The 144,179-nt window shown below is 38.0% G+C and overlaps 3 protein-coding genes across 8 annotated transcripts in view; 2 read left to right on the top strand and 1 right to left on the bottom strand.

The window, feature by feature from the left end:
* Positions 1 to 44,782: 44,782 nt before the first annotated feature.
* Positions 44,783 to 116,812, bottom strand: AP3S1 (adaptor related protein complex 3 subunit sigma 1). 4 transcript variants are annotated; one of them, XM_054488495.2, is made up of 7 exons: positions 116,444 to 116,812; positions 91,463 to 91,554; positions 88,109 to 88,220; positions 63,226 to 63,297; positions 55,812 to 55,919; positions 51,950 to 51,990; positions 45,387 to 45,501 (listed from the first exon to the last, which is right to left on the bottom strand). In XM_054488495.2, the coding sequence occupies exons 1-6, from the start codon at positions 116,810 to 116,812 to the stop codon at positions 51,955 to 51,957; spliced, it is 789 nt and encodes a 262-aa protein (XP_054344470.2). In that variant the 3' UTR covers positions 45,387 to 45,501; positions 51,950 to 51,954. The 4 variants fall into 4 exon arrangements, with proteins under 4 accessions (XP_054344468.2, XP_063521223.1, XP_054344470.2 ...); XM_054488494.2 differs by lacking the exon at positions 45,387 to 45,501 and adding an exon at positions 46,734 to 46,782; XM_054488493.2 differs by lacking the exon at positions 51,950 to 51,990 and having other exon boundaries at positions 44,783 to 45,501.
* A 44-nt stretch (positions 116,813 to 116,856) lies between these two features.
* On the top strand, positions 116,857 to 131,059 carry ATG12 (autophagy related 12). Of its 3 annotated transcripts, none has more exons than XM_054488496.2 (4): positions 116,857 to 117,160; positions 121,567 to 121,703; positions 126,621 to 126,683; positions 127,411 to 131,059. In XM_054488496.2, exons 1-4 carry the CDS (start codon positions 116,857 to 116,859, stop codon positions 127,468 to 127,470), a joined length of 564 nt encoding a protein of 187 aa, XP_054344471.1. In that variant the 3' UTR covers positions 127,471 to 131,059. The 3 variants fall into 3 exon arrangements, with proteins under 3 accessions (XP_054344471.1, XP_054344472.1, XP_054344473.1); XM_054488497.2 differs by lacking the exon at positions 127,411 to 131,059 and adding an exon at positions 122,211 to 122,330 and having other exon boundaries at positions 126,621 to 126,675; XM_054488498.2 differs by lacking the exons at positions 121,567 to 121,703; positions 127,411 to 131,059 and having other exon boundaries at positions 126,621 to 126,682.
* An 11,167-nt stretch (positions 131,060 to 142,226) lies between these two features.
* CDO1 (cysteine dioxygenase type 1) overlaps positions 142,227 to 144,179 on the top strand; it is a 12,188-nt gene continuing 10,235 nt past the window's right edge. The window contains exon 1 of the mRNA XM_054488492.1: positions 142,227 to 142,955. Coding sequence (XP_054344467.1) covers positions 142,786 to 142,955 — 170 coding nt within the window. The 5' untranslated portion in view covers positions 142,227 to 142,785. The remainder of the gene's footprint in view (positions 142,956 to 144,179) is intronic.

Here is a 144,179-nt window from a genome sequence, read left to right as displayed (position 1 = left end):
TCTGAATCTTATTCTCTCACATTTTCTTGGAAATCTTATGCTTTTTTTTTTTTTTTTTTGAGACGGAGTCTCTCTCTGTCACCCAGGCTGGAGTGCAGTGGCGCGATCTTGGCTCACTACAACCTCTACCTCCTAGGTCCAAGGGATTCTTATTCTGCCTCAGCCACCCAAGTAGCTGAGATTACAGGCATGAGCCACCACACCCGGCTAATTTTTGTATTTTTAGTGCAGATGGGGTTTCACCATGTTGGCCAGGGTTGTCTCGAACTCCTGACCTCATGATACACCCCCATCGGACTCCCAAAGTGCTGAGATTACAGGCATGAGCCACCTCATCCAGCTATATTTTGCTATGTATTAATCTTACTCTTTCGCACTCTTATTCCAACTTTCTTTCCTCTCCCTCTCTGTCACACTCTCTCTTCTCGTTTAAACATGCTGACGTCTGTAGTTTTTAAAAAGATGCTTCCTTGATCTCCTGTGCCTGTCCATCCATTATTCTATCTCCTGTATAGCAAAACTTCTTTAAAGAGTATGTGCTTTTGTTGTCTCTATTTTCTCATCTGTTACTCTTCAAATTATTCCCAATGAAATTCCAACCCTGTCATCTCTTGAAACTTCTCACTCTAAGGTCACTATAACGTCCACATGGCTAAAGCCAAAGTTCCCACCTTATTTGGCCTCTGCAGCATTCATCACAGCGAGTCACTCCCTTCCATTTGACTTCTGGGACCAACTCCCCTTGGTTGATTCTCTCTCCTCTGGCCCATCTTTTCAGACACCTTTGTTTGCCTTTTCTTCTACACAAACATTAAACATCGGAGTTCTTCAAGGCCTGGTCTTGGGTCATATATTCTTCTGACTCTGTGCTCTTTCCCTGAGTGATGCCATCCTGTCCCATAGGTTGAGAAACCACACATATGCTGATTAATCCTGCATTTATGTCTGCAACCTCAACCCCTGTATCCACTGGCTCCTTGGCATTGGTGCTGACTGTGTCACAGGCTCCTTGGTCTGAACTGGACTCAATTCTTTCTCTCAACCTCTCACCCCACAATATCTGCTGCTCTTCCAATTCCTCCAATGTTTTCTGTCTTGGGAAATGGTATCTCCCTTCCCACCCCCAGTTGCTCAAGCCAGAAAGTTGGGAGTTAGCCATGTTTCCTCCCTCTTCTTCATTCCTCACATGGAATCAATTGGCAAGTTGATCAGTTTTATCTCCAAGATATCTCTTTAATATTCTCTCTCCTCAGTGCCTCAACACACTCCCCTGCCAGGCTAACATCACCCCTGACCTCATGCCCTGCAAAAGCCTCTTAACTTTTCTCCTGATATAGGATTGCTAATTTCGAGGCCCATCTTATCCACAGGACTGTTTACTCCATGAAGGCAAAGATAAGAGCTGTCCTATTCCTCACTTTATTTACTGTTCCTGTTACACTGCTTGGCATAGTATATGCCTAATAAATCTTTTATAAAATTTAGGAAAGAATATAAGATTCTCGAATTCCAATTAACTACAATTTCACTTTAAGCAAACACATCTTTTATGTAGCCCCAAATCCAAAAGCAAGAAAAAAATCTTCCCAATAATGAGAGCAGAAGATGTCACAAATTTATGTACTTTGCATTACCGCAGTCCTATGAAGAACCTTGGAGCACAGGAGGGGTATGGATGGGGAAATCATGTTACTTGCTCCTATCACACAGCTGTTTGGTGCAAGAGTAGTATCTAGAACTCCAGGCTTCCGGCTCCCATTCCAGTCCCTTTTTCCCTCATTGTCACAGATAGGACCTATTAATGCAACAATATACACAAAATTAATCATACTGTCCTAAGAACTTTATTTAGCTTCCCCTGGAAATCCTGTAATTCTGCCTAGGTTATAACTATCATTCACCAGGAGCAGCAGGCTATAAACAGGTAGAAGTGGAAGTAGAAACTAGCACACTGAGTAGTAATGAGATTACCCTGAGTTGTCCAGGATAAAATCAGCAGAGGTATTTGGTTATATTCTGCCTACCCTGTTTTAGGAGACTGAAAATGTAACATTTTCTCACAGAAATAGTTAATATAAAAAATTGGAGGGGTGTAGGGTTCTTGCCTACAAAATTTATTTAGGTAGAGCAGTTCATTTTTCCTAGGAATACCTGATAAACTACTAATTATTGTTTAATGGAAAAAGTTACAAATTCAATGAACAAGTTTTGACAGTCCACTTTCTCCTCTTTGTTCCATCTCTATTTATTACCATGGAAGTTATATCTACTAGCATAGATTCAGCTTCAAGAATGTTATTACTAAGGCCAAGAATCATTTTCAAAAACTAGAGGACTGGAGAAGATAAGATTATTGCATATAATGAAAATGTTTAAATCCAAATTAAATCTATCTTTGAAGATAAAATCAAAAGGTCTATGATTTCCTGTGTTTTTTGGCTATGATTATGTAATCCATTTTCCAATTATCATCCAATGGTTTTATAACTCATAAGACTGATTGTTGATTTATATCATGGGTTATTAAAGCATGTATATTTATATATATACCCATATATACATATATATATTTTATATATATATATATGGCTCATTTTACCCCACTGTTTTTATTTTCAGCACAACAGCATTGCTTCATACATTTTTTTTTCTCCTTAGGACTGAGGTTAGCTTTTCTAAGTGTTCACACAGGCTTGAATTAGCAAGAATTAAAATTGTTACAACTATATTGAGGTCATAAACTCCCTACAAACTAGGCAGCTCCACTTTACTTGATCTATTTAGTCTACAGTTCTGCTCGAAAAGTGCAATTGCATCAATTGCTACGTAAGAGATGTTTGGACACTTTTATAGTGCCATGAACGTTATAAACTAGAAAAATATGTTTTTAAAAATGTTCTTTGTTACAGAAGCGTTTCTACCTAATCTTTTAACTTTCTTCCTTTCTTTCCATAAGAAATGCTAAATCTATCATGCCCACTTCATTAATCATGGAAAAAGAGGCTGGTGATCAGCTTGACAAATTGTAACCAATGTGCTCGTTCTACCGATATATGTAGCAGAAGAGCATATATATTGCTATCTCATGTGGAGCTCTTACCTGCCACTCACTCTAGCAAGCACTTTAATGTATATGCATTTCATTTACTCCTTATAACAGTTCTACAGGCCTTTGTTTTTATCTCCATTGAACACAAATGGAAACTGGGGCTCAATGAGCTTCAGCAATTTGCTCAAAAACACAGAGCTGATAACAGGCAGGGTCAGGATTTAAACCCAGGTCTCTGAGCCCTGCCTGAAGTCCATGCTACTTCCATCACTCAGCATGTGTGATGTTTAGAATCTTTCTGTTTATTCACTAATCTTAACAATATTTCTGTTTATTCACTAATGTTTGAAAATGGCATTTAAGTGAAGCAAAAAGAAACATTTAAAATGTGTAGAATATTTTTTTTTAAATAAAGGAAATTTTTTGATATCTTCAAGTTTCATTATTCTTACTGACCTTCTCTGTCTGACTTCCTTTTTCCTTGAAGTTACCTGATTCCAGGCTCTGCCTCAGCCATTCTCCATTTCCAGTTACACTATCAGTTCCACTTTCCCATAACGGCAGCATTCTAGGTTGGTTTTGTATCACACAGTTAATCTGATGGAGCAGTTTAAAGCATTCTATATTACCAAAGGGGTTATGAAACACAAATGTTGTATCCCATGGCCCTAATAAGAGGGACATAAATCCCTAAACCACGAAAGCCTGGAGAATAAATAGTAGCAGCTGAGGATATGTAAAAGGAAAAGTTAGATTTTGCATGTTTTCCATGGAAGTTTTAAAAAATCACCTCAGTTAGACAACTCATGCACTTTGTGGAAACATTACAATGTTATTACTGACATCATCTGTGCTGGCTTGTGCCCCCTCGCTTAATTCCACCTAGGACTAGCCAAGCTGGCATCACTCATTCCAACAGGGCCACTCCCCTTCATTTACTAGTATGTTTACCAATAGTCACTTGGGGAACTGTTTCTCCTTCAATCCCTCCAGGGTTCAGCATTAAAGTTATGAAGACAGAAGCAGCTAGTTCAGCTGAGTCATTATAAAAGTCCAGGAGAAGCAAGATGAAAAGAAAGAAAATTAAATGACAAAACAAAGGAGGGAAACCTCCCAGCAGAGAAATGCTGGTGAAAAGCAGTTTGCAACAATGGTCAATGATATAGCTTGGGGAAAATTTTTCCACGGGTATTTGCTAACTACTGAATTTAATTAAAGTAGCCTTGTTGACCAAAACCACAATCCACTGTTAAATGTTTGTGTGAAAAGCACTGGAAATGAGATCTGTATTTTCTAGTAACCATGACAAGCTTTTAAAAAAAGAAATAATAAATACATTCATGGGAAAAGGGTAGCTGCTGCCATATTTGCCACTGTGAGTTCCCTCTACTTGCTCCAACAAAGCAATTTACTTCAATTATAATTGGAATTTCATTTGGTTTTCTTTAGACACAATTATCTATTCAGAAATATTTATTATATATATGCCAGATTCTGGGCTAGGGAAGTCGAGACATGTACACAAATAATTATAATACATGATGAAATGCAATTGTGATCAGAAGACTGTGAGCTATATTCAATACCAAGAATATAGCTCTTGGTATTAAATTACAATACCAAGAAGTACAAGGCACTCTCTAGAAAGGAACCTTCACTGGCTGTCAGACAGATGCCAGGGGAGGCCTAACTGCATAATAGCTAAACACACAGACTTGGGAACCGGGCAAACCTGGATTCAACCTGTGTTTGCCATTAATCAGTTGTGTTGTCTGGGACAGGTTTATTGCCTTCTCAAAGATATAATTGCCTCATGCATAAAAGGGAGACAAAATTCTGCTTACTTCACAGGGTGCTTATGAAGATCAAAATAAGCTAGATGGTGCCTTGTCCACAGCAGTGCTAAAGAAATAGTCCTACTGGTATTATTGAGCTTGATGTATCTGTTAGGATTGTCTGGTTTAGTCAGTAGAGACTGACTTTGGCTAATATAAGCAAACAAACAAATAAAAAGGAATTGATTGGTACTGTCAACCAAATAACAGAGAGGGGCTTTCTAATAGAAAAGATATTTATTTGGGAATAGAGCATTGTAATGGGAATATGCATGCCATAAGAAACCACATGCATATTTAGGAAGTTAAAGGAAGACAAAGATATTTAAAGGAAAAAATGAGAAGGATTACACAATTGTTTTACAATAATTATCCTTGTCTACGAAGATCAATAACAAGGGTGATGCCAGTCTGAGGTTGGACAGGCAGTTGCTGGGCAGATGTCCTTGTAGATATATATAAAATTAATGAGGATTCTCTTTGGGAGACCACTGTCACCATTTTTCAATCCTGTATCACTTGTCTCAGATTTACAATCCAGGGAAAAAGTACAAGATTGGCCTATACCTTTAACACATGATTGGCTATACCCACCCCTTGGACATGGAAAGGAAGGGCAAAAAGTCAGAGAAATCTTCTTGAAAGCTGTGGTGTTTTCTGATCAAGTGAAACAGAACAGGGCACATTCATGGTTGAGGAGTCTAATGCTGAAGAGGCAAAAGTAAACAGGCAGCATCACTGCAAAAGTGAACAGGAAAAAGTGAGGAGGGTGAGTGCCATCTGGAAGATTCGTCAGGGAGGAGGATCTGTGCTGAGTAGGATGAGTGGGGGCAAATTTTCCAGGGGTACCTGGAAAGCTAACAAGAGTTGTTCAGTGATGGAGTAATAACAAGTTAGAAGCCACTGAAGAGATCTGAGGAAGACTAAATGGAGATGAAAATGTATTTCTCATATAGAGTTTGGCAGGGCTGCAATGTGACCTGGAAAGGGGAAAAATAAAAAGCAGATTTGACTTCAGAATTCTGTGTGAGATGATGAAGAGCTAGACTGAGGTGACGACAGGAAAGGAGAAAACTATCTAGGTAAGAGAAATGTTGCCTTTTTTCAGAGGAAAATAATTTGATAAAAGGCAACTGCATAGATAGAATCAAAATATCAAACAATAACAAGTGTTGAAGAAGATGTGGAGAAATCGGAACTCTCATACAATGTAAAATGGTGCAGCTGCCTTGGAAACAGGTAGTTCCTCAAATGATTAAACTTAGAGTTACTATATGACCCAGCAATTCCACCCCTAGAGGTATATGTGCAAGAAAAATAAGAACATATATCCACACACAAATTTGTACACTAGTGTTTATAGCAGCATTATTTATGATAGCCAAAAATTGGAAACAACCCAAATGTCCATCAACTGACACATGAATAAACAGAATATGGTGCATCCATACAATGGAATATTATTTGGCCATAAAAAGAAATGAGTACTGATATGTGCTATAACATGGATGAACCTCAAAAACATTAGGCCAAGTGAAAGAAGCCAGTCACAAAAGACCACACATTGCATAATTATATTCATATGAAAATTCAGAATAGGCAAATTATAGATACAGCATATAGGTTAGTGGTTTCTTAGGGCTGGGATATAGGGGACAGGAGAGCATGGAGCTAAAAATAACGGAGGTTTTTTTTTGAGGTGATGAAAATGTTGTAAAATTAACTATGGTGATGATTGCACCTATCTGTGATTATACTAAAAACTGTTAAATTGTATACCTTAAATGGGTGAGTTGTAGGATATATAAATTATATCTCAATAAAGTTTTTTTTTTAAGTCAACAGGGCTGGGCGCAGTGGCTCACATCTGTAATCCCAGCACTTTGGGAGGCCGAGGCAGGAGAATCTCTTCAGCCCAGGAGTTTGAGACCAGCATGGGCAACATAATGAGACGCTGTCTCTGCAAAACATTTAAAAATCAGCCGGGCATGGTGGCATGTGCCTGTAATCTCAGCTTCTTGGGAGGCTGAGGTGGGAGGATCTCTTGAGCTGTGATCACTGTGATTACAGTGAGCTGTAATCACACCACTGCATTCCAACATGGATGGGAGCAAGACTCTGTCTCAAAAAAAAAAGTTAACAAGGTGTGGCAGTTTGGTGCAATGGGAAATGAAGTAAAGGAATGAGTCCAAGATATTTCCAAGGCAATCTATTTGGGCCAGTGGGAGAAGGCAGCTTTAAACGTGTTGTCTCTTTAGTGACAGTGAAGGAGACACATGTTTAGTGAAGTGACCAGAAAACAGTGATGTGAGACTGCTCTTCCCACAGAAGGCCAGATGGGGTCCCTTCTTCTTGGGGACCTGGGCTTGTTTTAGAATGACAGAATACATCAGGGACCAGATTTCAGAGGCTGCTACAACTCCACAGAAATTTAGAAGTAGAAGGAAAGTTTCCACTTTCCTCAGAGGGCTAAATGGCAGTTTATTTATAATATGATGTTTTTGTTGCTGCAGGACTTTCTTGGCTTCTCTCTGTTGAATGCAGGTCCCGGCTGGCTCACCTCAATATCTGCATTCCCATCGAGTTAACTCCCTGTGTTGCACATAAGTTCTGCTCAATAATTCTTGCAGTAATTTCAAATGTAGATTTTCACTTTTACTATTTTACCAAATGTTTGAAATACAAAGATAGTTATACCATCAGCTCATGCCTACCCAGCCCCATCAGCATCGCCCTACAACTCTGCACAGACATTTAGCTTGCTTTTTTGTGACTTTGCACGATCTGTATAATTGTTCTTGTTAATTCTAAGACATTTATATTTGTGGAACAATATCACACATATTGGATGACTTCATCCTGTGTGTCTGTGGCATTTCTGGCCATCTTCTACCTGGTTATCCTTGTTTGTGACAAAATTCCAAGGGAGTCAATAACTAATGGTGCCTAAAGAGAAAGGCGAGAAGCCCCACTTGGTGATCTGAAGATGCTTGTTAAATCAGGTCACTGACCAATCTCCACATATTGTGTAAACTTTGGAAACACACATCTATGTCATATTGGGTCTGACATAAGGAGTGCTATAATGACTTTTCCTACTATAGTTGTGCTCCTCGACCAAAAAAATCACCTCTCTCTCTATTGAGGAATCAAGTAAATCCGCACAGTAATGAATGTTTCAAGGTCTGAACCTGGCACTTGATAAACATTGTCTTACTTAATTCTCAGAGATGAGGAAACAGTCCCAGAAAAGCAAAAGAACTTGTCCAAGGTCACTTAGCCAGGATTTGAAACCAGATCTTTCTGTTTACAAAGACGTGACTAAATCTGAAAAGGCTACATACTGTCATTCCAATTTGATGACATCCTGGAAAGGGCAAAACCATGAGGACAGTAAAAAGATCAGTGGTTTCTAGGGGATGTGGGGAGGGACAGATGAATAGGTGGAGCACAGAAAATTTTTAGGGCAGTGAAACAACTTTGTATGATACTATGTTGGTGGACACACAGCATCATACATTTGTCGAAACCCATGGAACAGACCATACGAAGTGTGAACCCTGATATAAACTATGAACTTTGGATGATCGTGATGTGTCAATGTTAGGTTCATAATGATAGAAGCTACAAATGTATGCAGGTAGGGGGCATATGAGAAATCGCCATATCTTCCACTCAGTTTTGCTATGAACCTAAAATTGTTCCAAAAAATAAAATCTATTTAAAAAAATATAAAGACTAGCCTGGTAGCTGATCTGTTACAGTGGCTTCAACTGCTTAATACTCCCATTAGCGTTATATCCTACATTTATGAACCACTTATTTACAAGTGTTAAATGCATTTGAGTGATGAGCCATCACTTAATAATTCCCTCGAATGGTGACAGTCTCCAATCCATGCTAGGAGATGGCTGTGCAACAGTTCTCACAGCTGGGGAGTGGCCACAACAGAACCAAATATAGTAGCTCCCTCCACTCAAGGAGGAAGAATCCTAAAAGTAGGCCTGGTTTTCTGTCTCACTTTTCCAATACTTGAATATTGACCATCTCCAAACTCAATATTGCCAAAGAATTCACTCACTTCCTTCATTTGGAAAATCATGCTCATTTAAGAGGAAATATAATCCATATACTTCTGGTTCCTTTATACTTAGATCATCAGCAATATGTTCTTTTGCAATAGGTGTCCAAATATCTTTTGCAATAGATGTCCAAATGTCTCTGGAGACTTTTTTTTTCCATGAGGGCAGGAAGCTGCATTTGGACAAGGGTAATCACCAAAGTTCACAACTTGAAAATTCAAACCCATAAGGTTTAAATTGCAAACTTGCCCAATCCTTAAACTGAAAAGACTCCAAAAAGCAATAACAAGGAGCTGGCAAGTATTCATACATGACAGCTGGAAAAGGGGGTGGGGTGGAATGAGAGAAGAGGACAATGAGTGATGGATACCATGGGAAGCCAGGCTCTGCAGGGTCCTTTGTCGAATCCAGGAGGCACGGTGTCCTTGGAGTCCTGATGTTCTTGTTGTGGAGTCAGCAGGGGCAGTAGCAGCCAGAAGAACACACCAGGCTCCATGAGGGAATTCATGTTGGAAACAGAGCTAGGACTTAGATCCATATTTTATAAAACACTGAAAATCTGCAGCTGGGCACTGAGGCTCTTATTTGTTCAGATGTCATATATAAAGGTCTCTACTTTTGGTAGCCTGTGACAGAATTTCAATCCAGAATATAGATAAAAGAGTATGAAAAGCTGATTTTTCATAGTCAGTGGATTAAACAGTAACTCTTTTGCTGATACCTATATAATGCAATAATTTACTGTGTTTATTTTTATCCTGATTTAGAAAAGGCTGAGTATTTTTTCAGTTACAATAAACATCATCAAATGGAAATAAAATTTTATTAGCTTGAAAAAAACAAGAGTAAATAAATTGTTCTTAAAATCATTGACATGTAAATATATCCTATCGTCAATTGCAGATAATAAAGAATAAAGACTAAGTATGTATGAAATCCAACCAAGTGGGCATTCTCCTGGAGAAAAGTTAAAATTAGATGAGTCCTAGTTAAAAGAATCATGTTAAAGCATTAGTTGTGGAAGTAATAATAAAAACATGCATGATGGGGTTCTGCTGTGACATCATGAGCCTCACAGAGACACAGGCAACATAGGCAAACATGAAATTATTGTGGCATAGACAAATTCCGCATGGAGCGGTATGCCTCTGAGTCTTACATTACTCACATATATTGTTCTGTAAAGTGCTACTCCTGGCCTCTTTACCAAGGAAAGATGTAATGTCAGGAAGAGGGAGTTGGGGTGCACGAAGAAGAGAAAGCTCAAGGAGGCTCTAGGAACCAAGGAAGGAAGGAAGAGAAAAGATATTTAATGCAGCTTGAATGGTGTTTATCCATTTTGTTGCTTCATCACTTTGAACCCGTGGTCCTCAAGTACATTGGAACAGGAGAAGAGAGATTGTGGAGGAAGCCCACAACTCTTAAGTTCCTCAGCCCAGAGGTTCCATACATGACTTCTGCTCATAGTCTATGGGCCAGAACTAGTCACATGTCTCATCTTAACTGCAAAGGAGACTGGGAAATGTAGACAAGTTCATGGACAATTGGTGATCCCTGGCTGGTTCTGCCATAAGCACCTACCTATCTGTGCCTGCACTTTGACTTTCTTTAGGCCTCCTTGGTGTCATTTCCTGCTAATTCATTGAATTAGGTCTGGTATGTCTCAACAGTTCCCAACTCCACAAAATGAGTCAACAATCGAGGGAGGTCATGGAAGGACTGCAGTACTAGAAGTCCACCACACAATACACACCACCTCAGGCTTGAGCTGTAATGACATGGAGCAAACAGCTTCCTGTCAGTGTCTCTGCATCATTTACGCTATCTCTGGATCAGGTAACATGGAAATTGAGAAATATGGTTCCAACAGATGTTCAATTCTCAATCACCTTTTCCATTTTCCTTTAAAGAAAGATATGTTCTTTTTACTGGAAGAGAAGCCTGGCAAAGAGATTTCAGGTACAACTTAATGGAAGGAAAAATAAACCCCCTGAGGATGGTATGCAGGAATGTGTGGATGCAAGGGTACATAAGCATGTGCCACATATTCTGTATGCGTCATTGATGCAAGAAGTTGGGCTGCAATGCTGCACAGGGTATACCCCTATGACGCTACCTCACATTGTCCAATGTTGTGAGCAAACAAACAGAATTAGAGATCAGCAAGAAAATTATCCCATCACTGCCTGTCACCTCAGCCTGTACCACGAAAACTCCCTACTGCTACTGTAATGCCAGGTGGGGCCACCCTGAAAGAGCAGAGAGTGGGCCGGAAACAAGGACAATGAGGCTCTGTGCTTTCTATCTGGCCTAACAAACATGGAAGCCAAGAGCAGTGGCAAGTAACCCAGAGTGGAAGTCTGAAGGCTCAGGAATTCTGCTACCACCAAATGTTGACCTTAAAGCTATCTATATGTACTGGCCTTTGGATATATCCAGGTTTTGTACATGAATGAGGTCACATGTATGGTAATGCCCCAAAGATACCACTTTGCCCACTTACTAGCAGAAATTCCAGTGTTTTCTGTCCAGGGGTTCTCTGGCCCTAGATATCTTCCCAGTGATGTTGTCAACATGAATTAGAAATTTACTGTCATCAGGCCAGACGTGGTGGCTCACGCCTGTAATCCCAGCACTTTGGGAGGCCAAGGTGGGTGGAACACGAGGTCAGGAGATGGAGACCATCCTGGCTAACATGATGAAACCCCGTCTCTACCAAAAAATACAAAAAATTAGCCAGGCGTGGTGGCGGGTGCCTGTAGTCCCAGCTACTTTGGAGGCTGAGGCAAGAGAATGGCATGAACCTGGGAGGCAGAGCTTGCAGTGAGCTGAGATCGCGCCACTGCACTCCAGCCTGGGCGACAGAGCCAGACTCCCTCTCAAAAAAAAAAAAAGAAAAAAGAAATTTACTGCCATCACTAACACTACTCTTTCTAAAGTGATTCTGGAATAGGCTCCTTGAGGCTAGTGAGGGCCAGGGTTAGGTGCAGAAGTTGTACATTCTGCTAAATGTTGTAGGGTTGGTTCCCCAGAAACAGATGCCGAGATGGAGTTTGGGTTGCAAGATGTTTATTAGGGATCAATACCTATGACAGGAGGGGGTTAAAGCAGGATTAGGTAGAGGGAGAAGTCGACAGCAATGTAGGTCAACCCAGCAGGGAGCTCTAGAGTGGGTATCGTCCTTCAGAGTTGTCCCAAAACAAATATCCAGGGATTTATAATCCTGAAACAAATGGCCAGGCCTTGTTCAGTCACCAGATGCACAGTGCCCAGGATGGGCCTGACTTTGGGCAAAGTGAGTCTCTGCAGCTGAGGCAAAACCAGAAGAAGCTAACAGCTGTAGACTGTTTCTGATTGCACTACCCACCGCTTGTCAGCAAATCCTTCCTTGAAGAGGGATCTCAACGCTTCATACCTGTGTCTACCACATTGATGGGTTAGTCCAAACCAAGGAGGGAGGTATGCCGCTTTATTCCTCGTCCTATTCAAGTCTTTTAATCTCATCTCTTGAAAAGGAAGTCAGAATTGCAGACATGAGCACCTTTACAAGTTAGGCAACAAGCCTGAGCTTGCCACTAACATTTATCCATCCATCCAGCAAGTAAGCATTTATGGAGCATCTATCCTGTGCCAGGCACTGTGTTAAGTGCTGGAGATTGAGACATTAATAATTGACCTCAAGTGCTACAGCCAGCTGAGCAGATACCTCATGGATGGGCTTCCCAGTCACATGGAATCCTTTCACTGTGGCAATAGCTTTGATACACAGTGGGACCCTTTCATCAAACCCAATTGATCCAGTGTTGACACTCAACCCAAGCTGATGCAATCCAATTTCCTACTCTGGAATGTGTAAATTGTAGTGGAAACACTTGTGAATGTGGGGTGTCGAAGCAGAGAGGCATTAATGGCAGGGCCCTGGAGAGGAGGTTCATGCACACCACGTATCATCGTTTTAATATCAAAACACTGAAAATAACTCACATACCCATTAATGGAAGATTAAGTAACTGGTCATGCAGCCATATAGTAGAATATATATAGCCACTAAAATTATAATGATAAGCTCTATTTATTCCCATGGTATATATCCATAACATGTTATTTTAAAAAGCAGCATTTAAATATGTTAAAATGGAAAGATTCAATGCATATAAAATATCTGCTTATCGCTGGATTATAGAAATTAAGCCTGTGTTTCACTTTCTTCTTAAAATCTTTTCTCATCCTCTGAATCTTCTGCAACAAACATATGAAGCCAGCACCATCCTCATACCAAAGCCTGACAGAGACACAACAAAAAAAAGAGAATTTTAGACCAATATCCCTGATGAACATTGATACAAAAATCCTCAATAAAATACTGGCAAACTGAATCCAGCAGCACATCAAAAAGCTTATCCACCACGATCAAGGTGGCTTCATCGCTGGGATGCAAGGCTGGTTCAACATACACAAATCAAGAAACGTAATCCATCACATAAACAGAACCAGTGACAAAAACCACATGATTATCTCAATATATGCAAAAGGCCTTTGACAAAATTCAACAGCGTTTCATGCTAAAAACTCTAAATATACTAGGTATTGATGGAATGTATCTCAAAATAATAAGAGCTATTTATGACAAACCTACAGCCAATATCATACTGAATGGGCAAAAACTGGAAGCATTCCCTTTCAAAACTGGTACAAGACAGGGATGCCCTCCCTCACCACTCCTATTCAACATAGCGTTGGAAGTTCTGGCCAGGGCAATCAGGCAGGAGAAAGAAATAAAGGGTATTCAGTTAGGAAAAGAGGAAGTCAAATGGTCCCTGTTTGCAGACGACATGATTGTATATCTAGAAAACCCCATCATCTCAGCCCAAAATCTCCTTAAGCTGATAAGCAACTTCAGCAAAGTCTCAGGATACAAAATCAATGTGCAAAAATCACAAGCATTCCTATACACCAATAACAGACAAACAGAGATCCAAATCATGAGTGAACACCTATTCACAATTGCTACAAAGAGAATAAAATACCTAGGAATCCAACTTATGAGGGATGTGAAGGACCTCTTCAAGGAGAACTATAAACCACTACTCAATGAAATAAAAGAGGACACAAACAAATGGAAAAACATTCCATGCTCATGGATAGGAAGAATCAATATCGTGAAAATGGTCATACTGTCCAATGTAATTTATAGATTCAATGCCATCCCCATCAAGCTACCAATGACTTTCTTCACAGAATTGGAAAAAACTACTTTAAAGTTCATATGGAACCAAAAAAGAGCCTGCATTGCCAAGACAATCCTAAGCCAAAAGAACAAAGCTGGAGACATCATGCTACCTGACTTCAAACTATACTACAAGGCTGCAGTAACCAAAACAGCATGGTACTGATACCATACAGATATATAGACCAAAGGAACAGAACAGAGGCCTCAGAAATAACACTACACATCTACAAACATCTGATCTTTGACAAACCTGAGAAAAACCAGAAATGGGGAAAGGATTCCCTATTTAATAAATGATGCTGGGAAAGGTGGCTAGCCATATGTAGAAAGCTAAAATTGCATCCGTTCCTTACACCTTATCAAAAATTAAGTCAAGATGGATTAAAGAATTAAATGTCAGACCTAAAACCATAAAAGCCCTAGAAGAAAACCTAGGCAATACCATTCAGGACATAGGCATGGGCGAGGACTTCATGACTAAAACACCAAAAGTAATGGCAACAAAAGCCAAAATTGGCAAATGGTATCTAATTAAACTAAAGAGCTTCTGCACAGCAAAAGAAACTACCATCAGAGTGAACAGGCAACCTACAGAATGGAAGAAAAATTTTGCAGTCTACCCATCTGACAACGGGCTAATATCCAGAATCTACAAAGAACTTAAACAAATTTACAAGAAAAAATCAAACAACCCTATCAAAAAGTGGGCAAAGGATATGAACAGACACTTTTCAAAAGAAGACCTTTATGCAGCCAACAGACACGTGAAAAAGTGCTCATCATCACTGGTCATCAGAGAAATGCAAATCAAAACCACAATGAGATACCATCTCAGGCCAGTTAGAATAGCAATCATTAAAAAGTCAGGAAACAACAGATGCTGGAGAGGATGTGGAGAAATAGGAACAATTTTACACTGTTGGTGGGACTGTAAACTAGTTCAACCATTATGGAAGATAGTGTGGTGATTCCTCAAGGATCTAGAACTAGAAATACCATTTGACCCAGCCATCCCATTACTGGGTATGTACCCAAAGGATTATAAATCATGCTACTATAAAGACACATGCACAGGTATGTTTATTGCGGCACTATTCACAATAGCAAAGACTTGGAACCAACCCAAATGTCCGTCAGTGATAGACTGGATTATGAAAATGTGGCATATATCCACCATGGAATACTATGCAGCCATAAAAAAGGATGAGTTCATGTCCTTTGTAGGGACATGGATGAAGCTGGAAACCTTAATTCTGAGCAAACTGTCGCAAGGACAGAAAACCAAACACTGCATGTTCTCACTCATAGGTGGAAACTGAACAAAGAGAACACGTGGACACAGGGCAGGGAACATCACACACTGGGGCCTGTCGTGGGGTGGGGGGATGGGGGAGGGATAGCATTAGGAGAAATACCTAACGTAAATGACAAATTAATGGGTGCAGCAAACCAACATGGCACATGTATACATATGTAACAAACCTGCACCTTGTGCACATGTACCCTAGACTTAAAGCATAATAAAAACAAAAAAAAAGCAATTGAAACTTAAGTACAATATGATTCATATAGGTTGCTATTATTATTATCATTATTATTTTAAGTATGAGTTCAGATGACTCAACTTGAAGTAAAGATTCCTAGCAGCTCATGAGCTCTGCTACGAGAGGAATGTCCATGAAACGCTTGGGCCGACAGATCACATCTTCTCCTTCTGCCCTTCCTCCCACTGCCCCAGTGTGCAAGTTGCTCAGAACACTCAGCTGTGAGCTGACTCTTCCTAAAATAACTAGAACAGTCCCCTATGTTTTCCACATGGGATATCAGTGCTCCTCTCACATTTTTTTAAGCCTCGATCTTTATATTTTAATTCATTTTCCATTTCATTTCTGTAAGACTTTCCTGGTTGTGAAATGTTAGTGTGGTCAGTTCATGTTTCATTAACTTCCCCTCAAGCTTATGGAGATTTCTGGTTTGCTAAGGACATGTGGATATGGCCAGGCCCACAAATGTTGGCTGTGCACTGACTCTTTCTAACAAAATTCAAGGGGAATTCCCAGTGTGGTGAGAAAGGCACATCCTACTGACAGGAAGAGGGAGGGAAAGGGTGAAGCTGAAACATAAGCAACTTCCTAGGAGCGGCAGTGTCTAAGGAATGCATTAAGAAAGAGGGACTGCTGGCCGGGCGCAGTGGCTCATGCCTGTAATCCCAGCACTTTGGGAGGCCGAAGCGGGTGGATCACGAGGTCAGGGTTCAAGACCAGCCTGACCAACATGGTGAAACCCCGTCTCTACTAAAAATACAAAAATTAGCTGGGCGTGGTGGTGGGCGCCTGTAATCCCAGCTACTCAGGAGGCTGAGGCAGGAGAATTGCTCAAACCCAGGAGGCGGAAGTTGCAGTGAGCCAAGATCGCGCCACTGTACTCCAGCTTGGGCGACAGAGTGAGACTCCGTCTAAAAAAAAAAAAAAAAAAAAGAAAAAAGAAAGAGGGACTGCCAAGAACATGGTGCACTTGTTAGTCCCATAGGAGCAGAGCACAGCCTCAGCATTGTTACCTCTGGATAAGAACATGCATGAATTCAGAGACTAGGAAGTTCCAATCTCTTCAAGGATTAAGTTAGAGAATCCTAAGGGATAAAAGTCTGGCCATACAGTTCCAGGAAGAAGCTCCAACATCTGTTCCATCTGTGTCTGGGCCCAGACTAGGACACCGTGAAGCCAACTGGCAAAATGTATTATTTCCCCTGGCCAGAAGCATAGCATCTTTAGAAATGTAAATTCTCCTTGACTTTCCTCCCTATTCTGTACGTTGTTTTCATTGTTGGGTTTTGTTTTTCTTCTTGTCAGATTTTCTTCCTAACTACTTCAAACCTTGACCTTGGACACACCTCAAAAAGAAAAATGCTGCCACCACAGATTCTGTGAGCCTGGAAGACAGTAGCTTTGGGAGGCAGGGAAGAGAATCAAGAATGATCAGATAAATTCTGATCATTCTACTATTATTTAGAAATGGCTCTAGATGTGTTATATACACTTGAATTTCATCTCATGAAACTCCTATAGGATCTGCCTGTATCTTTCCACTACCATAGAAGTGCCTAAGTGGTTGGGCCGGGTGCAGTGGCTCACGCCTGTAATCCCAGCACTTTGGGAGGTCGAGGCGGGTGGATCATCAGGTCAAGAGATTGAGACCATCCTGGCTAATACGGTGAAACCCTGTCTCTACTAAAAATACAAAAAATTTGCCAGGTATGGTGGCGGGCGCCTATAGTCCCAGCTACTCGGGAGGCTGAGGCAGGAGAATTGCTTGAACCAGAAAGGTAGAGGTTGCAGTGAGCAGAGATCACGCCACTCCACTCCAGCCTGGGCGACAGATTGAGATTCCCTCTCAAAAAGAAAAAAAAAGTGCCTTAGTGTTAACAATGGTGTGATGAGTAACACTTTACCTTTATCATTTCTACCCCAATTATTGATCCTTTATGAATAATCACACCTTGACTTACACACAGCTGCTTTGCTTCTGTAAATTAAGAATTAAATTGTGTTTCCTTTTCATCTTTATCCCTAGTCCTAGATTTGATCTATTGGTTTTATAAATGTATAATCATAGATAATTCATTTTATCAAATTTGATTGGATCTATTGGTTTTATAAATTTATAATCATAGAACTTTGACAGTCTATGATTATCTACAGGCAAATAACTTCTAATAAGGTGAAACCTTCAAGAGAGTGCCCTGATACTTACATTGGCTTTCACATTGCCCCTGCTGGTAAAATCTTAAAACACTCCTTTCAGGAAGACCAACAGCAGAATAACATTGAATCCCAGAATGTATGATTTCCTGAAAATTACAAGCCAGTCATCTGAGTTAATTAAAATGTTAAGACACATGCCCACCATGCAATAGAAATCCAAAATGAAGGCCAGTTGAAGAGTAAAGGATTTATTTAATATTTGTGTGCTTTCTAGTTCATTTCTATTTGGGTTGGTTGGTTTTTTTTTTTCTTGGAAATTTGCATATGTGACCTCTTACTCAGATGTTTGCAAGCTTTTGGCCTGGTGCACAAGGAAAGCATTGACAGGGAGGGAGATGTGGAGGAGGATGAAGCCACCAGGAAACGGCAGTGAGACTCATACAATGGTTTTGTTGCTTGTCCCTGGACTCTGATGATTTGTGAAAACCATTACACCTTGTTTTGAGAGCATTGTCAGTTTATAGGACGAATAAAGTTTTCTTCAAGGTCATATATTACTTCATAGTGGAGCTGGAGTTCTGCAATCCCTGTGGTGCCTAACACAGAGCTTTGTACACAGGAGACATGACAGAAATGTGTATTTGCTAAATGTAGGTGAATTCCTGAAAGTTGTGTGTGAATTCCATTTTTATAAATTGAATAATACTTTTAAAACATATGGGGGGCATGTTTAAAAGAATACTGCATTGGATCATTTTGTAAAATGAATGTCTACCTCAATTTATCTATTCTGCCAGCAGAATTAGGTTTATCAGTTTTCCTTGAAACTGAGCTGAAGGATGTGTGCAGTGGCTCACACCTGTAATCCTAGCATTCTGGGACTCTGCGGTGGATGAATCTCTTGAGGCCAGGAGTTTGAGACCAGCCTGGCCAACATGGTGAAACCACGTCTCTACTAAAAATACAAAAATTAGCCAGGTGTGGTGGTGCACGACTGTAATCCCAGCTATTGAGGTGGCTGAGGCAAAAGAATCCCTTGAACCCGGGAGGCAGAAGTTGCAGTAAGCCGCGATTGCTCCACTGTACTCCGGCCTGGGCGACAGAGGGAGAATGTCTCAAAAAACAGAAACAAAAAGTGAGTATGAAAATCCTTTGTTCCTCATCTGCAACATGAAGGGCTTAGACTCTTGGATTGATCTTGATTATTTCTACCAGCACTAAAATTCCGCAGTTTAAAAATCTAACTCCAATTAACATAAAATTTTGAAAGGTGAGAGATCTGGCCACCTTTGCTGCTTTGAGGTACAGGAGAAGAAAAATAAATTTTTCTTCGACCCTCATAGGTTCTGAGTTAGAACAGCTCCCTGTAACAAAAGGCAGATTAACAAGAGAAAAACAAGCAGATGTTTATTTATATATATATTTCATATATACATGGGAGACACCCAGGGAACAAGTAGTTTTCAAAAAGGTGGCTTTGAATTCCAGCTAAATAGCATCATCAACAAAGAATAGTACATTTTTAAGTAGTGACAAGACAAAGTGAAAGGATTTTAAGCCTCCAGGAGTGGCAATGCCTGGAGGGCAAATGAATGGCAGATAAAGGCCAGTTAGTAAAGCTCGACCATATTCAGGTTCATAAGGTTCTAAAACTGTCTTCAGTGCTTAACCTTTATTCTCTCGGGTAGAGAAGCAGGCAGAATACCTTTTCTCTTTGTGAGTCTATATCCTGCTTTTAGGCAAATAGAGGATGAGCAAAGAGCTTTCCTGAATCTGCTTCTTCATTGCCTTCAGCTCAATCCTTCATATTTTAGGGTAAGATATTCTGGTTTTCCACAAAGGGATAGGGAGAAAAGGCAGTGACTCTTCTCAAGATTTGTGTTCTTTCCATTTATTCATAACAAACTCCTTATTGCAATTATATTATCCTGAAACAACAATTATTTGTATCAAGTCAGAACCACCTCTGACATTAGGCAGAGCTCTACTGTGAAGTCAGTAGCGTATTGTTTGCTTTTAGATATGTTTAATTCTTAACTAGAAACTAACTGAGCTCTCCTGGATAGAAATAGGATCAATTGAGCATTTCTCCCTCCTGTGGGGGCTGACTGTAAAAGATATGATGTATCTAATGGCAAAATCACACAATTAAGGCACTGAGTGTATGTGTTCCCGCAGGAAAAAAAATCAAGCACATGCTTTCTTGTTTTTGTTTTTTGTTGTTTTTTTTTTTTTAAATCAGCCCTCTCAGATTGATTGTTTTTTGGTTTTGATTATGTAATTAACTGCAATCAAATGTACTGATGGATTATGTTCATTCAGCAAACCTTCTCTTAGACCAAATATCGTGCATACCTTTATAAAATGAAACGGTATGTTGACTCCTATTACAACTAGCATGTTGTCAGGACAAAAAATTCTTGATAATTAACATCTCTCTCTCCAACTTCTTCATTTAAAAAGCACAGTGACTTTCATGCTTTAATAGAAATAGCATGATTTTAAAAAATAAGTCAAACAGTTCAGAAAATGCCTACAAAATCCACTATTTAGGTGCAGTGGCCCTTAACTGTGGTGGACAGTGTTACAGACATTTCTCCATGTTTATACAGAGAGAAAAATGGATGGAAGGAGAGATGGAGGTATGGATGGATAGAAAAAAGAAGGAAGGAAAGAAACTCATGCCATATATGTGCTCTGGGTTGAAAAATTTTGTTTTTAAATATTTTCTAATTTTTAAATAGTTTTACATTTACAGAACAGTCGCAGAGACAATACCTAGGGCATAAGGGAACCCTCAGAGTTTCTCCTATTGTTAATGTCTCACATTAGTATATTAAATACATTAGTCAGTTAAAACTACTGAATAAATATTGATATGCTATAATTAACTAAAGTCCACACTTTATTTGAATTTCTTTTCACCTGCTTTTCTTTTTCTGGTCCAGGATTCTATCCAGGATACCACATCATATTAGTCATTGTGTCTCCTTGGACTTCCCTGGACTGTGACAGTTTCTCAGACTTTCCTTGTGTTTGATGACCTTGACAGTTTTGAAGAGTACAAATCAGGGTACTTTGGAGACTGGCCCTCAATTTGTCTATGTTATTCTCCTGATTATATTTGGAGTTACGGATTCGTGGGAGGAAGAGAACAGAGATAAAGCATCGTTCTCATCTTATCATATCAAGGGTGCATGCCATGAACAAAACTTATCACCAATGCTGGGCTTGATTCCAGGGCTGAGGCAGTGTTTGTCAGGTTTCTCCACTCTTTGTTCCCCCTTCTGTATTCTACTTATTGGATGGAAGTCACTGTGTGCAGCCTGGACTTGAGGGACAGGATGTTATGCTTTACCTACTTGAGGGGGACAGTGCATACATACATTACTCGGAATTCTTTCGTACAGATTTGCCTATTCTTATTTATGTATTTATTTATTTACTCAACATATTTATTTGTGTCAGTATGGACACAAGGATATGTATTTTATTATTTTGGTTATAATCCAATACTGTTATTATTTTGTTGTTCAAATTGTTTCAGCTTTGGCCATGGGGAGCTCTTTCGGTTGGCTTCTGAGTCTAGGTGACATACATCCGTTGTTTTGTTATTTGAGCATCTCCTTACTTTCTGGCACCATGGGACGCTGCAGGCTCAGCCCTGCCCCAGCTCTAGTATCAGCTATTTCTCCAGAGAGCCCTGTTTCCCTTTACTACAGAATGGCATTTGGAATACAAGATCTGTGTGCTGGGTGTCCTCATTGCCCTATAGGGTAGCACTTCTTTTTGTTTTGCTTCTTCTAGACCCTCTCAGCTGGCAGAGCAAAGAAACATGTGTGTATACTAACCAGTGTATGTATGTGTATAGGGAAAATTCTCAAACCATGTTCTTCCTCTGTTCTCACATCACCACAACAATCATCAACAGAGAAGATGTCTGTGACCAAATGTGTGCGGGTTTCCCTCACACACCAAGGAGTGGACCCCAGCTGGGTATCCTCCAATTCAGTTCTGACACTGTCTACACAGAGACAGCATCAGATCCCACAGGTTGAGGGCTCAGTCCCAACACCACCCTAATCCTTCCCTTTGAGGTGCAGGTCTGAGGCTCCTAGAACATCTGACCAACTGGCTTCAAGTTGGGGTTCCCACGACCCCTTCTGGTTTTGACTAATTTGCTAGGCTGGCTCACAGAACTCAGGAAAACACGTGTTTGCCAGTTTATTACAAAGGATATTTTAAAGGATATAAATAAACAGCTAGAGGAAGAGATACAAAAGGCGAGGTCTGGAAGGGCCCTGAATGCAGGAGGTTTTGTCCCTGTGGAGTTGGGGTGCACCACCCTCCCAGCACATGGATGAGTTCTTCACCTATCTATTGGCCTCTAGGTGTTCAGCTCTCTGGAAGCTCCCCAAACCCTATCCTTTGGGATTTTTAATGGAACCTTCATTATAGGCAAAATTGACAGCCATGTAGAAAGGTGATTGGACAAAAAGGGTGTGATCTCATATGTGAGTTCATACACTGACGAGGAAAGCCAGGGAGGCCAGACCTGTTCAGATTCTTCTTGGCCTCTCTGTGCAGCATTCCTTCCTCCAGAGTATGGGGCAGGAGCCTCTCTGGAAGCAGGGCCTTTTGATCCACAATCAGATTAGAGTCCTGCCTTCAGCAGGCAAGAGGAGGACAGGAAAAGGTGAGAGAGAGAGAGAGATTCAGTTTCCTGAGGCCTGAAGTGCCCCAAGATTATAACAAAAGACTGTAACAAGTGTAACAAGGGCTATGGAAGTTATGAGCCAGGAACTTTGGACAAAAGCCTAGTTCATATATGTATGATGATTATATATATACACATACATAATATATATAATATATATTATGATTATACATAACCATAGTATCACAATAAGCATATGTATAAATATTTCTATATATATCCAGCTGTATCTATACTCAGCTAAACATGAGTTCCCACAGATGTCTCCAATTCTAATCCATTACCACATATTTTGTAGATAATACTACTATGGAGAAGTATAAAGAGAACTTGATTTTCCCCTTTTCTACATAACTCACTTTTCCTATCAATTTTCTTATCTTGAAATTTAGCAACTCCAGCAGACCCTATATTGGAGTGAATTTGTGTATATATGGACATATGTATTTTTTTCTTGCATCTCGTGGGCCCTTTCAGCCTGCAGACTCAAGATTTTATTTACATCTACAAAGTTTATTTAAGAAATCATATTCTTAAATATGTTTGGGGTTCTATTTATTCAGTTCTGTACTTTAGAAATACTAATTGTGTGACTGTTGAAGTTCCTTTATCTATCTTCCATAACTATCACATTATCTAGAATCAATTTTTGTGTCCTTTGTTTTTTTTTCTGTCTCATTGTATGATTTTTCTTAAGCTCGTTTTTCCTTTCTTTCTTCCTAATCTTTCTTTCTTCCATTCCTCCCTTCCTTCCTGCGTCTCTTCTAAAGTATAATTATTTTTTCTTTTATTTCTTTTTGAGTTATCCAGGTCTTTTTATTTTCTTCTCTCTTATGTTCTTTAAATTGTCACGTCTGTTCTTCGAGTTCTCTTTTTAGAGAAATCATGCTGTCTAACATTTCTTTGAAACTCTACAGGGCTTAATTAATTCCTATGTCTTCAAGCGCATTTTGCTCTTTTCCTCTCTCACTCCTTTTTTTGGTGGTATCTATGTATATGTGCCATGTTATTTATTTAAAATCATTGCTTCTATTGTCAACTGGGGTCAAAAAATAGTGTGAGGAGGGGTAAGAGAGTGAATTAGGGCAGCTGTCTTCTTTGTTTCAGATTATTTCAATAATAACTTATCTTATTTCTTTTGGAAGCATGTCTTTTTTTAATTTTTAGATGTTAGCATTGAAGAGGCAATGTGGTGCCCCAAGCTTTAAGACCCAGGCTCTGTGTGCTGGTATCTGAAGAGCAGGTCTTCAAATGTGGATTCATGTGATCTGCCCAGACAAGGAGGCTTGATACGGGTGAGGGTGGCACATCAGCAAAGCTCTCCTTCGGCCCCACAGCCCGGCGTCCTGTGGTTCCTAAACTGTCTCGAGGGATTCCCTGCTTCTCCGCTGGACCATCTACATCCTCAGGCATGACCACACTAAAAGATTTTTTTAGATAAACCTTTCTACAACATAACAATTCCTTGCAAGGAAATGTTTCCAGCTAAAGATCTTAGAAGGTAGGTTTAATTTTCACTTTTCTCCCTCACTTTGCTTTCACAATATTTCAAGTATGCTTTAAGTTTGTGGCCTGGACTTAAGACCATTTCTTTATTTTATTGAAGATAGAGGGTTTTTTGTTTTGTTTTTGTTTTGGTTTGCAGCAGTGGGAAGATCTTTTTGTTTCTGTCCTATTGTTGTTAGATTTTTGAGTGAGTTTTGAGGAGAATGGTGTACTAAGAATGCTTATTCAGTTATGTTTAACTGGAACACATAATTATTTCTTAAGTATTTCTTTTCCAAATTGATGAAGCTAGATATTTCAAACACTGGTTGAATGTGCATTTATCAAAAAAAAATTGTCAATGTGCTTAAAAGCTTTCAGGGAATAACATCAGAACTCCTCAGCCTAATTTTCAAGGCCTAGTTTGCTTCTCAAACAACACACCCACCGCTCCCTCTCTGCAGCCCTCCACTCCTGAAAGCCTGATCTTTACTTCCTTTAATAAGCCAGTTCGTTCTAGCTCCTGTACTCTTGCTTACATAATGCCAGGTGATCTAATATATATGACCAGCCCTGAAATAAGTATGGTGATTTAGCTTGTTATTTATTTTTTACATTCACTTGATGAAAGTGGATTAAATGAGGGGAAAAGGCTATTGTAAAGGTTACCACAAAATTGTTTCTATTTGCCTGCAAACTCTGGGATTCCTGCATTGAAAACTTTGATGATCATCAAACCAGAGATAGGTAGGGCAGTATCCTCCCCGCTTTGCAAATGGAAATTGAATCCCTGGATTTTTAATATTCCTGCCGGACTGTTAATGTACAGGGAACTCTCATGGATAGCCTACATTCTTTATAAATTAATAAACCCTCTATTGAGAATACTTCCATCTTTGTAGATGCAGCCCACAGAATACGATAAATCATTTCATTTTTATTTGGTAATGTGATCTTTATTGAGCAATGAATCCTTTGTATATAAGTCAGAAGTTTATTGAGTAAAAAGGAAATGTCTTAATAGTAAGCACTTGTATCATCACTGCATAAATAAGCTTTGAAGTTTCACATTAAGAACTTTGTTCTACTATATTTAGTGGTACTGAAAAGTAATGGAGGGATCTACAAAGCAGACAAGCTTTAGGAAAACATTTTAAGGTTTTTGCAGAATAATTGAAATTTAATTTTAACAGAAGATGGAATTCTTTGGGATTTTTTACTTGGGGTGAATAAAAGCAAGCATGCAAGGGCTAGCTCAAAAGACATGGCATTTACTGTTGGAGAGTAAGTACTATTGCTTTACAGCCCATTCAAAGATAAGCCTTGTGGCTAAACATTGCATAAACTTGACCTTGGGTCACAGATTTTAGCTTCCATACTTTACTCTTCCCATCTCAAAAGAATAACCAGTCGTGATTACCATGACTGCACTGTTAGGAATGACTAACACCATTTTTCCTGTTTATTTACCCTATTGGGTCATATTATCTTAAGGAACAATGGATAACTGTGTGTGATGCCGGTGACTCCTTGGCCATCAGTGGAACACAGTCAGTCTGAACTTGCATGCATGCCACATGAATGTTCCAGATCGCCATATGCAGCTGTGATGCCCGCTGGTCAAAGCAGCATGTCATGTTTCTAATAAGCCTGTATGTTATTATAATACAGAACATGCAGTCGTAATACAGAACAGGTCACTTACCTTAGTTTGCACCTGCTGCCCTTTGTAGTCAGCTCCTTCCCTTATTCCCAACCTTTGATAACCACTGTTCTTCATCCCTATAGTTTTGTCTTCTCCAGAATGTCATCTAAAAGGACTCATACGGTATGCAGCCTTTGGGGTCTGGTTTATTTCAATTAGCAAAAATGCATTTGAGATTCCTCCATGTTGTTGGATAAAATCACTTAATATTCATATTCATATACCACACTTGCATAGTTTAGATTCTGCTCCGGTGAATCTCTTGAATACTGTTATTAGCTTTTTTATTGCTGTATGACAAATTACCATAAACTTATAGGCTTAAAACAATTCCCATTATAACCTCAAAGTTTCCATGGGTCTGGAATCCATCCTCTGTCTAAGGTCTCACCAAGTTGCAACCAATGTTGTCCGGGGCTACAATCTCACCTGAGGCTCATGGTCCTCTTCTAAGCTCATTGGCTGTTGGCAGAAGTCCGCTGTAGGACCAAGGTCTCTGTTGTCTTGCTGGCTGTCAGCTGAGCATCTCTCTCAGCTCCTCAGCTATCTCAGGCTGCTGCTTCCTGCCGTGTGGCCCACTCTACAACATAGGTATTTGCTTCTCCAAGGCTAGTAAAAGTATGTCTCTCTTGCTTCAAATCTCTCCCTGCCCCAAATGCTTGGACCCTACCCTCTTTTTTAAAACTTGCCTGATTAGACTGGATCCACCCACGAAAATATTCCTCTTTGTTAATTCAAAGTCAACTGGGTAGGAACCTTCATTACATCTACAAAAATCACTTTACCTTTGCCACATAATGTAATCTAGTCACAGAAGTAAAGTCGTATCATATTCCCGCATATTGCCCACACAACGGGGAGGGGATTATTCAGGGTTTGTACACTAGGATGCAGGGATCTGGGGGCCTATCTTAAACATTCTACATATCATAATATCCTACTCCTTCCTACCAATTTAAATGCTTCTCAAAATCTCTCTCACATCCCACTTCTTTACAAAGTCTTTCAATGCTCATTTTCGTAGCTAACAAAATTGAGTCTCAGAGAGCATATGACAATGACGCCACTGATTAACAGCAGAGCCAGTACCACAGAGTTATTTCACCTCTGTAGCCCTCACTTTCTGCATAGCAAAGGTAGGAGTTTAACGTGAAAATTTCTCAGGTGTCCCTGGCTCTAACAGCTATAGATGCAGGTGGGATGGCTCCGCGATGAGAAACTGGTCAGGTCACTGTGGGGGAACAGAGCAGTTCAACTTTCATCTTATTCACATATTGTCATACCAAGTAAAATTTTGTGTGAACCAAAATTTCAAGAGCTTCAGAAAAGGCGCTTGAACACCAATGATTTAGTGCCTAGCCTCATCTTATGGATTAGAAACATAAGGACCTTTCTTACTCAGCATGTCCAATTCTGGGAAGTGAGATGAAAGCCTTAATTGAGGGGTTGATTTGGATCAGTACAGAGAACAATGGGCTTCTTACAAAAGTAGAGCACAGATTAGGTGTGAAGATGTCCATGTCTTAATTCTTGGAATTTGTACATGTTGTTTTATATGCTAAAAGATGCTTGGCAAAAGTGATTCAGTGAAGGATCTTCAGATGGGGAGATTACCTTGGGTTGTCCTGGGGAGTTCTATGTAATCACAGGAGGCCCTAGAAGAGGGAGGCAGAAGATCAGAGAAAAAGAAGACAATATGAAGAGCAGCAGAGAGATTTGAAGATGCTATACTCCTGACTTGGAACATGGAGAAAGTGGCCATAAGCCAGAGAATGTAAGGAATGCAGCTCTAGAAACTGGAAAAGACAAGGAAAATATTCTCTCCTGGAGCCTCCAGGAAACAGCCTTTCATTTTGCCTTTAGAGCAGTGAAACTGATTTTAGATTTCTGACCTCCTGCAAGAGAATAAACTTGTCTTGTTTCAAGCTGCTAAACTTGTAATAATCTGTTTCAGCAATAGGACACTGATATGTTAGGCATTAGGAGAGAAGTGTATGTCCAGGGGATATGTCAGAATAGAACAGGGATTCTCCAACTTTTTTGACTGCAACTTTTGATAAGGAATACATTTTACATCAATATCCAATATTGTCAGAGGCGTGTGAACCAGAGCAACTCCATCTTAAACGGGAGCTGGGTAAAATGAGGCTGAAACCTACTGGGCTGCATTCCCAGACGGTGAAGGCATTCTCAGTCACAGGATGAGATAGGAGGTCGGCACAAAATACAGGTCATAAAGACCTTGCTGACAAAACAGGTTGCAGTTGTTAGATATGAGTTCTAAATTTCTTTTCAAAGAATCAATATGTCAGTATGTTCAGTTCTTTGCCTTCTACTTTTAACTTAACTTCCTCATAAAGCAACATTTTTCGATTAGCTGCTTCACCCTAATTCCGATTACCTGATGCACCCTGACTCATTCCGATTACCTGATGCACCCTGACTCATTCCGATTACCTGATGCACCCTGACTCATTCCGATTACCTGATGCACCCTGACTCATTCCGATTACCTACTCCACCCTGACTCATTCCGATTACCTGATGCACCCTGACTCATTCGGATTACCGGCTCCACCCTGACTCATTCCTATTACCTGATGCACCCTGACTCATTCCGATTATCTGCTCCACCCTAACTCATTCCGATTACCTGCTCCACCCTGACTCATTCTGATTACCTGATGCACCCTGACTCATTCCAATTACTTGCTCTGTCATAACCATTTTTCTCGCCAAACCGCTCACCCCTTCACTCTCTTTAAATTAGCCAATCAGAATTAGTTTAGCCTGTGCGGTCTAACCCTGGCCAATAGCAGAACGACACGGCAACTGGGGCCACGTGCGTCAGGGATAAGAACCCCTTCCCCTCCCTTGTCCAAGCGTGCGCTCATCATTGCTCCATCTGTAACGGTGCACCCTTCTATAGAAGTACCTTGCCTTGCTGAGAATTAAAAACAAACATTTATTTTCGAGTACTATTTCTTCTGTGGCACTGAAACTTTATAACACAGTAAAAAAGCCAGCCAAAACCCACCAAAACCAAAATGGCAACGAGAGTGACTTCTGCTCGTCCTCACTGCTACAATCCCACCAGCACCATGACAGTTTACAAATGCCATGGCAACATCAGGAAGTTACCCTATATGGTCTAAAAAGGGGAGGCATGAATAATCCACCCCAAATAACCATAAAAATGGGCAACCAGCAGCCCCCGGGGCTGCTCTGTCTATAGAGTAGCCATTCTTTTATTCCTTTACTTTCTTAATAAACCTGCTTTCACTTTGCACCACGGACTAGCCCTGAATTCATTCTTGCACGAGATCCAAGAACCCTCTCTTGGGGTCTGGATTGGGACTCCTTTCTGGTAACAATATGAATAAACATACAGTTGTGAACACACACAGAATAAAAAATCTTGCAAATCAGTATTATTCCACAAAATGTATTGATATTTTCTGTATTATTTTATTCTACTCCATTATTTCATTTTTAAAAAAATATTGGTTAGGACCCACTAAATATATTGCATAATCCCTTAATGAGTATCTAACACTGGCATTCAAGGAAGAGAGTAGAGTCTGAGAAGGGTAGACTGGGATCCAACTGAAAGGGGCTTTAAATGTCAGCCTCTTGACAGCATATGATAAATGCCTCTTAGTAGCTCATAGTTGGTGCCACTGTCATCAGGGCCCTAACAAAGTACAGACTATATACCAAGTGTTTCTCTAGAACTCTGAATTCTCTCTGTCAGTAGTTCTCAACTGAGGTTGGCTTTGCAACCCAGACTCATTCCAATTACCTGCTGCACCCTGACTCATTCCCGATTACCTGCTCCACCCTGATTCATTCCGATTACCTGCTCCACCCTGACTCATTCTGATTACCTGATGCACCCTGACTCATTCCGATTACCTGATGGACCCTGACTCATTCCAATTACCTGCTCCACCCTGATTCATTCCGATTATCTGCTCCACCCTGACTCATTCCGATTACCTGATGCACCCTGACTCATAGTTGTCATAACAATGTTGGGCAGTGTCAAGATATTTTTGCTGTTACGACTTGGAGGGGGGGCTGTTGTTGGCATCTAGTGGGTAGAAACCAGGGATGCTGCTGCTAATCATCCTGCAAGGCACAGGACACCCCCCCACAACGATGAATTATCCAGCCCAAAATGTAAGTGCAGAGGTTGAAAGATCCTGCTCTGGCTGGATCTTCTCTCAGTCAGTTGTGTCCAGCAGTAGTTCAATTTCTTTTGAAATCCTTCCCCAGCTCTGTCCTCCCTGTGCTCCAAAACTATGCCTCTCCTACCTGGTATAAAACATCACAAGCGCTTATGAATTAGGCTTTTGAAAAGTGATGGTTGCATTAAAAAGAGTTTATTATATAGTGAATCTGAAAGTGGTGATTGCGGATATGTGCAAAAGATCATCTTGGCACATGGTGGCGTATTCCAGGTTGCCACTGTCAGTCAACGAAACAAGCAAATTGCAAATTGTTTCAAATCTCCAGAACTACAGGGTAGCTAATTTCTGTCACCTAAACATGCATTTTAGGTTAGTAGATTTTACTGCAATCACATTTAAACTGCATGTAAAGATCATTTGAACAGGGCATAGGTAGTCCTGGTCCAGTGAAAACTGAAAAGATAATGACTTCCACATTATAAAGCTGTTTAGAAGCTCTTTTTGCTCAAAAAATAATTTTACCCGTGTCTCTAATCGTATGTGGTCCATTGTAGGGCACTAGAAAGCAACTTAAATGTAGAAGGAATAGTCAGTAACCAGCGTCTGTTGTTTCTACAAATAACTAGCATGAAATATACCACATGTTTGGAAAATAATATCTAATTAAAGCCAACATGGGACAACTTTCTGGGAGGCCCAGGTCACATTCACAGGGCCAGCTCATTGGAGTGGGGTTGGGGATAGAGTGGTGGTGGCGGTTAGTGTCAAAGGATGGAATATGAAAATAATCTATTTTAGCCTCCATATTGAGGAGAGAGGTCTTTGAAAAACATGTAACATGTATTGCTAATAATTCTAGAATAAAGGTTTTTTAGGTTTGTGTATAGTTATCTCTTCTGGTTTCATTGGAACATGAAAGAACCTATAAAAATAAACTCCAGGAAGTGGAAGATAAACTACAAAGGGAGTTTTAAATGTAATAATTAGAACCTCTGCCCCTTCAAACTAAAATAGCTTCACTGTGGAAAATACTCTGATCTTAATTTCTGTGTTGCAATATGCAGTCTCTCCCCAACCCTAAAAGAGACTGGAGTGGTGGTGAGGAAAGGTCTTAGCACACCAAAATTCGGAAGTTTTAATAGTTAAGAACGATATCAGAGAGAGAAAGTTCCAGATGAGCATGTTCCAAGGAACAAACACTTGAAAGTGAAAAACTATTTACTAACCAGTGACTTGTTCCTTCTGTATTTGTATGGTCTTACTGCTGAAGCAAAGGCATATAAGTTAAAAAAATAAAATAAAAGCTACAATTTTATGAAATGCTGAACTTCTTTGTGTTTGGCACATGCTAAGCACTCTATATGGCATGTAATCATCACAATAGTTCTATGAGGTAAGTACCACTGGCATTCCCATTTACAGATGAGAAAACAGACTTACAGAGATTATTTGGTTTAATTAAAAGACCAAACTAGGTTTAGAAATCAGGTGTTTTGACTCTAGAAGCCATGTAATTAATCACCCTCGGACATGCAGTACATGGAATTCTTTCAAGCACTGACAACGGTTTATTTTATGATGGGCTCAAAGTAAAGGGAATTGTTAAGGTGTGGATGGTTGAAATGTTGGATATCAGTGAGTTTCTTTTTATTTTCTTTTTCTTTTTTTTTTTTTTTGAGACGGAGTCTTGCAGTGTTGCCAGGCTGGAGTGCAGTGGCGCGATCTGTGCTCACTGCATCCTCCACCTCCTGGGTTCAAGTGATTCCCCTGCCTCAGCCTCCTGAGTAGCTGGGACTACAGGCACCCACCACCACGCCCAGCTAATTTTTTGCATTTTTCAGTAGAGACAGTGTTTCACCATGTTGGCCAGGATGGTCTCGATCTCCTGACCTCATGATCCACCCGCCTCGATCTCCCAAAGTGCTGGGATTACAGGCCTGAGACACTGTACCCAGCCGTCAGTAAGTTCCTTTTTATCTTTTTGCCAATCCTATTGATTTTACTAAGCAATCTATTATAGAAGCTAGTTATAATATAGAAATTATATTTCCCAAATCCTGTGATCTTACACAGGAAAGTTACCTAGTATATAATAAGTTACATATATATATATATATATATATATATATATATGCAGTGGGTAACTTGATAAGCTATATATATATATATATATATATATAGTGTGAGGAGGTAGAGTATGTTAAATGTTTTGGTTTTGGCATCTCACTGAGTGAGCTGTATGTCAGTAGTAGCAGAGTCCTAATGAAATCTGTCTCCAAAATGGCTGTGACTTCCACTAGATGAGCCATTATAGCTACTATTTATGGTACTCTGAAAGACACTCTTTTTGTCAGACTTCAATGAGCTGTGGTGTAACGGTGGATGCAAACTCCTTTCTTTGCCTACAGGTCTCCAGATTTGAGGAGCCAGAAGGACTAGAAGGCAGCTGTAGACTAAAAGCTAATCTGACTCTCGTTCTGCTTGAAAGCAGCATTTCCTTTTTGGGAACCAAGACTTCTATACCCATAGATCCTAGGCTTGTGAGGACCAGAAGCACAAATTTCCCAAGTGGATCACTGGGAGAAGTGGGGCCACTCCTACTTTTACCTCTTGATGCCTGGACCTGTGGAGTCTACCTACTGGAGACACAGCACCATATATTTGTCATGATTTAGGGTATATGTTACATCCTATAGAATATGTCCCTCTTCACAAGGTATCATCTCCAAGCTGGTGTTCCGGTGTCCCTTTAAAAGGCCATTTCATTACTCTATCCATCCAGCAGCTTCTAGGTTTCGGGGCTTGTGACAAGACCAGTCAATCAGTCTCACTGATCTGTATTCACTGCTGTACCTCCTTTGTTGTAAAGTGAATTCCTTGGTCCTTTGTGAGGTTATGTAGGATCCTAGGTAGGTGGATCAAACCCTTTGTAGGTACTTGGATAGTGTTGTTGGCTGAGGCCATGCAGCCAGGAAGGGAAAGTTCATATCCAGAATATGTATCAATTCCAGTCAGAATTAATTTGCTCCCTTTTCAAGATGGAAGGGATCCAAAGTTACTTGCCACCAAGTGGCTGGTTTCCTCAAGGGAAGGTGCTGAATCAGGGGCTAAGCCTTGCTCTCTGTTACTGGTAGATGGGATATTTGACACAAGCAGTAGCTCAATCAGCCTTGGTGAGCAGAAGCCCCTGCTATTAGGACCATGTGCAGCCTCCATCCCTGTCACTATGGCTTCTCTACTCAAGTTCCTATTATGCCAACACTGCAGTGGCCAATAACAGAGGCAGAGTGACATTCTAGTGAGTCATTCTGTCTATCTGATTGTGTAAGCACCTCTTTGTGATAGATGCTCTCTGTCAGGTAACATACGATTCAGACTTTTCAGATACCATACAAAAAGAAAAATTGTACTTTCATGCTTATTCCCATAGATTCACCCGCATGCCTTTTACCCAAACCTCCTTGTTCCTGATCTTCTGATCCATTAACTAACCAGCCAAGCCATTAGCTATTGCCTATGCTTCCATATGTACTCTTACCTTGGGCCACTTTTACTTTCATACCCAGTGGATGCTCATGAGCACAACTCAAAAGTTCTGCCCATTGGAAGGGTTTCTCCTCACCATTGTCTTACCCAGGAGCCGAGGGAAAGGCATTGGTCAACAGTGGAAAATGAAACTGGGGCCAGGACTTGTGCAGCTAATGTGTGCACTCTGGCCCCATTATTTCCCATGTACACTACTTCCATCTTACTAGAGATTGTTGCTGGGTCTGCCTAGCCTTATGATTTTGTAGGCTGGACAGATCTCAGGTTAGTTCTGGAAGCATGATCACTTGTGTCAACCAGGGCGCAGTAGCACCCAAGGAATTGTTTTTCAAATGGTTTATAATTTTCTACTATGGGTGTCATGGCTTGGTTGCAGAATTCTAGGGGGCCTATGTTGTTATTCTCCAACTGGAACATGCCCAGAAACACCACATGACACTTTTTCCCATCACTGACAGCTCTAATATCATTGGGTTTGTTAGGTAGTATGGTGCAAGAGGAAGAATCACTTGCCTTGTAGCCTGGACCTGCTGCAGAGCCCTTTTTTGTTCTGAGAGTCATTCAGAGCTGGATGCTATTTGTGTAAATGGGTTGGAATAGTGTTCTCTGTATGAAATATGCTGCCTCCAGAATCTGAAGGGGCCTACCAAGCACTGTGCTTACTTCTGAGTGGGGAAGCTATGAAATACAATATTCCTTTGACAGGGATATCATAGACAATTGGATCCCAGGCCCCTGAATTTTTATAGGGTTTCTCTTTCAACCACTGAGGGCACGTATCTTACCGAGGCCTTTGATATGTTTGTAATTTCTTGTTCGTGCAGTCCAAATCACACAATTTTATCAATATGTGGACTAATATGATATAATGTCCAGAGGATCCAGATCCTTTGACTGTATTATGATGATGGGCAGGTGAGTTAACATTTATAGTTAACTTTTGTGCATCCAAAGTGAATGTGAACTTTCTAGACTTCCCTTCTATAAGGGATGGGAAAGAAGGCATTTCCCAGATCAATGGCCACATACCAACTATCTGAGGGCCTTATTAATCTGCCCTAACAAAGATAATACAACTGCCACAGCAGCTACAATTGGCCAATTTGCAGTGGTCCACTCTCATCCTCCAGGATCCATCTGTAGGGAGCAGACTGGTCAATTAAGTGGGACATGATGGAGACCACCATTCCTGAATCCTTTTAGGTCTTTAAGCATGGCATTAATCTCTGCCCTTGTCCCCAAGTTACAATATTGTCATTTACTTATTATCCTGGCTAAGAGTGGTGTAGGGGCAGTTTCAAAGATTCCACTGAATATTCCTTTCTACTGTATCTCTTATCCCACAGACTAGGGAACCACTGTAACGTTTTACCAAACATTCATACCAGTTAGATATATTTGAGGATAAGGAAAATATAATAACCATGAGGTGGACCTGTGGACCCAGCGGACTCAATATAAACTAGACCTGGGCCAGGACTAAATGTATTACCCAGCCCTCATATGTTCCCAGTGTAATCGGGGAAGGGGAGATGATGACGGTTGGTCCGTGGGAATCAATGGCAACTTGGAAACTGTGCCCAATAATTCCCAATACATTGGGTTTTTCATTACCCAGTGCACAGTTACCCAAGTAAGTCCCTTTAGGGGAAACACTGGGGAAATAATTAGCTTATGCATTTGTGGTGGTATTGCAGGGTCCTTCCTCCTGGAGATTCAGCATTTCTGTTAATCAGTGAGTTCTGGATCTGAGAACTGGCTCAGAACCAGACACTAGTAAAGGGTTCATGACATTTTATTCCAGCAGTTGCTCTCAGCTTCCTGATGATCCATTCTTGATTTCTTTTGGTTGTACGGATTAGGCAGTGTCTTTACTGGCTGCCTATCTATCTTACATCTACTGAAGCCATGTTCCATGAAACATCTCTATAGCAAACTGCAGACCATAACACTTGGCTGACACCTTGCAATTCATTAAGATAACTTACCCACTTTTCTCCCAGCAGTGAAGTGCACAACCTAACCTCTGTTATTTCAGGACCCCATCATCCCTATTATTATCAGGGCACCCAGTTCTGTAACATTTCCTACCCTCAGCCCTGGCCTTCAGAGGACAGCCACTTCTGAGCTTTTGGATGATGCTGATGCCCCTTGAAACAGCACATTCTTTATTGCTTTGGTAAACAGTCACCTCTGGGCCTTCCTGCCTTACACAGTATATTCACTCTAGCACACATACTTCTCTGAGCCTTTTGATCCCTTGGCTGCCTTAGTAGTTCTGGTTATACTTCACTTAGCTGGGCCAAAGTAAGTGGCTCAGGCTTTCTCCAAGCTTCCCAAAATTACCCTAGCCACGGGTTAGCACTGGCTTGCCAGATTATTATATCTTTTATCATTGGAAAGTGCTTAAATATAAATAACCTCTCATTCAACTTTATGTTCCTTCCCCCTTCACCCAGAACCCTCAGGATCCAGGCCCACCTGTACTCTTTCAGCTCCTCCAGGTTTGTTTTGGCAAAGTTCTGCAGCCAAACTTAAGCCCTGGGGCTGCTCCTCAGCCTTTCCTGTCCTCCAGCTGCAGGAGATGAGAGTTTTCATATGCTGCCAAGGAGGCCCTCTGGCCTTCATAAATAGCCTTACTTGGTGATTAATTACTGTCAGCATTTCTCTATACAGTGATTGCCCAGAAAAGCCATCCAATCCCATGCTCTTTATAATTACTACTTCCCTTGGACTTCTCAAATGCCTGAAACGTTGTTCGTATCAGGGCATTCCCAGTATCCCATCCCAGTTCACCACCAGTGAAAGTTTCCACAATTACATTGTTATAGCATGCAAATGGTTTTACTGCCACCAGTAATAGGGTCCTCCATTGCCAGCCTGCCAATGCTGATCCAGCTCCAAAATGTCATTTTAGAATCTGCTTCTGGCTGGGTGTGGTGGCTCAGGTCTGTAATCCCAGCACTTTGGGAGGCCGAGGTGGGTGAATCACCTGAGGTCGGGAGTTTGAGACTAGCCTGACCAACATGGTGAAACCCTGCCTCTACTAAAAATACAAAATTAGCCAGGCGTGGTGGCACATGCCTGTAATGTCAGCTACTCGGGAATCTGAGGCAGGAGAATCACTTGAACCTGGAGGTGGAGGTTGCAAGCGAGCCAAGATCACGCCATTGTACTCCAGCCTGGGCAACAACAGCAGAACTGTCTCAAAAAAAAAAAAAAAAAAAAAAGGCTGCTTCTTCAGACCATTCTTGGCAATAACTGCTTTGATGAACTTCCCTGAGAAACAGACTGAGGTGGATTTATGTGCCCATTTACTATAGTTTGCCACTGGGATCAAAGTCTATGAGAGTCTGAAGGAGGTAGGATAGGGCAGAGGAGGAGGTAAATTGCAGTGCAGTCACAATGAAGGCCTCAGCTGATCCCATGAGTAGCACTGGAGCTGATGGAATGGCCTTTCAGAGCTGTTGTGCCTTAGCTAAAGGGGCTAAGCTTTTAGCACTTGGATGCAGGACGTCCTTGTGAGGAGCCATGGCTTTGGGTGATGCAGCTCTCTCCAGCTGGTGGCAGTTCTCAAAGAGTAACTCAACTAAGTGGTCACTGCCAGCAGCTGAAGAAATGAGTGCCACAGTCCTGACAGATGCACATAAGAGCATCCACTACAGGTGCCAACATACTTTCTCCTTAGCTTACCCCACAATCCACATACCCAGCCTCGGAAGAAAAAATATCACCAACACTATGATTACTGAAAACAATTTAATTTTCAGGGGTGTGGACAGCAGGTCTTTAGTGGTGTATTGTCAAGTGTCTCAGAGTTATGTGAAATAGTTCCCCTCTGGATCATTATGCCACAACTCATTGCATAGTTCAATACATTTGCTCTGCTTTCAGCTTTTAGAGGGTACATTTTCAAAATTTAAGTGTACTTTACTAAGTATGTAAAATATTTACGTAGTTCCAAAACAAGGTACATTCAGACAAATCTAGATTCTATCCCCATCCTGTCCTGTTTCTTTCCTCTCATACATTTAAAAAAGTACGTACGGTTGGCCAGGCATGGTGGCTCATACCTGTAATCCCAGCACTTTCGGAGGCTGAAGTGGGTAGATTGCTTTGAGCTTAGGAATTCGAGACCAGTCTGGGCAACAAGGCTAAATGCCATCTCTACAAAAAAATACAAAAATTAGCCCGGCATGGGGGCATGTGCCTGAAGTCCCAGCTACTCAGGAGGCTGAGGTGGGAGGATTGCTTGAGCCTGGGAGGTAGAGGCTGCAGTGAGCTGAGATCATGCCACTGCACTCCAGCCTGAGTGACAGAGTGAGAACCTGTCTCCCTCCCTGCCAAAAAAGGATAGTTTATCTTTCCATTTAAAAAATCCACAAAACATACATACTCATTCTCTTTTTCTTAGATAATTGATAGCACACTATGATGGTTAATTTCACGTGTTAACTTAAATGAGCCATGGGGTATCCAGATATTTGGCCAAACATTTTTTCTGGGTGTTTCTGTTGAGGGTGTTTTTGGATGAGATTAAAACTTACATTGGTGGACTGAGTAAAGCTCCCTAGTGATTCCCCTCCCTAGTGTGGGTGAGCCTCACTCAATCAGTTGAAGGCCTGACTAGAACAAAAGGTCTGACCTTCCTGATCCTTCCCAGAGTAAGAGATAATTCTTTCTTCCTCACTGCTTTTGAAGTGGGGCACTGACATTTTCCTGGCTTTGGACACGAACTGAAATATTGGCTCTTCCTGAGTTTCAAGCATGCTGGCCTTTGACTGGAAATGTATCATCAGTGATTCTGGGTCTTCAGCTTGCTGACTCAACCTCAGACTTTGGGACTTGTCAACCTACTTAATCATGTGACCCAATTCCTTATATTTATAAATTATATATACTATGTATATGTATAATCTATAAAGAAGTATATATATTTCTATATATATCTCTCTTCTCTGGAGAGCCCTAATATGCATTCCATATGTACTCTCCTTCCTCTTTGCTTTAAGCTAACACTATATTCTAGGAATAACTTTGTAGCAATATAAAGAGATATTTCTCATTCCTTTTGGTAGCTCCACAGGACTCCATAATATGGATGTAATCTAGCTTTTCCATCAGTCTCCTTCTGACAGACATTTAAGTCATTCCAGTTGTTTGCTATTGCAACTAGTGTGGCAGTTACTACAATTTATTCCACTATTTCCGTACTGGTGGGCATTTATCTCCACGTTATTTTTTTAATTTACAAAAAATTTGATATAATAAATACCTTTCTATACAAATAAACCAAGAAGTGCTATATAAATATAGAGCTCCCAAATGAAGTCATGGGGTATGTGTGACACGTGTATTTTTAATTTTTTTAAATTTCCACAGAACTTGACTTAAAAAAAAAAAGTAGTAGTACATTACATTCCCACTATCAAAATATGAGAGTTCACATTATCCCATTATCTTTTCGAGTACTGGATGTTGTCATCTCTTCTATTTTTGTCAATATGATAGGTGAAAATAAAATCTAATTGTTCATTTGCATTACTTGACTACTAGTGAGGTTAAGTATCTCTACATATTTATTGGCCACTGAGATTTAGTTTTCTACGACTTGTCTATTTCTATCCTTAGCATATTATTAGATTGTCTTTTTCTAATTTGTGAGCTCTTGGTATATCAGAAATAACCTTCCTTTTCAAATTATACTAATTAGTATGCGGGCCCACAACAAATATCTTAAACCTTGCTATATACTATAGCAAGATAAAGCTCGCTCTTTTTGGGCATTCTACATATGCTTAAAAGAACTTCTAAAAGTTACAATATCTGGTTCATATTTATCCTGACATTCTATAAGCCTAGCTGTCTTAAAATATAAATTTCTGAAAGGAAGAGACTCCCTCTCACCTCAATGTTATTATCTCAAACATTAAAGTTATTTTCAAGTAAAAAGCTATTTCCACTAATATAAAGATTGAAATTACAGTTGCCCCTTGAACATGGGTTTGCATTGCACACATGCACTTATACATGGGTTTTCGTCCACCTCTGCCACCCCTGAGACAGCAAGACTCCTCTCCACCTCAGCCTGTTCAATATAAAGACAATAAGGATGGACACCTTTACGATGACCCACTTCCACTTAATGAATAGTAAATATATTAATATACTTTCTCTTTCTTATGATTTTCTTAATGTTTCTTTTTCTCTAGATATTATTGTAAGAACACAGTATATAATACATTTAACATACAAAATATATGTTAATCAATTGTTTATGTTATTGGTAAATCTCTGGTCCAGTAGGCCATTATTTATTTTTGAGGAGACAAAATCATACGCAAATTTTAGGCTGAGTAGGGTGTCAATGCCCCTAATGCCCATGTTGTTCAAAGGTCGACTATCAATAAACTTACAAAATAATCAAGATAAATAATAATGTAACCCTACATTATATTTCTCAAATTGACTAAAATGTGTTTATTTTGTAAGTTTAATTTTAGTTAATTTATTTTTTAAGACGGAGTCTTGCTCAGTCGCCCAGGCTGGAGTACAGTAGCACGATCTTGGCTCACTGCAACCTCCGCCTCCTTGGTTCATGAAATTATCCTGCTTCAGCCTCTCAAGTAGTTGGGATTACAGACATGCGCCACCACACCTGGCTAATTCTTTGTATTTTTGCTAGAGATGGGGTTTCACCACGTTGCCCAAATTCCTTGTCTCAAATTCCTGACTTCAAATGATCTGCCCACCTCGGCCTCCCAAAGTGCTGAAATTACAAGCGTGAGCCACCACACCTGGCCATGCTCTTTTTTAAAGAGCCACCTTTCCTTGAACTCTTCATTTTCCTGTTTCAATCTAGGCTAATTGTCCGTTAGGTCTGCCAGAAAGCTATGGTTCTAAGATTCACCAACATCTTCTGACTTTCCTTCATCTTTCTCCTGTGACGTATCTATTGGTTACTGGATCTCCTGATTTTTAAAAATAATGTATTTCTTTACTTTGGTGGTACCAATCTTTCAGTAGCTTTCTGAGAAAGACAGCATGAGAAATGCATTTTTTGAGACTTTGCATGTATGAAAACATACTTATTATAACTACATATATATGTGAAAATTTGTCTGGCACACAATTTTGGGTTTAAAATGATTTCTCCTCAGAATTTTGAAGTCATTTCTTTCTCCTTGTCTTTTGGCTTCAAATGTTGATTCCTGATCCTCTGTGACTTGCTTTTTCCCTCCCTATCCAGATTTTAGAATCTTTCAGAATCACAGTGATGTCCCTTGGTGCTATGGTCTGAATGTGTGTGCCCCTCAAAATCTGTATGCTGAATCCTAATCTCCAATGCAATAGTACTAAGAAGGGGAACGTTTAGGATGTAATTAGGTCATAAGATGGGAACCCTCATGAATGAGATTACTGCCCTTATAAAAGAGGCCGGAGGGAGCTCATGTGCCCCTTCCCCATGTGAGAACGCAACAATAAGGTGCCTTCTATGAGAAATGGGCCTCACCAGGCACTGCTGGTGCCTTGGTCTTGAATTTCCACCCTCCAGAACTGTAGAAATAAATTTCTGTTGTTTATAAGCTACCCAGTCTATGGTATTTTGTTATAGCAGCCAAAATGGACTGATAGACACTTGGTATGGTCCTTTTTTTCATTAATTGCTAGTCAGCCTAATGGGCCCTTCAATCTGAAAACTCATGTTCTTATGATCTAAGCCATCTTTAAAAAATTTTTTCAGGGGGATATTTTCTTCCCTGTATTTTGTGTTCTCCCCATCCCTCCCCCTGAATTTCTACTGGTTAGATATGGAATTACCTGAAGTGATCCTTTAATTTTACCTTTTATATTCCATCCATTTGTCTTTTTATTCTACTTTTTGGAAATCCTCTCAACTTTATCTTTCAAACTTCCCATTAAATATTCAATTTTATAATATTTTATATTATATCCAAAAACTTCAAGTTCCCCGTATGTTCCTTTTTTGCTCTTATTCTTGATCTTTTATTTCCCTGTGTGTCGCCTAGCCTGGGTTTCCTGAAAGCAGAGCCTGTGACAAACACTTATGCACAGAGAATTTTTGGGAAATGTACTACCAGGAAGGTGTACAAGGTATGAACTAAACAGAGAAGGCGGTGAAATTTTTTTAAAAACGACATATTAGGGAGTTGGTTACTGCTCCAGGCAACTAATTTTCAATCCCATGGGACTTACTGAGAAAGACTTTTGAAATACTCTCAACTGTCTGCTAAGGTATAAAACAGAAGTATTTATTGCACTCACAGGAGTCAGAATGGTGTTAAATTTTCCTCATCTCCAAATTGTACATACATAAGTACCAAAAGGGTTCCTACATTTCAGCTGGGGTGAAGAGAAGGTCCAAGGCAGAAAGCAGTAGGTTATAGCTTGGGCCAAAAACAAGGCAATATCCAGTTGTAGTTGAGCAAAGCTGGTCAAGACTATGAAGAATTAGTTACTACAGCAGTGGCCGAAGTGGTGGGCCAAGAAGACTCTGAAGAGGTGTCTAATATAGCAGTGGATAAGTGATGATAACCTTTAATTTTAAAATGTTTTTCCTATTAGTTTATGTTGTTTGTTTTGGCCTCTACCTTTCATGTTAAAATCTCTCCTCAAATGTTTGGTGATTTTTGGCTTTCTGCTCATGTGTGAGGCCCCTGAACACCTGACTGGAAGCTCTGCATGCATGGGAAAAGCTTTTCAACGAGGCGCTTTAGTGGAGGATGATATGGATGGTCCACATCAATGGGCAAGCTTAAAACATCATTAACTGTAGGTCTTTTCTCTTGGGCTAATCTCCCTAGGGAAGAATATGCAGAATCTCCTGCTTGTGGACAGGGTAGAGTAGAGTATAAGCCTGGCTACTAACAGTCTAGGGGCTGAGAGACAAAGTGGGCTGAAGTCCCACTGTTGAGAAGGTATTTACGGTAATCTCCAGGCTCTTAGATCAGGGGTGAATGAGAGACAATTGCTAAGGTTTGTGATATGGTGTAGAGGATCTGATTTATATGACAATTTGATAACTGATCATTCTATTCACAGTTCCATTAGTACCTCTACTTCCTAAAGTCTTTCGGGATTCTGTGGTGCAAATCCACATGCTTGCATGATTATTCCACTGCTAACTTAAATTCTAGCTTTATTCATAAGCTTTCCAGCTTCAAAAATTTTGTAGCTATTATCACCTGTCTGATCCTTTTTGTCCATTTGGGTCTATGTCATTTAACACAAATTCTTTACTGTCAGTTTAGTGTGGTTTGAAAAAGCACAAATGTGAATAAGTGTTTAATAATGTACATTTAACCAGAAGTTTATGCCTTGTTACTTTCCAAAATATCAAAAAGTTTAAAAGCTAATATCCCTTATTGTGAATTGCCCATGAATAAACATTGTGAGAGATGGACAATAGGAACATTAAAGAGCTCAGTCTCCCTCTTGCCCATTTTGCTACTGGATCCTTGCTGTTTCTCAAACGTCCCAAGCACGCCCCTGCCTCTGGGCCCTGCCATCTGCTACTTGCTATGTGGATTTACTCTTGCTCCACAAGTTCCCATGATGCCTTCCTTATCTCCTTCAGGTTTTTGTTCAAATGTTACTTCATCAGAGATGCCTCCTCCTACCTATTCTATAAATCACAGCAACAGCCCAGCTCCTACCCCCCAACCCTACTATTCCCTATCTTTTACCCAGGTTTACTTTTTTCCATAGCACTTATCACCTCCTGACATATCATATATTTATTTTTACCCCACATGAATTTATGTTCCAACAGAATCTAGTTTGTTCCCTGGTCTATCCTAGTACCCAGAACAATGCCTGGCACATAGCTAATGAATGCTAAGTATTTGCTGCAGGAAAGAAAAGAGGGAGGGAGCGGAGATGAGAGAACGGAAGGGGAGGAAGGATGGTTGGTTGTTGGGGCATTGTATTTGATAGAATATAATGGGAGATAAAACACTTTTGACTGTTTCTTGAAGTTAAAGTATGGTCTGGCCCAGAGGTTTCCCTAATTTTGGCATATGCTAACCAAACCAACACTTAACCTTCCCATAATTTGTTTCCCCAAAAACAGAAAAGGAAAAGTGTGGGGTGGTGGTGAGGGGAGGGGGTACTGCTAGGCACTCTGTGTTACTGATATCGCTCCATAAAGGCAGGGATGGCCGGGCGCGGTGGCTCACGCCTGTAATCCCAGCACTTTGGGAGGCTGAGGTGGGCGGATCACGAGGTCAGGAGATCGAGACCATCCTGGCTAACACGGTGAAACCCCATCTCTACTAAAAATACAAAAAATTAGCCGGGCATGGTGATGGGCACCTGTAGTCCCAGCTACTCGGGAGGCTGAGGCAGGAGAATGGCGTGAACCCGGGAGGCAGAGCTTGCAGTGAGCCGAGATCGCACACTGCACTCCAGCCTGGGCGACAGACTGAGACTCCATCTAAAAAAAAAAAAAACAGGGACTTGGGGGCGCACAGTAAACACTTAATAAACATTGTCAAATGACTAAAGACCAGGGACGTCCTGAAATGCTCTACTTTGCATAACCTTTCTCTAGGACTTTTTCTTATCTCTGAGCTGATGGAAATCCCAATAATCACAGATTAAATTTCCTGTTACCCTAACACGCTGGAGAGCTTAGAGACAGATTAATTTTATTTAGAAAAAAATAAAGCAACTTTTCTTATATCTTAGGGTTCTTGGAGTAAAATTCACACATGCTGCAAGTCTATGGAAGTGTTTCAAAGAGAACATTTGAGGAAGGAGAACTAGAACTGTAAGGAAAACCTTAGTCTAACTGGAAAAGTAACCTCACTCACAGTTCATGGAAGACCAAATAAAATGTGGGCCAATTATAAGAAACTAGAATATGTGTTAGGACTTAAGAAAACATTAGTTTAACTTTGGTTTAGGATGAAACAGACAAGTAGAGTCCCAAGGGTTTTTGTATTCAAAATCATTTAGGTATTTGCTGAAATTATTTTTTACCATCTGGGCAAGAAGGAACAAGAGGCAAGGCTTAAAGCTATTTACATAAAAAAGATTTTATATTTTCTCAATATACATTTTAGAAACACTGTCACCCCCACTCCAGATCTCATCTTGCGCAATATGCCTAAGATACACTGCTCTTGATTTGTGAAATAACTGAGTTTCCGAATAATTTACTGAGTTTCTGAATATTAAAAACATGAGTATAAAATAAATCGACATTAACAGCTGCTTAATAGTGATAAAATATACTTTTATTTACTTTGTTGAGTCAGAGGGTTGTAAAAAAAATTATTGCTAAAGTAGATATCAGGCAAACAGAAAGGTGCTTTAGAAGTCCAGTTACCTTGGAGTTTATTTAAACTAAGAGAAAAAAGTCATAATGTTTTCATGCAATACATACTTGGTTCTTTAAATAACAATTGTGTGACATATAGCAGAAGGAATTAAGGAATGCTGCACTTGTGATCCATACAAAACACCAACATTTTAGGTTGTACATAATTAGAGAAATGTCTGAAACACTTTTTAAAACACTGTAGTAGCCAATACATAGAGGCATGCCGTAGGTGGGCACAGGAATGCAGTTTAGAAAAGAAAAAAAAAATCACATAGGAACTACTCAATTTCTTTAAAATCACTGAGCAAGAAAAGCAACATTGAACTTTCATACTGATTTTACACAACTTCTATACAGTACCTTGACTTAAATCCAAGAGCAAAAGTTAAGACTCTCCTCCTCTATTTTTGGTAAACAACTGCATGGTAAACTTAGATGACTCCTCACCCTGGATTTTACCTGGGAGTGGCCTTTTTACATTTTTATTTAAAAGAGGGCAGGTTTGGCACTTTTATACTGATGTCACCAATGTTAATATTTCTTGGGATCTCAGGAAGATTCATATTCTTTACAGCTGATACAGCACGGGCTGGAGCTCCTGCTAAGCCAGCCTGTATACAGAAGCAAATAAAAGAAAAAGAAAATGTACAACTCAGGTGTAGCTCATCATAAAACACTTACAATGGAAGACAATGATAAAAGATTTTCATATAACAAGCTTAGGGACCAGATGGTAGTTTGAATTGGTATGGAATGGTTACTTTGAAATACTAATCTATAAAGAGAAAACAGTGACACATTAAAAAATACAGTGAACACATGCAATGATAACAATGTAAAGATTTAAATACAAATTAATGTGCACTACCACACAATATTCACATGATAAAACCTAAATCTTCACCTATATCTTGATTTAACTGACATATAGCATGAAGCATGATTTACATTAGTTTCCTTATTAAATATCTCTTGCAACGATTGTGATAGATTTTCTTTTGCTTTTAAAATGGCATTTATTATCAATATGTGCTGTGAGATAAAAACTGCAAGTAATAGATCGTGCTTGTTTAATTTCTGTACTTAGGGATAAACCCTTAAAACATTTTAAAACAATAAAATTAGTTTTTTAAATTGTGAGGGCTCTTTTAAACTTTTCTAAGGAAGTTCTAGAACATTAAAAAAATAGGCTTTTAAGTAAAGCCTCAATCCAAAGGATATAGTTCTGCCTAAAGATGAAACTACATGAAGAGGATCATTCCAACCCTTTGATGCATTAGTAAAAATATAATGATTAAAAATGTTTTGTCATATAGCATAGATTCAGCAACATATATTCAGCTTACAGTTTACAAATTTAGAGAAAGAAAAGCATAAATGCAAGAGGTAGTAAATATAAATAAATGAATTCTAAAATTTCCAGTAAGTACCACTAGTGCATAATATTTGGCTTTCCTATTAGTAGGAACATTTGTAATTTGTGAAATAATTTTAAAAGAAAATATGCTTACAAATAAAAGAAAAATGCATATATATCATTTTTCTCACCTACATTAACAGCCTTCATATTTGAGGTTTAATTTATATACCAATTACATTTCATTACTTTTTATTCAGGCTATATAATAAAGCAAAGTCAACAAAGACATCTGAGTTCAGTGGCATCATTCTGTACAAAAATAGACAACAAAAACGAATCTTCCACTTTGATTAGATTATATATAAGGCAATGTCCATAAAATTAGAAACACTAGCTTTAAGGTCCCTTTTCATAATTTTAGTTTTCTTTTCTTATGTAATCCTACCTTTGTTAATTAAAATAAAAATAATAATAAAGCTGTTACCTGAGAAAAATCTTGACTGATACAAAATAGGCCAGTGTAAACTATTTGCTAAATAAAGGATACAAACATTGTTAAGCAATGAAATAAAAGCCATGGATTATCAATTCAGAATTGGAAATAATAGAAAAATTAGTAGAATAGTATTAATAATAAGTATATTCTACACAGGCAATGATAAGGGTGATACAAATGAATAACTCCATACCCAATTAAATATTGAATAGGGCTGGAGAATTTTTATAATTTAATGGATGTTAGTTATTTTTGATGTACAACTAAAAATGTGATTGACCTCTACACTTATACCTACCTGAAGCAATGAAGTTTCTGTTATCCCCCTTTCCTTCCTGCTCCCCCAAAGATGTTGGAGATACAACTAAATAATAATTAAGGCAGCATGTATAATATTTGAAAGGGTCTTTAATTTGATCATTTCAAGTTAAAGGTCTAGCTACCAAAATTTAGAGTGGGTTGGGATCAAAGAAGAATCCAATTCAAAGAGGTTTACCATCTTTTGGCTTAAAATTGCAGACATCCTGGAGGTAGTATCATTTTTTAGATAGGAGGATTTTGTAATTTTTCTAGTTAAAAGACCAATTTGCCACTATTTTTACTTTGGAATTTCCATAAAGAAGACAAATGATGAACTGACTATAGAAAAGTACTGACAAAATATTTTGAGTATAAATATTTTAAAGGCGTGAATTATTAAGGGATTTTATTATTGTAAGAGAAACTGTGTGTGTGTGTGTGTGTGTGTATCTGTGTAATTTATTGGACACTATGGTTTACACTTATAAATAGTAAACATAATGTCTTCAGTATTAAATGACATGAAGCTCTCTTTTCCATAATATCCTGTACCATGAAGAACTAAACTAAAGCAAAAAATAAAAAAATAAAAAAAATTTAAAAACGCATCCTGTTAAATTTCATCAGATTGAGTTGTATCTTTGTGACCAAAGATGGTGTCGACTGTTGGCTGCTAACGAGAATACATAAAGTCAATATAGCAATTGATTTAAATAGCTTATTTGTGCTTAATATGTAAAACCAAAAGAAGTTGCTAAGTACAACAAACTACAATTCTTCTAAACATAAGCAGCAAGCCATAGACATGCAAAAGATGGGAACTATTCAGAACATGCAAATGAATTAGGAGAATCAAATTATTTCTCAAGCATGTTCAATACTTTTGTGTAGTATGCCATGAATTTAAATGGTAGGAAAATTTAAAATTGTAATATGTACTTTAAGTTTTAATTAAACTAACGTTTTAAAAAGAAGTCATATTATGCAAAATATAAAATGTGAGAAAATATGATAAGGACAATTGATCAATAGATGTTTAAACCAGCTAGCAATGTTTATATATAAAAATTTAGGGCTAAAAAAAAAGACTTTATGTCACCCAGTCAACACCAGAATGGTTATAAGACAAATTTCATTTTCAGACATTCATGAAAGTGATGTCTGAAACATTTTTATTAAAACATAAAATGTAAAGTAACTTTCCATTAGGGAATCAGTTTGCTGACACAGAGGTATGAAGTAATTTTCATCTTGGTTAATATTTTTTTTTTCCAGTAAGATACATTCAAAGCAACAAAATAACTTTTACTAACACTTAACTTTTCAATGCTAAAACTTACAGAAATTGTTTACCTGACTTGTTAGCAGTACAGTAGTCCCCCCTTACCTGCAATTTCGCTTTCCATGATTTCATTTACCCGTGGTTAACTGTGGTTTGAAAATAGGTGTGTGCAGTACAATATTGTGATAGAGAAAGGCCTCAATCACATAACCTTTTTTTTTTTTTTTAGAGACAGGGTCTCACTCTGTCACCCAGGGTGGAGTGAGTGATGCAATCATGGCTCGCTGCAGCCTCCAACTCCTGGGCTCAAGTGATCTTCCCATCTGTCTCCTGAATAGTTAGAACTACAGGTGTGTCCCATCATGCCTAGCTAATGTAAAAAATATACATTTGTAGAGACGGGGTCTCACTGTGTTGCCTAGACTGGCTCAAACTCCTGGCCTCAAGTGAGTCTTCTGCCTTGGCCCCTCAAAGTGTTGGTATTATAGGCGTGAGCCAGTGCACCTGGCCTCACATGACTTTTATTGCATTATACTGTTATAACTGTTCTCTTTTATTATTAGTTGTTAATCACTTACTTTGCCTATTTTATAAATTAAATTTTATTGTATGTATATATGTATAGGAAAAAACATAGCACATATAAGGTTCAGTAGTATCCACAGTTTCAGGCATCCACTGGGGGTTTTGGATGTACCCAACACAGGTAAGGGGGGATTACTGTAAATACATTTTTAAACGTAAAAGTAAGATATTTCTGACAGTACAACATAGTTCTTAAAGATTTAAGATTATATAGTTGACACATAGCAGAAATAAAAAGAATGAAATTCTACTGGAGAAATAACTTGTTTCCATCTATGTTATACTTGAGTACCACCATGGCAGGTAAAACTGCAGCGACTACACCAATAAAAACAAATATATGAATCCAAAGCAGTTAAGAATATGAACTGGATGAAAGAATGAAGTACAGTATATAAAAGAATGATCATGTTTTCTCTCCCATGAGATTAAATAAATTAACAGAATTAAGAGAAAGAAAACAAAATGAAGTCTGCAAGTATACCAAAATGAGGCCAAACAGATAAAGACTTATACAGACATACTCTTGGAAATTTCAAGCACTTGAATCACAAAGATAGTAATGGATGGATATGATTTGTTTTTGATTTTGTTTTTAAATTGCCAGACCCAAAAATAAACAAAATATGTGCAAGCAAAACTGAAAAAGCAGCATTACTAAAATATATTTCAAAGACCCTGAAAGCTCCCTTTTCCTCATGCAATAAACAATCAACTTTCTTGAAGGGAAAAGGAAAGTAATATAGTAATCTTGTTATTTATTTCATCTAAGACATAAAATACCATCCTACCATCTTAAAATATCTTTTTTTTTCAAGTTTGAAATACAGCATAATAAGATGGTAGCTGGAACAATTTGTACATATTAAAACCTTTACCCACCCTTCCTGCAGGAACTTGCTATATGCACATTCATAATTTTGACCTAACAGCAAAGTGAAAGAACACCAACATTAATAAACACAATATTAAATGGTTTCAGACTCAAAATCATTAACAAAATAATGGCAGATTTTGAAAGCATGTTTTTGGGCAAAAAAGAAAATGTCAATAGTTTAAAAAATTTCTCAATATGAGGTAGAATAACTTTTAATCTGGGGATATATAATAGGCTTTGTTTTAATGGCAGTGCTTTAATACTGCAATTATAAACATTTAGATAAGCTCATGACAATTCTCTAGTGAGCAATAACTATGGTGTTTTACAGTTTTAACAAAATTAGAATGTTCAAAAATTTAAAAAACCTTCCAAATTATTAGTCATTTTGTATGGATTATCTTCAATTATAGCTTTAATTTCAAACATAGGATTTGCCTGCATGAAAAAAAGAGAGCAGACTAACGACTTTCATGGATTTATTATTATTAGTTTTGACCATTACAAGTGACCTCAAGGGTTCTCACCATAATTTTGTAGAAGTACAACACAAATGTGTATGTCAAGGTAGAAAGGCAGAACCAACTCATGAGCTGACCTTCCAACATCGGTATCTTAGAGCCACTTTTCTTATTCTCTCCTCTTTGAAAACAGAAACTTGATTTTTTTTAAAAGGCCAATTAACACTTCTAGTAATGAAAGTTAACAGACCCAAGTGATTAATGATTCTTTGCTGGAAAATAGCAGTAATAAATTACATACTGTAACACAGAAACTGGCAATAATTTTGACCAATGGTGAGAATGAGACTACTATGTATTCTCTATATGAGGGACAAAATAACAAGGATAGAGGGACCAAAAACGGTACCCCAGTTTTGTGATATAGCCCACAATCTCAAAATAAGATACTATAAAGCCACCTGTATGTTGCTACTTCTCAAACACATCCAGAGAGTAAGTAAAAATTTAGTGGCTAAAAGGCAATGCTTTGTGGTATCATCACAATCATCAATTCTCAGTGATGTTTTTCTAATTAGTAAGTGCATAATCGAACTTCGTAAGTTTATACATTTTTTCCTCCATAGGACTCAATAAATTACTTTTATTTTGAAATTTTCAATCAGAGACCTTATAAACATTTCTTTTGCTTACATGGTTTTACACAAAAGAGTTAGTTGCTCATCACCACGTACATGGAACTTTTAAAAAAGTAATTCACACAGTTAATTTATGGTGTGAAAAAACGTACAGGAAATATCAGAAGAAAAATTAGTTTTGTAAAACTAGAGGTCTATTAAAAACATTTCCAATATTTGCCAATACGCTTTGCAAAAATATTCAGGGTTTTTTATTCAATACTAAAACATTAATATATTTTTATTGATTCTGATTATGACGTGTTTGGATGTCAGAAGGTTTGCTACAATGAAAACCCATTGTATTTTGGTCAATATATTTAATTCCATTTTTTGAGCATTCAAGTTTGAAATACAGTCAAGTTTTATAAGATTTCTGATCTTATTTTCTGTTGGCCACTGTTAATATGCACCTGCAGGTCAAAACTGTAAAAGCAATTCTGTTAAGACTTTGGAACTGAAAACCATTTGAGGGGAAAAAGTACTATTTAACAGTCACTATTCTAAGCCTTCACTGCTTCCCATTTTGTATGCAAAACTCTGAAGGTTCAGCTTTTGGTTTTTAAATTCACAGCTTCCAAAACCCAGCAGGCAATTTTATGTTAGAATCCTAATTTAGAGATGGAAAAAAACAAATCTGTGAGAGTTAAATTAAGATTGGTTCTGCTATATGATGCTCAAAATAAATTTTACGTTTTTATATACAAAGTAAATTGTCATTTCTGCAAATGAAATTTGTCAGTTAGATGACAAATGTTTAAAAAAAATTTAAACTTTCCTTTTACAATGCAGGCAGACAAAACAGAACAAACATGACATCAATGATATACTAGTAAAATACACTAAGTCCAATAAAAGATGAAGAAACTACAAGGAGAAACTAGAATGGAAAATAGGCTACAGGGACTATATGGGTTTATTAACACAAAGAATTTTTGAGTCTGGCCTAAATAATTAATTGCCTTTGACATCATTTTGCTTTCCCTTTGTTATAGTACATATTTCTCAAAGTCAGCAATACCTTGTCTACCTGTCCTGTCTGGGAGACTGAAAGATAAAGGTCTGTAAGAGAGAAGAATGGAAAGAGCTAGAAAGATCAGGATGTTCGGAAAAAAAAGAGGACTGACTTTCAAAAAGTAGTGACTAAATTCAGACCCATTTATCCATCTTAAGAATAACATGAAATACATAAAAACTAACAGATCTCCCCAACCCCACCCCTCTACCTCCACCCCCAGGGAGTCCTTTTATTCTTAGGCAGGTTCCTGAGAGCCTCTTATACTTCCCCCGAATCCCATCAACCTCCCAGCTTAAACCCTCCTCTCCCAATATTCCAATGTTATAGTAAACCATTTTTCTATCAAAACAGAATAGATGGAAATACATTCAGAGTATATCTTTGCTTCTCTCTTTCAGGATCTGGGAGAGCTTTGCTTCTACCTGTCTAGGTATTGGGAATTAAACTGGTTCACTTTTTTCTATTACCAGAAATGTACTAACTTTAGACCAACATAATAAAAGCTTTGATTTCTGACAAAGACCCCTAGATAAATGCATGTTATGTTTAAAAAGCTGTGTCTTAATTATACCCAGTCTGATTTTTAAATATAAATGATGTTCCTAAGATATTACTTAAATGATTTTTAAAAATATTGATAACCAGTTCTTTTCATCAATCATGACATTCTCGATTTTAAACAAGTCTTTTTTTGTGTGTTTGTTTTTGAGACCGAGTCTTACTCTGTCACCCAGGCTGGAGTGCAGTGGTGCAACCTTGGTTCACTGCAACCTCCGCCTCCCGGATTCGGGCGATTCTTGCGCCTCAGGCTCCAGAGCAACTAGGATTACAGGCAAGTGCCACCATGCCCGGATAATTTTATTGTATTTTTAGTAGAGACGGGATTTCACCATATTTGCCAGGCTGGTCTCAAACTCCTGACCTCAGGTGAGCAGATCACCTGAGTGATCCCAAAGTGCTGGGATTACAGGCATGAGCCACTGCGCCCAGCCAAACAAGGCTTTAAGTTTGTGCTTATATAATAAATTTTAACTGAAATTTAGTAAGAAGATTAGTAAAAGTTTATACTTTGCTTTCAAGTAATTTTGGATTATTCTGCAGAGTAATATCTCTGGTAAATTTAACCAACTGAAGTAACATGGACATGAAACATATGAAAGCTTTTGACATTTCGATGTGTCTGGAATAAAGCTAGAAGCCTTTCAAACATACTTAAAATATACAAAAGCTATGAAAATTAGTCATCATAATTTTCGGTGCTGTTTTAAAAAGATGATCAGGACTAAATGGCCTCACTTTGACTTGAAATCCGATTTTATAACTAAAATATTAGCAGATGTTACATGTATAGAAAATATATAACTTTGTAGTTTATCCCCAATCAGACTTAAAACATATTTTCTTGTAAAAGACAAAAAAAGAGAAACTAATTTGGTACCAGATAACAATTATGTATGATGCAAGATGATCAGGGAATGAATAATAGAAGTAATCACCAGTATTCTAAACTATTTTAAATAGCATTATTTCTGTGAATAGATTTTAAGTTGTAGTATTCTTATAATTATTTCCATTGAAATGTAAATTACGCATTTTACTGCTCTTTATAGATAAGAAAAATTGCCTCATTAACGAAGTTTTACTCAACAATCAAAAAGCAAATACCCATTATGCAATAATTATAGGTCCTTCATGACTTTTGTCAATATAGCACATTAACCCATTTATGCCGGAGGTTGCAAACTTTTTTTTGTGAAAAATCAGACCTTGGGGATGACCTTGAGCAGTAGGATATAAATAACTCCCACAAGCTTAGCATTCCAATAATGGAACACCAGGCATAAATGTGTTAAGTAGCAGAAGATAAAGAAGGACCACCACCAATGAAAAGGAGTTAACTACCTGGAAAGGTGAAAATTCCAGACAACTGGTCAATATTTTTTACAGATGATTATACAGAATTCACAAATTACTAGATACTCATTCATTATACCAGTTATTAAAGGATTGCATCACTGTTTGTCCCTTCGCATTTAAAATCTATAACCATACAGTTTTGCAAAGCAATGTTTAACAAATGACACACATTTTAAGTTCTTTTAAAACTTTAAAAGCAATAGCTCAGGGTTTATAATAATCTTTTCTTTACTAAATAATATACTGCAAGTCAGTTATACTAAATTAAATTATGAGTCTTTTTCCTTTTCCTAAAACAAAATTTTCTCTATTAACCTAATTTATGTTTTCCACTTTCAAAAGCCAATATTTTAAAAATTGGCTATAGGACAAACAAAACATATAGTTAGTTAAGATAATCTTAGCTCTAAATCACCATTATAAACTTCTCCTTTGGGAAACCAACAGGAATGAGAAATTGAGATAAAGAAAAATGCAAGACTATTTTAAATTTAAAAGAGAACATTGGAAAATGTTTTATAAGCTTCAACTGTTTCTAGATTTGAGGTTTATTCTTCATCCTGTGTTTTCTTCAATTAAAATGGACACAGAATTGAGTTAAACTGATCCTTTAAAATGCCAACAAGGTAAAATTTTTCAGAACTCACCTGTTGTAAATTAATGCCAGTGTATTTTTAATACCTTGATGCTTTCATAGTAATATTTACTTTAAATCAACGAAACATCTGAGCTTAACACTAATAATTATAAAAATAAAGTTTGTTTTTTCCAATCTGAGTTATGACTGCAAATACCAAATGTTTAAGAGTATCCTCAAACAAGTTGGGTGGTGAATGAGATATCAAAATTATTGATCTTTCTTTTTTTTTTGAGATGAAGTTTTACTCTGTTGCCCAGGAGTGCAGTGACGTGATCTCAGCTCACTGCAACCTCCACCTCTGGGGTTCAAGTGATTCTTGTGCCTCAGCCTCCCGAGTAGCTGGGATTACACGTGCGCTCTACATGCCCAGCTAATTTATTCTTATTTTTATTTTTTTTTTTTAGTAGAGACGGGGTTTCACCATGTTGGCCAGGCTAGTCTTGAACTCTTGACCTCAAATGATAAAACTATTGATCTTTCTAAACCTCTGCTAGGGTAATAAACAACCAAAATAATGTGAACCCGGGTGGCTCAGCTACAGCACCTGCTACTGATACTCAGGCTAGTGCTTGAGGGAAGAGTCACTACAATTCTGAAGTAGGGTTTTATACAATGCTAAAGTGCTGGTCGTTCCTCATTTATCCAATCTAAGGTTGAATCTAACAGCAGAAAGTTAGCTAAGTATAACAAACCGATCTTATAGAATGCAATAAAGACCATGGCTATATATGTACTAATGTCTAAAATATGTGACTTAACTAACTTGTCAGTGAAATCTTAGGGAAAGATCTAGAATTAAAAGATTAAGGTATTGAATTTCTTTTTTGAATGTGAACTCAAACATACTAGGCATTTATTAATAACTTGAAACATTACTTACTTCCTTATAAGAATTCCATTTCCTGTCCTTTCCCTTTCCAGAAGTAGTTTTGTAACACAAAATTTATATATCTTTAAAATATTAGTTCTAAGATTTCCTTGGTAATTACTGACTGAAGTTTTACAAAGCAAATATTAGATTCCATTATTCAGATAATTCTTTTAGGCAATAAGATTTGGAATTGTGCTTATTACCCAAGGCAGCTATGACTGTGGCTAAAAGAAGAATACACAAAGCTGTTTGGTAGATAACAGTCACAGAACCTTTAGCATACTAATATGTGTATATTCCATTTTTTAAAAACTGAATAAGCATAACGGCTGAACCTAAAGGGTGATACTGAAGGACAAACAGTGAAAACTACAAATCATGCGTAATCTGTCATCATGCTTAGAACCTTCCTTAACTACAGCATTTTCCATTCTTACCTCAGATTTTTCCAACTTATTTTGTGCATCAATTTGTGTAACAATCTCATTCATATTTGTCTCCAATACCATTCCCCCCATCACCATTTCTGCAAGAATATTGTGAACCTAAAGGGAATAAAAGAATATATACCCATAAGGAAAATTCACTAAAAAGAAGTTTCATGATTCACTTTTTGTTTCAAATACCACTTTGTCTATGTTAAAAGTATGAGCGGTAAAAACAACTTGGAGTAAGGGCTCATAATCCACTTTCATCACTACTGTGAAGTCTTAGGCAGTTATATAACCTCCTTAAGTCTGAGCTTAATGGGCTATAAAACAAAAACAATAGTACTACCTTCATAGGACTGTTGAAAGGAATAAACAAGGTAATCCAATGCAGTACTCAAAACAAAGTAAATGACTAGTAAATATTAACTACCATTATTATGTGAAGTTTAATACTAAAATATGATTTATAAGGGCTTTTTATGCCAGATTCTTAGCCAACAATAATTAGGTTGTTATTTTACACTCATGGTACTTAATGAAGCAATATAGTACAGTACTTCTAACAGGCTCTAGATTGGAAAAAGGTAGAATTTTTTAAATTGTGGGTACTTTAATAGTGCTTTTACCCCCAAATCCTCTATACATGTAATATTCAGATTTCTTCTAATAAATACATCTTACAATGACTAAAAATGATGTCTTCCATTGGGGAGTAAAAATATAACTTCATGTCTTTTCATAAGGTAATATTGGATCAAAAAATCAACAATTCAGAGCTGAATTACATTCACAGAAGAATCTACTCTGCTATAATTTTTTTAAAATAATGTGGTAAGGTTAGAAATGGAGACTCCAAAATTAGATAAGTATAAATACTGACTCTACCACTTATTACTTGTAGCCCTTGAGCAGTTACTTCAGCTCTCTGAGTCTGTTACCTTATTTACGAAACTAGAGACAGAAATAATATAGGTACCTCATAGGATTACCACAACAATTAAATAAATAATTTATGTAAGTGCTTAGCATAGAACTACTAGGTATTATAAGGTAATTTTTTTTTTCAGTAAACTCTTTTAAGGAGTTAAATATGTATTACTCAATTTAAATTTCTTTGTAAGATTTCATGCAAATTTATTCATAACTCAAAAAATATCCCTGGAGGCTGGGTATGGTGGCTCACACCTGTAATCCCAACACTTTGGGAGGACGAGGTGGAGAGATCACTGGCAATATGGCAAAACCCTGTCTTTACAAAAAATGCAGAAAATTAACCAGGCATAGTGCCTCACGTCTGTACTTCCAGCTACTCGGGAGGCTGACCCAGGAGGACTGCCTGAGCCCGGGAAGTGGAGGGTGCAGTGAGCTGAAATCACACTACTGCACTCTAGCCTGGGCAACAGAGTAAGACCCTGTCTCAAAAAAAAAAAAAAAAAAAAAAGTCCCCATTATTTACTATTTTTCATTTTGGAAACATGGACACCTCATGCACATATTTTGAAGACAAATTTATGTAAATTAATTTTCCTAGCCAACCAAACCAAACCAGACATCACAGTGTTTTGAAAACTACCGTAACTTAAAAAAAAAAAAAAGAATATAGGCAAATGACTAAAAGTTCATACAGAAACTTATGTATGAACAATAGTCTCTACCACACTCTGCATCCGTTATTAGGTCCCTTTATCCAAAGCTAATCAGCTAGCTATATCTTAGGTATCCTAGAAAACTTGCTGTGCACATACTTGTTATATGTGTGTATATGCATATCTAATTTACACAAATGAGAACATACTATATACATTAATTTTCGCAGTTCTGCAAGAAAATAAAGAATTGAAAGTTAGAGGCAGGAAAGAATGAGAAATTAAGTTAGGAAAACCATAAAAGAGACTGGTGCCTGATATACATATGACAGTGATAAATGAAACTGTGTTGGTAAGAGCAAACAAACAAAAATATAAAAATTTAAAACAGTGAATCAACATTAATTATTAGACACATTTTTATAATGAGATCTCTCACTGATCTCTGTCAGAGAAGCAAGTTGCAAATATGGAAAACGAGAAAGCCAGAAGAAATTCTGTAGTATTGTACTGGATTCTGAGGTATTAAGAAGTGGTCAATGATTTTTAATATACATATCAAGATCCAGAAACAGCTGTGCGTGTATACATACATCTATTTCCCAGCTGAGTTCACTAAGAACCAGGAGTCATGTCACCCCAGTAACAATGAGCAAACACAGTGCCCAAATCGTCATTTCTAAACATCATTCTCTACTGAAAGACGCCAGGGTTCCTTGGAGAAATGGCTGACTTGAGGGCTGGAGCAGAAAATATATAAGATGCTCTGTTCATTGAAAAGGCCAAGAAACAATGAACAGCTTCGTAATTATGAGCATCTCTAGACTGTAGTCACTATATACCATCACCAACAAAAAGGAATCAGGGCTCCTAGAAAAGAATGGTTGACAATATGTCTGGAACAGGAAATGAATAAAATGAGTTTGGAACATCTAGCTGGACCACAACACAAGACAGCTACCAAAGCCTATGACAGGGGGTAGGTCAGGTCAAATGAACTAGCAAAGATAATCTGAAGGGGTTCCCACTGGCCAAAGATGGGCAACTTGAACATAAAAGAAAATAATATCTGCAACTGACTAAAACAAATCAAATATATTAAAAATTTTATGTCATAGGATACTAAAAAACTTAAATGTTTGGTGGATATTAGAAAAGCAACCAGTTATGAAAATTGGTAACTATAAAGAAAAATACTCTAGAATTTATCTGGCCTTTCCTATATAAACTGTGCCTTTTATTTAAACCCATCTTTGTCTTCAGTGAATTATTTCATTCTATGCACTTTTAGTGTATTGAATATTATTTCTACTTTTAATTGTACTTTCTCTTTTCTCCCAATATTTGTAAGTTTGATCTAATTTTATTATGCTATTCTCTTCCTTTTAAATATGAGACTCTACTGCGCTTATACTTCCCATTAATAAATACCTCTCCCTCTTAAATGACTTTATTATTATTTATAAAACAAATATCAAGTCTTTTTAGACCACTGAGAGACCTTGTTTTCCTACTAAAATATTTTAATTATTACTCATTCTTTTTTCTCTCAATTGGATAAGACCCTCCAAGTACTTGTATAATACATGTTAAATGTATCCTTCAAAGTCTCTTATCTTCTTCTTCATGTTTTCTATCTTTCAGTCTTATGCTTTGGGATTATTTCCTACACTTGATCTTCTACCTTTAATTCAAGCCTCAATTGTGACCACCTTCTTTAAAAGTTTTCAGTCTGAAAAACTCTTTTCAAGCCCAAGAAGACTTTTCCAAATCTTAAGTACTTTTAAAATCATTTTAAAATTTCAAGTGAGGCCAGGTGGTGGCTCCCACCTGTAATCCCAACGCTTTGGGAGGCCAAGGCAGGAGGATCACTTGAAGCCAGGAGTTCAAGACCAGCCTGGGCAACACAGCAAGACCCCAGCCATACCAAAATAAATAAATTTTAAAATTATAAAATTTCAAGTGTTACTCTATCTTCTCCAGTAGTTCTTTTCCATGGAGCGTAATTCTGATTGTTCAATCTGTTCATCTCTCTTGTTCAGATGGCAGTGCTTTTTTTCTATTGGCTTACTGTGCTCAGGGCTGGCTTCCAAGATGTTATTAATGGCTAGCTCCTTTATTTGGTGAAAGTAAAAGGAGTCTCTCATTCTGTGCCTGTGGTTAAAGACCAGGCTGTCCAAATCCTCAAGAGGGACCAGGTTGGAGGAAACCACTCTGCTCTTAAGTCTTCATACTCTCAGCCTCAAGGGTATGAAAGACACGGGCCTCCAATCAGATCTCTACCCTAATCACTTGCGGAGGCAAGTGGGGGAATGCAGAGAGGAGAACAGAGTGTATTAATAGCTGTCATTATCAAAGTCATACATCCTCCAAACCAAGCCCTGCACAGAATCTTTAGTTCTCTCATTTTGCCCTGGATTTTGATGCTTTGTTCCAATATGGGCAACAACACGGGGCCACCCAATTGGAGCCACACTATACAGGAAATGGGCAGATAACTCAGCAGCTCTCCCAGCAAATCCACAATAAACATATAGTGTAAGTAAGAAACAAACTGAATGATTCATATTTTAGGATTTTAGGGGTAATAACCACAGCATACCTTAGCTGTACGTGATAAAGGGTCTGACTCCATTTTTGATGTTTGTCTGCTCACAGCCTTCAAATTTTACTAGTCCCCATTCCTCTTCTGCCCCATATCTGGGCAAGCTGTTAAGAAGGTCTGGATGCTCCTTCCTTTACACTAGTAGAAAGTTCAGACCACCTAAGACCTGGCCCACATGCAGAAATCCTCACACCCCATCCCCACCACCAAACCACCATAAAACCCAAGCCCCGTGTTGTTCTCTGCTTTCTCCAGAAAGCCTCATTATGTGAGTAATAAATCTTTTCCTATCCTCTTGGGGCACCTGTGACATTGTTAGTCTCTACATCCAAACCAATTCTGAGTAGGGGTGGGTCTGTCCCACTACTTCAGGGTGACTACACTAGCCTATGTGATTGATACAGTTATTAGCATGTAAAGATTTATAAAAAGAAACTGGTAACAACCACAATAAAAGAAAATGTGTGACAGTGGTTTACAGGCTGGGCAGCTGGCCACATAGAAACTGTTATATTGGAGGCTGGAAAGTTACTGATCCATGTTTGTAGTGGCAAAATACTTGGTACAATTATCATCTGTGATACCCTGAAAAGCAGATAAATTTACCCAATGAAAACTTTTTTTCTCTCTGACATAGAAACTAACAATGTTCTGGATAGTGGCGGGTGCCTGTAGTCCCAGGCTGACGCGGGGACTGGAGGCTGAGGCAGGAGAATGGAATGAACCTGGGAGGCGGAGCTTGCATTAAGCCGAGATTGCCACTACACTCCAGCCTGGGTGACACAGCGAGACTCCATCTCAAAAAAAAAAAAAAAAAAAAAAAAAGAAAAGAAAACGTGAGCTGAGCCAGTCAGAAGATCCCTACTACTGGAAGGTCCACAGCTGCTTAAAAGTTGAAATTTAAAAAAATGTATATACATTTTTAAGTTGAAAATAATTTTCATCAAAGGGCTAAAAGCAAAGTTAGCATTGTCTTGGAGAATAGAAAGGAAATACTTATTTGATCTCTGACTCTTGGTATCCTAAAACTTTTGTCTCCTTGCCTTGAAAAAATGAAACAAGATCTTAGCCCAGAGAAAAGAGAGACAGCTAATTTTGGCAGGTTCTAAAATAGTGATATAGTGTTGTGTAAAATGAACAGGCTAACACAAAATACATATTGTATGATCCCATCTTTATTGTTTTAAAGATGTATTTGTTTAAAGATTATTTGTTTTAAAGATGTAAAATCAAGAACTATACATATTCTAAAATGTTAACACTAGGCAATCTCTGGGATAGGGATGATTTTCACATATTTTTCTCATCTGTATTTTCTGATTTTTCTAAAATGAATGCATACTAATGAGAAATAGAAGTTTTAAAAACATTTTGTGTCATGTATGGAAGTTGCAGATGAGTACAGCTTAATTTCCTTAAAAACTTTTATTCTCTTTCTCTAGTAAAAAAAAATGTAAGAACCTTACTCTTACTATCACATTTCACAAGAGAGTCCTCAATTTTCTTAAATGTATTTATATAAGCTAATGATGGCCTCTCAGCAGTCACTTTAAAACACAGCTTTCTAAAAATTTTAATCATGTACGAAAACATAATTTTTTTTCTTTTTTGATACAGGGTCTCACTCTGTCACCCAGCCTGAAATTCAGTGGCACAATCATGGCTCACTACAGCCTCAACCTCCCCAGGCTCAGGTGATCCCCTCTCCTCAGCCTCCCAACCAGCTAGGACTACAGATGCCTAACACCACACCTGGCTAATTTTTATATTTTTTTGTAGAGACCGGGTTTTGCCATGTTGCCCAGGATGGCCTCAAACTCCTGGGCTCAAGCAATCCTCCGGCCTCAGCCTCCCAAAGTGCTGGGATTACAGACATGAGCACCTGCACCTGGTCTTCAAACATAATTTTTAATACAGTGAACCCTAATGACTAAAAATAACAAGAGTCTTTGTAAGGGTGAAAAAGCATTAGACATAGCAATTAGAGAAAACAGTAGAACACTAAAAACAGACTCATAAAAATATCATGCTTAAGTACTCTGTCCAAAATGAATTAATTTATAAAATCAAATCACTTGGTAAATGAGAGATATGATCTAGAATACTGGCCAAAGAGAAAAGCAATTTTTTGACATTCACAAATAATGAAATGCATTCCTTGTACTACTTTGATCGTGATGCTGGTTACATGTACTATACACACTAGTCGAAACTTAAGTTTTGTAAGCTTGAAACTGTTGACTTTTAACACCTGTAAATTATGACTCAATAAAGCCAATTTTTAAAAATCACACTGGACCTTTTTTTGCTAAAATTTTCAGACTCTTACTCAATAGTTGAATCACTCATAAAGAATCTCTTAGATTATACAAACTTAATACAGAAAAAAATCTGCACATAGTGAAAGTGGAATCTCTTCCTCCTAAGTTCCGTATCACAAATATCTACTAATACTGGTAGAAATCTGTCATTCTTTCTCTCATCTTCAGCTTTCAATAAGCCATCAAATCCTATCAATTCTACCTTCTTCCAAACCTAATCTTAGTGTTTTTCCTTCTTTCAAACCTCATCGTAGTGTCTTAGTCATTTCTTTCTGGACTACTGCAATAAACTCTTAATTGATTTCCATGTGTTTAATTTCCCAGTCTATCAATCCAATCTCCATAACACAAGAAAAAATCATTCTATCAAAAAAATATACAAACAAAGCAATAATAATGTCAGTAAAAACTTGCTTAAAAACATTAAATTGCCTCACAATAAAGTTCAAAGTCATGGCATTAATGGTTCTTTTAAATTAGGCCTGTTGGTCAGTATCAGTCCCCCCTCACAAAAAGGCCTATATTTTATATCTCTGCCAGTAGGACCATCCTCTCCTTTTCTATGTATGAAATGTCTACTAATCCCTTAAAAATCCAGTTTAAATGTAATTTCCTCCATTCACAGTCTCCTAGGCAGAGGTAAGTGGTTCAGCTGTGTCCCCATTAACATGCTATACATACTATTATTATTTGTTAGTGCCATTGTTTCCACCCTTAGATGTGAACTCCTCTAAGGCAGGATCTGAATCTTCTCCACCAAGCACAAAGCCTGGATCATAGTAAAAACAATTTATGAATTGAATAATAAAAGAATAAAAATAGAATTATTCATTAAAGCCATTTTTGCTATGACAATTATAAGTTAATGTTTTTCTTTAAAAGCTTAGATGTGACAATAGAAATAGTACCTTGTCTACATGGAAAATCAAATCCAGTTCACAGACATTTTCAAAACATTTGTCTAATGTTTCCACAAATACCTATGGAAAAAGAAAAAAGGTTTTGAGAACTGTTTAAATTTATTCAAAACTATTATCTATAAGGAAGGCAATTCTTAATTATGAACTAAAATTTTGTATTATACATTTACCTTTTTCAAACTAAAAACTGTATTAATGCAAAAAAAGTAAAAACAGAATAGAGTGCTACCAAGTTTAACTACAGATAAACTACTTTTCAATACGTAAGTATAGAAAACAAAATAAACTTTTTTTGAAAATGACTAAAACTAGAAAGTCTTAGTACCATTTCTTACAAAAGCACTTAAAAATACTCAACTAAGCCTCCTTATTTTGATGTGAGGGGGAAGAAAGCTCATTAGGAAATATCTATCAAGATAGGTGAGGCACACAGTCCAAGTCCCTACTATATCTAATGTAGCCAGTAATTTTTAATTATCAAATCAGTATAAAGACCACTAAAAACTACTTATGGAAAAAGCACAGACTTTGGAATCAGACTTACCTGGGTTCAAACTCTAAACTGAATAACTTGTATGACCTCATGTGGAAGAGTCACTTCAGTAGGCTTGCATTGTTCAAACTCTGCACATTCCCATAAATGGACCGTTTTCAGGACTAGCCCTTGGCCAGCTCCTGAGAACTAAGCTCCGACCTTTCAGAAAGTTGTCTGATTAGAGTGTTTTTGTGTGCTGGAGGTCTTGAGCCATGCTGTACCAATTTGAGCAGGTACTTCATGTTAATAATGTGATTTATAGTAAATGCCTGCTTTTTCTCCGAGGATCTGAAGCTTAAGTAGCCAAGGTCAGTCACGCAGGCATGACATACCTGTGTGACTGACCCCCAGGGTAAACATCCCTGGTTGGGAATACTCTGTACACATTATCACATATTTTGGGGGAAATTAAGCATGTCCTGTGTAACTCCAGTAGAAAGGAACACCTGACAGCTTGCAACTGGAGTCTTCCAGACTTCATCCCACGTGCCTTTGCTGATTTTACTCTGTATCCTTTCACTATAATAAACCATAGCATGAATATAGCAACTTCTGAGTCCAGTGCATCCTAGTAAATCATTGAGATGATCTTGATGATCCCTGATGCAAACCTTCAAAAATCAATCTCTTAAATTCCACCTTGCATAGTTGTCATTGACTATTCTATTCCCATTTCTATTCTCACCAACCCTTTCAGTGGTAACTTAAGATAAAGGAACCACATCATTTATCATCCTAAATAGGGTAGTATTAAAACTAAAAAGGAACAGCTATTAATAATAAATTATATAATAGTATGCAACATTATTATAATGTAATAACAGCCTGGAACAACAGCTATAAACCAGGACTATCCCTAGTTCATTGAAATGAATAGTCATCCCACTATTCACAGGTGATCCTATGGGGAAAGGGGTAAAATGCAAACAAGAGGCTTCTTGCTATAGTTGCTCCTATGTAGGGCACGTTTCTACACATCCACAATCCAAGGTTCCTTCCTGGCATCAATGTTAGATGGCTAAGTGGACATGTAACTACAGTTCATCCTTGAACAACGTAGGGTTAGGGACTCCAACCTTCCAGGCAGTTGAAAATCCATGCCTAACTTTGACTTCCCCAAATCTACTAATAGTTTATTATTGATGGAAGCCTTACCGATGACATAGTTAATTAACACATATTTCATATTTCGCAAAAAATGTGAAATAACGTTGTCATGCCTGTTGGGGTACGACTTCATGAAATTTCCTAAAAATTTCCTTTTCTTGTTGTACAATGGTCTATATGCTGGATCCACTTATCTTGAAATGGAAAGCAACCACAGCTGCAGATTTCAATCTAAGGTACATATCAAGTGATTCAACTTTTGCTGGTAATTTCATGACACTCTCTGCTTCTTGGGGGCACTTCCACCATCACTAGTGGCACTTGGTATGGGAGTTACTGTGGTGTTATTCAAGGTTACAATATTGAATAAACATGATGAAAAATACACAAGAACCAGAAGAGATTACTTTTTGCTCATGGGGAAATTATTAGCAGGACATAGCAATTTAAGCAGATACTCAAAACACTTGACCTCACCACAAGGAGGTGACAACAAAATTATTATAGTTAATATATACAGTTAATTTTGTCTAGTTATAATTTAATTTCTGTGGGTATACAATAGGTATATATATCTGTGGGGTACATGAGATGTTTTGATACAGGCATGCAATGCACAATAATCACTTCAAGGAAAATGGGGTACCATCCCCTCAAGCATTTATCCTTTGTGTTATAAACAATCCAATTATACATTTTTACTTATTTTTGAATGTACAATTCAATGATTATTGACTATAATCACCCTATTGAGCTATCAAATAGTAGGTCTTATTCATTCTATTTTTTGTATCCATTAACCATCTCCACAACCATCTCCACCATTCTCCAACCCCCCACTACTCTTCCAAGTCTCTAGTAACCATCCTTCTACTCTCTATGTCCATGAGTTCTACTGTTTTGATTTTTAGATCCTAAAATTAAGGAGAACATATGATGTTTATCTTTCTGTGTCTGGCTTCTTTCACTTAACATAATGATCTCCAGTTCTATCCATCCATGTTGCTGCAAATGACAATATCATTCTCTTTGCTAGTACTCCATTGTGTATATGTACCACATTTTCTTTATCCATTATTCATCTGCTGATGAACACTTAGGTTGCTTCCAAATCTTGGATATTCTAAACAGTGCTGCAACAAGTATGGGAGTGCAGATATCTCTTTGATACACTGATTTCTTTTCTTTTGAATATATACCCAGTAGTGAGCTGGATCCTATGGTAGCTCTATTTTTAGTTTTTTGAGGAACCTCCAAACTGCTTCCCATGGTGGTTGTGCTAATTTATGTTCTCACCAAGTGTACAAGGGTTCCCTTTTCTCCACATCCTTGCCAGCATTTATTATTGCCTGACTTTGCATATAAGCCATTTTAACTGGGATGAGATATCTCACTGCAGTTTTGATTTACATTTCTCTGATGATCAATGATGTTGAGCACCTTTTCATATGCCTGTTTGGCATTTGTATGTCTTCTTTTGAGAAATGTCTATTCAAATCTTTTGCCCATTTTTTGGTTGAATTATTAGGGCACAGGAAAGTCTGAAATCCAGTAGGGGAGTCAAATCTTAAAGCTCCAAAATTATCTCCTTTGACTCCACGTCTCACATTCAGGTCACGCTGATGCAAGAGGTGGGTTCCCACGGCCTTGGGCAGCTCCAACCCTGTGGCTTTGCAGGGTACAGCCTCCCTGCTGGCTGCTTTCACAGGCTGGTGTTGAGCATCTGTGGCTTTTCCAGGAATACAGTGCAAACTGTCAGTGGATCTATCATTCTGGGGTCTGGAGGATGATGGCCCTCTTCTCACAGCTCCACAAGGCAGTGCCCCAGTACGGACTCTGTGTGGGGGCTCTGACCCCACATTTCCCTTCCACACTGCCCTAGTAGAGGTTCTCCATGAGGGTCCCACCCATCTGTATCCTTTGTAATATTCTTTATAATAAGTGGGTAAATGTGTTCCCCTGAGTTCTGTAAAGTGCTCTGGGAAATTAGTCAAACTGAGGAGGGGGGTCACAAGAATCCCAATTTACCATCACTCAATCAAAAGTACAGGTCACAACCTACTACTTGCAACTGGCATCTGAAGTGGGGGCAGCCTTGTGGGACTGTGTCATGGGATCTGATACTATCCCCACGTAGATACTGTCAGCATTGAATTACAGGACACCCAGCAGGAGAACTGCTTGGTGTGTGGGGGACAAACTCCCACACATCTGGTGTCAGATGTATTGTACTGAGTGACTGTGGAAGTAGAGGCAAAAAAAATCTTGTATTTTCCTTTTACAACACGTCAGCCACAAGTGAGATTTTAGTTTAATTTTTTGGTAGGTAAAAAATTAGTATCATTTAGTATCCACCCAAACTCCCAACTTTATCTATTTCTCCTCAAGGCCCTGGTGACATGGTACCTGAAATGACTTTACTCATTCTATTTCTAACTAATTCAGATACATTTTTCCTCTTTGATACAACAGACTCCTGTTATGTGGACTGAATGCAGTAATGCTGCTTGAACTCAGAGTAAGCAATTAACAAATATTAACTTTTTGGAGCGAGTAATAATAGGAGTGAAAAGAGGAAAATTTTCACTGTTACCAGGGCAGCCCTGATGAAATAGCTGGGAAAGTTCTTTTCCTTACTGTTTTGCTTTAGACCCCTATTAATAGGCACATCTGCTTAAAGAAACTAGACAGCCTGGGATGATACCAGAGCTCTGGAAAACAACTCAAGTTACTGGTGACATTTCCATTGAAAAAGAAGAAAATATTTACTTTGAAAATAGTCTTTAACTTAGAAATCATTTGAATACTTATTTAGAAAATCACAGTTAAAAGTTATGGAAAATAAAGCCATTTAAGTTCCACCCCCACTTAAGTATTTACTTAAGTGTAACATACACATAGAAAAGTGCAAAAATCATAACATATAACATAAATTTTTCTGTATAGTCAACACTCAAATCATGTTTTAACATTACCAGCATTATAGAAGCCTTCTCAGAGTCCATCAGTCACTTATCAACCATCAAAGGTAACCAATACCCTACTTCCTAACACTATGAATACATTTTTATCTATGTCTGAACCATATTAAAATGAGATCATAGGATATATGCTATTTTGTGAGTGGCTTCTTTTATTCATTGTTATTTTTTGTGAGATTTATTCAGGTTATTACATAATACAACAGCTAATCATTCTTAGTTGTACAGTATGCCATTGAATTAGAGTATCACAGTGTGTCCATTCTACTGGTGACATAAATTTGTGTTGTTTCCAGTATGGTGCCATTACAATTAGTACTGTTAAGAACATTTCTTACACATCTTTTAATGAACACATATATACGTATACACATATCTACTGATTGTATACTCGGAGTAGAACTGCTAGGTCAAAGAGTCGTGTAGGTTAAGCTTTAGTATACAGTGTCAAATAGACTTTCAAAGCAATTATACACACTTAGACTTTAAATAGCAGTATATGAGAGTTTCTGTAGTTCCATAGCCTTGTCACCACCTTATGTTATCCATCTTTTAACTTTAACCATACTCAAGGGTGTGTGGTAGTATATGATGGTATTAATTTGTACTTCTCTAAGACTGCGTACCATTTCATCTGTATTACCCATTTAGGTATCCATCTTCATAATGCCTGTTCAAGATTTCTGCTCATTTTCTATTGGTCTTTTTATCTTTTTTTTTTTTTTTTTATCATTTTTATCGTCATAGTGAAACATGGTTTCACTATGTTGCCCAGGCTGGTCTCAAACTCCTGGGCTCAAGCAATCCTTCCACCTCAGACACCTGAGTAGCTGGGATTACAGGGGTCTGTATTTTCTTATTGATGTATAGGAATTCTTTACACAGTCTAGCTACAGTCTTTTGTCATATGTATTACAAATACCTTTGCCAGTTCTGTGGCTTGCCTTTTCATTCTCCTAACAGTGTCCTTGGAAGAACAGAATTTTTCCATTCCAATAAAATCCAATTTTTCAGTTTTCTTCTTTATAGTTAACATTGTTTTATGTCCACTTTAAGGAATCTTGGCTTACAGCAAGGTCAGGAAAAACATTCACTCAGAAGAAAACAAAAGCTTTATTATTTTACTCTTCATGTTTGGACCAAATTTATCTGAAACTGATTTCTGTTTATGATATGGAGTGGTCTTACTTGATTTTAAATCATTATTAGATTTACTAATCAGAATACAATTTCCAGTATGCCTTTATTTTTTCTTTCTTAATTTTTCTAGTTCCATTGATTACCTATATGTTGCAGTCATACTTTTTTAACCATTAGAAGACCATCTTGGTAAAAGTGCTGTCTAAATAGTTCCCCTTCACTTACATGTATTTATAAAAGATCAGCAGAACCTACTAAATGTGCAGATTATATTGGGCAAAAAAGAAAAAAAAGTTCGTGATAGCATTAAGTGTGCCTCTGGTAAAGTATGGAGTGGTAAAAAATATGGGTTGCCTATAGAGGTACCACAGTACTGTGTTGAGGATACATGCTTTGAAACCAGGAAGACATACATGGCTTCAAATCCCTGCTCTGTGGCCTCAAGTAACGTTTAACTCCTTTAAATCTCAGAACTATAAGGTAGAGACAAAACTACCTACTTTTCTGGATTATTATAAAAATTGAGTTAAACAATTTAGATAGAGTGCCCAGCATAGTTCCCAAGACCCATTTAATAAATGGCAGCCAGAATTATTTATCTGGCTGTTCAAAATACATGATAATTATAAAATTAAAATAGAAATAGAAAATTATAATTCTGCTGATAAATACTGATATAAAAGGAAAATAACTACATGCCACAACTCCCAAGACACTGTAATTTGTTAACTTAGGAAGAAAAAAATGCTGTCCACATTTAATCCAGAACAATATCACATGTAAAAAAAAGTGAGTACTATAAAAAAAGCACCCTGCAGCAAAATGTCATTATAACTGCATGTTCTTAATTTATGAAAAAAATTCTTAAAATTTAAAGCACTCAGATACTATGTTCAGTTTTAAAAAATCAAAAAACCTTCCTCAAAAGACTTCCTAATTTTCTTTTGATTTAGCAAAAATTATTTAATATCATCAGAAATCTAGAGCCCTAAGGTCCATTACACACTGATGATCTGTTACATGGACAAGGTCAACAAAAAACAAATAATCGACAATCTGAAGTGAAGAAATTAAGGGGGAAAAATGAGTCTTGATGGTTCTCACCATAACAACAATAAAAAAATTGCTGTTGCATTATTATTTCACAAGGAGAAAGATAAAAGGAGCTAAGACCTAGAAGTGTCATAGTAAATAGCACCCTCTTGTGCTTCAACTTTAAAATGATATAAAGTTTAAAGCCAATTTCAATATAACAGGTATCTAACTACTACTGAGTAGCTACTCAGGTGCCAGGGATATAAAACCAAAGACCTAAATTCTGTCCTCAAGGAATTCAAAAGCTGGTGGGAGAAAAATTACTTCTATATTTACAAAAAGAATAATATTTTAAATTGTCCTGCATTTTAATTACCTAGTATTCAAAAAATAAATATAAAAAATAAATAGATTCTGAAAAATGCCTCCTCCAAATATAAAGAGTCCTCCTTTCCAATGCTATTCTAGTTATAAAACATGCTTGTGTTTTCTTTATCTTTACATCCAAGCCACAAAGAGTAACCTATACATCCAGGCCACAAAGAGTAACAGGTATCTATTATGTAACAGCTTTGTAGTTAGTACTCAGGAGCACAAACTTTAGCATGTGTATACTCAAATTCTAGCTTTGCCTCTAACTCTGAGATCCAGGGCAAGTTATTTAACACTAAGCCTCAGCTTCTTATCTGGGCATAATAATGGTAACTATATCATAGAGTTGTTTTAGTGATTAAATGAATAAATATAAAGGGCTTAAAACAACATCTCACAAAAGAAAACACTCAATATACATTAGCTAGTATGATAATATCAAACACACAGAGAAATAAAAATGTACACAAGATAAAATAAAAATGCCACAAATTACCCTTAAACAATACCACTTATTTGGCAGACCCCCTTTTGAGTTTCTAAGTAAAAAAAAAAATGGTTTCTGGGTTTAGAAATTTCTGTTAAAATTCAGGAGAAACAGATCCTGCTGTTTTGAATCTACAATAACAAATGAAATAAAAAAGGGTTACACTGACATGTTATAAGATAGGAAAAGTCTTTAGTGTAAAAAAAGAGGCATAAATTTAAGGATACTAATATGCTGAAGCCAAAACATTTTTTTTTCATCACCAGCAAGATGTTCTAGAGAGAAACATCTTGGTTTAACTCAAACCAATAACTAAAAAATACCATTACAAATATTGAATGTACCAACAGAGCTAGGGAAGACAAACTGAACTTAAAATCAGATCATTTACCTTTGAAGAACAATTATGAATGTAGCCTAGGTACACTCTCCAATATGTACCACTGCATGTACTATTAAGAATCTTTAAAGTATGGTGTTTAAGATATGTAAACAGCACTTGACTCAACATATGACTGCATTCTGGACTGGATTTCTATTAAACCTCACTTGGACACTCACATGCCAGTGATGACAATTTAGCAAAAACAGTCATTTATTGTGCATTTACTATGTACCATGCACTTAACACATAATGAACTCTTAACATCAATATAGAGAAATTAAGAGCTGAAGAAAGGACCATCTATCTTCTATATCATGTCATAATAATTCTGAAAGAGTTTACATTAGTGATTCTTTCTCTGTGATCTATAGAAAGTTAATAATAATAACAGCTAGCATTTACTTGGTACAGTTGATCTTTGAACAACAGTGGGGTTGGGATGCTGACTCTCCACACAGTTGAAAATCTGCGTACAACTTTTGACTCACTAAAAACTTAACTAATGGCCTGCTGTTGACCAGAAACCTTACCGATAACATAAACAGTCGACTAGTACACATTTTTTGTTATATGTATTATATACTGTAATCTTACAATAAAACGAGCTGGAGAAAAAATGTTATTAAGAAAATCATAAGGAAGAGAACATATTTACTATTCATTTAGTGGAAATGGTTCATCATAAAGATCTTTATCTTCATCTTCACATTGAGTAGACTAAGGAAGATGAGGGGTTGGTTTTGCTGTCTCAGGGGTGGCAGAGGTGGAAGAAGTGGAGGAGGTGGAATGGGAGGCACGAGAGGCAGGTACACTCAGTGTAATCTTTATCTTAAAAAATCTGTGTATAAGTTGACCCACACAGTTCAAACCTGTGTTGTTCAAGAGTCAACTCTACATAGTATTGTGGCATTACCACTGTTCCGACTGCTTTAAGTATATTATTTTATTTGAGCCTTTGCAGTAATCCCATAAGGCAACTACTTTTATCATCAACCATTTGCAGAAGAGTAATCTAAAGGAAAAGGTTAACCACTAACACTTAATGGTAGAGTCCTGATTCAAATCTCAAAAATCTAATTCCAGAACCCACAACAACAAAAAATAATATATTATTTCTAATGTAGTAAGAAGTGATCATTTAGAAAATATGGAAAATACAGAAAAGTATAAAGCAAAAATTTGAACTGTCCATACTTACAGCACCCACAAAAATCTACTGTTAACAGTTAAAATCTCATTCGTAACTTCCTTTTAAGTGAAGAAATAGAAAAAGAACTAACTACAAACAGAGGCTTTTCACACCATTCTTTAAAGTATTTCATCTGCCTAAATCAAATGATAAAATTTAAGGAGAACAAAATAAATTAACAAAAGTATTCAACACGGTGATGGTTAATATTAGCTGTTAACTTGAGTGAAGGACGCCTAGATAGCTGGTAAAGTATTGTTTCTGGGCGTGTCTTTGAGGGTGTTGCCAGAGGAGATTGACATTTGAGTCAGTGGACTGGGAGAGGAAAACCCACCCCCAATGTGGGTGGGCACCATCCAACTGGCTGCCAGCGTGGCTAGAACAAAGCAGGCAAAAGAAGGTTAAATAACCTTGCTTGCTGAATCTTCTGGCTTTCATCTTTCTCCCACACTGATTGCTTCCTTTGGTTCCTCCTGCCCTAAAACATCAGACTCCAGGTTCTTCAGCCTTTGGACTCTTGGATTTATACCAGTGGTTTGCCAGGGGACTCTCTGGCCTTTGGCCACAGACTGAAGGCTGCACTGTTGGCTTCCCTGTTTTTGAGGCTTTTGGACTCGGACTGAGCCACTACTGGCTTCTTTCTTCCCCAGCTTGCAGATGGCCTATTGTAGGGCTTTGCCTTGTGATTGTGTGAGCCAATTCTCCCTAATAAACTAACTCCCCTTCATATATACATATATCCTATCAGTTCTGTCTCTCTGGAGAACTCTGACTAACACAAATGGAAAGTCATTAATGTGTCTTTGGAACCAGGAGGAAGACACTGAAATATCTCAAGAAAGCAGAAGAAATGGAAATACAACTAACGTGGTAAATTATGTTGGCCATAATGTTAGTGCAGACTTCTGGAAGCAGAAAGAAGTAATAATAGTTAAGTTCATAATATCAAGTCATATGGCTATGATTTCAACCTAGGAAGAACTCTGAGATCAACCATTTTTCTATGTGATAGAATGTCTGTATCAGTGTTCCTATCAGTGTGTTAGCAAAGAATCAGTCTTGGGATCAGGCCAGGGCCTCTCAAGTCAACATATAATAACCTCAGAAACTAGGGAAAAAAAATGGTTGCCTTACTAGTTAAGTGATTTTTTTAACCCAGAAAAATTTAAAGTAACAGAAATTATGATGTGAACCTATACTATTAACATTTTCATGTTGTTTAGAAAGAATCTATATAGTTGATATTTAAATACTTAAGCCTTAAAAAATGTGGTATTGTAAGAATACTTAACAGACGAGGCTTTTATAAATCTATGTAAACCTGAATATCCAATTGGAATGGGATTTTTGTTGTTGTTGTTGGAGACGAAGTCTCACCCTGTCGCCCAGGCTGGAGTACAAAGGTGTGATCTCAGCTCATAGCAACCTCCACTCCCCTCCCTGCCCAGGGTTCAAGTGATTCTCCTGCCTCAGCCTCCCAAGTAGCTGGGATTACAGGCGTGCACCACCACGCCTGGCTAATTTTTTGTATCTTTAGTAGAGATGGGGTTTCACCATGTTGGCCAGGCTGGTCTCAAACTCCTGACCTCGTGATCCGCCTGCCTTTTTAAGCTGAAAAGTAAAGGAAAATTTGCCTATACTGATTAATGTATTAGAATACTTCAGATAACTTAAGAGTCACCATAATATATGAACTTCTAAAAATTAAGATATTTAAAAATTTGAGAAAGTTTGCCAAAATATGAGCATAAAAATAAGACATATTAAATATATAAATTCAGTTTAAAATACAGGCACTCCTTGCTTTATATGGTACCACGTTAATAGATCTCAGCAACCACTGAACAATGCAAAGTGATAAACATGGTTCCTATAAACATGAATTATTACCATGGTAATCTGCAAAGTGAGGACTGCTTGTACTATAGGAAATTTAATTATGTTTCAGTCCCTCCATTTAAGTGACTTAATTTGATTTGTATGTTGAATTTAGAATTCTAAGGAAGAACTGGGTTTATGAATTTGTAAGGTTAATAAGTATTATTAAAACGGAACGTAACCTCTGAATAATTTCTTTCTGTGTACAAAACTACTACTGAGAACATTTTTTAAAGCTCATATTGATATAAATTGTCAAAACTATATTTAAACTCCCAAGCAAAAGCTGATTTTTAAAATGGTATTTGGCCTAAAAATACATTCTTCTACCTATAGTTGAATATGGTATGATTGATATTTTGAGCAGTGACTTAAAAAGAGTAAAAATATTACAAAGGAGGTGGCTGGCAAGATGGCCGAATAGGAACAGATCCAGTCTGCAGCTCCCAGCAAGATCAACACAGAAGGCGGGTGATTTCTGCATTTCCAACCGAGGTACCTGGCTCATTTCACTGGGACTGGTGAGACAGTGAGTGTAGCCCACAAAGGGCGAGCAGAAGCAGGGTGGGGCATCACCTCACCTGGGAAGCATAAGGGGTTGGTGAACTCCCTCCTATAGCCAAGGGAAGCTGTGAGGGACTGTGCTGTGAGGGACGGTGCCACCCGGCCCAGACACTACGCTTTTCCCACGGTCTTTGCAACCCGCAGACCAGGAGATTCCCTCGGGTGCCTATACCACCAGGTCCCTGGGTTTCAAGCACAAAACTGGGCGGCCATTTGGGCAGACACTGACCTAGCTGCAGGAGTTTTTTGTCATACCCCAGAGGCACCTGGAACACCAGTGAGACAGAACCGTTCACTCCCCTGGGAAGGGTGTTGAAGCCAGGGAGCCAAGTGGTCTGGCTCGCTCAGTGGATCCCACCCCCAAGGAACCCAGCAAGCTAAGGTCCACTGGCTTGAATATTTGCTGCCAGCACAGCAGTCTGAAGTCAACCTGGGATGCTGGAGCTTAGTCGGGGCAGAGGCATCTGCCATTACTGAGACTTGAGTAGGTGGTTTACCCCTCACAGTGTAAACAAAGCCACCTGGAAGTTCAAACTGGGTGGAGCCCACCACAACATGGCAAAGCCACTGTGGCTAGACTGCCTCTTTAGATTACTCCTCTCTGAGCAGGGCATCTCTGAAAGAAAGGCAACAGCCCCAGTCAGGGGCTTATAGATAAAACTCCCATCTCCCTGGGACAGAGCACCTGGGGAAAGGGGTGGCTGTGGGCGCACCTTCAGCAGACTTAAACGTTCATGCCTGCCAGCTCTGAAGAGAGCAGTGGATCTCCCAGCATAGTGCTCGAGCTCTGATAAGGGACAGACTGCCTCCTCAAGTGGGTCCCTGGCCCCCGTGCCTCCTGACTGGGAGATACTTCCCAGCACGGGTCAACAGACATCTCATACAGGAGAGCTCTGGCTGGCATCTGGCGGGTGCCCCTCTGGGACGAACCTTCCAGAGGAAGGAACAGTAAGCAATCTTTGCTGTTCTGCAGCCTCCTCTGGTGATACCCAGGCAAACAGGGTCTGGAGTGGACCTCCAGCAAGCTCCAGAAGACCTGCAGCAGAGGGGCCTGTTAGAAGGAAAACTAACAATCAGAAAGGAATAGCATCAACAAGGACAATAAGGATGTCCACACAAAAACCCCATCTGAAGGTCACCAACATCAAAGGCCAAAGGTAGATAAATCCACAAAGATGAGGAAAAACCAGTGCAAAAAGTCTGAAAATTCCAAAAACCAGACTGCCTCTTCTCCTCCAAAGGACCACAATTCCTCGACAGCAAGGCAACAAAACTGGAAGGAGAATGAGTTTGATGAATTGACAGAAGTAGGCTTCAGATGGTGGGTAATAACAAACTCCTCTGAGCTAAAGGAGCATGTTCTAACCCAATGCAAGGAAGCTAAGAACCTTGAAAAAAGGTTAGAGGAATTGCTAACTAGAATAGCCAGTTTAGAGAGGAACATAAATGACCTGATGGAGCTGAAAAACAGCACGAGAACTTCATGAAGCACACACAAGCATCAACAGCCGAATCAATCAAGCAGAAGAAAGGATATCAGAGACTGAAGCTCAACTTAATGAAATAAAGCTTGAAGACAAGATTAGAGAAAAAAGAATGAAAAGGAACAAACAACGCCTCCAAGAAATATGACACTACGTGAAAAGACCAAATCTACGTTTGACTGATGTACCTGAAAGTGACAGGGAGAATGGAACCAAGTTGGAAAACACTCTTCAGGATATTATCCAGGAGAAATTCCCCAACCTAGCAAGGCAGGCCAACATTCAAATTCAGGAAATACAGAGAACACAAAGTTACTCCTCGAGAAAAGCAACCCCAAGACACATAATCGTCAGATTCACCAAGGTTGAAATGAAGGAAAAAATGTTAAGGGTAGCCAGAGAGAAAGGGTGGGTTACCCACAAAGGGAAGCCCATCAGACTAACAGCAGATCTCTCTGTAGAAACCCTTCTGGCTTGTAAGCGAGAAAACAGTGGAGGCCAATATTCAACATTCTTAAAGAATTTTCAACCCAGCATTTCATATCCAGCCAAGCTAAGCTTCGTAAGTGAAGGAGAAATAAAACCCTTTATAGACAAGCAAATGCTGAGAGATATTGTCATCAACAGGCCTGCCTTACAAGAGCTCCTGAAGGAAGCACTAAGTATGGAAAGGAAAAAACGGTACCAGCCATTGCAAAAACATACTAAATTGTAAAGACCATCGACACTATGAAGAAACTGCATCAACTAACAGGCAAAATAACCAGCTAGCACCATAATGACAGGATCAAATTCACACAAAACTATATTAACCCTAAATGTAAACAGGCTAAATACCCTAATTAAAAGACACAGATGGGCAAACTGGATAAAAGGTCAAGACCCATCGGTGTGCTGTATTCAGAAGACGCTTTCATGTGCAAAAACACACACAGGCTCAAAATAATGGGATGGAAAAATATTTACTAAGAAAGTGGAAAGCAAAAAAAAAAAAAAAGCAGGGGTTGCAATCCTTGTCTCCGATAAAACAGACTTTAAACCAACAAAGATCAAAAAAGACGAAGAAGGGCATTACATAATGGTAAAGGGATCAACCCAACAAGAAGAGCTAGCTTTCCTAAATATATATGCACCCAATACAGGAGCACCCAGATTCATAAAGCAAGTTCTTAGAAACATACAAAGAGATTTAGACTCCCACATAATAATAGTGGGAGACTTTAACACCCCATTTTCATTATTAGACAGATCAACAAGACAGAAAATTAACAAGGATATTCAGGACTTGAACTCAGCTGTGGACCAAGTGGACCTAATAGACATCTACAGAACTCTCCATCCCAAATCAACAGAATATACATTCTTCTCAGCACCACATCGCACTTATTCTAAAACTGACCACATAATTGGAAGTAAAATACTCCCCAGCAAATGCAAAAGAACAGAAATCATAACGAACAGACTCTCAGACCACAGTGCTATCAAATTAGAACTCAGGATTAAGAAACTCACTCAAAACCATACAACTACATGGAAACTGAACATCCTGCTCCAGAGTGACTACTGGGTAAATAATGAAATTAAGGTAGAAATAAATGAGTTCTTAGAAACCAATGAGAACAAAGATACAATGTACCAGAATCTCTGGGACACAGCTAAAGCAGTGTTTCAGTGGAAATTTATAGCACTAAAATCCCCACAGGAGAAAGCGGGAAAGATCTAAAATCGAAACCCTAACATCACAATTAAAAGAACTAGAGAAGCAAGAGCAAACAAATTCAAAAGCTAGCAGAAGACAAGAAATAACTAAGATCAGAGCAGAACTGAAGGAGACAGAGACATGAAAAACCCTTCAAAAAAATCAATGACTCCAGGAGCTGGTTTTTTGAAAAGACTAACAAAATAGATAGACCACTAGCCAGACTAATAAAGAAGAAAAGAGTAATCAAATAGACACAATAAAAAATTATAAAGGGGATAACACTACTGATTCCACAGAAATACAAACTACCACCAGATAATACGATAAACACCTCTACTCAAATAAACTAGAAAATCTAGAAGAAATGGATAAATTCCTGGACACATACACCCTCCCAAGACTGAAACTAGGAAGAAGTCGAATCTCTGAACCAGACCAATAAGAAGTTATGAAATTGAGGCAGTAATTAATAGCCTACCAACCAAAAAAAGCCCAGGACCAGACAGATTGACAGCCAAATTCTACCAGAGGTACAAAGAGGAGATGATATCATTCCTTCTGAAACTATTCCGATCAATGGAAAAAGAGGGACTCCTCCCTAACTCATTTTTTGAGGCCATCATCATCCTGATATGATACCAGAGCCTGACAGAGACACAAGAAAAAAAGAGAATTTTAGGCCAATATCCCTGATGAACATTGATGCGAAAATCCTCAATAAAGTACTGGCAAACCGAATCCAGCAGCACATCAAAAAGCTTATCCACCATAATCAAGTTGGCTTCATCCCTGGGATGCAAGGCTGGTTTAACATACGCAAATCAATAAACGTAATCCATCACATAAACAGAACCAGTGACAAAAACCACATGATTATTTCAATAGATGCAGAAAAGGCCTTTGATAAAATTCAACACCCCTTCATACTAAAAACTCTCAATAAACTACATATAGATGGAACATATCTCAAAATAATAAGAGCTATTTATGACAAAACCACAGCCAATATCATACTGAATGGGCAAAAGCTGGAAGCATTCCCTTTGAAAACTCGCACAAGACAAGGATGCCCTCTCTCACCACTCCTATTCAACACAGTATTGGAAGTTCTGGCCAGGACAATCAGGCAAGAGAAAGAAAGGGTATTCAAACAGGAAGACAGAAAGTCAAACTGTCTCTGTGTGCAGATGACATGATTTTATATTTAGAAAACCCCATAGTCTCTGCCCAAAATCTCCTGAAGCTGATAAGCAACTTCAGCAAAGTCTCAGGATACAAAACCAATGTGCAAAAGTCACAAGCATTCCTATACACCAATAATAGACAGACAGCCAAATCAGGAGTGAACTCCCATTCACAATTGCTACAAAGAGAATAAAATACCTAGGAATACAACTTACAAGGGATGTGAAGGGCCTCTTCAAGGAGAATTACAAGCTACTGCTCAAGGAAATAAGAGAGAACACAAACAAATGGAAAAACATTCCATGCTCATGGATAGGAAGAATCAATATTGTGAAAATGGCTATACTGTCCAACGTAATTTATAGATTCAATGCTATCCCCATCAAGCTACCATTGACTTTCTTCACAGAATTAGAAAAAAGTACTTTAAACTTCATATGGAACCAAAAAAGAGCCTGTATAGCCAAGACAATCCTAAACAAAAAGAATAAAGCTGGAGGCATCACGATACCTGACTTCAAACTATACTATAAGGCTAGAGTAAACCAAACAGCATGGTACTGGTGCCAAAACAGGTATACACACCAATGGAACAGGACAGAGGCCTCAGAAATAATGCCACACATCTACAACCATCTGACCTTTGGCAAATCTGACAAAAACAAGAAATGGGAAAAGATCCCTGTGTAATAAATGGTGTTGGGAAAACTGGCTAGCCATATGCAGAAAACTGAAACTGGACCCCTTCCTTACACCTTATACAAAAATTAACTCAAGATGGATTAAAGAGTTAAACATAAGACCCAAAACCATAAAAACCCTAGAAGAAAACCTAGGCAATACCATTCAGGACATAGGCATGGGCAAAGACTTCATGACTAAAACACCAAAAGAAATGGCAACAAAAGCCAAAATTGACAAATGGGATCTAATTAAACTAAAGAGTTTCTGCACAGCAAAAGAAACTATCATCAGAGTGAACAGGCAACCTACAGAATGGGAGAAAACTTTTGCAATCTATCCATCTGACAAAGGGCTAATATCCAGAATCTACAAGGAACTTAAACAAATTTACAAGGAAAAAGCAAACAATCCCATCAAAAAGTGGGCAAAGGATATAAACAGAAACTTCTCAAAAGAAGACATTTATGTGGCCAACACACATATGAAGAAAACCTCATCATCACTGGTCATTATAGAAATGCAAATCAAAACCACAATGAGATACCATCTCACTCCAGTTAGAATGGCGATCATTAAAAAGTCAGGAAACAACAGATGCTGGCAATTCCTCAAGGATCTAGAACCAGAAATACCATTTGACCTAGCAATCCCATCACTGGGTATATACCCAAAGGATTATAAATCATTCTACTATAAAGACACATGCACACATATGTTTATTGCAGCACCGTTCACAATAGCAAAGACTTGGAACCAACCCAAATGCCCATCAATGATAGAGTGGATAAAGAAAATGTGGCACACATACACCATGGAATACTATGCAGCCATAAAAAGGATGAGTTCGTGTCCTTTGCAGGGACATGGATGAAGCTGGAAACCATCATTCTCAGCAAATGAACACAGGAACAGAAAACCAAACACTGCATGTTCTCATTCATAAGTGGGAGGTGCACAGTGAGAACACATGGACACAGGGAGGGGAACATCACACACTGGGACTCGTCAGAGGGTGAAGGGCTAGGGGAGGGATAGCATTAGAAGATAATGCTATCCTACATCTACCTAATGTAGATGACGGGTTGATGGGTGCAGCAAACCACCATGGCACGTGTATACCTATGTAACAAACCTGCACCTTCTACACATGTATCCCAGAACTTGAAGTATAATAAAAAACACATATATATTACAAAGCTTTTCCTCACAGGAAAATTTCATCTATTAAATATTGAAGGTATGATAGAAAAAAACCTCACCATTTGGTAAACACCACAAATATTAACAATTCTTTTAGGTAAGAATGATCAATAGATATTAAGATGAATTAACGAATACATGATTAGAAAAAGTATATTTACATAGTCTCAAATATTCCCCATAAAATACTAGCACCATGGGAAAATGAAACTTTATGGTGCATAAACCTGTTGGACTCGACCTTAACCAAGTGATCATCACAAATATCACAAGTAGTGGAACAAATGGACATCATATACCTCTTGATATGATGCACTATGGACATAACATCATTTCTGTGGTATTCTTGCCAAAAATGCACAATCTAAATCACTAAGAAGTATCAAACAAACCCAGATTGGGGAATACCAAAATAACTGGCTAGTACTTGTCAAAAGGATCAGTATATGAAAGACAAAGTTAAAGAATTGTTACACAGTAAAGTAGATTAAGAAGACACGACAGCTAAATGGAATGTGTGAATTACATCCAGAATGAGAAAAAGGACATTAATGGGACAAGTGGCAAATTGTAAACAAGGCCTACAGATTATATAGTAGTATATCAATGTTAATTTCTTGTAATAGCTGTACTGTGGTTAATGTTAAATTTGGAGAGTCTCTCCACCATGTCCAATTCCTTCCTGAAAACCAACCATTCTACATTAGGACATGATAAATTTACCTTAAATCAAAGAAAAAGACCAATATAACCTGAGTTTTTCTCTTAAACCTACACTGAAGAGAAGAAAATAAATTTTAAGTCACTTCCAGCTCCAAAATTCTGACTTTAAGCACTTGAGTTCTAACCTACTTCCTTCACTACTGTGAAGTAACTAAGAAAAGCGTGTCTACTATATTCTAGACCATCCGCTGGTTTTTTATATAAATTAGTTCTAATTCTTACAGCAATGCTGGTGAGATAAGTATGAATATCAGCACTTACAAAAAAGAAAACTGGGGACAGATGAGGTTAAGTAATTGCCTAAAGTTATATAACTGGTAGGTGACAGAGCCAAGATTCAAATCCATACTACTTGACTCTAACACCCTGACACTCTAAACTTGACACCATGATGCCTCCTAAAAGAACTGCTATGACATCAATGAAACATGTAAATTAGAAAAGCAGTTATCATCAAATTTGATACTAGGATTTCTCACAAATAAATAGCAATGTAAATAACTGAGAATTATTATATTTGCAATTGCTGGAAATTAGACTTCTCAAGCATGAAAATAACACAGGAAAATAATTTTAGGAATCCTGCGCAACTCTAACAATCTGACCCAAACTATTTTAAAAAAAAACTGGGGGTTGCCCAAAAATACATGAGAAACAAATCTTATTGAAAACAGAAAGTTTTAAATAACCTGGTAATACAGTATAATGTAGGAGGCAGAATTTTCCTAAAATGATCCTGGGCATTCACTTGACTGCCTGGAAAATAAGCTCACTAGGCCAGGGATCCCTCTTGCTCCAGCAGGAGGAACTGCACCAGAAACTCATCTTCCTCTGGGACCAGGAGTTAGTTCATCTCCAACAGGAGAGTTGCAAATTCCCACAATTTCCAAGTGCTGGACAGTTGGTTTTCCGAGGCAATTTTAAAAAAACAGGTGGTACCCAAACCTACATAGCCAAAGGCTTAAACAGTGTATCTGTCACCCCACCACCAAGTGTGCTTTCAGGCCTACCATCATGACAGATGAGAACAATAATTGGGTGGGCCTTCATCGGCACACCACTGTATATTCAGTCGGTCAGCAGTATCTACCTCACCATAACTTGCTAGGTGATGCTGGGAAGATCAGAGACCTTTCTTCACTTAAGTATTCTTGGCTTATAAATTTCCCCAATGAAGACTATTTATCACATAAATGTGTCATATAAAATTCATTCCAAGCCATCAAACAACATATAGGATAAAAAGATTCACAAATGCTTCTAACAATGAGAAAGTCAGAAAGATTAAAAAAAAAAACACATTTACTTAATTCAGTTTGTGTACTAACAAATAATATTTTATATGCCTTTCTTACAAATACATGCTTTAATGATAATGTTAGCTAAAAACCACTGACATGTTAATCATTTAGTCATGGGTTTCACATGAAATATCTTTTTTTAATGCTTACACCTACTCTGTGAATTGGTGTTATTATTATTATCCTTGTTTTGTGGATGAGGAAGGTTAGGGTCAAAGAGGTTAAATAACTTGCCCAAAATTACATAGCTAGTATATGGCAGAGCTAAATGGTTTTAACCACTACAAGATAATAGATAGCTTTAATTCACAGGTCTTTCTAACAACCTCATGTCTGTAGGCAACATGTTGAAACAAGCATACTTTACAGTTAAAAAAAAATTAAGGTCTATAAAGAATAAATAACTTGCTCAATATCATACTAAATTAGCATTAGCAGCCACGAATAAAATAATTCCTCAAAAGGTAGTTTAACAGTACTGTAATAATAACAAATATTATATATGGAGCTCCAGTTTAAATATACATTCTAACAGCATGGTCAGAACGTATCTTTCTAAACCTAAAGAAAAGTTTAGCTGTTAGTTCTCAATTTTGTTGTTTTTTTATCTAGCTACAACTGAATAAGACTGATGCTCTGATTACTGTTACATGTGGTACAGAAAATCATAACAGAAATTTGGAATTATCCAGTGAATTTATATGCCTCCATTATCGGCTTGGCATAATAAACTAATTAAGGACAATACGACTGCTTATAAATAACTCAACCCAACATCAATATTTAATAAACTTCTATTCTCATCCTGTAAATATTTTAACACTTCCAATAACAATATGCTACAACAGAAAGGACTCCTTAAAAAGCTAGCTATTAACTCTAGCATATATGGCATACACAGCAGTTAATATCACACTAAAATGGTATATATCAATAAAAAAAAGTCCACCCCTTTTTTCCAAACTTACAAGGAATTTTTAAAAAGAAACAAAAGAAAACGAAAACTGATCATTCGTTTGGGTAGCTGGTGTAAATTCTGTGGACTACTGATGTAAATTCAGTACCGGTGGAATAGTGGTGTAAATTCCATAACGAATTTACTAACAATGACTTCTCCCAGATTTTATACAAGATACAAAGTCATATTTGGGACAACATATGCATACCTCAGAGACACTAACTCTCTGCATTAAAATATATGCTTCCAGTTATATGAATGGTATCACTTTAATATTTAAAATATCAAAATTATAAGCCTAGGTTTAATAGTTACATGTTGAGTTTTCTTGATCTGTTCTCTAAAAGAATATGCAAGATCAAGAGGTTTTGATGTAAACTCTCTTGGCTTATAATTTTCCACTTTTACTTTTTACATTAAAATTGCCTTTCTCAAAACTAGAGGATGAACAAATTAAGAAAATCAGTTCTCTCTGAACAGCTATTTGATGAAACAGAAGCAGAAACAATAAGCTACGCACTTCCATCTTTTGTTTATTCAACTGATGTTTTTAAAGTGACTGACTCATGTATGCTCAGTACACTCCCTCTTCAGTATTTAATGAACTGTGGTAATTGAAGGGGAAAGATCACAACCATAGAACTTCCAACATGTTCCTGGTAGTGACAGACATAGCACCTATAAGGTGAATTACAGAAATCTTCTTTTTTGTGACACAATACATCAGCATGTGGTAACTCACGGGTATTGTAAAAACAGCTCTAGCCTACTTTAGTAATCGGAAAATGACAAAGTCCTCCTGAAATCCTTTCTTCTGTATGTTATCTAATATCAAAACAAGTGATCAACGTGTGAAGCATGGATAAAAAATTTTGCAAAACACAAAAGATAGTTTCCATTTTCCATGAGTACATGACAGAATTTACTTTGGATATGATATATTAATAGCATGTTTGTTCTTTGAAAACTCCCCATCTAATCCCCTTTGGAGATAGAACTACTATCTCATAAGAAGATCAACAGCAGCATCAAAATAATAATCAACGGTGATGACTTAATCTCAGGACGCAAGCATAAAATACTTCTGATTTACCTCTAGGAAAAGACACATTTGTTTTGGTCTTTCTTAATAGCAATATTTCTCTTCAATAAGAGACTAAATTTGAAATGGTACACTTTCTCCTGTTTTTCTTCCTATAATTCTAGTGGCTAGGCTCAGGTAAATAAAAACAGTGTTTTGGAACATAGTGTGCATGTCTATCACTCTCTTCAGTCTCTCTTCAGGGTAACAGAGAAATAGAAAGCATGGTTCTATATTAACTTTTTTTCTGTAAAAATATAATGCTCTTTTGACATAATGATAAAATGAATTAACTACTCCCCTAGGTGGGATAAACTAAGAAATGTAAGAATAAACAAAGTTACAAGGCAATGCAATATATAGTCCTGATCAACCCTTCAATGTCATCAAAAGTAAGATTTGGCTTCTTTTTCTTTACTAGAAAAGCCTTGAGAAAGCAAAACATAACTTAGCAGTGTTTCTCAAGTAGGCCCCAGGAAGAAAGTGAACATATACCCAAGGGATCCTGGGGCACCTTTACCTCAAGCTCAAAATTTCTTTCAAGTCTCCACTTAGAGCTTTAAATATTAGGAACAATTTGTATTCTACCTCATAATATATACATGTTTACGTTCATCTCCTCACTGCCGCCAATCTTCAAAACAAAGAAGAAACATATACCAGGAATATGTGCCATGATTACCTTGTGGTTTCATGTAACTTTGATACCCAGCTCCTCCCAAAAACCCAGTTTAAGAATTCTAGATTTAAGAGTAATATGGCATACAAATAGATCAATTTATCATTTATCTCCTTTTTTATTTTATTAACAATGTTTTTATTTCTATTTTTTTGAGACACGGTCTCACTCTGTTACCTGGGCTGGGGCAAGTGGCACAATCTCAGCTCACTACAAGCCATCCTCCCTGGCTCCCGCCTCAGCCTCCCGAGTGATTGGGACTACAGGTGCAGAACAGCATGCCTGGCTAATTTTTGTAGAGATGGGGTTGCCCAGGCTGGTCTCGAACTCCTGGGCTCAAGTGATCTGCTCAGCTCAGCCTTCCAAAGTGCTAGGATTACAGGTGTGAACTACCACACCTGGCCATAATGTTTTTATTTTTAAAGCTTTAGCCACAGTGCTAAGAATTTGTTACCTAAGTTGTCTGCTTGGGTTAATTTCTTGTCTATTCTGTAACACTAACTAGAGCTCAAACCATGCCACCTTCTTGCTAACTTCAAAAGCCAATTTTATCTGTGCACTGGGAAGCAAGGTGCTAGAAGTGCTAGATATTTTAGGAGACAGGAGACTGTATGAGTAGTCATCTAGAGGTATGGGAGAGTAAATGGACCGGGGAAACAGAAAATGATTCTTGGGTAGCATAAAGGACTCACTGAGCTAAGGGATCATTAATTTAAAGTGAGACTGGTAAATATGGTTACTTTTTTTTTTCCTCTAGGTATGTTCAGATGTATGGGTGTGGGCAAGGAGTTCAGTGTACACAAGGCTATATCACTATTATGACTATGAAATTAAAGCTGGATAAGGAAAGTAAGACATCAGTAAAATCAGAGCGAAAAAAATGATAGATTTTTAAAACTGAGGGTTGCAATAGGTCTAAAGACTTCAAAACTGTGAAACTGAGATTATGGAGGGGTTACAGTTTAGACAAAGATAAAATCTAGATATGGGTACATAGTGAGATGGAGTGGAGGGCAAAATTTATTGGAAGAGAGGAGTTTCAGATTTTGAAGACACCAGGATATTGGGAGAATTATACATATGAACAATGGAATCACCAGGAATTACAAAACAAGCAGTACTGGAATGAATGCCAGTGAACCAAGAACCAAAATCTATTAGGAGACAATTTTACATGGATCTTGTGTTTCCACACATACTGTGAGCAGAGGCACTGACTGTCTTTGTTCTGGGCTATCTTTTTAAGCATGCTTGTATATCAAACAGCCCTGGAAAATAGACAGTGTCTTCTTCCACAGCAAAGGATAGGTTTCCTTACACTCTTGGAAGAGACAGTCTCTTCCTTCCAAACAAGGGCAGACATGCTTAGTATCCATTATAAAAGATTCCAGTTCCCTAAGCTTGGCGTTCCTCATCTGTCATTTAATCCACTGTGTGTGCAGGTATCATCTGGACCTCTTCACATCACCCCTTGGGAATCAGAGAATTCGTGCAAGCAAATGCTGTCACTTTAGCTAATGTTTTTGCTATTAGTAATAAGGTCCTCTGTCTCTGGCCCAGAAATCTCCTGCCTTCTGCCAGCATCCATGAAATTATGGCAGGTTAACTTCTTAGCTTGCAAGTAGAGCAAATCTCAGACCCTTCACAATTCTTAACAAAATCTCCAATGAATGAGAGATGGAGATGAGTGATGACTATAACTAAATGGATACAAGGTGGTATAGTCTGATAACATAAGATAAAATTTGGAGGTGTCTGAGAAGAAAGAATGGTCTGGAAAATGCAATGAGAAGCTAAGAGTACACCTCCAGGCTCAAAGGCAGAAAGAAGCAGGAGAGAAAATGGCCACTACTTGAAAGGGTTGCACGTAGTATCATCAGGGAAGCAAGATGTAATTTAGAGCAAAATGTAAAGTAATATTAACAGAAGAGGCTGAAGATAAGAAATCCATGAGTCTTGAGCTCCTTGCTGTAACTTACATGAGCAAGATAAAACGTCATGATTAAACTAGTTATGATAGTTTTAATCAGATCAAATGTTTGCTTGTTTCTATGTCCTCTGACCTCTTTTACCAACACAATATCTATTATGAAACGCTTTATTTCTTACTAACATCATTTTAGAAAATTTAGAATATATGTTTTTAAAAATTTAAATGTCACACTGTTATTTAAGATAGTAAGAAGCAAGTGTTAACTTACTTGAATTAGATCTAAAATGCCAAGTTCACTTTCTGAAGAATCCACACAGAAGACAAAATATAACGTTGCATAATGTCTATAAATCAGTTTGTTGTCAGATCCTCCAATCAATCTAAATGACAAAAAAATTGTAATGTTATTGGAAACAAAATGCAAATCATTTTCATTAGCTCAAGCAAACTGACAATTTGTTAAAAAACCACTTGTCAAATGAAAGGTGACATTCAATGGCAAAGCATTTAAGTGAACTTATTCAGAGACTAGGTAAATTAAGATGGCTGTTTTCTTCAGAAATATCAAGTAAAAGAAGCCAGTGCTTAATTTCAGTTCATTCATTCATTAAATTATTCTCTGAGTAACTACTATGTGCCAAGCACTGGTAGTGGGGAAGGAGCAACAAACACACGCATCAGAACATCATCAGATAGTGGCAAGTGCTACACTGAGAATCAAAATACAATGATGATATATTGATGGGTTCCCTAGTTCAGGCTGAATATTAAGCAAGAGTGGCATTTAAGCTGAGATCTAATGATAAGGAGTTGGCTTGGAAAAAATTTAGAGAAGAGCATTTCAGGCTAAGGTAGTAAGTAATAAAAGGCCATTTCATCAAGAACAAAGTATGTATGTTCAGGGAAGAGAAAAAAGGCCAGTAGATAAGAAAAGATTAGTAAATGATAAAGTCAGAGAAGTAGGTAGAAATTAGATCATGGGGCATTTGTAAGTGCTTACTAGATTTAACTCCATACGTCACAGTAAGTTACACAGCTTAAGACTGATTATCAACTAGAAAAAAAAGAAGAATGACACTTCTTAAGTTTTGGATAGATTTACCAACAAGATCTCTCCCAAAATTACATTGTTTTGAAATATAAATGCAAGAAAACTGAGCTAAGATACTAAACTCTTTCATGAAATACTTTTATTTATAATGACTGGAATTTTAGTATTTTAAAAATAATAATTTAGGAATCATTCTAAACATCTTATATTTTTCTAAGTATAGTTTAGCTATTTCATAGTTAAGTTTACAATAATGAATTCACCTTCTTAAAAGACCACTAAACACTTACATAATTTACAACCAAGGCTATATGTAACCAAAATTAAACTAACATCCATCCCAACAGAGTATAGGAAAATGGCATCTCTCCTTTCCTTTCCTTCCTTCCTTCCCTCCCTTCTTTCTCTTCTCTCTTTCTGTCTCTCTCTCTCTCTTTCTTTCTTTCTTTTTGAGAAAGAGTTTCACTCTGTCACCCAGGCTGGAGGGCAGTGGTGCTATCTCAGCTCACTGCAGCCTCTGCCTCCTGGCTTCAAGCAATTCTCCTGCCTCAGCCACCAAAGTAGCTGGGATTACAGGCGCACACCACCACACCTGGATGATTTTTGTACTTTTGGTAGAGATGGGGTTTCACCATGTTGCCCAGGCTGGTCTCGAACTCCTGAGCTCAGGAGATCTGCAGGCCTAGGTCTCCCAAAATGCTAGGATTACAGGCGTGAGCCACCGTGCCTGGCCAGCATCTATTTCTTACACAGTAAAAATAATACTAAACTGATAAGTTCTGTAGAAACAACTTCTCAAGGTATATACTACTTCTGTGTCTTCTAATAGCAAAAGGAGAAATGATCTTTGACAAGAATAAAAATTTCCTACTATGCTAGATACTCTTCTAGAGAAGATGTTTAATTGAAAAATATCTACATGCAATTTAAAGATTCTGAGAGTATATTTATAGACTATGACTGCAATTGTTCCCTGAAAGAGGCAAAAAGAACACAAATAGGAGGCTTTACTTCATTCTGAATCAGCGATTTAGTGATTATCTTAAAACTTTTGCTTTACTTTAAAAGGAGAGCAAACTTCTGAAGAATATAAGTTTCAAAAAGGCTGGTAATGCTATTAAAAGCAAGCAAAATATTAATGTGGCAAGTACATAATTTGCCTTTAAAAATATAATCTTATCTTTAAGCTATAGTGTAATACTGATAAAAATTCCTGTACAGAATGTAATACATCATATAAAACCACAGGATTGAGAAATCCTGTTAGTCCAAATAACTCATTTTATAGAGGAGAAAACTGAGGCCTAAGAATTTAAGTAACCTGTTCAAGGAAATCAGCTGGTTAGTGACAAAACTAGGATTAAACTAGATGCGAGGCCTCATCTCTGTTGCAGGATTTGCTTTCTATTTTTTGTAAGGTTAAAAAAGAACAATCACAATTTCAAGCCACAATTTCTAATTCAAATAGCACCCTATAGTTAGATTAATCAGGTTCTTACATGCAGTGCACTGTGCTGGGTGGTAAGTTTCCTAGGAGATAAAAAATCAAAAGGCTAGGATGAGAGGAAGTGATAGTAACGTCAAAGACAACTAACGTTAAATAAGTACAAGTAAAATTCAAAAACAGAAGCAGGTACACTTGTCTCAATTATTAAATTAGAAGCCTTGAGTTAACAGCAAAATTTGTAAGTATGTATTGGACATTTAAGGACAGCATGATATAATCTTTCAGGAAACCCAAGTTAAGTGTTCCACATGATAAAAAGTAACTTATGACCATGGATTCCCTGTTATCCAGAGTATTTCTCATCCATCATACACAGTAAAATACAGAAAATTCTAAGCTTCTCTGACTGATTTATGTTTCAGAACAAACTGTTTTCATGGAAGCTATTAGTTTAAAAGTATTTATTTGTAATATTTGGCAATATTCTTATTCACTTTAAAAACAGAAAAACTGATTAGCTGAATTAGGTATATTTGAAAAACAGACTTCAGTCTTGTAATAGTAAAACAAAGAATGTAATCTAATTTTTATGAACATTCACACAAAGGAATACTCTGTAGTCATTAAAAAGAATAAGCTTGTCTTAGATGTGTTTATATGCAAAGCTTTTGAAAATACTGAGAACCAGCAACATGCAAATGAGCATACAAAGTGTGATCTCAAAAATAAAAATTTTAAGGTTATGTTAGTCAACACATATAACATATTTTATATGTTAGTCAATACAGACAATTTTCTAGAAGGATACACAAGAAATTGGGTAGAAGGACTAAGGTTGAGAGATTCTTATTTTACATTTTATACTTCCCTGTAATGTTGGAATTTTTACGATTTAATATATTACCTTTATATAAAATTCCCTTCCAAAATTTTTAAGAGGAAAAAAGATTGCATATCTTTAAAAAATAATTCTTTAAGTTAGATTTATAGCTAACATAGGTGGCAATTAATTCACCTAATCCAATTAATCAAAATTAGAAAACTTTTACCATAAACTGATTAAATAGTATATATTTTAATCACATACTCAAAACTTAGAAATGTCTATGAAATGCTTTACTTACAATCCTCCTTCTAGGAAATTACAAACATTTTCATCTCTCTTAGATACCAAATGGAAAGTCTCCCTGATGATTTGCTGTTGTGTATCTTCACTCTGAGGAAGAATAATTCATATATATTAGGATGGAGTGTATAGGTTTAATAGCATTTTAAGAATTTTTAAAATCAAAAGTAGTAATATCTGTCTAGGAAATCCATCTAAGAGAGGGGTCCTTGGAGAAGTGACTTAAATTACACCTTACAGAAGCAAAACCCAATATTTTTTGATGAAAAAGAAAAAAACCCAATTATTTATATTTACCACTATAATAAAAGTAATGCATTTCTAAGTTTCAAAAACCAACAACAAAAAATATTAGATGAATTACATACACTGGTAAAAGGGAAACTAGATATTAACTAGTCAAAGCTGATTATCTTACAAATGAGTAAACTCAATCAGAAAGGTAAAGTTATAAATAGTGTAGCTAATCTATATTTGAATGGAGGAAAGAAATAGAACTATGGAGCTTCCAATTAAGTTTAACCTTTACTAAATATAGACTGAGGTAAGAGTCCATCCATCTCACTCATCTTTATATAAGCTAATCTAAAGCCAAGGATTGGGTCAATAAATATTTATTAACCTGGACCAAGCAATTTATATTCCAGTAAGAGTGAGCGTCCTGGCCGGGCACAGCGGCTCATGACTGTAATCCCAGCACTTTCAGAAGCTGAGGTGAGCGGATCACAAGGTCAGAAGATAGAGACCATCCTGGCCAACACGGTGAAACCCCGTCTCTACTAAAAATACAAAAATATCTGGGTGTGGTGGTGCGTGCCTGTAATCCCAGCTACTCGGGAGGCTGAAGCAGGAGAATCACTTGAATCCAGGAGGCAGAGATTACAGTGAATTGAGATCGCGCCACTGCACTCCAGCCTGGCGACAGAGTGAGATTCCATCTCAAACAAAACAAAACAAGAGTAAGCTTCCTAAACACTGCAATAGAAAACTGACCAAAATCATGAACACCAATTTCACGGGAAAGGATGTGAATGGTCCACAAAGAAATGAAAAGATACTAAACCTCAGTAGTAATTAAGTGAAATACAAATTAAAACAATGAGATAGCTCCACATGTACCATATCAGCAAAAGTATAAAAATATGATAGTATAAAATGTTGACAATGATGCAGAGCCAAAGAAACTCTCATCTCACCAGTGGGAGGGTAAACATATAATCACTTGGGGAAACAGTTTTATTAACCAGCACTTTCTCTCCTAGATACTATTCTAAACCATATGAAACCAGTTTTTGAAGATCAAAAACAATTGAGCATTGGCAATTACATAGATAGTAGACCCTTGAACAACGTGGCGGTTAGGGATGCTGATGCCCCATGCATTTGGAAATCTATGTATAAGTTTTGACTCCCCAAAAATGTAACTCCACTATGCTTTTTCTCTTAACAATTCTTAAAGTAAGCTAGAGAAAAGAAAATGTTATTAAGAAAATCATAAGAGAAAATATATTTACTATTCAATGAGTGGAAATAGATCATCACAAAGGCTTCCTCTTTGTCTTCATGTTAAGTAGGCTGAAGAAGCGGAGAATGAGGAGAGGTGTTTGTTTTGTTGTCTTAAGCATGGCAAAGGCAGAAAAGGTGGAGGTGGTGGATGGGGAGGCTGGAGAGGCAGGCACACTTGCTGTAACTTTATGGAAATACACAGTAATTTCTGTCTGCCGTTTTGCTTTTTCATTTCTCTAAAAATGTTTCTATACAGTACTAATCCTTGTTCCACTGTCTGCTTTAGTTTTAGCATCCATATTACAGAGGGGTCCATGTCATTAAAAGAAGTCAAAGCAGTCTTGAATAATTGGAACTCTTCTGCCAGATTGTCTTATGTCAATTTCTTTTCTGGTGCTGCTTCTTCTAAGTCTTCTTCCTTATCATCTGGCATTGTTCAGAAGCACTCATCTCCATCAAAATGTGTTCTGCTAATTACTCTGTTGTGCTATGCGCTGTTAGATTTCTCTGAAACCCTTATCTTGAAACCCTTCATTCTCCCACCTTCTTTGCTACATTCACAATCTCTTCCATGATTTCTCTGATTGGTTCTGTCATAAATCCTGTGAAGTCATGCTCAACATATAGACACAGTTTTCTTCAACAGGAATGCACTGTTTCAGGCCTCACGGCTTTCACAGCTTTTTCTATAACAACAATGACATCTTTAATGATGTAATCCTTCCAGACTTGCATGATATTCTACCACGATTCTCTTCCATAGTGTTGAAAATCCTTTCCAGAAATACCAAGTGTAATGAGCCCTAAAGGTCCTTATGACCCCGATCTTTAGGCTGAATTACAAACTTTGTGACTGGGGGCAAGTTGACCACTTCAATGCCTTTGGTGTTGAACTCATGGGGTTCTGGGATGCCAGGGGGATTGTCCAATATCAAAAAAACTTTAAAAGGCAGTCACTTACTGGCAAGGAATTTCCTAACTTCAGGAACAAAGTATCTATGGACTCAATCCAGAAAAGGGGTTCTTATCCACTCCTTCTTATAGAACCAAGAGACTAGCAGCTGGTGTTTGTCTTTTCCCTGCAAGGCTCAGGGATTAGCAGCTTTACAGATAAAGACAGTCCTCATCATAAACCTGAATGCATTTGCACAAAACAGTAGAGTTAGCCTATCCCTTCCAACTTCAAATCCTGGTGCTTGCTCCTCTTCCTTACTAAAAAATATCTTTTGTGGTAGATTTTTTTCTTTTTCCAGAATAAGGCACTTTCGTCTGCATTAAAAACCTGTTCAGGAAGACATCTTTTCTCTGCAATGGTTTTCTTAATGGTGCCTGGGAACTCATCTGCTACCTCTTGGTCAGCAACAGCTGGCTTCTCCTGTCATCTTGACATTTTTAAAGTCAAACCTCTTTCTATAAGCATCAAACCATCCTTTGCTGACATTAAATTTTCCAGCTTTAGATCCTTTACCTTCCTTATGCTTTATGTTATCATATAATGACTTCACTTTTTCTCAAATCATATTCTATAAGTATGCCTTTCTTATAGCATTCCTGTGCCCACATAAGAGTTGGATTTTCAATACGACATAAAAAGGGATTTTGCAAAAGGTACAAAGTTTTCTCACACACTGGCATAGCTATAGCTACAGATTCATGAATTTTCTTTTTCTTTTTTTTTGAGATGGAGTCTCCCTCTGTTGTCCAGGCTGGAGTGCAGTGGTGCAATCTTGGCTCACTGCAACCCACCTCCAGGGTTCAAGCAATTCTCCTGCCTCAGCCTCCCGAGTAGCTGGGATTACAGGTTCCTGCCACCGTGCCCAGCTAATTTTTGTATTTGTATTTTTATTTTTTCGAGACAGAGTTTTTGCTCTGTTGCCCAGGCTGGAGTGCAATGGCATGATCTTGCTCACTGCAACCTCTGCCTCTTGGGTTCAAGCAATTCTCCTGCCTCAGCCTCCCAAGTAGCTGGGATTACAGGCACCCACTACCATGCCCAGCTAATTTTTGTATTTTTAGTAGAGACGAGGTTTCACCATGTTGGCCAGGCTGGTCTTGAACTCGACCTCAGATGATCCAACTGCCTCGGTCTCCCAAAGTGCTAGGATTACAGATGTGAGCCACCACGCCCAGCCATAATTTTTGTATTTGTAGTAGAAACGGGGTTTTGCCACATTGGCCAGGCTGGTCTCGAACTCCTGACCTCAAGTGATCCGCCTGCCTTGGCCTCCCAAAGTGCTGGGATTACAGGCATGAGCCACCATGCCTGATCATGAATTTTATTTTCTTTACAATAGTCCTTTTGCTAGATTCATTGAATACCGGGCAATCACAGCCACAGACCTCTATCTAAGGTACATAACAAGCAATTCAACTTTTTCTTGTAGTGTCATGATATTTCTCTGCTGCTTGGGAGCACTTCCAACATCACTAGTAGCACTTCATATGACTCCCATGGTATTATTCAAGGTTTATGATATTATAACAAACATGATAAATTACACAGGAATTGGGAGAAAGCACTTTTTACTGTGATGTGCAATTTACTAGAGAGACAAATTGCTCACCAGGAGATGATTAGCATCACACAGCATTTTAAGCAGATTCTCAAAACACCCGAATTTACCACAATAGCAACAGAATGTTGGAATTATTACAGTAGTACAGTACAAACTACAGTTAATTTTATATAGTTATAATTTAATACTGCATCTTTACATTTGTTTACAGTTCTCTCCACTGAGAGTAGCACCACGTACTGAGAGTAGCACCATGTCCAGTCTCTGTGTGTGTGCATAAATTTTGATACATTTTAACTTTTTACAATGGATTTGTATATATTTTATGGTAGTAAATGATAAAATAAACTAGTATCTACTGTGTTTTATGCATTGATAATATATCTCCAAAGTTTTTAATTTTTTTTTGTATTTCTAGGCTACACAATTGGCAAGTTTTTTCAATTTGTCAAAAATCTCCAAAAAACTTCCTAATATCCTTACTGAAAAAAAGCTGCGTGTAAGTAGACCCTTGCAAGAGTCAACTGTACATAAAAAAAAAATCTCTTAACCTCTGTACCAGGAGACAAACAGAAGAATGTTCATAAAAGTGCTGTTTGTAATAAGAAAAGTTGAAAATGACCCAAATGTCCACCAGTCACAGAAGGATAATTACAGAATGGAATTGTACAATGGAATCCTATAAAAAGTAAGTTAAAGAAAGACCTGAACCACATCCTTAATTATGAATGATTCTGAGTTGGGCACAGTGGCTCACACTTACAATCTCAGCACTTTGGGAGGCTGAGGGGGATCATCACTTGAGCCCAGAAGTTCAAGATCAGCCTGGGCAACATAGCAAGACCCCATCTCAAAAAAAAGAAAAGAAAAGAAAAGAAAATTTTGGCCTGGTTCAGTGACTCACGTTTGTAATCCCAACACTTTGGGAGGCTGAGGTGGGATGATCTCTTGAGTCTAGGAGTTTAAGACCAGCCTGGGCAACATGGCAAAACCCTGTCTCTACAAAAAATTACCCAGGCATGGTAGTAGGGCATGTCTGTAGTCCCAGTTACTTGGGAGGCTGAGGTAGGAGGATTGCTTGAGCCTGGGAGGTGGAGGTTACAGTGAGCCAAGATCATGCCACCACAATCCAGTCTGGATGACAGAGCAAGACCCTGCCTCAAAAAAATTTTTTTAATAATAATTTTTAAAAACCCATTCACAATATCATCCCAAACAAGAAATTAAACAAAAAAACTTAGAAATAAATTTAATCAAAGATGTGCAAGCCGTGTTACTTCCTTTATTAAAGATCTCCAGTTTTTATTTGACCTAAATACAAACTCCCTACCATGCCATGAAACGTTCTCCAAAATCTAAGCCAGACTAATCCCTGAAGTTTCATCATCTCTTTCTTCTCCCCTATATAATCTGCTCCAGCCACATTGAGCTTCTTACCATTCACCTTCTTCACATTTTCCCACTTCTGTCTGGGAACAACTTCCGCACTCCATTCTCTAGCAACACCCTTTCTAAGACACAGCTAGAACATTATGACTTCTATGAAGTCTTTCCTGACTCTCAATTAAAATTAGTCCCTTTTTTCTCCATGCTTCCTTGGTATTGTTTCTATTCCTATCATACACTTAGAACAGTGTGCTCAAATTTCCTTTGTAGTAGTGTGAATTCTAACACCGGAATCAGAGCTTTGTATTTGAAATGCTCAGAAAAGTGGCTGATGTACAGTAGCCAATAACAGTGTACTGAATAAACAAATTTGTAATCTAGAAGACAGGATCCACATCCATTTGTATTATCCAAAATCTGGGTTACCTTACACACAAAAAAGGCAACAAAGTTAAGGCAGTATGGTACAGAAGTTAAAAGTGCAAGCTGTGTTCTAATTAAGATGGTAAATTAAACACACATCTGCCTTTGTTGCCTGCCCAAACCCCAGCTAAGACAATATTAAAGGGCTTTTTTGGTAAAGGCATAAACACACAAGGATGAAGAGAATGGGAAAGGAAGACAACAACAACAAAATCTTGAAAGTGTTTAAATAAGTGTTAAAGTATTCTCAGAAAATTTAATCCTAAATTGGTGAGAGGGAAATCATAAAACTAACTCAATTTGTGTCACAAAATAGGCAAAAACTCATGAATTGGTGCTTTTACATACGTCTGGAAGTGAGGATAAAGAGAGTACTGTAAAATAAGGACGAAAAGTTTGTTTAAAAAGCAGAAGGATCACTAAATTCCCACTACCATCCCCAACAAAAGTTCTTAATTTTATTACTAGGAATAGATCAAAGGGAGGGTCTTCGGAGAGCAAGGGGTACTGTGGTAGGCAGAAAAATGGCCCACCAAAAAATGACAACATCCCAATCCCTGGAACCTGTAAATATGTGTGGTTAACATGACAAATGCCTTTGCAGATGTGATTAAGGACTCTGAGATGAAGATATTATCCCAGATTATATAGGTGGGGCTAACTGCATCGCATGGTACTTTAAAATCTGAGAATCTTTCCTAGGCTGTGGTCAGAGGGAGATGTGACTAGAGAAAAAGAATCAGAGATATACTGCTATGTAGCTGGCTATGAACATGGAGAATGGAAGCCATGAGCAAGGAATGAGGGTGGCCTCTAGGAGCTGGAAAAGACAAGAACATAGATTCTCCTCCAGAGCTTCCAGAAAGGGATGCAGCTATACCAATACCTTGATTTTAGTCCAGTAAAACCCACATCTGACTTCTTACCCACAGAACCATACAATGATAAGTTTGTGTTGTTTTAAGCCACTAAGTCTGTGGTAATTTGTCACAGTAACATAAAATAAATATAGGGACCACACTGAAAACGTGGGGATTATGTAAATGTACAGATACCACCAGATCCTGTCTAATCAGTTCTCAGAATACCTAAAGCCAGGCCTTCTTTACCGTCTAGGCAGGAGATTGGAACATAACTGTAAGAACTCTAACTAGATCTAAAGATAATGATAATAGAGATACCAACTATGACAGAAAACTGTTAGCTGTTCACTAAAATCTAGTTCCCTTACTTCCAGGCAACACAATTTCACCCTCCCTTGAATTTAGGTGGAGCCATACAACACAGTTCTGGCCAGTGGAATGTGGCTGGTAGTCACAGTGGTATGCCAGAGCTGGCAAGAAAGCCTATTGGGTGTATCTCTTCCTAATTCTGCATTTGGTGACATCATGTCAGTATCCTGAAATTGGTCATGATGAAGTATTTATACCATAAAGATCAGCAAATGCTATAAATCAGAGCTTTTTTCCTCCCAGATCATCAGGTTGTTAAAAATATACTACCCAAACCCCACTCATAAAAATTCCTGCAAAATCTTCCATGCTAACTAGATGTAGAAGTTCCTTTGGCCCCTTCTCAAGAATGATAAAAAAAAAAAAAAGGCCCACATGAAAGGTTCTAGTTGACCAAGAACACCAACGCTGGGCTTTATGTAAGTGAGAAACAAACTTTTATTATGTTAAGTCATGAAGATTTGGGGAGTTGTAGTCACAATTCCAATTCCTACACTACCTAAACTGCCTAGCTTGATTACCTAAAGTAAAGTTGCCTGATTATCACACAGGCAACCTCTAATCATGGATTGAGAGCTTCCCATCAGCTTTCAGTACCCTATTCTTAGAAAGGAGCAGTCAGTCAAGGATTACTGGACAGCTGAAGACAACTCTAATACAGGTGCAGCAAACCACCATGGCATGTGCATACCTATGTAACAAACCTGCCCATTCTGCACATGTATCCCAGAATTTAAAGTATAATAAAAAATAAAAAAATTTTTTTAAAAAGTGAAACATAAAATAGGGGAAAAAGCAACTCAGAGGAAACAAACCAAGTAAAAAGAAGAAAATTTAAAAATATATATCATTAATATAAGAGAAGTAAGAAAAGATAATGCAACTATAAAATAACAGTATACTATAAAAGAGTGAAATTCAGAAATAAAGAAGCTCATGGGAATTTAAAATATAAGGAGAAATTTTAAAAATTCAGTAGCAAACTGGAGAATAAAGGTGAGAAAATAAAGCCAAAGGGCACAAAGATAGAAAATGAAAGAGAAAGAATAAGATATGCAGAAGAGTCCAAAGAAATTCAGAAAAACTGAAAAAAGGAGACTCGAGAACAGAAAATGAAGAAATGTTTCCAGCAGGGGACAAAAGTTTCTACAATCAAAGGACTCATTAAGTACCCAGCACAACTAATGAAAACAGACCGATGGCAAGGGTCTGTGAAACTGTAGAAACTCTGCCCGAAAAACAGGAATCTCCAACTTTTTGGAAGGTATAAATGATCACACACAAAAGAGAAGTAATCAGAACTGCTTCAGACTTTTAAATAGCAACACTGGAAACTAAAAGGTGGAGCATATAATCAAAGTTCTGAGAAAAAATTCTAACCTAAAATTTTATATGCAGTCAATGTGCAGTCATAATAAGAATTTTTGGGCATGCATGCCAGATCACAAAAAATCTACTTCCCATGACCTTTTTCTCAAGAAATTACTGGAGGGTATTACTGGCTCCACCATGGCAGGATAACAAACAAAGAAATGAAGCAATAGGAGGTCCAACACAGGAAACAAGCAAAAGGAATCCCCTAAAATAATAAAGATCCCAGCATGACTGCCATACAACTGGTCTGGATTGGTCCTAGTCAAAAGGCTCCAGAAGAGATTTATTTAAGAACATAAAACTGAGAAAAGATGTGTATGATTTAGACAACTGGCAAAGATGTAAACTAGTGATAAGTGCATTAAAAACTACATCAAATGAAAAGGTAATTACAACCTTTAAAGAAAATAAAGTGTCAGGAAAGAAAAAACAGTACAGTTTACAACACGGCTCAGCTGAAGATAGTGTTTACATAATAAATTAATGTAAACATCAAACACTGATCTAACCAAAATTATGAAATAACTATGAGGGGACTGGGAATTAGTTGTGGAGGAGAGGACAGCCAAATAATCATTTTTAATAGCAGAATAAATCATGTCTACAAGTAATAAATCAGGCAGTAAAACAAGTACATTATTTAGACACAGCTACATAAACACTGAAATCAGCAGCTAAAAGTAGTTACTTGTGGAAAGGGAGAAATGAAGAAATGTTATTTTTCATAACAAACCTTATGAAAAACTATTAGATTCTTTAACCAATATGTATGTATAACTTGAAGAAACAAACTAAAAGAAGGAAAGGAGGAGAGTAAATAATCTGCAACCAGATATATGGGTTTATTCCTGGATGTACTCTTTGTTAACTCTGTGACTTTGAGCAAGTTACTTACCCTCTCTGTGCCTGAATTTTCCTCATTTGTAGCATGGAGAAAGCAACAGTATCTACCTCATGGTGGTGTTGTGAGAACTGAGTTCATACACTTACTTTATACATACATGTACATACTTGTAGAATGATATCTGGCATAATAAGCATGCATTAACACCGACTTATTTTTAAGTACTACCTCTGGGCCTTATCTGAAAAGTCAGCTCTAGAATTCTAAGGACAATAAAATCTTATAGGAAGTTTTCTTTTAAGGAATGTTACCTTTCTGCATTATATTACTGCTTATCAAGGAAGAGGTCAACTGTGCTAACCTTTAACTATGTTTCATCACATTGACAGTGAAAGAATTTCTCATAGGAACTTCAACTGCTGCCACTTGGAATCTTCTTAGAATGCTGGCAATACTCAACTAAGAAAATCAGTAGTGGTGGTTACCAGGGGCTGGTGGTGGGAATAAGAGGAGGAATGGGGAGAGCAAAAATGTTGATCAAAGGGTACAAAGTTTCGGTTAGACTGGAGGAATAAGTTTCTGTGATCTACTGAACTGCATGGTGACCACAGTTAATAATAATGTATATTTTAAAACTTCCAAAAGAATGTATTTTTAACATTCTCCCCACAAAGAAATAAGTCGGTGAGATGATAGATAACGTTGCTGGGTGCAGTGGCTCACATCTGTAATCCCAGCACGTTGGGAGGCCGAGGCCAGAGGATTGCTTGAAGCCAGGAATTTCATACCAGCCTGGGCTACAAAGTGAGACCCCATCTAAACAACAACAACAAAAATGTTTTAAAAACTTAGTTGAGCATGGTGCTGGGCACCTGTAGTCCTGGCTACCAAGGAGGCTGAGCCAAAAGGATCCCTTGAGGCCCTTGAGCCCTGGAGGCTGAGGCTGCAGTGAGCTAATGATCACATCACTGCCCATCAGCCTGGGCATCAAGGCATTCCAGCCTGGGAGACAGGGCAAGATGCTATCTCTAGGAAAAAAAAAAAAAAAAAAAAAAAAAAAAGATGCTGGATATATTAACTGGCTTGATTGAATCCTTTTATAATGTATACATAGATCAAAACATCACACTGTACTCCATAAATATGTACAGTTATTATGTCAATTAAAAATGAAGAAAAAAGAAAACGATATAGGAAAGAATGCCTTAAAATTTTAATCAAACATTCAAAGGCTAAGCTAAAATTAAATAAGTATCTGCTGACAAAACTATTTTCCTTATTTAACTTAACAGCTTTCATTAAGGAGCCTAGAACTTGCTTCAGGCTGATCAGATTTCCTAACAGATTTCCTAATTTCTGTTTCACAACAGAATTCAAAAGAGCTACATTTCAGTTGGTCACAACTCCTAGATCACATCAGTCTAAAGATAACTACAGTTACAAAAAGGCAAAAACTTCTATTATTTTAATATTTCTTAATGCAGTAATGAAGAACAAAAATAAACTTTAAAGAAACAGAAACCCACTAACGATATTTTCTTTTCCTATGTTTCCCTCCTATCCTTATGCATATATCACACAGGCAACTTTAAAACTTCCCACTAATCGTAGTCAATGTCATCTCCCATCCTCATCATTCTTTTAAAAATTTAGGAAAGTATTTTCTTAAAATGCACTCATTCACTCTGGTAAATGTTAAAATATAGAAGATTACCAAGATCAAACACAAATAGATCCTTTTCTCAAACAGCTTATGATGTAATACAAGAAGTAAAATATAGATATCATTATTTTGAATTTATAGTTTTGTATTTTGCCTTTTTTATATTTCAAAAAAAGAAACAAAATTCCTCATAATCAACCGGGTGCAGTGGCTCAAGCCTGTAATCCCAGCACTTTGGGAGGCCAAGGTGGGAGGATCACTTGAGGTCAGGAGTTCCAGACAAGCCTGGGCAACATGGTGAAACCCCATCTCTACAAAAAATACAAAAATTAGCTGGGCATGGTGATGCATGCCTGTAGTCCCAGTTACTCAGGAGGCTGAGGAAGGAGGATCACCTGAGCCCAGGGAGATCAAGGCTGCAGTGAGCCATGATATACCACTGGACTCCAGACTAGGTGGCTGAGCAAGGCCCTGGTTGAATAAAAATATTAAAATAGGACTGGGCGCGGCGGCTCACGCCTGTAATCCCAGCACTCTGGGAGGCCAAGGCAGGCAGATCATTTGAGGTCAGGAGTTCAAGACCAGCCTGATCAACATGGTGAAACCCTGTCTCTACTAAAAATACAAAAAAAGTGGTCAGGCACGGTGGCGTATGCCTGTAGTCCCAGCTACTCAGGAGGCTGAGGCAGCAGAATCGCTTGAACCCAGGAGGTGGAGGTTGCAGTGAGCCGAGATTGCACCACTGCACTCCAGCCTGGGTGACGGAGATATATATATCTATCATATATGTATATATATATCATATATATATATATAAGATATATAATAAAGATATATATAAGATATATATAGATCTATAGATATATATAGAAGATATATATATAGATCTATAGATATATATAGAAGATATATAAGATATATGTAAGACATATATGATATATATGTAAGATATATATATAAGATATATATAAAAGATATATGATATATATAAGATATATATAAAAATATACAAAATATATATAATATATAAATATATTATATATAATATACATATAAATAAAATATATATAAAATATATATATACACACACACATATATAGGCATACATATATAGAAAATAACTATTTATAATAAAAGGTAGAGGGTGATTTCTGACATAAGAGTATCACAAATAACATACTGTAAGAAGTCAAGAAGAACAATGATTTTGAGCAGCAAGATAGTCATCTTCAAAGAAAAGTGACAAATACTGAGGAAGGGCATTAAAGAATAGGTAGAATTCAAAAATATAGAGAATGGGGAGTATGAAGTTACATGAAGGGCAGAAGTAAAATGTGGACAAAATCACAGAATCAAGAAAATATATGAAGAATAACAATAGTTTATGTTGCATTACAAAAACAAAAAGAGACGTCTGAGGACAAATCCTCAGAGCACTCCAAACATTTAGGAATCATGAAAAACAGAAGACCCTAGCAAAGAAAATTCAGTTAGTGTGTTTTCTGCCAAGGCCTCTCCTAAGAAGTCTGGCTGGAGACTCTGTGTACATGGGCAGGCCTAACTTCAGCCAGAGTGTGCAAAGAACCAGCAATCAGGATAGCAATATCCTTAAATCCCAAACAAGAAGAGACTAGGGCACCTACAATAGTAACTTAATTAGAACTCTCCAAGATATCTCATTAAATTTCTTTAGAGAAGAATTCTCTCCTATTTTCTCTTACAATGTATAAAAAATGCTTAGCATGCACAAAAAAGTACTCAATAAATGGCAGGTATAATTAACGCCCTAAACCACCATCAACCATTCTGCTTTGGTTTGAATGTATCCCCCAAAGTTCATGTGTTGGAAATTTAATCTCCAACGCAACAGTGTTAAAAGGTAAGACCTTTAAAAGGTGATAAGGTCATGAGGGCTCTGCTCTCATGAATGAATGAAAGTCATTATTACAGGAGTGGGTTTGTTATCAAAGCGAGTTTTCTCCCACATTTGCCCACGTGTGCATACCATGTGATGCCTTTCACCACGTTATGACGCAGCAGGAAGGCCCTCATCACATGTGGTTCCTTGACCTTGGACTTCCCAGCCTCCAGAACCATGAACCAAATAAATTTCTGTTCACTATAAATTACCCAGTCTCAAGTATTCTGTTATAGAAGCACAAAATGAACTAAGACATATATTAAAATATTTCCCAATTTCAGTGGCAAACACTCTATTACTGAAATAACAAAAAGCTGAGAAGGTGACAGACTGAGTTTGAAATATTTAGAGTTAACCATGGTGGCAGCTGGAAGCTCTAAGAACTCCAAGAACAAGATAAAATTTGGGAGGAAAACTTGGAGTAAAGTACCAAGGCAATTCAATAGGGAAAGAATAATCAACAAATGGTGCTCAAACAACTAAATAGCCACATGTAAAAGAATAAAACTGGATCCCCACCTCACACCATACACAAAACTAACTTGAAATGGACCACAGACCTAGGTATAAGAATTAAGGCTACCAAACTTTTGAAACGAAACATAGTTACAAGATTTTGACCTTGGAGTAGGCAAAGACTTTTTAGATAGGATACCAAAAGCTCAAGGGAAGAAAAACGAGATAAACTAGATGATATCAAAATTCAAAACCCCTGTGCTACAAGTGATAGCAGCAAGAAAGTAAAAAGACAACCTATGGAATGGGAGGAGATACGTGCACATCATATACCTGATAAAGGATTTGCACTTACAGTATATTAAGAACTCTTACAAGTCAATAATAGAAAGACAACACAACTTAAAAACAGGCAAAGGATTTGAGTATATATTTCTTTCAAAAAGATATGTAAATGGATGATAATCACATGAAGAGATGTTCAACATTATCTGTCATCAGGAAAATGTAAGTGAAAATCACAATGAGATACTACTTGATACCCATCAGGACAGCTAGAATAAAAAAAACCAACAATAACAAGAGTTGGTTAGGATATGAAGAAACTGGAGCCCTCAGACATTGTTGGTGGGAATGTAAAATGGTACAGTCACTTTAGAATATAGTCTGGCATTTCTTCAAATAATTAAACATATTCTTACCATATGATTTGGCAATTTTACTCCCAGTTATATACCCAAGAGAAATGAGAACATATGGTCACAGAAAAATTCATACATGAATGTTCATAGCACCATTATTCATAGTAACCAAAGAGTGGAAACAACCCAAATGTCCATCAACTGATAAATGGACAAACAAGATACAGTGTATATATATCTCTCCATACTAAAATATTACTTAGCTATAAAAAGTAATGAAATATTAATATATGCTACAACATAGGCAAATCCTGAAAGCATCATGTTAAGTAAAAGAAGCCAATCACAAGACTGTAATATTTCATGATTCCATTTATACAGAATGTTCAGAATAGAAAAATCTACGGAAACAAAACAGATTAGTGGTTGCCAGGGACAGTGGGGAGTGGGGATTGGAGAGTGACTGCTAATAGGTACTAAATTTCATTTAGGTTGATAAAAATGTTCTAAACTTAGATTGTGGTGATGGTTGCACAACCATGATATAATTCTAGAAGCCACTGTATTATATACTTTAAATGGGTGAATCTTATAGCATGTGAGAGCTATATTTCAATTGAGATTTTTTTTTAAAGGTTAGCTAATTTCTTAGAGAAAATGAAAGAAGCTGGGGCAACTTTTATAGCCACACTTTCTCCTATAAAAGTCTTCTTACAGAACTTTTCTGTGGAAGAGTGTTTGAGGACTTTCCATTTTATAATAAGCAGCAAGTTCATTCCAAAACAGGGCCCACATACTCTGGTTTCTCTTCAGATCTTATAAACCTTTTGCCTTTTACCAAAACAGGGCCCATATAATTTAAACACTGGGGTTTTTGGAAAAAAATAAAATAAAAGAGATAATTCATTCTGAGAAAATACAAAGAGTATTTGAGAACAATCTCTGGTGTGTTCTATAGTCCTATGACTGACTACATGATCTTCCAATTAGAAGTAGGAAGTAACAAGCAGTAATAAAAGTAATCATTATTATTTACACAACAATTACTAAGTCTTATATGTCAAGTTCCACAACCATTCTCTTATTTAATCTCATCAAAAAACCTTACTTAAAATTGAAGTCCACATTGATTGGTTAAATTATAGTATACTATACAATGAACTATTATATAGTAATTAAAAAAATATTTTCTGGGTAGGATGCCAAAAGCAAGCACCAGCAACAACAACAAAAACGTAAGTTAAATCTCATTAAACAGTTGTGTGTATCAAAGGACACTATCAACAGAGTAAAAAGGCAACCACAGAATCAGAGAAAATATTTGCAAATCATATATACAATAGGAGACTGATATCTAGAATATATTTTTAAAACTCCTACAACTTAACAACAAAAACAAACAACTGAATATTAAAATGGGCAAAAGACTCAAATAGATATTTTTCCAAAGATATACAAGTGGTCAATAAACATATGAAAAGATCCGCAACAGTCACTAAAGAAATGCAAATCAAAACCATAATGGGACACCACTTCATAAACATTAGGATGGCTATTTTCAAAAAACAAAAAATAATGTGGATGTAGAGAAACTAGAACCTTTGTGTATTGCTGGTGGGAATGTAAAATGGTACAGCCACTGTGGAAAATGATGTGCCGCTTCCCCAGAAAAAAACAAAACATAAAATTACCATATAATCTAACAATTCCACTTTTGGGTATGTACCTATAAAAAGTAAAAGCAGGCACTCAAACAGATATCAGTACATCTATATTCACAGCATTATCCATAACAGCCAAAGGATGGAAGCAACCCAAGTTTCCACTGACAAACGGATAAACAAAATATGGCATTGAGAAAGAAACTTTTATCTGAGGAATGCAAGTCCTTTTAAATGATCTGGCCCAGAAAGGCATTAAAATATGACAGCAATCACATCCTACTTCTCTCCTTTGAGCTATGATAAATATTTATCTATTGAAACTGCCTTATACTGCCACAAGTTAACTAGAAAATAACCTAATAATGCTACACCACACACTATAAACAACTCCCTGTATCTCAACAATGTTAGTCAATCATTAACCAAAGTTATTTCTATAAACTAGTGAGAATTCCTGACAGACAACTTAGTATCAGCCCACTCCATGTCCCCTTTATTTAATGCCTTCACAAACCTGCTTTTAACAATGGCCAAAGGGAGCTCTTATCCAAGGATACTTGAGTCTGAGTCTCCCATGCAACTGTTCTCATTTTGGCTCAAGTAAACTCTTTGAATCCTATTTTGTGCTTCAGCCTCTTCCTTTTAGGTCGATGGTAGGTACACACATACAATGAAATATTATTCCGCCTTAACAATTAAGGAAATTTTGATACATGCTACATAACATAAGTGAACTTCGAAGACCTGCTAAAAGAAAAGCCAGTTTCAAAAAGACAAAAATTCCATGATTCCTCCTATATGAGGTTCTTAGAGCAGTCCAATTCATAGAGACACAAAGTAGAATAGTGTTTGCCAGGTACTAGGAGAAGAGGAGAATAGGAAGTTAGTGTTTAATGTGTAAGGAGTTTCTGCTGGGAAAGACTAAGTTCTATTGTATTACTACAATAAAATTTATTTTATAACCCCTTCATATCACACTAAGATATATTAATGACAGGAAATAGCAGGATATGTATGCGATAGAATCAACTAGTACTCTTCCTCAGTAAGCACAAGGTAATCAAAACAATTCAGTGGTTCTGGAATATTAAAAGATAGCCCTTTCCTCCTGAGTAACAAAGAGAACTGTGACTGACAGCAAGTGATTCTTGTAATTACACCAGGCTTGCAAGAGTAGAAAAATGTAAATGCTTTTCAGCACAATAGAGGTGGGTCTAGTGGGCTTCACATAAACTCTATTCACATATAATTAAGACAATAAGCTAAGAAAAAAATGGTTTTCTTCTTGAGTTGTGTTACTTCACAGGTGACTTACCAAAGCTTGATCACAGGTCTCATTGGTCTCATTGATAGGCTATACAGAACTGGAGCACTCATGTTTTTTGTTTCCTTTGTTTTTTGTTTTTGTTTTTGTTTTTTTTTTCAGGAGACAGGGGTCCTGCTATGGTTGCCTAGCATGGACTCAACTCCTGGGCTCAGGCAATCCTCCCACTTTACCCTTCCAGGTAGCTGGGACTATAGGCACACACCATGCCTGGTTTTGATGCACTGACTTTTACCTTCATTCACTGGCCTAGCAACTCCATCTTTCCAGAGCCTAACAATAACTGGGTAGAGAAGAAAGTAACTATACAGAGGAGAGCCTCACTGCCCCTTCTGCAGAGGCACTGTTTAAATGGCAAAATGCAAGTATGATTCACAGAGGTGTATCTCCTCTTGTGGAGAACATGCTGGGCATGATGTCATCAAACTGAATTATGTCAAGAAGGGGCATGGTGTGGCATACAGGCATGATCTGTCCCCATCGTTCTCTTTAGCTTCATCTCCTGCCTCTCTTCCCTGTGATTTCTCAGCTTGCCTTCTTGCTATTCCTGAACACATCAAGTGTGGTCCCATTTGAGGGACACTGCACCTCTTTCTGCCTGAAACATTCTTTTCTTTGCTGTTCTCATATTCTTCCTCTCTTATCTCATTCAGTTTTCCTCTCAAATGTCAGGTCGTCAAAGAGGTATTCCCAATGATCCTATCTAATATAGGCTCTCCTCCATCAAGCTTTATTCCCTTATACTGTTTCATTTGTCTTCAAACTAATTACAATCTTAAATAATTTACTGCCTATCTCCTATCACCAGAATGTAAACCCATAGGGCAAGGGTGACATCTGTCTTACTCATCACTGTATTACTAGTGCTTAGAATAGGGCCATACAAACAACAAATAAATACTTGAAAGAATATGGACAGGAAAAGAGAAAGAGTGTAATGGAGAGACAGATCAGAAAGTATCCAGAAAGCCCACCCCTCTTCCCAGAGGCCTATCTCTAGAAGGCCTAGTCAGAGGCCTAACTCTACAAGGGCTTCCTCCACTTGGAGTCTTAAGAAAACAGTTGTTAGATAGAATTGTCCTTTATTCACCTCAATATCCTTCTAAGAGTTGCCTGATTCTTCAGCAGAGAAAGCTGTTTTAACTATATTGTAGTTCAAAGGATTTGATGAAAGGAAAGCTGAAAAGGCAGATGGGTGAGGAAAGAATGTGTTTAGTTAGCCTAATGTGACAGTTGGAAGGGGACTGGGCCCTCTAGATGGTAGCAACTCAGAATCACCTTGAATTATAAACAGCAGTTACAAAATCTATAATCCACAGGTACAAAAAAGACGCTAAGTGCTAAAGGCAAGAATGAACTCTTGACTTTCAAACAAAAATTGGCAAAGATTTCCCTTCAGAACGAAAAAGACAAGGACACTGATAACCTCAGGTTACATAGGTAAGTTTAATTTTATACAAAAGAAAGATATATACACATTTCTTAAAACATGCAAATTATTAATGTGCTATTAACATATATTGTCTTCTTTTAATTTTAACAAGAGAGTGGCTGAATATTAACATATTCAGTTATCTTAAAGCCACAATGTTTAATAAATCCATCATCAGCTTCAAAGCATTTATTTGTGTTATTAATGTCTAAAAGGTATATCCTATTCACTGGGACATTGTGAAAAGAAAAATAAAGACCGGGGGAAATACACTAAGTGTTAATAATTATCTGCGTGTGGTAAAATCAAGAATGACCTTAGTGGCCTTAATACTTAATTTTCTACATAGCCACAAAAAAAGAAACTTACTTAAAATTGAAAACAACTTTGCTAAAGAATATAATACAGGTACGTTATGTAAGGCCTTCTTTTAGAAAAGCCATGAAATGACCTATAACATTGTCCTATTTATAACACTTACCTCATAACCAAAAATCATTTTAACTTTGAAGACTTTATTTCCTCCTTTACAATTAAATACTCAAAAGGTTTAATCTTAATTTTTAAAAAGCAAGTTTTCCAGCATACTCCACATAAAAACTGTGAACGTATCAGCATTTGAGTTTTTCGAGGATACTTTGATATAAGGAAAACCTGAAATTAAGATCTATTGTGACACATGTTCAGTATTGCATATTACAAGGAACTATTCCTGATATTAACAACCTCAGAAGCAATCTAAAATTACAGAAAACTAATATATATTAAAAGCTAATAAAGAGGGAACAGTGGTGATAGATGTGTTAGTTAGCTTGATTTACCCATTTCACAATATAAACATATACGAAAATAACATGTACACTGTAAATCTATGTAATTTTTTTGTCATCTATACCTCAATAAAAATACATATTTTTTAAAATTTGTTGAGACAGGGTCTCCTCTGTCACCCAGACTAGAGTGCAATGGCGCAATCTCAGCTCACTGCAGCCTCGATCTCCGGAGCTCAAGTGATCCTCTCACCTCAGCCACCTAAGTAGCTAGGACTGTAGGTGTGTGCTAACATGCCTTGCTAATTTTTGTATTTTTTGCATAGAGACAGGGTTTTGCCACGTTGCCCAGGCTTGTCTTGAACTCCTGGGCTCAAACAATCTTCCCATCTAGGCCTCCCAACGTGCTGGGATTACAGGCATGAGCCACTGTGCCTGGCCATAAAAATAAATATTTTTTTAAAACTTTAGAAGAAGAAATAGCAGACCCTTGTTTGCCTACCCACCATCCACTCCTTTCTTTCATCTTTCCAACAGAATATCCATTTTATTCCCGTTTTCACTCTCATCTTCAGCTCCAATCCAAAGTTGGATCTTGATTAGGGTAAGCTATTAATATTATTGGTTTTCGGTGGGTCTAACCAGAATGAAGGGAAAGACACAGTCCAGGACTGCAGAAACAGATAGTTGTCTCTTTCTGAATTGAACTGATTACCAAAGGAGAAAAACAGCCTTTGGATAATAGTAATTTTGTGATGTGTAAAGCAGAGAAAGAGAAAGAAATTGGATCTACAATAAAGTCATTGATTTGCTGAATCAAATACTTTTGGAATCGGTCTACTACTCTGCACTTCCTATAATGTACCTAACATAGTTCTTTCTAAGCACTTGAGTCAGGCTACATAAAACCCAATTTATGCAGACAAACGCATTATAACTAATACGGAAGGAAACCGAATCGTACAGAATTTTCTTCACAAAAAGCTGAAATGCCGTGTTAGTATGTATTAACACCCTCATACTCAGGAGTGTTGATAATTCTATCTTGATCACAGACATAAGTTTAATTAACCCATCTGCCACAATGTCTTAATAGTCACTAAAAAAAGACATCAGTGAACATGGATGGATCTTTTTAAGGGGTATTTTTAAAAGAAAAAAGAAGTTATCTAGACTTTCAACACTTTGTATTTTTATGTTAAGATTTTCAAAAAAAAAAAAAGAGAGAGAAGAATCTTAGAGTTCCTCCTAAGGCTTGCATTTGGTTAACAGTTTAATTAAATACAGTTTATTAAAAAAATTGAGGCAACTCATATAGGTTAATTTGAAAATTTTCCTGCTTGCACTTCATATGTGTGTGGTGTGTATGCACGCATGCATACATACACACAGTATTTTATATCTGCAGAAACAACTAAGATAATTCACACAAAAGAAAGACATTTCCACTTTATAAAAGTAACTCACAGGCCAGGCATGGTGGCTCAGATCTGTTATCCCGGCACTTTGGGAAGCCAAAGCTGGAGTATTGTTTGAGGCCAGGAGGTTAAGACCAGTCTGAGCAACATAGTGAGACCTTTTCTCTATAAAAAAAGAAAATTTTTTTAAAAGTAATTCACCAGAGGATACACTATGGAATCATAACCCAAGGGATTTTTTTGATAGCTATGTAAAAATATATTTGGTTTATAAAATATGTCTCATTACTTATTTACAGTAATGCACAAATACTGTCAGGCAAGTATTAAAAGACTAAAGGTTACTGTTGCCAAGTCGCTGAAGCTAAACATTAACTTAAAAAGACAAACCAAGCAAAATATTTGAATTTGTGCAGTCATAGACCAAGGATATAGAAGGCAAAAACAAAAAGGGATGCATTCTGAGTCCAGACTTGAATTTTTTTTTTTTTTTTGAGATGGAGTCTCACTCTGTCACCCAGGCTGGAATGCAGTGGCACAATCTCAGCTCACTGCAGTCTCCACCTCCCCAGGTTCAAGCAATTCTCCTATCTCAGCCTCGGAGCAAGTAGCTGCACTTATAGGCGTGCGCTACCATGCCTGGCTAATTTTTGCATTTTTAGTAGAGATGGGGTTTCACCATGTTGGCCACACTGGTCTTGAACTCTTGACCTCAGGTGATCCGCCTGCCTCGGCCTCCCAAAGTGCTGAGATTACAGGCATGAGCCATGGCACCCAGCCCACACTTGAATTCGTAATGTCTGACTCTAGCAGAATGAACCAAAACTTCTGTTTGGCAAAACAGGTGTGTAACTTCATATTTCTCACATATAACAGCTTGGAGCCACAATCGAATCTAACAATCTATTACAGCATGAAACGGAAATGTGCACTGTTAAAGGGCAGAGATGAATATATAAGTTGTTATATCTGAGGGAGATAAATGAGGAATGAAAATGCAGTGCAGTAGGATAAACTTGTTGGCAAATGGTTAAACATTTTTTAAACTGCTCAGTGTTAAACAATTACTGTTGGACTCAAACCTCAGCATCCTGCCAGTATATGGAATCGTTAACTCAGTCACACCTCTAGATATTGTTTAATAAATTAAACTCAATATTTTTATTCATATTGGACATATACTTCTTAGAGACCTCTTAAAACAGAAACAGCTGAGCAACAGATATTCCATCATTACTTTTATGCTAAAGGCAGAGATTCTTAAAACCTCTAGTTAGTGAAGGACTACATTTTAAGAGACAGAAGGAAACTCAGCAAGTTAACTAATCCCAACTCTATCCCAAGCTAGGAGATTCTAAATAAATGCATTCAGCAAAGAGAGAGTTTTCTATGTTCAAGATTCAGTGTTGACTGCTAAGAATGACAAAAATATACCTAAAATCTGATACGTTCCTTCAAGTATTCTATAGGATGGCTGCCACGAGGAATTATAGGCTGTGAATGAGAATACTGTGTCATAACAAAGATAAAAAAATCATAAAAACCATGAGGAGCCTTTGAGCAAGATCAAAGGCTTCACGGAATGTTTAGGTGACGTTTGTGCTGGGCCTAGAACAAGGGGTTGAATTTGTACACGTGGCAATGGAAAGGAAGGACATTCCAGGCAGCAAGAATAGAATGACGCCCTACACAAACAGACACTTCCAACTAATGTTCCCTTACACAGTCTGCTCCTGCTATGTAGAAGTTCCTGGGGTTCTTCAAACAGGCACTCTCCTCAGGGTTTTTGCATTTGCTGCTCCTTCTACCTGGGATGCTCTTCCCCCAGGTATCTGCAAGGCTACCTTTCTTACCTCCTTCAAGTCTTTGCTCAAATGCCACCTTCTCAGTGAGAACTTACCAGACTACCCTATTTTAAACTGTCATCCTCTCACTCTCTAAGACTCTTACCTGCTTTATTTTTTTTTCCACAGCACTTAATACTATCTGGCATGCTATAATATAGCCTACTCCTTAATAGCGCTATGTTTCTCACACAAGAGCAAAAGTTATCTGTTCATCTTCAGATTTTAAAACAGTGCCTGCACATGGTAGGCATAAATTAAATATCCGTTGACAAACTGATGGAATGAATGAATGAAAAACAATAACTGCCCTCAAAAAGGTTATGGTCTAGTGGAGGAAGCAAGTATATAAATAAATAATCTTAAATTATTCCTGAAAGACAAAAAAACACTCGGCAAAACCCAACTTACAGAAACTTAATACACAGAAACAACTTCTCATACTCCACTTATACATGGCCAGTGACCACCAGATTCTTCTTTTTATATCTTCTAGCTCTGTGCCCTCAGTGGCCCTGTCACTCACACAATGGCCAAAAATGCCACCAGAGTTGCCACTCCTGCCAAAACTGCCTCTTCCCACATTAACCGTCACTGCTACCTAGTAAGTGATGGTAAACAATACTTCTGTTCCCACTTTTGGACAAGGGAAAGACAGTTTCCTGAGTTTCTAAATTAAATGCATTTTTCAGTAGATAGTTAAATTATACACTATATGAGTAGTATACACCGATTATATGGATTAGCCAGGAAACCCACTATTTTGAATATTGCTTAAGTTTAGATATGGAAAAATAATTTTCTGAATTGTTTTACTATTGCAACATACCTTTTTTACACTGCAAATGGATGACACTGGCAAAATGGTTATGACAAATACTCCTTCAATAAAGGCTGGTACTATATTTTAACAAACAGGTAAAATTAGTGGCATTTTTTTCCATTCGGGAGGATCAACTAGAATTTAACCTGGATTAAAGAATGATGTAGAATTTTTATTTTTTATTTTATTTTATTTTATTATTATACTTTCAGTTTTAGGGTACATGTGCACAATGTGCAGGTTAGTTACATATGTACACACGTGCCAGGCTGGTGTGCTGCACCCATTAACTCGTCATTTAGCATTAGGTATATCTCCTAATGCTATCCCTCCCCCCTCCCCCCACCCCATGATGTAGAATTTTTAAACAGACCATTAGTATTCAAGTTATACTAAATTAAAACCATACACGAGTAGCAGAAAATATTCTTTATAGCTAGCAAAAGCAAAACAACTGAAAAAAATGAAGAATAAACTCAAGATTTCTCACGTCAACTAATACCTCCAGACTGCATTATCATTTTAGGCAAACTGACATTTTCACATTTACTTTGTAATGGCAAGATTGATTTCCATCTGGGACTTATCTGCATAAAAGTGTTAGCCTTGGCACAATTTCAAAATTGAATTGAAAGCTCATTTCTTGCTATAAGCAAAGTGCCACAATACCACACAACAGTTATACCTCACATTAATCCTACCACTGGGAGTCCAATTTTATGTGTTTCAGCTAGCGAATTTTGCCCTCAGATAAGCACATAACTCTATAAAGCCCTTCCTCGATCATCAACAAATCACTTATCTCTACTACCTTAATGCCTCCTGCACTTGTCCATACTAAACAGTATTTACACGTCTAAAAGAGAAGTTCTACAAATGCTACTATTCTTCATAAATAGAAAAAAACTATAAATGAGGGCAAATTCCCATACGTGGAAAAATGCCAAACCAGAAGCTGAAATCGTAACTTTTAGGTATAGAATCACAGCTCCAATCAGTCAACTACAAACGTCGCCGGTTACTTTGAAGGTAAATAATTTGCAGCCAGCTAGTAAAAAGCCTGATAAAAATATTAGGTCCTCACACATCTTCCTTTTCAATAAGGAGACACCTGAAAGTCACACTGGGCAGTCTGTCACGTATCGAAACATACAGAAGAGAGACTGTACAGAACGTGCAGTTATCAAACGCAGGAAGCCAAAGTTCCTCAGCTATGAGAGGATTACAGTGAAAACCGGTAGCCCATCTGTCCAAAGAACAGAAAGAAGTCCACCTGGAAAGGCTGGGAGTCGGGGGAGGGGGGCGAGAAGAACGAGTTCCACGCCGTCTTCCTCCTCCCGGGCTAACTGCAGCCGCGGGCGGCAGGAAGGCAGCCACGCAGGGTGGGCTCCTGGGGCCGGGGCGCAGGGCTCCGGGGCGCGGGTGGGCTGCGGCTGCCCGATCGGCGAGGGCCGGGCACCGGGAAGTCTCCAGGGCCTGGCCCGCGCAGCCGGGGAAGCTCGCAGCCCACCGACGGCGGAGGAACCGCCCGGGCAAAGCCACGTCGGTGGCTGACCGCGCGGCAGGGAGGTGGGCACCCTGTCCACACCCACCGGGAGGCTGACAGCTGGCGAGCGCCAGGCGACCGGGACGCGAGAAGGGCCGCAAGGCGCCGGAGGGGGTCGCTCTGAGAAAGCCGCGCTGGGCGCTGCCCGTCGCCAACGACTCCCTCTCGCCCGGATCGGCGGCAGCTGGATACTCACGTAGGGCTGGTAGAACTTGGAGAGCCGCGGCTTCCCGTGGTTGTTGAAGATTAGGATCGCCTTGATCATGGCTGTGCCGGGCCGACCGGGTGGGCACTGGGGGCCAGGGCGGGGGCGGGCGCGCAAGCCTCGCCTCGTAATCTCGCCTGCGATCCTTCCCCACCCGCCCCCTCCCGCACGCGCCCGCGCGCGCTCCCGAGCCGCCGGGCGGGGCCCAAGGGGCGGGGCCTGGGCGGGGCAGGCACTAAGGAAAGCGGAAACATTTCTAGGTCCGAGCCAGCGGCCTAATGGGAGTGTGCGCATTCGACCCAGCACGGACACGTTGCCCACCGCTCCTCTCCCGAGGTCCGTAGTCGCGGAGAAACACATGTTGCGTTATTAACGTTCAGAGGTTTGCGACAGCTTCGATTTGAATGACTAGCCGGGAACACCAAGTTTCACTGTGGAATTGCGTCCCCCTACTCCGGCGCCTCCTTTGCGACGCTCCCTGGAGAAAAGCACGCCCACTGCACGCGCTCAGTCGCTACTTCCGCTCTCGGGTCTCTCCAAGCAAGATGGCGGAGGAGCCACAGACCGTGTTGCAGCTTCCTCCCTCGAGTGCTGCTGGAGGGGAAGGACTTACGGATGTCTCCCCAGAAACAACCACGCCGGAGCCCCCGTCTTCCGCTGCAGTTTCCCCGGGAACAGAGGAACCTGCTGGCGACACCAAGAAAAAAAGTAACTGAATTTATTTCCGAGCAGAGAGGCGGGAGGTTCAGATTGCATCTGACTAGGGGTGGCGGCCAGTAAAGAAGCAAAATTTAGAGGAGCTCCTGTCGTAGACCTGCATTTTGACCAGTCAGCAGAAGAAAAGAAGTGTACTTTTTGATTTTTAAGGCCTTTAAGTTGAGTGTTAAAATACCATCTTTGTCTATCGGTGTAGGGCCTGATACTTGGCTGCCACACCTATTTTTATACTGTATTTTTTGAGTTGGCCAGACTGCGAGCTCTTTGAAGGAGGGAGGGAGCTGAGTGGGGAGTCTCGGTAATTCCAGGTACTTTACACAGGAGCTAATTATTTGAGTAATGTTTCAAGTTGGTAGGGATGGTCATTGGCAAAGCCTGGATTAGAATTCACGCCTTCCAACTTAACTCGCTTTTGCTTTTTCCCCCTCCCAGTTGGTTGTGAATTCACTCCTTAAACAAAAACCAAATTCTTACGCAAAATGAAGACTGCTAAGGGAAAGCTAAAGACATAGATGTTACGTTTTTAAGAAACACATTTTGGAACCCTTGTGAGTTATTTCATTGCTTGAGCCAGCTATCCTCAATCCTTTATTGCTTGAGAATGTTTCGTTTTGTAAAAGAGATTGCTAAGGTTACGTGTTCTAAAGCACTCTGTGTAGAGTTAGAGTTGCCTATGAGAAAAGCAGCATATAAGCATCCTCGATTCAGAGAGGCTGATTTCGTCCTTAGACAAGTTTTCGCCGTTCTGTCTTAAGATGACAGTGGTCTCTGGCCGGGCGCGGTGGCTCACGCCTGTAATCCCAGCACTTTGGTAGGCGGAGGCAGGTGGATCACCTGAGGTCAAGAGTTCGAGACCAGCCTGGCTAACATGGTGAGACTCCATTTCTACTAAAAATATAAAAGTTAGCTGGGCGTGGTGGCCCACGCCTGTAATCCCAGCTACTCGGGAGGCTGAGGCAGGAGAATCGCTTGAACCCGCGAGGCGGAGGTGGCAGTGAGCGGAGGTCGCACCATTGCACTCCAGCCTGGACAAGAGTGAAACTCCGCCTCAAAAAAAAAAAAAAAAAAAAAAGACATTGGTCCCATTGCTTTTTCTTCAACTTCTGTTGCTGTGGAGGATAATTCTCTCCCAAGACTGCCCCCCCTTCCCCCTTTAAATCACCTTCCCCCTTTAAATCACCATCACTGGCCATCAGAGAAATGCAAATCAAAACCACAATGAGATACGATCTCACACCAGTTAGAATGGCAATCATTAAAAAGTCAGGAAACAACAGGTGCTGGAGAGGATGTGGAGAAATAGGAACACTTTTACACTGTTGGTGGGACTGTAAACTAGTTCAACCCTTGTGGAAGTCAGTGTGGTGATTCCTCAGGGATCTAGAACTAGAAATGCCATTTGACTCAGCCATCCCATTACTGGGTATATACCCAAAGGACTATAAATCATGCTGCTATAAAGACCCATGCACACGTATGTTTATTGCGGCACTATACACAATAGCAAAGACTTGGAACCAACCCAAATGTCCAACAATGATAGACTGGATTAAGAAAATGTGGCACATACACACCATGGAATACTGTGCAGCCATAAGAAATGATGAGTTCATGTCCTTTGTAGGGACATGGATGAAATTGGAAATCATCATTCTAAGTAAACTATCGCAAGAACAAAAAACCAAACACCGCATATTCTCACTCATAGGTGGGAATTGAACAATGAGAACACATGGACACAGGAAGGGGAACATCACACTCTGGGGACTGTTGTGGGTGGGGGGAGGGGGGAGGGATAGCATTAGGAGATATACCTAATGCTAAATGACGAGTTAATGAGTGCAGCACACCAGCATGGCACGTGTATACATATGTAACCTGCACATTGTGCACATGTACCCTAAAACTGAAAGTATAATAATAATAAATAAAAATAAATCAGACTCCCATTTCCACGTGATGCACTATGAGTATTTCCATGGATAGCCACTAGAATCTTTCTTCAAAAGAATTCCGCAGTTTTTAGTTTTTTGTTGCATTTTTTCTTCCAATTTACTATAGGCAAGAGCGGACTTTCGGAGAGTAGTTTTAAGGTCTAACAGTCCTAGTCAAAACTTGTTACTTGACCCTGATGATAGCTGTGTAAAACAAAAGCTAAAAAAAAATGGTTTATAATCTAAATATTGCCCGAGGGCATATTTTCTTGGTCTGGACAGTATTTTTTTGCAAATTGAACAGTCATTTAAGGATGAGATTTTTATTTTCTGGCTCTTGTTAGCATTTGAGTTTGTCTCTCCAATGTAAAACTTAGTTTCTAACTATTCCTACCTTGAGGTTGTCATCATTTGTTGAGGATAATATGAAAACAGCTCAACTGTTTTGTATCCTAAGCCTTTGTTTTAATCTACAGAAGAAAGATTGTTGAAACAGACCAAGGTTTTGGCACTGGCGGTATGTTAGGTTTCCTGGGGAGTAAGTGTTTCCCTAGTTGATTCTAATGTGTATCCCGGTTCAGAACTACAAGCAAATCACCTTTAAAATTAAAGAGAGGGCAGCTGTAATTAAATTATTTTCATTCTCTAGTTTCTCACTGTCTTAACACTTCTTCCTTGGTAGCATAACTCATGATATTTCCTGCTTCACTTTCTGGAAATGTTTAATTGCATTAATCGATTTATTGATAGCCCCAGGGGATTTGAGGGAGCAATGAAGGGAGGTATGAAAGATAGGCTAACTAAAATCCCACGTTATCTCCAAATTCATTCCTATTCCCAAGATAACTGGACCTAGGATAATTAAGTAGTTCTTTAGTGGGAAGATAAAGTGTGCATGCATCATATGTTCTAGATGCCTTCATTTCAGGGGTAAACTTGAATAAAATGACCTCTGATCTTTCGGCCCCAACATTTAATACCAAAAGAATGGAGCAAGAAGGGTGTAATAGAATAGAGTTAACTTTAGGGGGCAGCAATACACTATTTTGCTTTCAATGTGTCTTGCTTTTTGACTGTAGATTTTTTTTTTTTTTTTTTGAGAGGATGTCTCAGTCTGTCACCCAGGCTGGAGTGCAGTGGCGCAGTCTCGGTTCACTGCAACCTCCACGTCCCGGGTTCAAGCGATTCCCCTGTTTCAGCCTCCCAAGTAGCTGAGATTATGGGCATGCACCACCACGCCTGGCTAAAGTTTTTGTATTTTTAGTAGAGATGGGGTTTCACCATGTTGGCCAGGCTGGTCTAGAACAAGAAGTTGGAAGGGGACTGGGCCCTCTTGAACTCCTGACCTCAAGTGATCCTCCTGCCTTGGCCTCCCAAAGTGCTGAGATTACTGGTGTGAGCTACCGCGCCCGGCCAGATGTATGTTTGTTTTGTTTTGTTTTAGCAAGTAACTTTATGTCTGAGAGACAAATTCATAGGGTTTGGGTTTGCATATCTATGTTTTGGATCGTTGAAACCTTAAGATTTCTCTTTCTGCAACTTCTTTTTGGCCTTTGGTTGTTCTATTATTGTTAATAACTTATTGCTTTCTTTTATTAAAAAGTTTATTACAGAAAATTTGGTCGTTACAAACAGATAAGTAAAACCAAGTAATCATTGCCTACAATGTCACTACTGAGAAATAACATTTTGGTGCATATTCTTCCATATTTATGTGAATGTGTTTGTGATGGTTTTTCATGAATTTAAGATATTATACATGCTATTGGAGAGATTAAATATCCACATATATACCCAGCAAGTGGCAGAGCCAGGATTCGAACCCCAGGCAGTTTAAACTGTATGCTGTTTACTACATTCTGTTTAATCAGTCACCTCCAAATATCCTTTTTGGATATTTAGGTTTACCAGTGTTTCATGTAAAAATAAATGCTTAAATGGAGGTGAAATCTTTTTAAGTGAATTTTTACACATCTCATATTTTCTTACACTAGATTCCTAGAAGTATTATCTAATCAAAGTATACCTTTATTGGGATCTGTATTACCATATTGCATTCCACAAAGGGTATACCATTTTACATTCTCAAAAGTAGTGTCATCTACACTGTTAATTATTCTAATTTTAACTATTTTGGTGGGTGAAAAGGGACATGACATTATTTTACTTTGCTTTTTGTGAACTTAAATATTGTTTGTGTATTGATCATTTGTATTTCCTCTCTTTGGAATTGCCTGTTAAGATAAAATGCATTTTAAAAATTAGTCCTGTTGGGAGAACTTTGTAGGATCAAGAAAAAAATGATGGAAAAGAATCTAACATTTTTATGCCTCTCACATATCTTCAGTATCATAAATACATAAGATGGATGTAGATTAAATATTTGATTTCTAAGTCTTTTATATTCCATTCTCTTTAGATGTTTCAGTGTAATTGTCAGTAAATTTTATTCTTCTTTTACAGTTGACATTTTGCTAAAGGCTGTGGGTGATACTCCTATTATGAAAACAAAGAAGTGGGCAGTAGAGCGAACACGAACCATCCAAGGACTCATTGACTTCATCAAAAAGTTTCTTAAACTTGTGGCCTCAGAACAGTTGGTATGAAACCAATGGTGATGTTTTCCTACAAAAATTTGCAATAGTTCCTAGGCAACAGTGAATTAACTGTTGTTTATAGAAATGCATATGGAGCCACATATGTTGCTTTTGTTATGCCCTTTTATCCCTTTATTTTTATTTATTCATTTTTTTTTTTTTTTGAGATAGTCTCGCTCTGTTGCCCAGGCTGGAGTGCAGTGACTCACTGCAACCTTCTCCTCCTGGTTCAAGCGATTCTCCTGCCTCAGCCACCCTAGTAGCCAGGATTACAGGAGTGCACCACCAAGCCTGGCTAATTTTTGTGTTTTTAGTAGAGACGGGGCCACCTCAGAAGTGCTAGAATTACATGAGTGTGCCACTGTGCCCTGCGTTATCTCTTGTTAGTGGAGTTTATGTACTTTATCAAAGGACTTTCTGGGGAATTCTGAAATGAAATGTTTTAGATTTGTTTTACAATGTGAACCAGTTTATTTATTTATTTTTTGCCTCCTGTATTGTTTTCCTCAGATAGTCACTGAATGCAGAAAAATCTATCATAGAGCATTGCAATATCTGTACATTACTACAGAAGTTTTGGATTTTTTCAGTTTGTTTTGATAGAGTTACTTTTTTCCTATTTTTCTTGAGGTAAGCAATGTATCTTTGCCATATATTGTGAAAGAACTAAAATATTTCATGTTACAGTACACGTTAAGCACTTCACAGTGGCAGTTGTAGTAAAGGTTAATTCTTTAAATGCCACTGCATTTTAATTTGGCATTTGACTATAGAAATTTAAATGTCTACATGTATTTGGCACATTAAGTGTCTTTTATATATACATAATTATATGTATCAGACACCTTTATCTGCAAATAGATCACAATCTTGGATAGTATTAACTCAGATAGCATGTGTGGATAGGTAGTTGAAGAATTGCTAAGTATTTTTTAAATAAAATCAGGAATTTTTGTGTGGGGGCGCTGAGGGAAATATTTGCTTCTGAACACAGGCATGTGCATGGGTAAAACAAGTGAACTATCATTAAAGCAGGACATGTTGGAATTTCTTTTTGTCAGAGAGGAGCAAAAAACTGACTCTGATCTAAGAGTTTGGCTGCAAGTGCTCTCACAAAAGTGAAGCTAAATGAGGACATACACTTGAGAGAAATGAGCAGAGGCTATATCTTTGCTAAAGATGCAACATGAAGATTTGGTAAAATAAGAGTACTGAGTAATTTAATGCATTAGTTTAGAAATACATGGAGATTTAAGAAAAATGAAATTATACTGTGTTCTGTGTTAAGAGTCTTGAAATTTTATATTGCCTATATTCATTCAGTAACCTGAAAGGACTTGATTGATACCAATACATAGTAGGTTGAACCATATAAAATTGCCATCATTCAAACATTTTACCCTATGAAAACAATTTCATAAGGGTTAAATTAAAGCCTCTGTAGTGAATATGATTATCCTTTCCCATTTAAGCAATAGGAAACATAAGAATTATTTTGTCATTTTCCTAGATTAAACTAAAACTGACATCTCCTGAATTTTATCTAGCAAAATGGATGTTAAAGGAAAAAAAGTAATGCTAGGAATTCTGGGAAGATGGTGGTATCAGAAGGTATACATGAATGTCTCTGAATTCTCACAAAACTTAGTCAACTAGATAGCAAAACCAAAAACCCCTGATTAGTATTTGTAACAAAACTAGATGATAAGGTATCCCCATGAGCCCCAAAACACATGTTGGTGGGGACAAACCACCAGCAACCGCAGGACCTGCATGGTATCAGCATCTGTGCTGAAAGAAGCAGTAAGAAACAGGGTTGGCATCTGACAGCACTGAGAAAAGTAGAACCTCAAAAGCGCTAATAGATCCTGACTGGGAAGCAAAGTGAGCCAATTTAAGAATAGAAGCTGACTAAGGAGTTTTGCCCTCTCCCTGTAGCACGTGATGACAATACATTTGCACTAAGGACTTGAAGGGCTCAAGCAATGTCAAAATGGACCCAGGAGGGCTCCAGGACCCCATACTGAGGAGAAATTTCAGGAAGTGAAATGAAGATTGAAAAGGGTAGGGACATGAGAAAGGAAGGAAAGAGAAAGACTAGATCAAAATGGAGGTGAACAGAGCCTGGAAAGCTCAAAGCAGGCCTCCATCGTTTTGAATAGTATACAAAAAACAATAGGGGGAGCTCTGTGAAGTTAGAAAAAGTACCCTAATTCACCTCATTCTAAAAGTTGAGGAAAACTAATTTCACATAAAAACAATAACAGGAATAACAAGGTCAAATCCCGTACAGTGTTACAAGAAAAAAACGATGTGGAAAAGAACAACATCCCTAAAGACGATGAAATCAAACCAGGAAAATACACCTATAAGACAAGTCGAAAACTGTAACCCTGTATTTCAAAATGAGCTAAAAACAAGAAGATGGTATAAGACATGAAAGAAAAACAATCAGCATTAGTAAAACTAAGAAATGAAGCTCAGGAAAAGAATTAGAAATAAAAGAAAATTATTTCAGAAATGGAGACTAAAGTAGGAGGAACATAAACAACGGATAATGTGTTAAGAAAAATAGAAGATGAAAAAAATTTAAAAAGTCAGTCAACCTTGGGACAAGAGTCTGTGAAGAAGAAAACCAGAGCAAGGGAACAGAAAAAATACTGTAGAAATGTCATTTAAGATAAGAGATTTGAAACTACATATTGAAAAAACATCCCAAGTACCTGAGAGTATCATTCCAGAATAATGAACATCAGGATGCATTCTATTAAAATTACTGGACTTGAAATCATTTGGAAATGTAGGGGATAGGAAAGAGGGCATGACTTAGAAAATTAGGCTGTCATCAAACTTTGACAGCAAAGATGCTTAAGGAAAAAGTGTGAAATAAGGCTTTCATATCTTGTGTAACTGACTTAATCAGGGCACAAACTATTAGCAGAAAATGCTATTCTAATGAACCATGACGAATCCACTAGACAGAGAGCTTTATAACCAGAATAACTAGAGACATCAATTTAAAGACTGCTGATTTAAAAGCAAAAAGAAAAAAAAGCTGATTTAAAGGCAAAGTAATTAATAAAACTAATTTTGTCTGCCCAAGTTCTTGTAATTTGGAAATAATACTTTGTGGAATTTTACTTTCACGAACCTGGAGTAACTACATCTACTTTAAAGTAACAAATTATAAGCCACTTAGCGATTCTACGGTGGAATTGATTATGTTAACCTGTTACTTATATAGAGCTTTATAGTATACAAACAGATTTATGGCTTTCTCTCTTTTAAACTAACTGAATTGCTTTTTTAAAATTTCCAGTTAACACCTGTTACAAAATCACATTGAATTCCTTTGGTTGGTTCTCTGCTCCATCTAGTCTGCTGTTTTCTGTGAACACAACACCATCTTACTCTTTGTCTCCTTTGCCTACGACGTCCTAATTACTGCTTTCTTCACCTGGTTAAATCCTGCTTATTTCTTATTTCCCACAAAGCCATCACTGACCCTTTTGCTAGGCTAGACTAGTGTACATTTCTGTATGCTACATACTTCATTACATATACTTTTCTCACCCGTATTTATTCATGTGTGTCTGCCTCTCCTACAGATTATAAGCTCATTGAGGGAAGAGATCACATTAATCTTCATAGTTCCATGTACAATTCTCAGCACATCATAGACACTGATAAACTAAGCTGTTATTGAGAGCCCTTCCCCTCATTTATAATGTACAAGAGTAAAATCTGGATTTGCTCATCAATTGTCAGGCAGTTAACACAAATTATATCTGTATTACAAAAAATTCACATTATAATGTACATTGTTTTCTGTTACAGTTCTGAAATTTTTGTGCCAGAACTCTACTCAGCCCTAATCACTAATTGATATTTCAACATGAACTATTTAAAGATAATTTAGCAATAATGTCTATTGAGTACATATACCAGGCACTGAAACTTAGTGTATTATCTCATTTTGTCTTTCCTAACAGACCCAAGAGGTATAGGTCCTATTATTTTCCATATCTTACAAATAAAGAGGATGAGAGATTATTTGTATTTAAAGCCAGGATTCAAACCCAGGTGTGTCTCAGAGCCTATACACTTAATCACCACACTATATTGGCTAAGAGAGATGCAAGCAATATTGATGGTTCATGGTTGGTGATCTGTCAGCCAACTATTCTGATACTTTTTTTTTTAAATACTAAGTTTAATCCAGGACATTTTAGTCCCAAATTTGGATATTAAAGGAAAACTAAATATGTTACCTGCAAATAAAGTTTTGTTTTCCAAAAAGAAAATTATTAGAAGGCACTTCAACACTGTGACTTTAAGTACTAGAAATATTTTAGTAAAAACAGACTAAACTGAAACATTGAGCAGTGAATCCTTTAAAGAGCAAGGTTATAAGGTTTTAATTATGTTACTTTTTTTCCTGCTTCATTTGCCTGTAAGTGACTTTATTAAAAAACCTAAGTATATTTGTCATACATTTACCCAAGGAAAGTGCACAAACTACCTTGAATATTAGACATATTGATTTTTGGCTGTGTGCATGTGTAATTATCTTAAGAGAAATTCTTTGTGGGAAGTGGGGACATTTTTACGATAATGTAATTTCTTGAATAGCCAGCTCTTCAAAAGCTATTTGTAAAAAATATTTAAAAGTTTCTTAGTTATAAAAAGTTAGGAACCACTGTTCTAGGAACTGGAATTGTGTTATTTTTATTCCTCTGGAGGAAAAATGAGATCTTCATAAAGATCTCTTTAAATTGACTATTTCGAAAAGTTAGGAGTTCAGAGAAGCTTTCTTCAATTGTGAAAACAATACAAAATAGCTAGCTGATTGGAATGCAGAAAAATGCAGATTAATCAGGATACCATTAAACATCTCTGTTTTTCCTTCCTTCCTTGTAGTTTATTTATGTGAATCAGTCCTTTGCTCCTTCCCCAGACCAAGAAGTTGGAACTCTCTATGAGGTAAAAAAAAAAAAAAAAAAAAAAAAAAATTACTGCTTTGTTTTCTTGATGGAGTATGTACATCTGTATAATATGTATATTGTGTAGTATTGTTAATTCACATTTTTATTTCAAGAGATGGCATGCCATTCTTAATTTTCTGGGGTAGAAAAGATGACTTTCTTGTTCTGTTATCTAACATCTTGATCATAGTAAGATATTAATAAATTATACAATGATTGAAGAACCAAGAAATAAATTACATTTCAAAGTCATCTTCATGATTCTCAGAAAGTAAGGCTTTTTCTTTACATTTGATTTCTTCTACATTGTTCTTATAATCTGTTATCCAAATCTGACTACAAGAAATTGAAAAAACAGCATAAGAATGACTTTGTTAAACATCTTACAGTGTCATTGCAATAGTTATTAGAGTACACATACTAGCACCACTACTAGAAAACAGCTGAAATTACATACATTGTGGTTGGACATGTAGAGAAAGGACAAGGTTAAAATACATAAGCTCATTCATGCCTAAGATGCTTAAAGGACAGATTTTATTAAACACTTAGGATTATTAATATGTGTCTGATGGAAACAGGCATCCCTTGAAAGAGATAGCCTGTAACATAGGTAACTTAATATACGTGTGTGGATATTTATGATACATGTGGCATTTATTTTCTTAGTTTCATCTAAGAATAATAAAGATTGAGTTTGATTTATTGCCTTTTTTTTTTTGTAGTGTTTTGGCAGTGATGGTAAACTGGTTTTACATTACTGCAAGTCTCAGGCATGGGGATGAACCACAAAGAAAATCATCTTGCTACATAAAATGGATTTTCACAGAAGAGACAGCTCTGAAAAGTTTTGATGCTTGTGGCAAGAGACTTAACAGACGTGATCTATTCAGTATGTGTCTACTCTATGTTTATGCATAAGAAAACATCCATAGCATGAATGGACTCAGAAAAATGTGATTTGTATTAATATACCAGTCATCATAAAAGATGGTCATTATAGTACACCCATTGCTCCTACTTGTTACTATTATTGCTGCAGATCTGCCTCCAAGGTTGAAAAGGAGACTAAGACTGTATAAACGTCTTCATTGCCAGTTCTCAAAATGACTGAAATTGTTTTCATGGTAAAAGTTAATATACTAAAGGGTTCCTTTTTTTTTAATGTTTACATTTATGTCTATGTTTACCTTCTTAGTCACATTGACCTGCTGGCTGAATACCTCAAATAGTCCAGTAGAGGGCAGCCCACCAGGCAGAAAAGGTTAGGCACTTTGGTTTCACATCTTTGCTGGGGAATAATAGGGGAAATGGCTGTTTTTGCTAATTTTTAGCTAATATCTAGCCAGGAGAGCAAGCACATTGGACAGACTGAAAGACTGTAATTTTACACAATACACATGGCTTAATTATTTTATTGGGATACAGAAAAATATAAATTCTGGACAAATAAGTCATATACCTGTTTTCAGTCCTATCATTTAAGGATTCTTGAGTCCCAATCACATAACTGTGGTGTTACTCTGTCATTTATACAGTGTCAAAAGCACTTGATGAGTAAACCCAGTAACATCTTTTTGAGTGTTTCATAACGCATTTTCCAACTTGAAAACACTCAATAATTGAAAAATAGCCTTATTGTGTATTTTATGCCATGACTAAAAGTGCCATTTTTACTGATGCTATTAGACTGATAATTTCTTGAAGTGAGATTTAACCTTCTTTTCTCTTCAATATTATATTTATAATGCCATATTTTTAGAAAGCATTCCAGATCAGGCATGGTGGCTTACACCTGTAATCCCAGCACTTTGAAAGGCCGAGGTGTGGGGATTGCGTGAAGCCACGAGTTTGAGACCAGCCTGGGTAACAAGGCAAGATCCCCAACTCTACAAAAAAATAAAAATTAAAAAAAATTATTAGGCTGCAGAGGCAAGAGGATCCCCTGAGCCTAGAAGTTCAAGGGTATAGTGAGTCATGATTGTACCACTGCATTCCTGCTGGGCAACAGAGTGAGACCCCATCTCAAAAAAAAAAAAAAAAAAAAGAAGGCATTCTAGTAAATCGAATGTAATGTGAATGGAATTTCAAAACAGGATCTAAGATGGTATGTAGTAGAATTCCAAGTAATACCATTTTGAAGTTAAATAAGTTGGGTATGGAAAAGGTCTGTTCTCTAGTTTTGTCCAGTTCAGTTTACTGAAGGAATATATTATATTCATATATTTAACAAATAAAAATATGTTGAATTTGTGTATTGTTTGCCACTGAGGGTTCAGATGATAGACCTGAAAAATCGAAAATACTGGTTGAATTTGTAGCATCCATTTAATTATTCTTTTTGATCTAAATAACTTAATAGTTTATTAAATCTAAGGTTAGCTAAATATGTAGCTAACCTTATTTGTTTTCTTTCCTAACAACTCTGAAGAATACATAGGACTTTGCACTTTTTTTTTTTTTTTTTTTAAAGAGACGGAGTTTCGGTCTTGTTGCCCAGGCTGGACTGTAATGGCGCAATCTCAGCTCATTGCAACCTCTGCCTCCCGGGTTCAAGTGATTCTCCTGCCTCAGCCTCCTGCCACCACACCCGCCTAATTTTTTGTTATTTTTAGTGGAGACAGGGTTTCACCATTTTGGCTAGGCTGGTCTCGAACTCCTGACTGACCTCAGGTGATCCACCTGCCTTGGCCTCCCAAAGTGCGGGGATTATAGGTGTGAGCCACCGTGCCAGGCCTGGACTTTGTACTTTTTCAAATCATATTTAATTATTTCTTGATCTTTACTCAAAGAATCATTCTGCGCTAAATTTGCAACATTAAACAATAATTAAGCCTGGATCTGATAAGTTATTGGGTGACTAGAACCTACAACGCAATTTATTTTTAATTTAAACTCTCAAGTCTGATTAAATTTGGGGGAAAAACTGAACATTCAGGTGATATTTTAAATTTTCTTTGTGACTAAATAGATGTCAGTAATATCATGCTTCATCTTACTGTGCATAGATGACCCATGGCACACAAAGTATATGTATAATATTACAATATTGTACTTCCATCTTTAAAAGTATGCCAAAGACTTCATAATGAATTCACCATATTTAAGGAATAAGGCAAATTAATGTTTTATCTGAAATCAAAATGAAATTGGATAATTCCTGGAATCTGATTTCTATAAGTTTCAGTCCTAAAGGGACCTTAAATATCTACTAGAAAGAAGTACAGTGTATTTCTCAGATTATATGACATTAGTCAACCAATTTAGTTGTAACACAAAGTGGGAAAGCCTTAGGTGTTGAAGGAGTGTGAAAATAAAAATCTCTTTTCATGCAGTTTCTGCTTCATTTTCCAAGGATTATAATATGCTGAGTAAACTTTTGGCACTAAGGAAGCCAGCTACAGGCCACATAATGAAAACTATTCAGAAAACAGTTCAGCAAATATTACTATTCGAATACAGTTCAAATTGTATTTATATAAATACTGTTTGCCTACATTATTTAACCCAAACTGGATTATTCACTATTCTTTGAAGGTGCCTTGTGTTTTCTGTTTTAGACTTCTGCTCATGCAGTTTACTTACACCTTCACCCTTTCAAATCCTAACTCTTCTTCAAGGCCTGATTCAGATTTTAACTTTTTAAAGGCTATCTGAATCATTCAAGGAGAAGATACCCTTTCTCTCATAAAAACACTTAGAGCAAACTACCACTGTTACAGCACTTATTGCATACTGCCTCAGAGCCATGTGTCCAGTTATTCTGGTTTTTATCTGGTACCCACACACACATAATACTTAGTACATTTCCTTATACGTAAATAATTAGTAATGTAACACATTGAGTGAATGAAATTGTGATTAGCAAAGTATGACAGCTAAAAACAAAGGAAATTTTGTATAGTTTAAGTTTTTGTACAGCAGAAGGTAATGGAAATTATTTGCAACATATGACAGTGTTTTTAATGTTTTAAATATCTGAAGAATTCATTTCAATTGGTAAGAAAAGACCAACTGAAAAATAGGCAAAACATAACAAATTTCGATTCACAAAAAGATACAAATGGCCAATAAAACATGAAACACTTTGAACCCCATTGGTTACAAAAAATACAAATAAAAACAATGCTGATTAACAATAAAAATAATGTACATCTTGCTATTAGCGGAGTTGTGGGGAAATCCTGTCACATTTTGGTGAATAGAATATGAGTTGGTATATCACTTTTAGGGGGCTATTTGGCAATATCAGAAACTTTGAAATGTAAGTGTAAACTTCAATTTGTTCGTATAACCTTTCATTCACATATTGAGTGCCTACTATGTCCTAAATATTGGAATAACAACTAATAAAGCTCATAAGAGACTAATAAAGTCCCTGTTCTTGGAGTCACTTTCATGTTGACTCAAGGGGGTAGGACAGATTTTCAGATTTGAATTTAAGTCTCGAAGTTTTTAAAATTGAATTTTTAGAAATAATGGAAAGTAAAAATATTTGATACCTGATACTAGCTACTATACCCATGTTTTCATATTTAATATTAATGAAAGATAAAACGTGAGTAAAATCTTTACAGGAATCCTTATAAATCAATTCCCATAGTTCCTTCTGTCATAGCTGATACACATGAATCTAGGTTGATTACTTCTAGTGATAGACAAAAAGGATGTCCTGTCCATTTTGAGATGGCTCTATTTGTTTTATAACTGTCTTTCTTACAACATGGCAAAATCTGCCTCCTTGCTTCCTCCAAGTATTTGTTCCCAGTTCTTTTTTCTACATCTACAAAACATACCTTTCCCCCTTTCCTGCCCCACTTTTCCCAAGTCTTGTCTTAAGAATGATAAATCCATCCCTCTAGTTGCTTAGAATCTTGACTCTCTTCCAACCCAGTTTCAATCCATCAGCTTTATTACCCACAGCAATCTACAGATTGAATGCAATTGCTACCAAAATACCAATGACATTCTTCACTGACATAGGGAAAAAAAAATCTAAAATTTGTGTGGAACCACAAAAGACCCAGAACAGCCAAAGCTATCCTGAGCAAAAATAGCAAAGCCAGAGGCATCACATTACTGGGCCTCAGATTATATGCTACAAAGCTATAGTAACCAAAAGAGCATGATAGAAGCATAAAAACAAGACACAGACCAATGGAACAGCATAGAGAACCCAGAAGTAAATCCATGTGTTTACTTACAGTCAGCTCTTTCAACAAAGACACTAAGAACATACATTGGGGAAAGGAGAATCTCTTCTATAACAAATGGTGCAGGCAAAACTGAGTATCCAAATGCAGAAGAATGAAATTAGACCCCTCTCTCTCACCATATACAAAAATCAGAATAGATTTAAAGACTTGAATGTAAGACCTGAAATTATGAAGAGAAAATTGATGAAACCAAAAGTTTAAGCTGGGCAAAGATTTCTTGTAAGACTTCAAAAACACAACCAATGTGAAAATGAGCAAATGAGATCACATCAAGCTAAAAAGCTTCTGTACAGCAGAGGAAACGAAGAAATATACTACAGAATGGGCAGAAATATTTACAAACTACTCATCTGACAAGGAATTAAAAACGAATATATAAAGAGCTTAATAGCAATAAAAAAAAGTAGGCAAAAGATCTGAATAGATATTTCTTAAAAGAAGATATCAAAATGGGTGACAGGTATATGACAAAATGCTCAACATCACTAATCACCAGGGAAATGCAAATCAAAACTAAATGAGCTATCACACCCCAGTTTAAATGACTTATCCAAAAGACAGGCAATAGTGGATGCTGGTGAGGATGTGGAGAAAGGAGAATACTTGTACACTGTTGGTGGGAATGTAAATTACTAAAGCCACTAAGGAGAAGAGTATGAAGTTTCCTCAAAAAATGAAGAATAGAACTACTGTGTAATCCAGCATTCTCACTGCTGGTTGTAAACCAAAAGGTAAGGAGATCAGTATATCGAGATACCTGCATTGCAGCAGTATTCACAGTAGCCAAGATATATAATCAACCTGAGAGTCCATGCAAGGATGAATGGATAAAGAAAGTGTAAATGATGGCATCCTGAGCCCTAAAAAAGAATGAAATCCTGTTATTTGCAACATGGAACTGGATGATATTGTGATGTTAAGTGAAAGAAGCCAGGCACAGAAAGACAAATAGCACATACTCTCATATGTGGGAGCCTAAAAAAAAAATGCTTTTAGGATTGGCTGGTAAGATGGCCAAATAGGAACAGCTCCAGTCTGCAGCTCCCAGTGAGACGAACGCAAAAGTGGGTAATTTCTGCATTCCCAACTGAGGTATCCTGTTCATCTCATTGGGACTGGGTAGGCAGTGGGTGCAGCCCACAGAGGGTGGGCAGTGTTGCCTCATGCAGAAAGTGGAAGGAGCAGGGGAGGCTACTTTCCCAGCCAAAGGAGGCTGTGAGGGACTGTGTTATCTGGCCCAGATACCACACTTTTCCTCTGGTTTTAGAAATCCACAGACCAAGAGATTCCCTCATGTGCCTACACCACCAGGGCTCCAGGTTTCAAACACAAAACTGGGCAGCTGTTCAGGCAGACACCGAGCTAGCTGCAGGAGTTCTTTTCACACATCGATAGCTGAATTGATCAGTGGAAGAAAGGATATCAGAGATTGAAGATCAACTTACTGAAATGAGGCGTGAAGAAAAGATTGAGAAAAAAGATTGAAATGGAATGAACAAAGCCTCCAAGAATTATGGGACTATGTGAAAAGACCAAACCTATGATTGACTGCGGTCCCTGAAAGTGATGGGGAGAATGTAACCAAGTTGGAAAACACTCTTCAGGATATTATCCAGGAGAACTTCCCCAATGTAGCAAGACAGGCCAACATTCAAATTCAGGAAATACAGAGACCACCACAAAGATACTCTTTGAGAAGAGCAACCCTAAGACACATAATTGTCAGAGTCTCCAAAGTTGAAATGAAGGAAAAATGTTAAGGGCAACAGAGAGAAAGGTCAGGTAACCTACAAAGGGAAGCCATCAGACTAACAGTGGATCTCTGCAGAAACCCTATAAGCCCGAAGAGAGTGGAAGCCAATATTCAACACCGTTAAAGAATTTTCAACCCAGAGTTTCATATACAGCCAAACTAACTTTCATAAGTGAAGGATAAATAAAATCCCTTACAGACAAGCAAATGCTGAGGGATTTTTGTCACCACCAGGCCTGCCTTACAAGAGCTCCTGAAGGAAGCACAAAATATGGAAAGGAAAACCAGTACCAGCCACTGCAAAAACATACCAAAATATAAAGACCAATGACACTATGAAGAAATTGCATCAACTAATGTGCAAAATAACCAGCTAGCATAGTGATGACAGGATCAAATTCACATGTAACGATATTAACCTTAAATGTAAATGGGCTAAATGCCCCAATTAAAAGACACACACTGGCAAATTGGATAAAGAGTCAAGACCCATCAGTGTGCTGCATTCAGACACACTGAATGCTCTCCCGTGCAAAGACACACATAGGCTCAAAATAATGAGATGGAGGAATATTTACCAGGCAAATGGAAAACAACAACAACAACAAAAAGCAGGGATTGCAATCCTAGTCTCTGATAAAACACTTTAAACCAACAAAGTTCAAAAAAGATAAGGGCATTATATCATGGTGAAGGGATCAATGCAACAAGAAGAGCTAACTATCCTAAATATATATGCACCCAATACAGATGCACCCAGATTCATAAAACAAGTTCTTAGAGACGTACAAAGTGACTTAGACTCTCACACAATAATAATGGGAGATTTTAACACACCACTGTCAATATTAGATCAAAGAGACAGAAAATTAACAAGGATATTCAGGACTGGAACTCAGTGTGCAAAAATCATAAGCATTCCTATACACCAATAAAGACAAGCAGATAGCCAAATCATGAGTGAACTCCCATTCACAATTGCTACAAAGAAAATAAAATATCTGGCTGGGCATGGTGGCTCATGCCTGTAATCCCAACATTTTGGGAGGCTGAAGTGGGCAGATCACAAGGTCAGGAGATCGAAACCATCCTGGCTAACATGGTGAAACCCCACCTCTACTAAAAATTAAAAAAAAAAATTAGCTGGGTATGGTGGCGGGCGCCTGTAATCCCAGCTATTCAGGAGGCTGAGGCAGGAGAATGGCGTGAACCCAGGAGGCAGAGCTTGCAGTGTGAGCCGAGATCGCACCACTGCACTCCAGCCTGGGCGACAGAGCGAGACTCCATCTCAAAAAAAAAGAAAATACCTAGGAATACAACTTACAAGGGACATGAAGAGCCTTCAAGGCCCACTGCTCAAGGAGATAAGAGAGAACACAAACAAATTGAAAAAAATTCCATGCTCATGGATAGGAAGAATCCATATCATGAAAATGGCCATATTGCCCAAAGTAATTTATAGATTCAATGCTATTCCCATCAAGCTACCATTGACTTTCTTCACATAACTAGAAAAAAACTACTTTAAATTTCATATGGACCCAAAAAAGAGCCCGTATAGCCAAGACAATCCTAAGCAAAAAGAACAAAGCTGGAGGCATCACACTACCTGACGTCAAACTATACTACAAAGCTACAGTACCCAAAACAGCATGGTACTGGTACCAAAACAGATATATACACCAGTGGAACAGAACAGAGGCCTCAGAAATAACACCACACATCTACAACCATCTGATCTTCAACAAACCTGACAACAGGAAGCAATGGGGAAAGGACTCCCTGTTTAATAAATGGTAATGGTACTGGGAAAACTGGCTAGCCATATTTAGAAAACAGAAACTGGACCCCTTCCTTACACCTTAGACAAAAATTAACTCAAGGTGGATTAAAGACTAAAATGTAAAACCTAAAACTATAAAAATCCTTAAAAAAACCTAGACAATACCATTCAGGACATAAGCATGGGCAAAGACTTCATGACTAAAACACCAAAAGCAATTGCAACAAAATCCAAAATTGACAAATGGGATCTAATTAAATTAAAGAGCTTCTGCTCAGCAAAAGAAATGATCATCAGAGTCAACAGGCAACCTACAGAATGGGAGAAAATTTTTCCAATCTATCCATTTGAGAAAGGTCCAATATCCAGAATCTACAAGGAACTTTAACAAATTTACAAGCAAAATCAAACAACCCCATCAAAAAGTGGGCAAAGGATATGAACAGACACTTCTCAAAAGAAGATATGTATGCAGCCAGGAAACATGAAAAAGAGCTTATCATCAATGGTCAATTGGAGAAATGCAAATCAAAACCACAATGAGCTAGCATCTCACACCAGTTAGAATGGCGATCATTAAAAAAACCTAGAAACAACAGATGCTGGTGAGGCTGCGGAGAAATAGGAACACGTTTACACTGTTGGTAGGAGTGTAAATTAGTTCAGCCATTGTGAAGACAGTGTGGTGATTCCTCAAGGATCTAGAACCAGAAATACCATTTGACCCAGCAATCCAATTACTGGGTATATACCCAAAGGATTATAAATCATTTTGCTATAAAGACACATGCACACCTATGTTTATTGCAGCACTGTTCACAATACCAAAGACTTGGAACCGACCCAAATTCCCATCGATGATAGACTGAATAAAGAAAATGTGGCACATATACACCATGGAATACTATGCAGCCATAAAAAAGAATAAGTTTATGTCCTTTGCAGGGACATGGATGAAGCTGGAAACCATCATCCTCAGCAAACTAACACTGTAATGGAAAGTCAAACACCTCATGTTCTCACTCATAAGTGGGGGGTGAACAATAACACATGGACACATGGAGGGGAACATCACACACTGGGGCCTGTGGGTGGGTTGGGGGCAAGGGGAGGGAGAGCATTAGGACAAATACCTAATGCATGTGGAGGTTAAAACCTAGATGATGGGTTGATTGGTGTAGCAAACCACTATGGCACATGTATACCTATTTAACAAACCTGCACGTTCAGCACATCTATCACAGAACTTAAAATGAAATTGCTTTGATGGAAATAGAGTGTAGATGATGGTTACCAGAGGCTGGGAAGGGTAGTAGGAAAAGGGGAATAATAAGGGTTGGTTAATGAGTAAAAAAAAATACAGTTAGAAGGAAAAAGATCTAGTGTTGGGTAGCACAATTGGGTGACTATAGTTAATAATGTATATATCAAAAAATAACTAGAAAAGTGGAGCTGGAATGTTCATAACACAAAGGATGAGAAATGCTTGAGGTGATGGATATTTCAGTTACCCTTATTTGATCATTACGTATTGTATGCTTGTATCAGAATTTCACATGTACCCCATATATATGTACATTTATGTATCCATAAAAATTTAAAAGCCTGACTGATTTACCTGCAAAACATGTTCAGAGTCCAGCCATTTCTTATCTGCTACCACTGTGGACAGAGCCACCATCATATTTTTTTTCACTCAAATTGTAACAGCTAACTCATTGGTTCCTCTGTATCTACTCTCTCCTCCCCTAGAATCCCCAGTGGCTTTCTATATTGGTATAAAAGCTGAAGTCTTTACCTTGGCCTATGTGATATGTAGTCATCTCTTCCCCACACTCTGCCACCCAAATGCTGTTACTCAAACACTAAGCTTTCTCCAATCCCAGGGCTGTTGCACTTACTGGTTCTTCCACCTGGAAACTTGCCCTAGACAAATGTCTTGCTAATATCCTTCAGTCCTCACTCAAATACCACCTCAAGGAAATGTTCCCCTGAACTCCCTCTAAAACAGCAACTTGCCACTCTACATACCCAACTTCCCATTTTATTTTTCTTCATTGTATATTTTATAAAGTATTTGTATGTCCATTTCTCCATGTATGCTGTATACAATATTTGTTGGTGTGCTTCTCCTACCAACCCAACAATTAAAATGTAAGCCTCTGAGGGCAGTGGCTTAGTTTTGTTAGCAGTGCCTGGCATATAGTACATGCTTTTTAAAATATGTTGGATAGTTCCCTTCTCTTTATATCTACCACCATGTCAATGTCTGTCTGAAAATGTGACAGTCATTGATTGCCCTGGGCAATTCAGAGTACAGTAGAGCTACCTCTCTGGATCTAGGTATTCTACTTATGTTAATAGAGTCTATAATGTCGACTTTTTTTAATGACTATAGTTAGGTTACAATATGCAACACTGTTGAGAAGAATTCAGATGTCCTTTGCAAAGAACCTGAAAAAAGTCTTTTCTGGATTTGAAATCACAACCCTAGGATCCTTAAAGAGGAATAAGGAACTAGATGAATTACTCTAGCCAATATGCTTTTACTAACTTCATTTATGCATGCACTTAAGAAATATTTCTATTGGTGCCTAACCTGCACAAAATACTGTGTGCTAGGCACTGATGGTGATATAAAAATAAAACGTAAGAGGAGCCTGTCTTAAAGGTTCTCACTGTCAAAGTGATCCACGTAAGTAATTGCAATACATGCTGAGAAATGGTAAGTGCCTTAAGGAAGATAGTGATTGTTCCGTTGTTCAGGAGGAGAGATGGCTCATTTGACAGGAAAGTAAAAGCTGGATCTTAAAATAAGATTGGGACATGTTGAAATGGCTGGCTAGGATTTAAGCAGAAGGAAAAGCTTAAGCAAAAGAGTGGATTTGGTAAGCACATTCAATGTGGCTGAAAGATATATTCATAAAGAAAAATAATAAAAGGCGAAATATCAAGAAAGGTAGTTTACGGCAAAAATATGAAAAAAAAATTAATGCCAGCCTGATAAGACCTATTGTATAAGAGAGTTAGAGTTATTGGAAGAATGTGACCAGGAAACAACATCATCAGTTCTGTGCTTTAGGCTAATAAATCAAGCGATTGTGAATAAAGGATACATATGGGAGAAAGCTGGAACCAAGGAATCCAGTTCAGAGGCCAGTGCCATAATCCAGCCAAAATCGAATAGAGGTTTGAATAGTGGAATAGCAATAAGATTACAAAGTAGAGAAAATGATAAGGAGATGCAAAACTTGGCAATTGGTTGAATGGGGTCTGGATAATGATGCAAGGAAGGAGTAGGCAGCAGTGGATGAGGTTTTTGAGCCTGGGTGCCTCATTGCAGAAATAGAACCTTTAGGAGTTTGGAAGAGCATTCTTGAGAGGAGTTTCACACATACTGCATCTGAGGTGCCAAAAGGTGTTGGAGATTACCATCTGCATGTAAAACTAAGGGAATGTGGGAGGCATCCACATACAGATGATCAATGAAATCCTGAGTGTGGGGGAAGGGAGGAAGTAGAGAGACGAAACAATAAAAATGTGTCAATATCACTATATTAAGAAAGTTCCTTGAGGTGGGTCAAGAGGAGGAGTCAGATGGACATAAAGATGGCAACAATAGACACTGGGGACAACTAGAGAGAGGATGGAGGAGAAAAAGGTCGAAACTGTTGGATACTATGCTCAGTACCTAGGTGACAATAACATTTGTACCAGAAACCTCAGCATCACACAATATACCCAGGTAACCTGCACATGTAACCCCCGAATCTAAAAAGTTGAAAAGAGGGTAGGCACAGTAGCTCATGCCTATAATCTCAACACTTCAGGAGGCTGAGGCAGGAAGATCACTTAAGCCTAGTAGTTCAAGCCCATGTGCAACATAACAAGACCACATCGCTACAAAAAAATTAAAAATCAGCCAAGTGTGGTGGTGCACGCCTGTAGTCCCTGCCACTCAGGAGGCATAGGCAGTAGGCTTGCCTGAGCTCAGGTGTTGAAAGCTGCAGTGAGCCAATGGCTTCACTGCACTCCAGCCTCAGTGACACAGCAAGACCTTTGTCCAAAAAAACAAAAGACAAGTCACAGACTGGGAGAAAATATATAGAAATCACACATCTGACTTGTTTCTAGAATATAAAACTCTTAAAACTCAACAATAAGAAAAGATAAATAAGTTTTTAAAAGGACAAAATACTTGGATATTTCACCAAAAATTATTTACAAATAACTAATCACATAAAAGTATGCTCAACATCATTGGTCATTATGAGAGACAGGACTAGCTGGATTTCCTAGGCCGACTAAGAATTCCTAAGCCTAGCTGGGAAAGGTGACTGCAACTACCTTTAAACACGGGGCTTGTAACTCAGCTCACATCCAACCAATCAGGTAGTAAAGAGGGCTCACTAAAATACAAATTAGGCTAAAGCAGGAGGTAAAGAAATAGTCAAATCATATATCGCCTGAGAGCATGGGGGAGGGACAATGATCGGGATATAAACCCAGGCATTAAAGCAGGGAGTGGCAACCCTCTTTGGGGGCCCTCCCATTGTATGGGAGCTGTGTTTTCACTCTATTAAATCTAGCAACTGCACACTCTTCTGGTCCGTGTCTGTTATGGCTCGAGCTGAGCTTTTGCTCGCTTTTCACCACTGCTGTTTGCCACCGTCACAGACCCGCCACTGACTTCCAGATCCGGCAGGGTGTCCGCTGCTTTTCTGATCCAGCGAGGCGCCCATTGCCGCTCCCGATCGGGCTAAAGGCTCGCCATTGTTCCTGCATGGCTAAGTGCCCAGGTTGGTCCTATTGGAGCTGAACACTAGTAGCTGGGTTCCACGGTTCTCTTCTGTGACCCACGGCTTCTAATAGAGCTATAACACTCATCGCATGGCCCAAGGTTCCATTCCTTGGAATCCGTGAAGCCAAGAACCCCAGTTCAGAGAACAAAAGGCTTGCTGCCATCCTGGGAGCGGTGGCCACCATCTTGGGAGCTCTAAGAACAAAGACCTGCCCATAACAATTAGAGATATAGAAAATGAACAACACAATGCAATATCAGCACACCTCTATTTGGCCAAAATCGGTAAAACTGACAATACCTGGTGAGGATGCGGGGCAACTAAAACTCATATATTGCTGTTGAGAATGCGAAATGGCACAGACCCTTTGCAAATTAGTTTGTCAATTTCTTGCAAATTTAAACATGCACTGACTAAATGGCCCAGCAATCTCACTCCTAGGTATTTACTCAAGTGAAATGAAAATTTGTATTCACCCCAAAAAATATTTGTTGAATAAATTAATGAATGAATAATAAACGAATGGAGCTATCATAATGTAAAATAACTAGATAATATCTAAAATTGCTGAAACAAAAAACAATATAAGCCTATTTTTGGGAAAAGGAAGTAACTAGCACAAGGAATAGTTAGAAGAGTTAAGAGACTGACTCTTTAAGCACAGGACAGATGGTTGGGAATGGTTAAAAGGGCCTGCTGCTTTTCATTGACCTTCCAGTACTATAGATTTTTTTTAAACTATGTGAATATATTACTTTCATAAAAATGTAAAAAGAAAAAGAGGAGTCAGAGAAAGAAAATGAATTGTCAGAAAAATTTAGAAGTTTTATCAACTGAAATGCAGAAAAGATAAATTGTTTGCATTTTATTTTTGTTGTTCATTCCAAATATTTATGGATTAGACTAGCTGAAATGAAGTAATTAAGAGACTCAATAGAAAACACTGCTAAGAATAAAAAATAATTTGAGTAAACAATGAAAAGTTTACAGGTTACTCTGTCACAAAATACTTTGTTAATTCACTACCCCGCAGCAACACACATCACCAAGGCTGGCTTCTGAAATGCTTTCTACTTGTAGCCATTTTTGAACAATAGGTGATTGAGCTTTTAACAACACCGTTGGAATATAATGTAGCGAGTTTTACCAGAGATGTTTAAGACTACCTGGCACAAGTAAATTTCATTGTATACATGTATATACACGAGGGAGGGCGATCATAGTCTAGAAAAAAACAGGTCTTCAAAAGTCTAGAACTTTAATAACCTTAAATCCAAATTATTCCCTGCGTCCATCTATAATGAGAAGGAAGAAATCTACACTTGCATTTCTTCCATCTTTCACATCTTTCTCATTTAAATCCTACTGTACTTGATTTGTGTTGTTCCCAACGTACTAGGTGCTATGCATGACGTAGAAACGTGTTTCCTTATATGTATGTACCAGCAGGCTCCTTCAAGCACATGCCTAAGGTTGAAAGACTCAAATCTAATTAGAGCCTCTTAAATTATTGCGTCAGAGCCCTATCCCCTCAGAAAAAGCCCCCTTTTACACCATCAAATGAAATATCAGGTTCTTTGCACTGGATATTTTTTAAAAGAAAATATTTGATTTTAAAATCAAAGAGTTCTTGGTTTTCCATCATTTCACTAATTGTGTTACTAGAGACCCGAGTCTCCTTTGTCAAAATATATTTCAGTACACATTTAAAAAAATAAGTGTGTGTGTATACTTAAATATATATATATATATAGTCTTGGACCTATTTTCATCTAGCCTGGGGCATATTGTGGATAGTTTCAATCGACAAAACAGGCACTCTCTGGCCTAGGAGTGGAATCCATCCTCAATTTTCGCAGGCTCATCACAATTCTCTATTTGGAAGAAGTGTCCCTCTCATTCCCTTTTCTTTTCCTCCTTTACTCAGCGTCCGTCCCCGCAGCCATCTCCTCCGACCCTTTTTGTCTACGTCCCAGCGTCGCGAACCACAGCGGCGGAGGTGGAGCGGGGAGAGGCGTTAGGCCGGACGGCTAAAACGCGCCGTTAAAGTGGGGGAGAGATTGCGCGGAGCCCACGCGAGCCCTGGGACGCCGGAGACAACGGGGCTCTTGGGAAGGCGCGGAGCCCGGGGGAGCCGGGGATGTGCGCGTGGGCCGTGTCCGCAGGGTCTCCCCGCCTCCGCCACCTTTCTTGGGTGGCTCTCCGCCTCGTCCTCCCTCCAAGGGCCGTTGGTACATTCCTAGTGACTCCAAGCGCTTAAAAGGGGCCCGGGAGGATGAACCCCACAGATCTGAACCTGATTTGTGTGCGCGCCGCGTCTCCAACGAGCCCGGATCCACTGCGCTGCCAGGGGCCTGGGGGTGGGTCTCTTGCTGTCTCTGCGACGACATCCTTACGTTTTGGCACTCTAATGCTGGGTTTGTGCGTGTGTGTCTGCTTAGCGGTCTAGCGGGCTGTTAGGCTCCCTCGCCCCCAGCTCCTTGGCTTGCTCAGCTCCTCCACCGCAGCCCAGCAGTGAGACGCGCGCGCCACCAGCTCCCCACGAGATGGAGCAGACCGAAGTGCTGAAGCCACGGACCCTGGCCGATCTGATCCGCATCCTGCACCAGCTCTTCGCCGGCGATGAGGTCAATGTAGAGGAGGTGCAGGCCATCATGGAAGCCTACGAGAGCGACCCCACCGAGTGGGCAATGTACGCCAAGTTCGACCAGTACAGGTGAGCGCGCTGCAGCTTCAATGCCAGGCGGCGCCCACTCGCCCAGTCTGAGGAGGAATGGACGTGGGGGATGCAGCCCATAGTGACTGGCTCGGGAAGCTCGGGCCGCGCTGCGTCCACCGCTCGCCCCCTCGCTGGCGAGCCGCGGGGCTGGCACGACTCACTTGGGGCTCCGCGGCCACAGCGCAGGCGGAAGGTGGATCCTACTGGCCTTGCTGGCCTCCGGCCGGGGACGGCGGACAGGCGCCGGGAAGGGAGGCCACCGCGCGTCTGCGAGATTTTCTGTTCTCTTTTGTCCCGCAAACCCCTCTGCTTCTAAACCACCAGTCCTCCCGCCCCTGGCCTCGGGAGCAATGCCCACACTCCCAAGCCATCGTTAACCCCGGGCGCGGAGATGCGGAGAGACCGCACTCAGGTTCGGGCCCGCCGGGCACCTTAAGGAACCGTCTGGCCGGACTAGCAGAGGGTGCTCCCAGGGGGGCACTACATCAGCCATCGGGAGAAGTGGGTGATGTTGAAGAAGACAAGTCACCCGCGTCAGTTCTCCATCACTGCGCCTTCGGTCGCCTGCAACCGGGCACCTTATAGCAAGCATTTTTACTCACGTAAAATAGCGTCTTGTGGCCGTCAGCTGCCACTACGCAATTTCTGCTGTTCCCTTTCCCAAACCAATTTAACTAACTTCCCCGACTATGGGTTTATTCAAATCCACTGCCAGGTTTCGCAAATTAAATATTCGACCGTCGTTTTTTTCAGCCCCCAAATGATCTGATTTCTCTTATCCTTGGTTCTGACGATCTGTAATGTAAATTAAAGACCCCAACTTCCCAGATGTACTTGAGTGAGGTGCCCTGGTAAGCTGGCGTTTTTGCAGCCCCGGCTTGGTGATTAAGTCGAATCTCTCTACCAATCATCCGGGGCCAGAGGTAAAATTTAATCACCCCGAAGTGTGAGAGGTTCTACTTTTTCTGAGCAGTCAGTGCGTCAGTCTTTATGGTTTTTTGGGTTTAGATTAGGAGAAAGGGGTAAGTGAAAGAAAAGAATAAGGAAAGAAGTAAGTTTGTTTTTCTTGGGAGCAGGTTCTTTTAGTCACTCTTTAACATGTAGGATGTTTCGTAAAGTTTTGTTGGCATGGGCGGTTTCAACTGTATTTTAGGATTTGAAATAGAAAAAGTGAAGACCACTAAGGATCCCGTTTTTCATATACAAGTGACTTGAGGAAAT

Source organism: Pongo pygmaeus, chromosome 4 (genome assembly GCF_028885625.2).
Source record: "Pongo pygmaeus isolate AG05252 chromosome 4, NHGRI_mPonPyg2-v2.0_pri, whole genome shotgun sequence".
Classification (NCBI taxonomy): Eukaryota; Metazoa; Chordata; class Mammalia; order Primates; family Hominidae; genus Pongo; species Pongo pygmaeus.
This window is presented reverse-complemented; position numbering and strand designations above follow the sequence as displayed.

Bases quoted from the DNA above. Each gene is read 5' to 3' on its own strand.
- AP3S1 (XM_054488493.2), bottom strand. From the start codon at position 116,812: ATGTGTTTCTCCGCGACTACGGACCTCGGGAGAGGAGCGGTGGGCAAC. The intron at 55,920-63,225 runs GTACTATTTCTA...TATTCCCTTTAG, and splicing joins TGATTTTCCATGTAGACAAG to GTTCACAATATTCTTGCAGA. The intron at 45,502-55,811 runs GTAAGAATGGAA...TTCTGTATACAG, and splicing joins ATAAGTTGGAAAAATCTGAG to GCTGGCTTAGCAGGAGCTCC.
- ATG12 (XM_054488496.2), top strand. From the start codon at position 116,857: ATGACTAGCCGGGAACACCAAGTTTCACTGTGGAATTGCGTCCCCCTA. The intron at 117,161-121,566 runs GTAACTGAATTT...CTTCTTTTACAG, and splicing joins TGGCGACACCAAGAAAAAAA to TTGACATTTTGCTAAAGGCT. The intron at 121,704-126,620 runs GTATGAAACCAA...CCTTCCTTGTAG, and splicing joins TTGTGGCCTCAGAACAGTTG to TTTATTTATGTGAATCAGTC.